The sequence below is a fragment of the Lutjanus erythropterus genome, chromosome 6 (genome assembly GCF_056507025.1).
Source record: "Lutjanus erythropterus isolate fLutEry1 chromosome 6, fLutEry1.hap2, whole genome shotgun sequence".
Taxonomy (NCBI): Eukaryota; Metazoa; Chordata; class Actinopteri; order Lutjaniformes; family Lutjanidae; genus Lutjanus; species Lutjanus erythropterus.
Window position 1 is genome coordinate 21,138,518 of NC_139322.1, and position 106,062 is coordinate 21,244,579.

The following is a 106,062-nucleotide window of genomic DNA, read 5'->3' on the forward strand; positions in this document are numbered from 1 at the left end:
ACTGACTGTAGAAGAGAAGACTAAAACATCAGGACATTCTGACTAAACATTACCATCAAGCTCAATACAATAAAACTGCACAAAAAACAGGGACTGTGCAATAAACCCCGAATGAACGCACCTCAAACTGCACTTCTAATAAGTGTGTGTTCTTGCCAAACATCAACATTTTTTTCTAGAAACAATGTTGGAACACAGTAAGAAGAGAGGAACATCTAACAGGCTAATAGAGACATGTTCCAATGGAAAAAGGCAATGGAAATAAAAGGACGGGGAGGCCTGGCACTAATTACAGTAAAACGGGAGTATTGGGGGAATATTTGGATTGTTTTAAAGGGGAAATTTTGACAGTTAATTCCCACCTCACATAGTTGTCATGCAGCTTGGGTTTTACTGGAGTATAAACTCATCTCTTATTCCACAGATGTCTCTTAACTGCTTGAGTGTTTTTGTTATTTAACTTTATCACCATAAAGCCTTATGACCGTCAAACTGTTCACCGTCACTGCTTTGTAGTTTTACAACAGATATATCAACAGATTCACAACCTGTTTTATAAAATAAATAAATAAGCACAGGTAATAAAACAGCCATTTTTTAAAAAATTATCTTGTCACTGCTCTTTTTTAAACTCTCATTGTCATTTGGTACATTGTGTGCCTGTGATTCTGTGCTCGTTAATTAGACGCACAAGCTCTCTGTTCCCTGTTGTGAGAGAGGACAATGTGATGAAAGAACTAACCCAATTTCTCACAGCTTCCCATAAAAGACTGCAGATATGATTATCTCAAGCACACACACACAAATACACGCATGCACACGTACATGAACACACATGATTACTGTTGGCTTCTGCAGTTGAATGATTTATCCCTCAATAGGTATTGAAACATAAAAAAAATTCTCCTGATGTACTAATGCTGCAGTAATGACAAGACTCTGTTTTCATGAGCCCGATAACTTTAATTATTAGAGAGTTTGGCACATTTATAAAAATAGAAAAACTTTCAAAAGAGTTTAAGAACTCACAGTAATGTCAGATAATGAGTCCAGCATACTATTTTAGTGAATGGCATCATTCAGAGATTACAAAGTCAGTACATCTGTGCTTTTCACTCACCTCTGGTGGACTAAAGGCCGCTGTCCTGGGACCCAGTCTATTTCTATTCAGCGAAGGAGGAGGACAGGAAGAGAAGAGAAGAGAAGAGAAGAGAAGAGAAGAGAAGAGAAGAGAAGAGAAGAGAAGAGAAGAGAAGAGAAGAGATACAGCCCATTCTCATTCCCAACTTGTAAAACACATAACATCACTGCCGCTCGATGCCCACAGTCTGCATTAGGAGCTGAAAGAGATACACACGTCTTTCAGGTGACTTCAATGTAAACCCATGAGATACACCAGACTTTTGATATAGTATGAAGAGGGAGAGGTGTGTGTCTGGAGGAGGTGGCCAGTATGGATGGTTCAAATGAACACAGGACTTTCACCCAGGAGACCAGGGTTTGTATCTCACGTGAAAACCAAAACGCTTTTAAAAGTTTTAAGGTGATGTGCATCACGTGACTTCCTTCATATGACTGTCATCTTGCGAGTCACATCAGTGACATGTCATACACAGTGTAAAAGTAGTTTATGTGACCCTAAATATGGTCTTATCCTACACTTAACAGAGTATACTTTGTGCCTGAACCTACCCAATCTACAACTGTTTCAAGGCTGTAAACTTACTATCACTGAGTCTCAAAATAAACACAAATGACAAATCTAACTGTGATGGAAGTGGAGAAGAGTGATAGAAGCAGACCATAAGTGACACGCTGCCAGCCACTTCACCCCAATGCTCTGTGGTGCGTGCAGGGCAGGTAATGCTTGCTTGTTTGCCTGTTTTTTCCTCTGACAGGCTCAGATTGCTATTCTACACGTCTGATAACACTATGGAAAGGTTCACTACAGTGATAGACCTTCTTAAGGCTAAAATATGTTTAGTTTGACCAGAAACAGCTCTTTCATTGCTCTGACCAAACTAACCAGACTCAGCTTCAATCAAACTCAACAGAAACAAAACAAAACTCAACAATCACAAGTTCTGGTTGGTTGAAATAAACCCTTAGGTGATGATGTGAAGGATGACAGCGCTGCAGCAGCCTGGCCTGAGAGATGCTCGGCACTGAAAAGAAAAAAACCCAGAACAAACCGTTCACAATGTGGTAGATTTCAGGTTATCAAATGTTAGACCAGGTGTTTCCTCTGGTTAGTCTTGCTGCCCTGGCCAGCTTTGAATGTCACATTACCAATGTCACGGTGTCAAGTTTTGAAAGTGAAGTGTAGAAGTGTAACCATGTTTGCAGCTGTTTTCAGATAATCATTGCCCTGACTGTGTGACTTAAACTCTCACCCAGATGGACTCTCCAGTACAGGTAAATTTGCCACCAATTGATGACATGAGAATCAGTACTTAATAGTGCCAATGATATTCGATTGATATCCTTAAAAGTACCAAGTTCAGTACCCAAGAAGGAATTAGGGGAGAAGACACAAGAGAAGACAAGAGAAGAAGACAAGAATGAAGTTTGTAAGTAAGTAGTAAGTACATAGAGTATTTTTGTTCTGTCTTCCCCTTCAGAATAGGGCAAAGGGCTAATAGCACTGAGACTGCGGAAGGCCAGAGCAACTGGAGGAATCAGAGCAAACAAAAACGGCTGCACAAAGACCCACAGAGACACACACAGGCATACATGCTGTAGAGACACATACTCACTCACCATGGACCTCCCCAGCTACCTACTTTGACAGATGACTTCCTCGGGCATCTAGGGAATGTGAGACAGTGTGAATTGAATTTCAGAAAAAAAAAGGAAACATACACACACACACTAATGCACAGAAGCGCACACTCACCCACACAGCCGATGAACAGAATGACATTGGCACAGTTAAGTCTCAATCACATTGCAGCTATAGTGTCCTCAATCTCTATGAGGCCGAGCGTCATTTTGTCCTCCATTATGCCTCGCCATACTCCCTCCATTTCTCACCCACTGTCTCCTCCATCCTTCAATTTACTCACCACTCATCCACCCTCCTCCCCTTCTCGTTTTTATCCTGGATGTATCTTGTGTGTGTGCCTGCATATCTGTTTGTGCTCTTTGGATGCGTAAGATTTTGTGCATCCATACGTGTTCATATGGGTGTTTATCCTAAGGGAAGACCCGTGTTCGAAATATTAAAAAAAAGCAATCTGCGGCACAGGGGAACTGAAGCTGCAGGAACTATGATTGTTCTCAGGGAAGTAATTTCAGGCTCATGTAGCGGAACGGAGGCCTCAGAGTTGTAATTCTCACTGTCGTATCTCTGCCTGACCCCATTTACATAATCACACAATGGCTAAAGGGCTCCGTCGCTGAGCACATACTGTAGGTTATGTGAGGGGGAAAGTACACCTGGGATGAAGAAGCTCAGGTGAGGCACACTGGATGTACAGGGGACTGGGGACATGCTCTTTTATGCAGGTTTATTGTTGAACTGAATTCTGAATTGTTTGCAACAAGTTCTTGTTGAATCTGGCAGCTGGGATGTCTATAAATTTATACAGATAGTGTTCTTTCTTTATTTACATTTGTATCACTTGGGCGGCGTAGTGAAGAAGTGGTTACCACTGTCGCTCCACAGTGCGGCGTTTTCATGTTGTCCCTGTGTCTGCTGCGTTGGTTTTCTCCAGGTGCTCAGGTTCTACCCACAATCCAAAGATATGCAGATGACTCCAAATTGATTGTAAGTGTGAAATCTTGTTTGTCTCTATGTGTCAGTTCTGTGATAAACTGGTGACGTCATGAAAATGTTTATGACTGTTCTTGCACAATGTCAGCTGGAATTGATTGCAGGCCCCCGTGACTCCCTGGGCTTTTTAAACCTGCATTAACCAATTTGGGGTTTAAGCTGTAAAAACAACACTGACATATCAGTACTTCATAATTTGATTTGGGAAACAGCTGCCTCTTTGCATCCGGCAGACTAAGACGAACATTAGTGTTCATTTGGAGCACAGGTTTCATTTACATTCTGGACACTGGGGAGCCACCACTTTTTAAAAATTTCAAAATGGCAAACTTTTTAAAAACTTAATTCATTCAAGATGAAAAATAGTTTGCACCAAGAAATGTTAACTGACAAATGGGAACACTTTTATAATTGTTTATTTACACAATAAGAAAACACACAGGAAGTCATGACTGATTGAACTTGACTCCTGAACTCTCTGTTTCTCTTATGTTAAAATGTTCAGAATTAAAACAACATGGCAGTTTAAACATAACATCCGAGGCTGATTTATTATCTTTACCTAACTTTAACATCACTCCTTCAGAGCAGTGATAGCCTATTGGATATTGGCTGACTGCTTTGTACAGTAGATGTGATATTAGCAGGGGCAGAAGTAGAGGGCAGTTGCCAAAGATGCCTCGATACCCCAGCTGCCACCCCAGTTTTGGACAATTCTGGTTCAGAATATATGCATAGAAGTTGTGGCTGGTGGAAAATTTACTGACACTCTGAAGTCTGAGTGCAAGTGCATGAAGCAAGAGATGATGCCCTTATGCAGGGGTTTGCATAGTGATATATGTGATTGTGATTAAATCAGCATATATACGTTTTTTGCCACCTCTTAATGTCTCCATGCCACCCTCTTGCTACCTCATAAATATTTCTCTAGATCAGCCCCTGGATATTGGCATTGTTTGATTGATGATATAATGATGCAGTCGTGGATGTGATTTTATTGTATTTTTGTATTGACGACCCTGTTGTAGCCAAGACTATGCCCTTTTGATGCCCACATAATGCAATTTTCTCTCACCTCATACTGATCCTCCCATTACATTGTCTAAAATTGCATGTCATCATTGTCATGTGAAAACCACGCACCTTTCATGAGCTGGGAAAAATAGTCTTATTTTCAGCTTTGTGGCAGTGTATTTTCCAGGGGCTTTGTAAATGGTTTATTTGAGTTAAGAAACAACATAATTGTCTTAAAGAGCACTACGTCTTTCAGTTTTATTGAAAAATATAAAATCACCAAATGAGGAGATAAACCATTGGTTTGTAGTCATGGAAGTCCAATATTCAGTCTCCTTCTTGCTCTCTTTTTGGTCTCTATTAACTCCTGAGGGAGGCTGTTAAATGCTCCACTATTTTCACCAGATAGTCACTAAATTTCTCTGCCTGTCATTTGGTGCTGGGCAGGTAGCATACATTATAGTTTTTAAAGCATTTTCACCCACAACAGCTGCCTGCTGCAGCCAAAAATGTAGTGAGACTGAACCAAAACAGCAAAATTGCAGGCTGTAAAACCTAACCAGTGAGTTGAAAGATGCTATAAAGCTCCACAGATGTGAGGGTAACTGCAGAGCCAGGTGATAAATCTGAATCCATATGATCCATTATTGATATAAAATATTAACATTTTATTTCTTTTATTTTATTTCTTTAATAAGAAAAGAATCCATTATGTTTGCATTATGTGTCTGTCCAAAAAAGCCACTACAAATATACTTGACTCCTGTGTCTATTAGTGTAGCAGTCAGACTAACTAAAGACACATCAAAAGGCCACCTGAAACCCATTTGTTCAGCACCGTGTGCAACAACTAAGCAGTGACCTTCAGGAGGACAAACCAAACCAAAGAGGGAAAGAACAGATACACGGAGTCAGGGATGGAGGTATGGAAGGAGAAAGAGATGAAGGGTGTGCGTTCATTTGGGGGGCTAATCATTCACATTAAACTGCTGACTCTCCTCTGGCCTGTGATGGCCTTTACCATAGCAACAATGCCCAGTAGAGGTATGTTAATAATGTAAGAGACAGGAGAATAAAGCTGCCAATCAAAGAGCTTCAGTCCCCACCGCACTGAGTGAATTATTCACCACAGGCACTGATTAGAACAGCGAGAGAGAGCGAGAAAAAGAGACTGACAAAGGTGTGGAGAGCGTGACAAAGGAGAGTGATGTGACTCGGAGGGGAGGAGGAGAGACTGAACAGACGACGAGAGGAAAAAAGAAAGGTATTCGCTTGTTATGTAACTCAGGAGTTGAAAGGAGAGAGCGGCTGCTCATTTCAAACAGCTCAAGACAAAATAAAAGTCTTGTTGAAAGAGAGGTTGGCAACCTCATGGTACAATAGGGGAGACTGGGGATGGTAGTAACACTTTGCCTGAGCATCAGTAACTCAGTGGTTGTTTGTGTTAGCTCTCTCCAACTTTGATCCATGGTACCAATATTTTCCTACTATAAATAAAACTCACTTCAGAGTCTACTACACTGTCACAGATTATGTGAGTTTGAGTTCCATTGTTAGACCCTACATCATTAATCATTTTATTGGACTGTTACAACTATCCCCAACCCAAACATTTCATGTATGCTGCCTTTAAGGGTGGTGGAATTAAAGGTAGCATAAATGAAAAGCATCAAAACCAGAGAAACACGTTATGTCAGTCAAATCATTGTACATACAATGCAATGAATGCTAGGAAAAAAATCTCTTGCATTTATCTACCTGCTTGGTGTTACAACAGTCCCCAGTCTCTCTTACTCCTCTGCTGCAACACTGTCCTGAAGTTTTTTGTCCATGTTTTGTAACCTGTGGTTCTGTGTTAAAATGTGATACCAGATTTACAGTAACGAGCTGATACACCTCTGAAAGGCATCATATAGTGGAAACCACATTTTTAATCTTGTTAACATGTTCATGTGGTGTTTTTCATATTACAAAACATATCAGGGGCAAATTAAGGAGTAACCAATCACTTTGATCAAGAGGGTGGTGGTTATACATATCCTTAGTAATGATGCTCAGCCCACAGGAGAAGCTGGATGTATCTAGTAGCAGGGGTGAGGGTTGAGGTGTGTGGGGTCTGTGGAGAGGGTGGGACTATTTGCATGTTCATTAATATCTGAATACTAAATGAAGGTGAGGGGTAAAGCTATGCAAGTCATTTTAACAGGTATTTGAACTTATTTTGAAAAAAACCCCAAAACAATCAGAAACAATTTATTACTTCTTGCAGGACATTTTTATACATATTTTGCATATTTTATTTGTTTAAAACATGGCTGGAGGTGGACTAACCTTTTCTTGACTGCTCCCATTGCTCTTTCAGCTTTCTTTCTTCTCCTCATGCATGCTCTAAAAGCTGTAAATGCTCATCATTCAAAGGTGGAAACGAGCACTTACTCACACAAGCATATGTAAACATGTCATCTTCTAGTCACCGATAGGAATGCAGATCTCAGACGAGCAGCTGCAAGCACTGTAAAAGACAATGACACATAACAGAGTTATTCATATGACAGGCATGTGGCGGTAACCTGTGAGTGTGTGAGAGAGAATGCTTTCTTAAAGAATGTCATTTACAGAAGGGTATAAATGTGCAAAAAATATGGTCTATCTCTTTTATGATCTGATGTAGTCACAAATTCCATGAGAGATTCTTTCCTGTTCTCCTCTGTCTCTCTCCTTCACACACAACACCACTTCCTGCCCTTTCAATTAGCAATGCTTGAAACACAACACTTCCTGGCAAACCTTTAGTCATTAGGATGCAATTAGCGACTTAAATACATTGAGCTCATGTATAAATTTAGCCTTTATATGATCACTTCATACTAGCAAAGGCAACGCAGGGATGGAAAGAAGCTGGTAATTAGAAGCCTGTGGCACAAAAGGAAATGTGCCACATAATCATTTACACGTGCATGCACAAAACAGACAGGCAAGAGCACTCACACACGCACACACAAGTTTTTTCCATAGGCAGAGGTAAATATATTTTCAAAGTTCACCAAGTTCTTTTGATTGTCAGATCATCGGGTTTGCCTCAGGTTTTAGAGGTCTTTCTATCAGGAAAAATGATTTAAATAGTTTTTATTATTGTAAACACTTTCAGAATTGTCCCTATATGTATACTTTTGACTTCTTTAAGGGCAATTTTTGGTAGGTTTTGCTTTTGATTTTCTTGGAGTCCACCTCAACTCATAGATATGTTTTTCTTCTTGTACCTGCAGTCGGATGTTTAAACCTCACTGGACAGAGTGATGTATTTGCAGAGTTGAAAGAAACTAGAAAGAAGCTGTTTTCATATTCATTTGCTGAAAGTGGAGTGTTTCTCTGTGCTCATTGAAAATCTAATTTTGAGAAATGGGCCTACAATGCATAATTGGTGACATCACAACTCAACTCTAGATGCCACTAAAACAAAACTGGCCCTTTAAAACAGGGGCAGTGCACAATAATTGTGTTGCACCAGATATAGCACAATGCTAATTTCCATTTCTTGTGGCAGGGCGTAATGCAAATATAACAATATAAAAATGATAATTCTGCAACACTAATAGATACATCTATAGGACAAACCAGTGAGTATACATTCAGAGAGGCATAATCAGACCTGAATGACAACATGACTGCCTGTGGGCAGAATATGAATGACATAACAAAGCTGTCATGTTTTGTTCAAGTTCATTGTTAACAGCAGAATGCCATTTTTTCAATCCGTGGATTTTTTATAGGCAAGTCTTCTTCACATTCCGTTTCCCTTTATCTTTTTGAAAAGGTATATGTTTAAATAAAGAAATGGGAAAACACACAAACAGTTGGTTTTTACACATTTCTGTTAACTCTGCACTGTACATCCAACACAGCATGTGTGTGAAAACACACTCATCCACATATGTTGCTGCGGTCTTTCCTTCACAAGCCCTGTAAGATGAAACATCGTCTCTCCACATGTCGGGCATGTGTCTGTGTGTGTGTGTGTGTGTGTGTGTATAAAAGTGAGAGATGGAAAGAGTGAGTTTTTTGTGTGTTTGCACGTGCATGTGTGTGTGTTGAGGGTGGTAAGACGCTGCTGAGGTTTGTTTTTGTCATGATTACACATGGTGGAATAACGCCTCAGGCAACCAGATGGAGTCTCTCTGTACACAATCAAGTTAGTCTCTGCAGTCCACCATTTATTCACAGTGTAAGTATGGACTCACAGCAGTCAAACTGACTATCAAGCAGCCCTTCTTTTAATAAATAAATCCAATTCTTGACAGGACACGCTTATCAGAATCATATTTTCACAAAAATAATTGGATGACTAGGAAGAGAAAACATAATAAACTGCTTGATGGGGATGTGTAAAGGGAAGTCCCTAACAACTTGTCCCAGCCACACATTATTAACGTCCAACTATAGAAAAGGATTGTTTTGCATAACAAAAAAAATCTGTATTAGAGTAATTTGAAATTGCTCAGTTGGCTGTCTTTTAGGATTTTCCTGATTAATCTCTACACAGGAAATTTACAAACCTCAGCATCTGTGGAAGGTCAGTATATGTACTTGTATCTCTGTTTGATGAGGGTCTTTGCATGAGGCTGTCAAATTCCCATCAACATTTTATTTATACCTATCCTTTCATTTATGTTAGACATGGGAAGCTGCAGTGAAGTGTTTGCTTGGCATTTCAAAAGCACATCAGACTTTTAATTGCACTTGGAGCATATTTCATAAACTGAGCCATAGCTGAGATAAAACCTGAAACAGAAGTTTTACTAAGCAAAGCTATCCAGGTAGTTTAACATGTAGCATAATCTATATAATAGACATATACTCCATGTACCAAACCTCAGGTCCAACCCACAGTAGCTTGGAACTTGAAGATGAATACAATGTTGAAAATTTTCAAGACATGTTGCACTGATTATGAATTTGATCCTTTTAAAGTCCCCTTTCAAACATTAAAGTAATAATTCAAAGATTTTAATAGATCTCTTTTAGGTCAATATCTATCACCGAATGAGCTAACTGAGGTGACTGATGGCCCACTGAGATACTCCAGAGGAAACAACAGAAAATGTCCAAAGTGTAGGATCACCACAAGTTAGAATGAAAAGAAAACACAGTGCAGCATATTTGTTGAAAAAAAAACTTAGCTTACCATGATAGCACTTCATCAATGCTGCAGCACCTCAGCAGAAAACGTCCGGTCCACAGAGTTGACCTGACACAACAAGTAATGTTAATGATACATTAACAATAAACAATAAAAAATGATGAGACCTGTCTTATCTTTTCTTGCGTATATTACTACTGCTCTTAAATAAAGCACCTTCATGGAAAAAATTGCAGAACACACAGTATTTCTTATCAGATACTCAACATAATAGTGTTGTACTTGACTGATTGCCAGAATAATCAATAGATTACTCAATTACTAAAATAATCGATAGATGTAGCCCTACTTGGGAGTACCTGCTATAGTCCAAGTCTGGCACAGCTTGTGACATCTGGGTTTCGTCTGGTCCATACAACACTTACCAGCACCATAAGTGAGCCATAAGTGCCAAAAGTGTCCCAAATCTGTCTGCTATCTGGAAAAGTCACAAGCGGTGTGATGCGTTTTCCATCACTACCAATGGCTGATCCACCAGAGAGGGTAGGCAACAGATTCACTCCTCAATTCATTTGTGGGTGCAGCGGCGTACTGCTTTTTACAGTCTCTGCTGGTGCTGCAAGTAAACAGTTAGTATGGCTGAACAAACAAAGAAAAGATCGATAACCACAGATGATGAAACATCAAAAACAACACTGACAGTGTTTGGATCTCTAGGACGTGATGTCCAAAAAACACACCTGCAATTACCACTTACCATCATAGGTGCCGCCAGAGAGAACGAAACATAGATCTTTGAGATTGTTACTTTCGACAAGGCTTGGTGTGAAATAAAAGCCCCCAAAGCTTCAGTGTATACAGATGAAAAGATACAAGTCACGAGTCCTTTGCACAATAAGTAGGAGGACTGGAGACATTATACTGTAACAAGTAACTTGTGAGGGATCATTGTTTGATATACAGTATGCTGTGATTATGTCTTGTACTGTGCAAGGGCCCCAGGAGATCATCACACAAACAAGTCACTCGCTCAATCCCTGGATGGATTTTGCCTATTATAACATCTCATGTTTGTTTGTTGCTGTGTATATCTAATACTGATGAAAATGCACTTTGCCTTTACGACTGCAGTCTAGAAACCAGCATCATCTTGCAACTCATAATGCACATTTTGTCATTTACGTGTAAGTGAAGGAGCCAGTGTTAAGGATAAAAAGACCCATAATCAGGTGAGTTAGCCTGTACAGCCACAGCAGCTTGCCAGTTATTCATATACCCCTGTAACACGAAGAGCACATTTACAGGAAAGCCTGTACTCAACCCTAATGCTGGGTATTCATGTGCTTGTTCTGCTTCATAAGTGTCACCTTGTAACAGACTATACAGGCTTCACCGCTCTTCTGTAAGAATACCGCCATTAATAAAGTGATAAGAGGCTCCATTAGTGAAGGCTGTGTTATGACAACAGGACAAAACAGCTGAACATATAGATGGCTGGTACAGAGCCTGATGTGTGCTTTAATATGGAGGAGCTCCAGTTTCACATGGGGGTGCTTAGTGTCCTCTATGAAGACAGACTGACACAAATAAACACACATCCACATGGAGCCCCGTGTGGACAAAACCTGAAGTGTTTCCAGCCACTAAATATAACATCAAAATCAATATTTTCTAAATAAAAATTTCCTCTGCTTCAGTTTTTAAGTGGCTAAAATAAGACTCACTGTAACTTTAGCTGGTGGCAGGCTGTAAGAACAACAACATAGAAATCTTCTCACTGATGGTCTTGTTTGCTAATGTATGTTTTAACTATATAGATATCACCATGAAAGTTCCCTTGTTGATATTCTACATTAAGGCAACTATGTTTTTGTATTACTAATTTTACAAATTTTTAAAAAAGTTTCCAACTTTTTTAAATATGCGAATAACACACTGTCAAATCAAATGTGCTAACTTCCATATATTTCCAGAATGGAAGTATAAACACTGGATTAAGCCAGGGTAAAAAAAAAGGTTTTTGTAGAGGTGGCATGAATCCACACTTTGGATTAATTTTCCATTTCTAATAAAACTGATTTCTTTGAATGGTTTATTATTTAGTCACCCATTTTCTGTATATAGTTTTTTGTGAATGTTTTTTGTTTTGTGAGTAGCATAAAGGGAACTACAACAAGATCTCGTTATACATAAAATGTGTCATGAAGTAAATTAAGCTTGTAAAAAAAATACAAAACAAAACAAAACAAAAAAAAAAGGCTACATAAACAATAAAACAAAAATACTCCTCATACAGTTGGACGAAACTAAAATCCCACATCTCACTGGTCAAATAACTCTTTGGGTGGCCAATTCAGTTTCAGGGGTGCCCAAATCCTCTAATCAAATCCTTTAACTTTTAAACTATATCCTACATACACATTTTATTGTATATACCGAGGGTCTGCAGCTCTGGAGCTGCATGCAGCTCTTTTGCCCTTCTCCAGTGGCTCTCCGTGACTTTGACAAAAAAAATGTTGTGGAAATGAATAACAATGAATTGCCGTAGGTCTTAAGTGATTCTTACATTCTGTAAAGTTGTGTAGCATATGCACCACATTTTAAAAAAAAGTTTTAACATTTCATCAACTAAAATGTGCATCATAGCCTACATTTATGCCTCTGCCTTTTCTTCTAAATTTTGACTGTGGCTAGTCTTGAGTCTCTGTAATGGTTGCTAAATCCAAAGAAAGGATAAGTTTCCTGGGAAAAGAGAGAATTTAAAAGTTGTGCCCCAAGACAGATTTTTTTTTAATTCTTTTTTTTATTCAAAAATGGCTTTCTTTGATCATAAAGGTTGCAGACGTCTGGTATATACTAAAGAGAAATAAAGAGACTACTACAAAGAACATCTGTGGTCACTGCAACCCTTAACAACATACTCACTACACACCCTAAACAGATCATTTAAAACCTGTAAGCCAAATACAACATGACACTAAAACAGACAAACTCAGTCTATGGAGCTTAAATTATGATCCTTGTGGTTTAAGAAGCTTGATCTAGGGCTTCATAAACCACAAGGGCTCAGACTGCTGCTCAGATGAGTGTTTCCTAAATTTTGTTCCAGCCACCATTTTCCAACAAGATGATTAACTTAAGAGTCACTGCTGACCTCTAGTGGTCTATAAGGGGAACTGAACAAGGTGCTTCACCAAAAGTGAAGAAAAAGAAGTGTGAAGTGCTGCACATAGTCCCCATGATAACAGGGCAAGAGATAATAAGGAGAGATGTGATGAAAAATCAAAGTTATGACATTAAAACCAGAGTGGGGAGAGGTAAGGAGAGTGAAAGGAGTAGATTAAAAAATACAACAAAAGAAAAGAGATGTAGGGGGAGACAGCCCGCCTTTGTACTCTAGTACAAAAGAGCAGACAAAGAAGCATGGACACCTGATCACCGAGGCCTTGGACTAGAGAGAGACAGCCCGCAGGAATAAAGAGGGAGACGGACGAGGGCATGAGGTGCATTTGAGTATATATGTGTGCGTCTGTGCGAGTGTGTGTGTGTGTTTTATCTGGGGAAGGGGTGAAAGCCAGGAAACAGGTCTCCATTGTGCACCACAGAGTAATGAGGGTGGTAATGAGGGTTTGGGTTTCCAGAGCTGCCCATTACAAGTACACCATGGCTGGACCCTACAGAGCCAGGGGACTGGGAGAACAGAGGAGGGGTGGTGGGTATCAATGAAGATAGGGGAGCTTGATCTAGATAGCAGCCAACAGCCGTCAGTCTCAAACTACCACACAGGGAGTAGAAGTGACACTGTGAAGTTGGCTAATACAAGATAACAGATGCTTATGAACTGATATATTTAATGGCCATATTCATTGTTTACATGTTAAATATTGATATTACCATATTTATGTAAAATCTGAAAATAAACATTTCCTGAAAATTATGCTGCCACTTGTTCATGTCTCTGTAGTTTTATTATTGACCACCTGGGGGAAGCAAACAACACTGATGTTACAGTCTTTCCCCATAAGCTCTGAAAATATGATGGTGAACCTTTTTCAGCAACATCATCATTATTAAGTAATTATGGATTATTTATTTATGTGTTCCCTACTCTCTAACACCAGTGTTAATCATTACCACTATACCCAACCTTTACCAAAACTCAGAGCTGGAAGAAGTATTCATATCTTTTACCAAAGTAAAAGTAGCAATATCACAATGTAAATGTACTCCATTACAAGTAAAAGGTATGCACTAAAAATGTACAAAAATCATCAACTGGATCAACTTTGCTTTTTTAATAGTGATGAATTAATGTGTGATCAGCCTGTGGCTCTTGCAGCTGTTTGCTCATTTTACCTACTTTATATACTGTTGTGTGGCTTACTTTAAAGGCTTAATAGGCTATATATAACACTTTCCTAAAAACACGTATAGACTCATATGAATATAATCTCTTTCAATCATCACATATGGCCCACTAGAAGTGTGTGATGGTATTTCTATCTTTGTTTCCTCAGAGTTAGAGCCTATCTGTGAAGAAATCATCACCACTTAAGAAATTGGAGAGAGGAAAGAAGCATGTTCACTGAAGAGGTAAATTTAACACTTAAATATATACATACATACATACATACATACAGACAGATAGATAGATAGATAGATAGATAGATAGATAGATAGATAGATAGAAACTGACTGTCTTTATTCTCATTGTGCAGGGGATGACATGGGGAACACAAGCGCAAATATGCCAGGGTAAAAGGAAACAAATAACAAATGAAAAGCTGAGACTGATGAATAGATAACAAATACAAAGACACACACACACCCACCCACCCACACACACACACACACACACACACACACACACACACACAAACATACACACATGCAAACACTGTGTGCATTTTGACAGTAGGACTGAGCAGTAACTTCCTCTTCCACTTCAATAGTTAAACAACCCCTATAATGCAAACAGTATATTTCGCCTAATCTGACAGGTTGAAAGGCCACGGTGGAAAAAAGCAACACGTTAATAGCTAGGTGAGGAGGGATTTACTGTAATACATGTGTACTTTCTGTATGTATACACAGTGAATTAGAGAGCTGTCATCTTTTTGAAACAAGTCTGTGGGCCGTCGGTCCTACAAGCTGGGATGTAATGGAAGATTCAACAGAAACACTGGTTAATCTGACCTTTGATGAAATCTGTCCAGCCACGTGAATTCTGCAGTGACTCTTTGATGGCTTTAAAGTCTCCCTCCTCCCTCTTCCCTCAAGGTGTACATCTTAGAGGGCTTTACCGTCACAGCTTTACAAGTGTTCGTCCAGAGACACAAATACCACCTGATTCATCTCCCTGTGTGGATCCATCAGAGCTGTAAAGCCTTGGATGTCACCTTGTCATCCCCCGACTTGGTTGTCTGACTGTGTAAACTCAGGAGACTGACACTGAGACTGGGGCAGAACGAACTAGCAAGTGGAATGTAAGCATTTGGGAAATGTGAGAACTTGTCTGCGACTTGCACTCTGTGTGCAGTCCAAAGCACCATTATGGTCTGTGCTTATGTGTGTGTGTGTGTGAGAGAGTGTCTGAAACCTCAAAGTTTACCTGACTTGTTTTTGCATAGATTCCAGTTGCTCCTGGTGACCACATGAACATAAAACAGCAGTGATCAACAGAGAAGTCTGCTCACTTTTTTGTAAAAATCCAAACATGACAGTTATCTTGACAGTTACCATTTTTCATTTTACAAGTCTTCTGCTGCACTTTTTCAGCATCAAAAGTCATGTTTTAAATGAAAAAGGGAGAAAAACTGTGTAAGTGTGATCTGCATTAAAAAGAGGAGGTTAAAAAAAGGTAACACCTTTAGGTTATCTGGCATCTTGCCATGACACTTTCCATAGCACTTCTAAGAAGACTGTGTGTGCAATTCATTATATTCTGGGGACAAAATCTGTTCATATAAGCATGTGTGGAGACTCGTCTACAATATCGGGACAGGAATCTAGTTCCCTCAAGAGTAACTAGTGTATTTATTTTAGGGGTAAAGATGTTGCAAAGTAACAATAAATGTATCTAAATTGTCAGACCACAGAAATATGTTATTATATCAAATTAGGTCTCAAAATCATGTAAAAATTAGCAGTTTTCTCTGCTCTGAAATGCTGGGGGTGTGACCGCTCTGCTGACTTAGTGTCAAACATCTCTACAATCTGAGCATGACCTGACACATGGACGCTCTGTCAAGCAGCGTTATTGGACATGTCTAGACATGTTTGAGCCACCAGAGCCAGAGGACGGTGAAAGGACAGTATTTTTTTTTCCTTCTATGTCAAGTTGCTGGAACTGAAGTGAGCTGAAGTGAACTGTTAGCTGATTTGGACTGACACAGTCCCTGAAGGTGTGTTCATACCTGAGCGGGATGGTGAGGGGAAGGGGAGACAGTGTCGTTCATGTGGCAGTCCTTGGGGCTTATATTGCGTTAGTGGGACCATGGTTCCGGCACATCACTGAGCCATGTTTCAGGTCCGCCCAAAAAATCCTGAACACAATAGTTGTCAACAACTAATGTTAACATTTAGCTCAAAGCACCACTGTGCCTGACTAGCGTTCAGCCTTACAGAGTTACTAGCATGGCTGTAGACTTTGTTGGAAAGTGAGGACATTTTTGCCAGACGTGAGAATTGTTATTGAGGTTAAGGTGAGAATTAGGTTTGGATTGATGTTAGGATTATGGTTTGGCATGCAGTTGTGATGGTTAAGGTTATGGTTAGTAGCATGGGAATGCAAGTATGCAAGAACGGTCCCCACATGTACACAGTGAAAATACAAACAAAACATAAATCCGTCTCCATTGTCATGTGTGGAGTCTTGCCTCCCATACGATGGCAAGAATAAAGTTCCCAAAAGGTGAACTATTTTTTGAATCAGTTTGGGCATGCATTGGTGTGCTGCAGAGAACAATAAACACATCACCAACCTCTTATAGACATGAAAGGTGATCTCTGGCATTCTATCATAGAATGTGTGATAGAATGTGTAGGCAAAGATTTTTCCACAAAGTACAACTCCCACTGCGTAGAGCAACAATATGCCTCCACATAAAACACAAACAAAATATGATCCGTCTGTATCTCTTCATCTTTCCACAGCTATGATTTAGAATATAACATGCCACTGTAATTGACCACAAAACAATAACTAAATTACACCGTAGACGAGCAGAACCATTAGTTCAGCAGAAATATTTGAAAAGGCCCAGAACACCAATCTGAAAACAATTACCAGGGGCAGCAGAGAGACTAGAACAGAAACAACATGCACTTCAATATATGGTTGTGTAGCTTTTTTGGCCACTGTCCACACCACCCATATTCCCCTGATGGCTTGCATTTATATAACTCCAAGCAAAACCTGACTGATTTTGTTTGAGCTATGAGACTGACTGGATGGACAAAGCCTTTTGGTGTTTGTGACAGGGGCTACATCTAAGGAAATGAATTTTTCTAATCAATTTTCTGTGCAAAATAAGTAAAAGTTCTTGTATTCTGTGGGGATTTGTAACTTTTCCCAAGTTGCATTTTTCTATTTTGCTTTTTGAATGCATTCCTAGAATGGCTCTAAACTGTGAAATCCATGATTAGCCAATACGCTCCAGATGTGTGTCTGCAAGTTGAGCTTTACCACAAAAGTTTAGCTACAGAGAAGACAGCAGCCTCCCTGTCATGCCTCCCTATCAGCCTATTAGCTCTCAAATACACCCCTGACACTCCAAATACACACCAGCAGCCCCACTGCACCGCTCCTAGCTGTAAATTTCCTCTCTCTCATTCTTCTCCTCACAAACACACACCGTTTGGCCCAGCTCCCAGTCATGCTATTCCTCCATTAAGGGTCCTTGTGGCAGCGGGGCTGCCCCATCGAATGCCTGCGTCCTGTTTGATCTCCTCCTAGATTTCAAAGGGAGACACCTGATCCCCGCCCTGGGTGAGGTGGGTGAGGTAGCAGGGGGGGTGGGCATTGGGAAGGACAGTGGGCAGGCAGTACAATGTTTGTAATAGATGGGTATAGGCAGAATCCTGCTCCCCTCTTTCTGTCTCTCTCTCCCAAGGATCTTGTTTCAGTGGACAGGTAAAGATGGACAGGCAGTCAGGTTGGTTGGGGTTGAGCTGGTGGTCTTCTCATATGTCACATCCTCTACATCAGAGGCCTCACTTATAAACTGTTTTGTCTGTAAACAGTATGCGCACCCAGTTCCTCACTTAAGCCTTATTACTTGTTGTGCTTGAGACTATGTGTACATTTAGATCCCTCCTGTCCATAAACATGTACAGACTGTTTGTGGTAGACAAGTGTAATCATCTGGAAACTGATTCCTAAATCAACCTCAAACATCTTATTAGATTGTCCATTGTGGTTCCAGATTTTGTTATAGGTAAGATTTGCTGCCATAGTTTGACTTCAGCATAGGATAATCCAACATGTTGGTTAGTTTTGGTAAGTTAGTTTTGGTTTCCCCCTGAAATGAATACACTTTCACAAGGTACCGTGGCCTTATAAAAGTCTAGTAATTTCAGACAGAGAAAGATTAGCTTTTATTTTCAAAATAAGGACAAGCATATTTTCTCAATTAGCTTCTTGATGTGCTCCTACATGAACACACAATTTTCTGCCAAAATTAGAAGTCAGTTTACATCAGAGATTTTTGTGTTGTTGTGGTTTGAACTGGGTGGGACTCATGTTGCGCCTGTCAGTATGCACAGCACTGCAGTCTACACCAATCAAGCCTCGTCATTTGAATCAGAACCTACAGACAGTTGTGAAGTTGTCAGCTCATATTGCCACCACTGTCATTCAAGCCAGTTTAGGAGTGATACAAATTGAGTCAATAACACAAAACTTTTCAGGGGCTTTGAGGTTAAATATTTTTTTTTTCATCATCTCCAGAAAAACCTCTTAAAAGTGAGTCCTACACAAAATGCCAAATAAAACAATTTGCTTCAGCTGAACTTCATTATCTTAAGCTCATGGTGTATAATAAAAGTGGGGTAAGCAATTCTGGAGAAAGTTAGTTGAGTTCCATTCCACATACTGACGCTGTGGGTGGGGTTGATTGTTGAGTCACATTGTTTTACTGAGTGGCTGCGTCTGAACCACCAACATGAAGCATAGGTATTTGACCACCTGGGAATAAATCTCAGCAATCATTTATCACTTACCACTCCTTTAAGGCTGCTAACCTTTTAAATAGGAATCTATTGGCCATATTTTGTGGATATTATTCATTTACATACACACAGCTGTATGTAGAATAGTTATGATTTATCTTTGCTTTCATAAATGAAGTCTCAGGTTTAGGTCAAGAGACATTTCAGCTCTGATCTCCAGTCCATTACTAGTAAACATAATTTTATTTCTAATGCAACTGTTCCTTCTCTCTGCCATTATCCCATTCCCTTCTCATCTTTCTGCCTCTGTTTCTGCTTCCTTTTATTTTATGCATTTTTCTGTCTCAGCAATTTCTCGTTGCGTGTGTAAAGTGTTTTTAATGAAATTCTTGAGTCAGTGCAAGGTCAGGTTGGACCTGTTATAAACGTGGTCCCTACGGGCCTAATATGTTCTGGAGCAATGACAGGAATTTTTACAGTTCAAAAACAGGCTCAATTGCCGTCCAAGCAGGTGGAATTTCTGCCAGTGGATGTGGCTGTTTTGCACTCAGGCTTTATGAATGCAAAAGGACTACCTTGGCCATGATTGTTGAGGCAAGGCAGTAATCTGAAGTGCTGGCTTCATCTGTCAGACATGTAAACAGATGATTAACACTTGTTTGTTCAGACACAAACACAAATGGTGTGCAATCATACAGCATATACAGTGCAGCATATCATTTACTGCATCCATTGTTGAATTGGTTGTTTCTTACATTGGTTTGACATCAACATCCTCAAGTTTGAATCACTCAGGTTTAAACACCATGATAGCTGTAAACCCAAAAGCAAATTACCAGATTCAAATAAAAATGTTTCTGTTAGACACAGACAAATTGTTTATCTCATGCACTCCACTAAATTCATCACCACCTCCACCCAACTCCTAAATCATAAACAAATCATGAACTTGTCTTTCCTTGCCTTATAAAGGAATGGAGAAACCTGGTCACTTAATGTTGAAGGCTAGTCCACTGGTGCATACTGTTCTAATAAACTATGACCTAAACGGTCTTTTAAGGACTGAAGTGAGTCCTAAAAGGATCACAAAGAGTCCTAAGGAGTCCATAAAAGAGTATTCACCAATCTGCAGTATATATGGAAACTTTTCCAATAATTCTTTCAATTGAGAAATTAGAGAACATAATACACTCATATATAAATTCAGCCATATTTTAGCCATTGTTACAGTTGTGTAAAGGGATCCTGAGAATCTACGGTACTAAGATTCCTGTAGACTCTTAAATCACCAGAGCATCCATAAAAATTCTGGACGGCAATCAAGAGGAAACCTCTGATGTAAGAACCTATGTGAACATGTGTGTATGCATGTGTGTGTCTGTAAAAGGTAAATCATGCAGGGTCAGACCCAGAGGTGTCTCTGGGGCAGGTTGCACCACTATGTCACAGAGTCAGAGACGCCAAACATGCACCTGTGTCTGGAGCTGTGCCTGTAATCTGCACACAGCCGGCAAGTCGGAAAATTGCTAACCATGCTAAAGAGGATTTTTCTCTTCCAATTTTATTTTATGAATATGTATGTGCAGGACAGAAGTCAGATTTAAAAATGTGATTTTGTGAAAAGCAGCTGTAAAGCCATATGTTAACTTAATGGCGAAGAGAGTAGCTTACTCGCACAGGGCAGCACGTTGGGATCCATGGTGGTCTGTTTTCTTTTCTTTATGAGGTGAATTAATGCACAGCAGCTCATTATGTGGGACTTTTATTACATGTGTTTTGTCAGCAACAGCTAGCACCCTCTTTATTGTGTACAGTACACACACTCTTTCTATGCATGCAGACAATCATGTGCTATATATAAAAATGTGATAAAATGTGACAGACCAGCAGGGGTGCCTCAACGACAAGTGTGCGTTGTAAGATTGAACTTGCATGTGCAGGACATCAGAGAGAGGGAAAGACTAAAAGTCTCTGTGTATTTAGCTCTCAGTAGTTTTGTAGCTTCTAAATGAGTTGCTGTACTTTGAAATTCAGTTTCTCTCCTCTGTCGTTGTTTGTACTTTCAGGTATCTGCTTCATTTTGCTGTTTCATGTTTGCTTAGGTGTATAAGAGTTGTATTAAGTCACTGCTGATGAAAACTCAACATTTCCTTATCTTTCTCCATTATGAAAGCTTTTCAGTTTCTACGGGGACTTTGATTGTTAAGTATTTATAGGAAAAGAAGTATACACACCTTAAAGTGGGTAGCCCTATTGTGATGGAGATGCAAATCCAAGTGCCAAGCCAACCAGCGCCTGTTTTGCCTGATCAACCTGTTTTTGAACTTTGGATTCCCTGCTTGTCACTCATCAGATTTGATTGCCTCTGTGACTAATTTCCTATTTTTGACTCTGCCTCAATTGTTAAGTAAACTGGACTTCCACTCTGCTGCTTCAATGTCATGCATTTGGGTTCAAAGCTCTCAGTGCTGGTAACCCTTACAGACATACATTGATACAACCTCCTCAAGTGTTGCCATGTTTGTTATTGTCATAAACTTTTGACTTCTTCGGGGAAAATTTTGAATATGAACGTCGTCCTCCTGTGGCTGTATTGCTTAACATCCATGACAATGTAACAGATGCATGGAAATATGTGGGTAGAGACGATTACAACATACATATCTATTTTTGTATGTAAAGAGAGCATAAATAAGCCTTAGCCCTGCCCTTAATCTCTGACCCAATAATCATCTTTTTACCAACTGAGGAAGTGGCTTTTGTCCCCAATTGGACAAACCCTCCTCATTTAACTAGTTTGGAATGTGTCCCCAAAAGTAGGCTATGTCAGAAACACACACACACACACACACACACACACACACACACACACACATTTGTAGCATGCCTCTTGAAAGGTTAGGTAATTATCTTTAATTAAGCAGTGAGAAAGTTCACACAGTGGAAATATAATGTTGCATCATTAACCTGAACTCCCACCAAGCAATTACGACATTTCAGTTTCAAGTAATTACATTAGCATCTACGTCATTTACATTGTGCTCAGGCGTTGTCTCCACTGTAGAATTTCCATATGTAGTACCCACAAAGCAGTGGAATTTTACGCAGTTCTGCTTGTTTAGCCAAATAGGCTGGTAATGACATTACTGTGGCTAAGCAGGCAAACGCCTCAGCTTTACAAGACCCCCTCTGTGTCATTAGCATTGTAGTGCACCATATCACCACTAGTCATGCCTGAAAGCCTCATGGTAAGTGCTTTCATTACAGCAGTGTTAAAACCATTTGGACTGGGCGAATTTTAATAAAAGTATGATCAGCAATAGGGGCAAACAGATCTGTCTCTCTTTGGGGTTTTATGGTGTTGCATAATCGCACCTTGTAAACAGTTTATTTATCCAATTAAAGGTAATGAGCCACACTGAACAAAGACCAAGGTGGGGCTGCTTTTTCAAAACAAATCTTATGATTTGTCTTTATGGAACATGTTTATATTCATGTTTGCCTTGTAAGCCCACATCTCCCCTCGTCTCCAGCCACATTGCTCCAGATGGGACAGGGTGTGTTTCAGTCTGCACTCCAAGTTCTTTTGTAACTAAAGCACATCACCTGGCATATCAAAAGACCTGATTTCCGTCATGTTATCGTACTCTTGAGTCAAATGGGCTTTCTGGATAAACAACAATGTCGCTGGCAGAAAAATCAGCGGTGACAAGAATCCATGTGATTTGGATTAAGCCAGGAAAGCAGTAACTTCCCCTCTGAGCTCCGACCTGTGTTATGGTTTCCAAATTGAAACTCAAGCCCACAGAATGTCATACAGCAGCACAATGCAGCGTGCTGCCCATGCTGTGCTCAGCATATGTGGGCAGGATTGGTTTACTAGAGTCCGATGTTTTATTTAGCATGTGTCAAAGTGGTTGTGTGTGTGTGTGTGTGTGTGTGTGTGCACGCATGTGTGTGTGTCTATCTTGAGGGCATGTGTTTAAGGTAGCATCAAGGAACACTAATCAACAGTCTATTACGAATGTGATTGATGAACTTTGGCAGACTACTTTAGCCGAAACTTGCATAGGCCACATTGCTTTTGTGTGTGTATCACTGTGTGCAAGTGCATGTGTGTGTATCCATATGTGGATGATATTTTATTCAGCAGATGTCACTGCCCCTGGTCACACTCATCTGAACAAGAAGACACACAGATGCAACCTAAAACCAGGGGCTTGGATGGCTCTCTTGTAATAACCCTGACATCATTAAAAATAAAGGGTGGAACATGACAATTACCACCTATTAGAGTCTGTCTTCAGTCTCACACAGCCTGCAGTGAGTATTTAGCGGTGGCAGTTGGTTAGTAGACCTGTACAGACTGATTTTATCTAAATTATAATTAATTATTATAATTATAGCCAATTTATGACAGCAATTTTGGAGGAGGATCCCTTAAACTGGATGGTTTGGGTTTTTTTGAAGTGGGGTTGTATGAGGTATGTTATTATGTGAAACTGAAATAACCCTTTTAAACACCAGTCACACAATAACAGAAAGAAACAAACTAATTGAGCCAGCGGTGAACCAGCAACTCCCGTGTTCTGTGTGGTAAAATTACCTCTTCAAAGGACCAGCTTTGGAGAGAGAGAGGTACAACAGCTTATATAACAGCAGTGTCCCATTAGAAAAGATTGTCTGACAGCAAGGTAAAGTGGGGAAAATATCCTAAATACAGCTTACACTTAAACTGATATTATTTTTTTTAGGTGGGCCTTTTTCAGGTGACTAAAACACATTTTCAATCATAATTTTTGAAACAGGTTGCCTCTCATTTCCACAACCTTCTCCCACTAAAATAGTCAGTTATTAGCAAGGCAACAAATCCAAAAAATAAAATTTATACAGAAATACATTTTTGATGGATTATATTGATGCCTGTCAACATGCATTGCCTTTGTGTGTTTATCTGTTACTCACTGCTGAAAGTGCAGAACACAATGGAAAACTAATATTTTTATATATAATAGTGCAATATAAACTGATAGAAGGCTCTTAATAGTAATAATAATATCTTTAGGTGTTTAATAAAAAAAAATACAGTGTTTCCTGCCATAATAATCTAGCACCCCCACAACTATCTGATACAACCCCAGTTAAAAAAAAAAGCTGAAGTATCCCTTTAGGGAACGATGTCTGAATTATGTGTCTGAGTACACAACTGAGTAAATATAGAGATTTTGTGGTTCACTTGAAAGCTTTTAGGTTTGATTCTTTCTCTTTGCAAAGACATAAATAAAACTAATTCAAGATGTAACTCGGCCATAAATGTGTTTAACAAGCACATTCTTCACCAACATGTTGACCGGCATAATGAGAGCAGGAATCCTCCAGTGAACTAACTTGAGAGAAGGGAGGAAGTAATTTGGTCTGAAAGCTGTGCTCTCTGGCCAAAACGCTACTCAGAGATGAATCTCTGGGCTACATTAGCTCTGATCTTTGTTTATCTCACCGTCCACTTCAAAACTGACTCTGATGGATGTTTGTCCCTGGTTATATACCTCTCTGGGTGTGTTTTAGTTCACTCTTTTCTGTCACCATTTTGCTGTTCACCCGTGAACTCACTCTTTTTGTCTTGCTCTTTCTCACTCCGGTTCCACTTCCTTCACTTCAGTTGCGTTACTTGTATGTTTTCCATACAATACCCATCCTTCGTCAAGCATGAGGTTTCTGCAGCCAGATTATGCAGTTGATACTGGAAAGCCATTAACGCAGGCTCTCTAAGAGCTCTGTATACACCTTTCCTACCTTTCAAACATAAACACTTTAAATGGTTCCAAATATATTCCCCACACATAAACTCCAGGAAACAGAGCCAAGCAGTCTTTCTAGCAACGCAATTCCAGTGAAAAGGTCTGTAAAGATGGTTTGTAATCAAAAGTAACCACAACTCTAAGTTGTCCAGTGATGGCATTTACGATTAGGCCCGGGGTGCTTTTACCAGGGCAGGGAATAGGCCTACTGTATGACCAAGATGAGATTGTATTGAGACCGAGACTTTAAGGGGTTGAGACCAAGTCAGGACCAAGATCTTCAAAAAATGGTCTTCCTGAGACCAATCTCAAGACCAAGACCAGCCTCAAGCACTATAACACTGCTGAACATGCTGAATTACTTCTCAAGACTCCAGCATACCTGGGACTCTGACATAGATACGACCATTACTGTCGCAAAATCGTAACTGAAACGCTCTAGTTTCATCTTTGTTGTAGAGACAATATAAATCACAAGAAAGGAAACATGCACTCAACTGCCTCTGCATAGGGGGTGCATAGATAACACCTTTGCCTCTTTCCTATCATTGCCAAGTCTGTGTAGGCTTCAACATGTAACATAAATGTGAATGCCTGATGATATGTTAACAGGGAGTTACCCACTCAAGATGTGTGACAGCACTTATTAGGCTTTGTTTAATTGATTGCCTCTGAGAACATTGTGGCAGTGATTTTCCATGGCTGTCTACCCAACTTCAGACATCAGGAATAAGCTTCCATACTTGTGTAAGTGTGAGACAGAGCTATAAACACATGTTAATGGCCACAGACACCTGTGAATACTTCACTGTAGGGCCTCTTTCTCTCTCTCTCTCTCTTTCCCTCTGTTTCTCACACATGCACACAAATGTTCATATATCTCCCCTCTAAAGCTGCCGAAATCACATCTGCGTCTGTCAGAGTGGGTGTACGTAGTGAAAGTTGGTGGTTTTCCATGTGATTATTCTTTGCGGATTATTCTTTGTGAGTCATCTCCATATGTGTGCAAGCTCTCACACACACACAATCCCTCCTGCAGACTGATGATGGAGACCACCTGGTCACAATCAGTCAGGGCCAGGGGTTAAAATCATTGTGTCTTTAGTGTGGTGGAAAAGGCTCATGGAGGGATTGGCAAGGCAGGAAGAAGGATTGAGTTGGGCCTGACAAAGGCTGATACAACTACAATTATCAAGCCTGGACACCTTTGAAATGCATTCATCTGTTGATTGAATCTACTTCTGAAACTTGCCAGGCATTCGGCCATGATAGATGTGGTTACTGTGTCACACCCGCTTAAATACGGGGCATTTCTGTGGAGTTGCAGTAAAACACTTTCAAGTCATTTCAGTGCCATACCTCCACTTTTATTGCTCTGATGTGTTACAGAATAAATGATCAGGATGGAATTTTATGGCCTAAAATAGGATAGATCGCACATTTTGCACATTAACCATGCTAACCTAGCTTGGACTGAAGGCTTCTCTTGGCTAATGTTCGATCAGGAAAATGAAATGGATGAAAGGTGGCTCAGGCTGGCCAAGCAAGGGGAAATCGGAATCACATCCTAAGCTGGGTATACACTGCGATTTTATGCTGTCACAGATGAGAGATGGCCAAGGTACAAGAAATGTAGTGATATCTTTGGTTGTGTCTCCAAAATGGGGCCCTACGTACCATACTTTGAGGGAGAGAAACAAAGTTCTGACAGTGCCAGAATACCCATCTCACAGTGTGACTGCTGGTACACCCTGCTTCTTCTAAACATTAGGAATGCACGAACATATATAATATGTTAAATTAAATTTATTTGCTAGAATCTCAGTCTGTAGGAGACTTTACAGATATCTGCTCAACCACCATCCAGGATCAAGCACCTGTCAAATGGACTGTATTTTGAGCCGCCAGAATGCAAACCTCCAGCAGGTTGTTTGCATTGATGATGCTTCAGCTAAAGTTGATGGACAGTGTTTACCAGATGTTGAACTTTTTATGTGAAGATCTTGGCCATATTATCATCACTATCTTGTTGCTGCTATTTACATTTCCCCATACACAGCACCAATACTGGGTCTATAGATTGTTGCAAGGATGATATTTTTGTAGCCCAACTCCAAAGTTAGCTCACTCTGGTTCCCTCCACAAAAAGACAATGGGATAGTTTCATTACATTTTGAATTAGTGCTGAAAATAAGCCAACAAAAGTTTATGATACTGATATGTTTTGCTCAGCAAGATAATCTTTTAAAGCATAAATTCAATTGGCTGAAGAAAAAGTTAATATTGGGCGATAAATTAACTACACCACAGTTGCATGCCACACTAAGTGACTAGGATTTGGTGTGTTTGGTGTGAATGTTTAATGCCCATGATAACCACTGTAGTCTCATTTAGACACTTATTAGCAACTGCTTTTTGTAAGATGTAAGAGCTTCAAAATTTACAAATGGGGTATTTACTGATGTATTTTATGTCGTAGAACAAAACTTGAACATTTCTTTAACTTGGGTTAACCACAGACCTTATTTCAGGCAAAAACGTATTAAAAAACCCCACTGTCTTTGAGATTAGGAAAATAATATAATATACTAATATATTAACTAATTTCTGAGTTTAATACTCATTCCTTCAGCACTTTATATGTGGAGATTTTTTATGTATATAATGCGTTATTTTTCCAATTGTAGTTATTTTGCTTTATATTTGATTCTAAATTTAATTATCTGTATATTTTGTTATGTTATGTTAACTTAAATTTTCTTGTGCAATCCTGTGTTGTATAATGACTAATAAATTACAGGACCTTCACACCTCGATTTCAAAGAACTAAATACTTCCTGTGAGAGGATTTGTGCAAAGGTTATTTGGGCACCAAGCTGTCTAATACTTTTAAAACTTCTGACCTATTACATCAGACCTTTAACTCAGGAAGTAACGCTAATGTCACAGACTATGGTATCTGCTGCCATGACACACTACTGAGCCCAGGTAATCATCCGCAGCTGTCCACAAACACACATGAAGACAGGAACATTTGGGATTCCTTAGGATTTTTTTTTTGTTTTTTGTAAATCCAACCTTTTTAAGACTGAGCCAGCGGATTGACATTGACAAGAGCAGACAGTGGAACAAAAGACGGTAACCACGGGGGTTGATCCAAACAACGCTTGCAGTTTCCTGCCACCTCTGGCCTGCTGTTACTGAAGGTGAGTTCCCCTTCTACACTGCAACATGTCAATCTCCAGGTAAAAGCTGGAACTCATCAAAGACAAAGAAAAACATAAGCAGTGTTTTCTTTTTGCAGGTCTGTGATATCGCAGGTGCTCGTACGGTAGGACATGTGCCAATAGAGTCCACACGTTTCTCTGCAGAGCGTAGAATGTTTTTGACAGCACCTGCCTCTCATCGTTCAGCTCCGTCTACACACTGAAGCAATGCTGATTAGCTGTGTAGTTTAGACTCTGATTGTCTGTGAGTGTCTGTAGGTGTGTGTATCTGCAGACACTTAACTGTAATTGTGCTTTTTAAACAGTTTGACATTGCAGACCCATCACTCTGTTTTTGTTTGCCCACTTCCCTTCAACACTACGTACAGTTTCAGAAGTAGCTGGAAGTCGTTGGCTTAAAATAGCTGTCAGTCCCTGTGTTTTATCCTGCACTTACATGCTTTGCTCTGCCAGACGGAGACTCAGTGCCATCTCTGACATGGTCAAATCAATCAGTGGTATTGTCAGCTGGTTTTAATGGCCGCCTTGTCTCTGTGCCATGTCATTCTTTCCTAAAGTGTTTCTCTCTTTCTTTGTCTGTCTTCTGTCTCTCACTCTCTCTTCTTTCTCTGTGGTTTTTTTCTTCTTTTCTCTCATACAGCTTCTTTTTTTATGTGAAGATGAAAAACAGAACTGGCCCCGATGACACCACACGAGGAGGTTGTTGCTACAATAAGCATCTCTCAACAAACAAAGAAATAAACGTGTGAAAGCCAAGGCTGCACGCTGCACTTTCCTCGACATGTGGCCGATACTCTGCAGACCCTCGACGTGGCAGTAGGAACACGTGACATCATCAACGAGTTGCAGGACATAATGCAAACAGCACATTTGTCATTCAGACACTGTTTTGTCAGGCTCATATGGGCTGAACTTCATTCACTATTTTCTGTCTTTTGGGGCTACTTCCTTAAAATATTACCCCTAGTTTTTCATTGAATCAAGAAGTTTATTTCTGTAAATCATGCTGAGTATACACAAATGTAAGCGCCTGTTCATCCCCATTAATTTAGAGGCCAGATGTGAACTAGACCTCACTGAAGGACATTTCTTGTGCTTTTTCCTTAACACTAAGTTTTTTTTCCCCTGTATTGCTCTGATCGCTTGAATTGAATGATTCAGCTTGGTTAGTGGCCCTGCACTTCAAACTATGATGCTGCAGGTACCCCTCTAGCATAAGTTTTGCATGTGCTGTCATGTTAGCAAAAATAAATATGTAAAGTCCATGTAGACTTTAAACTAAAAGCACAAAAACTTCTGGGTTTGGTTTAGGAAAAGATCATGATTTAGGTTAAAATAAGTAACTTCTATGAAATTCATGTAAATAATATTAATTATCTAACTTAATGTACTTAATGTAACATAACTTGACCCTCTATGACTTACATAGATGTGGATGGTAACTGAATGTTGCTGAAAAATGTGACTTCAATGCAAAACCAACCATGGCTGTATAAGATGCTCTAGGCTGTTGACATACTATAAAGAGGGAGAAAGTCCATACATGGACAAGGTGGGGTCGATGGATGGCTCAAACAAACTCAGGACGTTGATCCACGAGACCGAGATTCATGTCCCATGTAAAACCAAAACATTATTCAAATGGTATCTGAGCTGTTGGGATACGAACACATAGTTCACACAGAATATGAACCCCAGTTTGTTTGACCCAGCTATCCACCCCAGCCTCCTCCAAATGTGGAGTTTCTTGTGGTCTCTATACACTACAGTATGTCACCTGACTTTTGCATCACATCAAAATATAATGCGAGAGGTGTGCCTCCAGAAAAAGAGAGGCGAAGTCAGGCCTTTTCTGGTGTGCCTCATTGGACTGTACTTCTAAAAAACTTGTTCTTGTTTGAATTGTGCCATTGAATTATACATATGATGTTTGCCAAGTTAAAAGAATAAAAGTCAAGAATAGTTTGTGGTAGTTTTTTCATAGTGTAGTTTAGTTTTGTGTGAAACCACTCAACAACATGAACAACATCTTTCGTCTCGCACAATATACGTCATCAACACCAACAAAATTGTCTCTTGTAACATTATCTTAACTGATGTGTTTTATCCAGCAACTCCTGGTGCTTTTATCAGCCAGGAAAAGAAAGGACGAGTAAGACCGGCCGCTTTTGTCACTACATCCCGGAACAAAAACACACAATCATCATGGCTTTAGCAGCAAACATTAGCTTTAAGAGGGAGAAAGTGTGATTCATGGCACAAATCAAACAGAATCAAAAGATTATATGTTTTTCACCATTGACTACAGTTCATATTTTTTCCAAAGTTAGTTCCCATGGTGGTCCACCAGTAGGAGCGCGATTTTGCTGATCTGTTTTTTAAGCTCACGTTTTAATGTCTTTCCTCATCATCTATGATATGAAAATCAGAATACAGTCAGAAAAGCAGTGCACCACTAAGCATAGCTCCTGCTAGGCTTTCTAGGATGATGAAGGCATGGCAGGACATGCATCTGCTATCCTGTGAAAAAAATTATCACTGCCAAGTTGGCACACTGGACTGATCACTGCATCTATCATCCTTCACAACTTTCATCACTGTTATGTATTATATAATATAAGTCAGATATTATATATCAGTGTAAAAACAGTCGTACCTACAACGTCAAAGTCAGCATAGAGGCACTGACCAGGCTGCTGCTGGGAGCGAGAGACTGCTTTTTGTGATGGTTTTTATGTTTTTTTGTACACAACACTGCTTGCACTCAGAATTTACACAAGGAGATCATAAAGTTTAAACTTCAGTGTTGTATCTCGTCCATGCTCTTGAGACCACATTTAACGACCATGAAGCTCATCTTATCTCATCCCGGAATGAAGGAGATCCTGGATTTGACTCTCAACTTTGGCAAATGAATATGTACTTGAGCAAGACGGAGTGATTAACTAGTGCCTGGAGTGCTGTTGAAGAGCTGACCCTATGCTCTGACAAGGAAAATTTAAAAAAAGAAAAAAAGAATAAACATCCAAATGGGGATGTGTTATTTTCACATTTGACGTCCAGATGAAACAGCATTTCAAACATATCTAGCTTCTGACAAATTTCCATGTGAACCAGGGAAAAGCAGCACATAACACGGAAAAGTGTGCGTGTCTTAATAAACATGGAGAAATCCTGTTGCTAGCTAGCTAGTTCATGAATCTTAGCCATGGATGGAAATGGAAATATGGTGCCTGTTTAATACAACAGAAATAGCTCAGCTGGTGCATACGCCAAAAAAGTTTTCTCATTTCCGGGCTTACTTCTGTGATATGCGGCTAACTGGATAGGAAAGTTTTACAAATGTAAAACCTCCATGGAACAAAAATTCCTAATAAATAAAGCCATAATTGACCTTGTTTATTGTTCGAGGTATCCTGTCAACAGTTGTACAGATGTTTTATAGTTTTGATCTTAGCTGTGCTGCTTAAAATTGAAGATTAATTGATGGGTGGATGTTTAAATTTTTACTGCAAAAAAACGTGATTGGTTTTTGATACAAGAATAATCAGAAATTCATTATTTTGTATTTGTTGGCCTATGTTAAATTGTTGCCCAATATGACTGGGAATGTGATCTAAAAGAGTTTTTAAAAAAGCATTTTCCATTTCATCTTTAAAACACGGTGATTTCTCATCTGACAGAAGCTAAACTAAACTGCCACATCTGATGCTATGCTGATATTGAGTTTGTAGGTCATCTGATAAAGTAGGTCAAGACCCTGGTTTGTCCATGTCTCTATTATTCACAAGGCTACTGTTGCCGGTGATGTCATATAAATACATGACTCACACCCATACATGATTATTGATCACTACACCTCCTGTTTCCATCTGTCTCTTTCACACGGAGTAATACTTCACATGCACATATGCACATGAGCATGCACACACACACAGACACGCAGCGGCATGTCTTATATGTGGTTTGGTTTATGGTGATGTCATTTTACAAATATTCAGTGCTGCATGCTTGTCAAGATTGCATGAGATGAAAGCACAGGAAGTTTGTAAGTAACTTTTAATCTTGTCCACGGGCAGAAATGCTTGACTCTAGAATTACATATGTGATGATACATTCTTATCTTCATGTTCTTTGCTCTTCAGCACAGACCTCAAACAGTAGCTGTCTACAGCCATGAAACTCTAACTCACGGTGAACTCTGGCTGACTGGAGAGTCGAGTTACAGGCTGGTCTACTGACATCTGAAGCATTGCAAAAATGTCCATTTACATATACAAATTATGAAGGTAAGATTGATGGCTAGGCAGAATGCTTCTTACTATTCTGGTCTTGCTTTTTCTTTGCAGCTGAGATACTGTGACGTTTGTATGGCTGACAGTTAAGGTTGTGGAGGATTGGTGAAGGATAATTACGTTTTGGCATAGTGTGGTCAGCGGCTGGTTGAGAAGTGCTCTTGTGTGGTCCCACTGGGTTAGGATGGAGTTAGTCAGAGGTTTATGAGTGGAGTGCAAGAGACATCTTTATGGGTCTGAGGCCCTCTCTCACACTAGACAATACTAAACACCGGGAGAGCTCAGTTCAGCAGACCACTACGAGCCCCAGAACATGACGTGTAGATTTAAATGTGTGTGAGTACGTGCATGTGTGTATGTTGCCTCCTCCATTAAGAGTAGATTCCATCTGCAGTTCATACTTTGAGAAGAATACATTTTGAAAGGACGGCGATTGGCTTTCTGTTTGATAGCTGCTAAATGGTACCTTGTGCTTCAGTCTGAGACATAGAGGGGTGGTGACAAATTGTCGGTGTGTGAGGAGTTGGGATGAAAACGAGTTGGAATGGTTGGAAATGCATTTGTGTTCCAAGGAGAACTCCCATTAAATTAAAAATGGTTAAAAAAAAATATATGGGGTCCTTCTCCTTTATTGTTTTTTTTATTTCTTTCTCTTTTATTTATTTACTTTTGGAAATAGTCAATTTCAATGTACAACAAAAATAAAAGCTTATTCTAGATAAACTTTAATAACTAGGGTTGGGCAGTGTCCACTGAATTAGAGAGTCTCCACTGTGAACAATAATATTGTTGCTGGGTCTAAAAGGGTCTGCCAGGCCAGTAGCAACAGCTTCTTTTTATTTTCTCTCTCACATGTCAAAAATTGAACTTTGGCAACAACACTATGGCAACTCTGAGGGGACGCACTAACTCAAACACCAAAAGGTTTTAATTCACAATGTTACGATAGTAGAGTGCTCAGTAGTTGATGACTGTCAGCCGTCGGCACAACCAAATAAACTATGAAAACTATTCAGTTAAATAATAACCTATTTTATTTTTGTCACATACAGATATGCAATGATGGTTCTATGTTGTTGTCCAGTGTCAAGTCTGTACTTACCATGTGACAATATACGATAGCTAGTTCAGACGCTAAAACTGTCCAGACTGACATGCTGAGCACATCTGCAAGTCGAGCGAGAAGTTGTGTGTTTCAAATTTAAAGCAGTAGAAAGAAAAGATGAGAGAGAAGAGCACGGGAGGAGAAAGTAGCAAAGTTATATTCCTTTGGCTTTTTTATAAACAGCCTCCAGCCCACGGATGACCTTCCTCCTACTAGCAATGCAGCAGTTGGGCTGGCATCAGCGTAGATGCTGCCCTCAGTGGTGAGTCAACAACCATGCAGCAGGTAACGTAAGCACAGCAGTGAGTGTGTGTGTGTGTGTGCTTTATAGCTAGCAACTAGCATGTGCTAGGGCCCATCATAATAGCGTGCACTGGGCCCGTCCCAACTACCTTACGCCACTTCAGAGAATCAAGCATAGGACTTTCTCTAATAAGAATGTTTTCTATGGCAAAGAGTGAGTGGAAAAACACAGCAGCAATTACTGTGAAAGTTAAGCTTGGCCATAAATGCAGGCTGGAAATGCTTACTGCACAATGTTGAGTGTAACACGGTAAGCAGCTCTACCTTCATTGCGTAGACACAGGATATTGAAATCTCTTTGGGGTCCATGATGAAATGATTATGAAACAGTCCCCATCTCTGAGCGAAGTGATGGAACTCCGTGCTAAACAGAGGGTGAAGCCGTGACATCTTTTCCCAGTTAAGGAGGCTTAGAAAGCTCCAGTGACCTGTGCTGATTAGAGAAGTGCCTGGCACGGAGGCGGGGTGTGTCTGCCAAGCTCTAACCACCCAAGAACAGTGTTACACATGCACACACACACACACACACACACACAATGAAAATGAAATGAAAACTTATTCTTTTTTTTTAGCAGACAAGAAAAAGCTGACTTCCTGAAAATATAACTACTCCCCTAATTTTGGGAACTCATACCTAAAATGGCAACCGCAGATCACAGTGAGTCTGCGTTCCACATCATTTCCCATCATTCAGGATCAATTAGGTGCATTCCATTCCGCTGACGTTGCCTTCACTCTACAAGGGAGTTGATGGTGTGAGCAGCATCTTGTGAAATTTTGTAATAATAAAGGCACGAGAGTTGATAAGTATTTTCTGCAGACTGTTGAATTTAACCACAGTGTTAAATATTCCACAAATTATTCCAACTGAGCTTCTGCTGAGATGACGATTGTTGCCTTTATCCCAAACCACTAAGCTTGGATAATTGCAGATGAATATCTTGCTCATCATTCTGCATCTTTTCCATGACTCTTTGTTTCACCATTGGAGTTTTTTCTGCCACTCCGCCCTTCATGGTCTTCAGCGTATAGTATCCTCATGAGCGTTTGACCCTGCCTCTCCCTCCCGAAGAGAAGTACATCAAATAGCTCAGAAGAAAACCAGACAGATGTGTGTGAAGGGAACATCTGTCCAGAGCTATCCCCATGTCAAACGAGGTGCCAAGTACAATGAAACTCAGAGAAAGTTTCTCTTAGAGGACTGAAAAGAAAATTAAAACCTTTTTATCATATCACTTGGGTTTATGTACACTAGGAGCTCTCTCAGTAGACAATTAGACACCAATTTCCTGAGTTTCCTGCTCTTTGGCCTCAGATAAGTGCAGCAAGCGTAGCTTTGGATGCTGTGTGAGTATTTTCCGGCCAAGTGTGCAAATATGATCCCCAGCCATCTCGAGGCCAGAAGGTGAGAGATTTTTGGAAAACAAAGAAGTGAGGTATTCAAGTTTACTTTGAACAGCACTCTGGACTTTGAGGTGAATGATGGCTCGAGGGACAATATTTCAACATTTTATTCAAAGGCTTGCATTTAGACATTTTTATGTTCTGATAGAAAACATCCCATCACTCCATCCCACTTGAATACAGCTGGCTTTTAAAGGATCATTCCTAGTTATTACATCTTGGCTCTTATTTTCATGGTTTTGACCATCATTTTGGTTGGTTATGATAACATAGTGCTCACAAAAGTGATTGATGAGATCTGGGAACATGGTGATATCACTTCAATGAAGCTCAGCAGGTCAAAAAAAAGAGTGGTCAGATGATAACATTTTGAGAACAAGCCAAACCAAAAGTGAGCGCAGCAAAAATGTTGGTAATAGTCCGTCATTATACAGGAAAACTGTGTGCACACCTATAAGCAAGTACAAGATGTCAAATTTGAACTAGGAAATCATTCTTACAAGAATCTCAAACTGCTGCCCTGTTTTATTTAATTATTGTTTCATACCAATTTAAACTACCCCTTCTATACAGTTGAAATAAAAACAGTTCTGTGCTTCATGAAGGCACAGTCAAAACCAACAATGTTCATCCAGCCATTTTCATCAGGATATTAACAATCAGTTCAAAGTGACAGGAAAGTTGTTGAATTAGTGTCTGATGCATGGCTAACTAAAAAGTGTACAGAAATGTGTTTTTGTTAAGTGTGACAAAAATATGTTAGTAATGGAAATAAAACTGTAAATCTTAAGAAATATTGCACTTTCTTGTAGTACTCGAATTGGCCCCCAGTGAAAGGACACTACTAGCAGTGGCCCCAAGCCAGTTTGAGTTTGAGACCCCTGCTTTAAACTCTGATGTATGTTTACTAGGGCTGTAATCGAGCAAAGAAAATATTAGTTGACTGGAATTCTACCTGCTCTTCAACCAGTCGATTGGTCGATGGGGAAAAGAGGAGAGAAACATATTTGTAAAAGTCATTTTTTGTTCAGTTCTCAGTACTTTTGTAACTTCTAACTAAATATCTGTGTTTTGAAACTTAGTTCTCTCGGGTGTTGCTGTTTGGTTACCATATAGCATCAAAGCTAATGCTAACTGAGTGCATGTGCTGCAGTTAAGTTGCACAAAAAGCAATATGAAGGAAAAACAATAACCAGCACCCAAACCACCACTCTGCTCTACTACTGGTTATTTACTTGGCTTCTAATGAAGCTTGATGTTCACTCAGTTTGTCTTGACTGTCCCTCATTATTACGCCATCACTCCACCAACATGCTAATGCCAAGTTCAACAGGCTAATCTACAAGATAAACAGTAAAACAACATTACGTAAAACATGGCAAAGCTTACAGTGTTCAAATCAAAGTTGGGTCACGGACAGCCGGTATCGATCCATCCTTGAGCTTGAACTATCAGCAGCCCACCCTCAGTCCAGAGTAAAATGCACGCACACGTTGCCATCAAAAATAAACTTAATCCTCTCAGCTCTTCTGTCAGAGTAGTGGGGCCAATGTCACAATTTGTGCTGGTTCCTTGGCATAGTGTTAATTAGTTTAGAGCCAAGAAAATGTTCTGTAAGTTGGGCCGAGAAGTTTCAATGAAATTGGGAAAGTTCAGAGTTATGAAAAATGGGAGTGTTTTGACCTCCTGTCTCATAAGTTTTATAGTCTGCTACTAGTATGGATAATTTTCTTATCTTTCCCTTTGTTTTTACCCTCTAAATGTCTGATTAACTTGTTTATATAAAACCTTTATTAGTGTCAGACCTGCTGTTCTCGTTGCCCTCTCAAACCTCTCTTTTATTGCATTCCCAGATCTCAGCAATTGACTTGCTATGTACAGTGTTATTATTACCGACAAACGGTGACCAATGCCAATGTCATGAAACCTTTGTTGTAAAACACCACAATTATCCATTAATACTGATTAAATAATAGAGTCACAGGTGAGTAGTTCCAAAACTTCCAAAAGCGATGTATTTTAAATTGCAAAGAGTTAATCAGGATATGACTAACTAAATAACAAACTAATAGATCACTGCTGAGGTAATGTCTGAGTTCAGTGATCCTGCCCCTTTTGAGAATACTTTGGTCAGTAAAGTGAAAGTAATAAAATAGGGAGAAAAAAAGAGCCTGCAGCCACTTTGGTGACAATTTGATGCTGTAATGCTGACATGCTGTGGTTTAGCACATGTGATGCTAACAGCTGCCAATTAGCACTGAACACAGTACAGCTGAGGCTAATAGAAATGTTGTTTGATTTGCATGTACAGTATTTGGACCTAAAGCAAAATATTGGAAAAATTGTGACGTTGCTAGATGCCAAATCAGGGAATCACCAAAATGTATTACAATAGAGCTTTTTCACAGCAGACATACTGACATTAAATAGTAGGGTAAACACAGGTGTTACCAGTCATACTAATTTAGGACTCATTCCACCGACTATAACAGAGCTTTTCCAGTGAGCCAACATGCACACTCTCTGTTTGACCTTACTCTTTCATGTCAAAATGTCTGTGGCTAAAATAGGTCTATTCAGGGGTGTCACACAAAACTCTGGGCACTATAGATTTTTTTTGACAAACAATTATAATAATTGATAATTGAGCCAATAATGGAAAAAATTAGTCTGTAGTGGTTATTGCGGCAGCGCTATTGAACTATTCAACATTACATTTAAAGTAATATTAGTTAGCAGCCCGATTTCTCTTTCTTGGACAAAGTCATGACTCAGAGTGTGTGCCGGTGCTCCAGCATCAGCAGTTACTTGGCTCAATTAGCAGCGTTTAGAGAAGAATGCTTGTGTAGCACGGACTAAACCATTTTGCATCTTTTGTTAGGGTGAGAAGGGTCTCACTTTCTTTGGATAAAAAGGTCAGTCTCTCAACCAATTTATTCATCCAATTTTAATTAGGTATGACACTAATTATTGGGAAATAAAAAACTGCACACAAATCAAACTTTTCATTCCAGGCATTTCATGGGTCCCCCCCCCCCCCCCCCCCCCCCCCCACTGAGACCTTGAGTAGTCAGTCCCAATTTTCCCTTAGTGTGACTCAGCAGATGTACACTGTGATTTCAAAGTACCTGGGAAACAACTTGGGCTTAGCCCACTTTTTTGAGTAAGATTTTCGAAAAAAAAAAAAAAAAAAGAAAGAAAAAGAAAGATTTTTAAACACATAAATGATTTCCTCTGTAACAACACAAAATTCCAGTCAGGTTTCCAGGACCAGCCCAACATGGAAACAGTTCTAGTCAAAGTTGTCAATGACCTCAGAGTGAACACAGACGGGAAAACGCTCTCTATGCTGGTCCTGTTAGATTTCAGTGCTGCATTTGATACAGTGGATTAATTTTTTTTTTTTTAAATAATTTATTTTGCTGGACAGACTTGAACACTTGGCTGGTCTGGCACTTCTTAAATGGTTCAGGTTTTATTTGACTGGCTGATAATTTTATGTTGCTATGGATGGCCAAGTGTTCAATAAAACTGAACTGACATGTGGTGTCCCACAGGGCTCTATCCTAGGGCCAATGCTCTTCAGTCTGAATATGCCACCACTTAACAAAATTATTAGAAATCACAACATCAATTTCCACAACTACGCAGACAATACCCAGCCATATATCTCAGTAAGTTCACAACAGTTTTACTACAGTTCTGTCAACAACCTGAGGCATGTAAGTCTGACATGTGGATGAACTGCAACTTTTTACAGTTAAACAAAAACAAAACTGAGAAACTGACAGCGCAGCAGTCAGTAGGCTGCCTCTACAAGTCTGTCTAAAAGAGATATTTGCTGAGATATTTTAGTCTGGACCAAAGTATTGGTCCATGTGACCAACAGACTAACAATGGCATGAAAGCTGAAATGGCTGAATAAAATATTCTGTGAAAATATTTGAGACTTTTATTGGTTTCTATATTCTGATGATTTATATTTATCTGCTCATTCCCTCAATTGAGCAGGATTTATGCATGTGATTAGTGTTTGTGTGCTGCAAGATGTTCCCCATGCTAATCTGTAGTCCAAGTCTGTAGTTACCAAAGTCCCTAAACTCAATGGAGGTCTTCCCGTGACGCTCCCCAGCACCAAACAAATTGGATCTGTCTTAAATGAAATCCAATACACACTAAATTTTCTTCATTGGTGTTTTATGGTTTCCTTTATCCCTTTGTGAAAAGATCTTGTCACTGAAGGCCTTTTTGCTCATTGCTCTCTCACTTCATATTTCTTCCTTCTCCCTTTTCACCTCTTCTCATTCCGTCCATCCTTCACCCCGGAGCTGTAATGGTTTTTACAGATGCTGTTTTGAAGTAGCAGATAGTAGCTACTGTGTGGCAGCAGCCTAGATGTGTCCTGTGTTCTGGCTTTTTGTTTATTGCTGTAACTAAGCCCTGTGGGCCAGTACCAGCCCTGCTGTCTGTCAGAAATCTGTGGCAGGCCACCACACACAGAGGAACTGAGAAGCTTAAAGGACCATACCTGTGGTTTTGCACCCAGTAAATCATCGTTTACAACATACTATTATTACCGAAACACCCATTCTCTATTTTATGCAAGTGAGTATGTCATGTGTCTACTTTCCAGGCACCCATCTTTTTCAGTTCATATAGTGCACTATCAAACTCAATTCACTGGGACTTAAAAAGTTGCTCAGCATAGCTTATGTATCATAATGAAACTTTTTTTTGTTCAAAATTGTATAGTTATCTGTGAATCTCTGCCCCTGTAACTTTGGGTTTGGTACCCTGCTATGCCCACCCTCCAAGAGGGCAAAAATAATGATAACATTTCTGGTAGCCAGGTAGCTCATTTGGTAGAGCATGCACCCTGTATACTGAGGCAGTGAGTCCTCTGCAGCAGCCATGGATTTGACTCCTGCTGCCCTTTGCTGTATGTAATCCCCCCAAGTACAAAACAACAGTTGTAACTTATCAGTTTGTCTGAGACTATACCGGGGAGGAAACTGTCCTGAGAGCAAGACTGGGAGAGGGCAAGAAGGACGCTGCTACTGCATCATCAGACCAAACAGAACACCAGCCAACTGACAGCAGCTGGGGCCGAGGAGTCATCCTGATTTCACCACTCTCATGCAACAACACAATAAAGTTGAAAAAAGTGGTGCATCCCACCCAGCTAGAATGTTTTGGTCAAAAACATGGCATATATCATGTTCTGACAGCGTGCTAAGCCGGAGGTCAGAAACCTGCAACTCCAGGGCTGCATGCAGCTCTCTTGCACCTCTCCAGTAGCTCCCTGTGGCTTTGATAAGAAAATTATATAGAAATTAATACTGTGGGCCTTAAGTGACTCTTACATTCTCCTGTTGTAAAAACACATAGCCAATACACTGAATAAAACAAAAAGTTTAATAATTTGTCAACTAAAATATGCATCATAGCCTACATGTATGGCTCAGCGCCTTCTTTTGCCAGTGGCTAGTCTTGAGTCTCCCCAGTCTGCAAAAAGGCTGCAGACCCCTGTGCTAACCAATCAAACATGGAACTACAGGTAGAGGAATTATCTCCACCATGGAAAGTTAAGTTTTATGTTGCCAAAATCTTGCAAAAGCTAAAATATGGCTGCACGGGAAATGACTAGAACTGATGCTTAAACATGCAAAATCACTGTGGTCTTTTGAATCCTGCAGATGCACTTCCATTGACATAATGAAGACTAATATTGTAAGAGAAAAGAAAAAAGTTTGTTATACCAACAAAAGACAGACATCCTAAATCATAAGAGAAGAGAAGACTTTTTTCTGATTTCAGTGAAAGACTTATGCAATATAAGAAGAGCATTCAGTATTCTTCTGTTTGTTTGGAGACATTCAAGAGTTATCTTAAGTACATGTTTCTAAGGTAGCAGCAGCAACAACAACAAGCGCATCTAACCAAAGAGTTCGAAGGAATCCTTAATATTACTGATGCCACTGTTTATATCAGTAATTCACTTTGTGCAGGGCCTTTCCAGTAAACCCTATGCTGTGTTTAGATGTAAACAATGACAAAAATGGTCTTGAAGCTTGGGCATGGTAGATCTGGTGTGTGTCCCTCTTAATTGTGTTTAAGGGCTGGTGAGTATGTGGGCTGTTTGTCCCTACTTGCAGATCATCCCAGTCTCCTGGTGACTCCAGAGCGAGCTGGTGGTGAGCTCATTTCCAGTATATGTTGTGTGTTATGCTGGTATTTCCTATCTAATCCTGCTTTCAGACTCAGCCTGACACTGATCTCTTTTTGTCTAAGCATACGAAAGGACAGCTCAGGACAAAAGAACGAGCCTAAAAGCTCATAAAACCCTGACATCAAACACACTCTTCATTGCCGATATGTTTGTGTGAGTGACGAAAGCCATTCTGGATCCTCGAGTCGACCTCTTGTGCAATGCCATTCCTTCCCAAGCTCATTGCCAAGTTTATCAAACACTTTTTGGTGTTTTTGCTCACTTTTTATGCAGTGCAATTTCAATGTATCAACATGGAGGTGATGCTGAGTTCAACCAAAGCATTGTTACATTGAAAGATAAAGTTGGGGTTATTGTCTATTTTTGTCCACAAGTTTCATGAAAAGACCAAAAGTGTGTAAGTTGTCTATCAGTACCTCTTAGTTGTTACTCATCAAGATGTAATTCTTCAAAAATACGTCACAAATGTATATTTTTAAAAGGCTAAACACATTAAAGAGAACTCTGCACACTTAGATCCATGCAGTATCACACTTAATTCTGAGATTTCAGTCAGTCGGTTAAAAGGCCAAACAGGAATACATTATGTGTTCATTGAGGACTGCATGATTTTTAGCCACAGATTTACATATGTAGAATTGACTCAAAATAAACTACAGTGCCTATATTCATTATAATGATGACATGTCAGCCATTGCCACAGTATGGCTCATTAATGTGTTTTTTTTTAATAGTTTCTGAAGCACACAAAGAACTTCATAAAAAAAGTGACAGTTACATTCTTATAATGTGTCGCAGCAGCAGTAGGAAATGTTTGGTAGCAGTGACTTCCTTCTGCATTCTTTTTCCCAGGAACTTCTTTAGTTTGTAACACTGTAAACATATATTACAATACAGTACTTTCATCAGTGGCCAATCTGCACTCCGAATGGGAAGCTTTGACAGGCTGGATGTGGCCCACTGACCTCTAACAGACCTTTGTCACAGCAGTCTTTTGTCATGAAATAGTAGGATAAACACAGATGATACCAATGATTCTAATTATGACAGCTCACTGGAAAGGCTCTGCTTCATTTAAAGGAACGGGGCCTTTATTAGGATCATTGGTAACACCTGTGTGTCCCTGCTGTGTCATATCAGTATGGCTACTGTGAAAAAGGTGTGTCGATGATCACTGGCCAACACACATAAGGCAGATTTTTCTGCCTGAACCGACTGTTTCATTAGCTACAGCCCTTAAGAATGCAACACTGTAAGTCATATTTTTAATTTTAATTTCTTAGTATCTAACAGCTCAAACAGACCATAATGTAATGGTTTCTGGTAAATGCTGAGCTACTTTTGGAACAAAAACATCTGCTGCTTAGACATCCAAGTCACTCTCAATGTCCTTCCTGTGCCTACTCTCATTTTCCGTAACTCATGAATACAGGACGGTGCTGGGAGTTACCAGCTGATATTGCAGGTCATTTTGTTCTCAAAGCAGGAACAGAAATGACAAAGCAGCATTGCTACAGAGATCTGTAAGGTCTGCAAGAGAACAAGCAATATTAGTGTCTATAAACATGGGTAAAAGTCATTGATTGCTTTGTGTGCCTTTAGAGCACCTCAGACATGATTCTATTGAGATTGCAGAGGGAGTGTCACAACACGTCTTCACAGACTGGGAGTGTTTTGACTGTTGGTTAGAGGTGTGGGGGGTCATGCCTAGAGGTCTGTGGGGGTGGTAATGGAGCTTTTCCTCAAGAGTGTGATCTCTAACAAGCGTACCGATCTTATTCTCCCTTCTATGCATTCCAAGTAAGTACAGTAATCACCCTGAGGGTTCTCACATGGCTTTCACCTGGTTGTAAAACTATTCAGATTAGTCAGCAGTGGAAACACCCTGGGATCTCCATGGTGTCATGAGGTTGTCGTAAAATAATTTTATAAATGTTGGGTATAAACAGAGTTTCCCTGTTCTGGCTGTTTCCTGCCCTGCGTGACCTATGATCACAGGTGCACAGTAACATATTGGCCATTACTTTTAACTCTCTAGTTGCCATGCCAGATGCTGTAGACAAAGACTACTACTACAAAGACAGTCTGTGGAGAAAAGCTCGGTCATGTATGTGAGACTCATACACTTCACAGTGGTAATGGAGCAGCTCAGTGTCAACATGCTGGAGACAGACACATTTCATGTTTCATTCCAACATAAGAAAACAGCTCATGTTTGTACCTGTGGATGTATATGGTGACCTGCTTTAACCCTTTAAAAGACTGTGGGGTTTCCAAGAAGTAAAGCCAAGCCAGCTGCTGCTTTGTTCCTCTCCCAGGTGTCTCTTTTAACTCACCCTTCACAACTGTCCTCTCTGCTCTGTATCACCTTATCCTCAACCCTCATGTCTAAAGGGCTCTCCACACCAAGAATAATTATAACAATAACTGTAATGATAATGATTTGAGCATCCACACTGGTGAACAATACCCAGTGTCCTCCAGCTGTGCCAGCAGCTTAGGAAAATGGATTGATGACCTGTGTGTTGTGCAGAGACAGAGAAAAAAGAAAACAATAAGGATATGGGTACACGAAATTCTTCAAAGACAAGAGAAGTTCTTGTCTCTCGTTTGAGAGCTGTCATCTCTTGACATTTTATTCATACTTTCATACAGTCTAGTCGAGTCAACATCAGTTTGATGGTGTTCTGGCTCTCAGTAAGGCCCAAATGAACTTCAAAGAACCCATCAGTACCAAAGACTGTTTGGCAGTAACTCTCGGGTAAAATTACTTTTTTTATGTGTAATTTGCAGCCTTAATTTGCTCCACATCCTCTTACCTACATGACAGAATAGTTTTGTGAGGTATAGTCATAGGTAGGTTTAGAAAAAGATCACAGCTGGGGTTAAATTAAGTACACTATATAATGGAAGTGATGTCACTCACACGGTGGAAGTGACATGACGGAAGACATATACATAACAAAATTCAAGTAACTTAAAACTTTGAATAACTCAGCATTTAGCTCTTGTTTCACAGGACTAGGACTCATAAAAGCCCTGTCATTGTTTGACCCATCCATCCACCCCACCTCCTCCATTTACACCCCTTATACTTGCACATTTGACCTACATCCACATTTTTCTTATGACAGGCTGTTATATGACATTTTAAGTGTAATAAGTAAGTTTTACACAACAATGTTTTATGAATTTTGTTTCTATCTATCAATATTGTTTGCCATTGTCGTCAAAATTGTTGTGGTGTGAACTGCCATCCACTTGAGTTAGAATGTTTTTTTAAAATGACATATTTCTAGTTATTGCTATAATTATTTATCTTAGTGTGAACAGCTCTTCAGTCCAGTATTGTGTCTGTCCTCTCTACTCTCATCTTATTTGCGTTTTGATTCCATGTGATAATATTTAGTACCCATCTTTTTGTTGCTTCCAGCAAGTCTCTGTAATCTTCTATTTTGGGTTTCAGTGTGGGTTGGGTTTCAATAACTGCATGAAGATAAAAATATGATTCGATCAGTGGTGGCACCAAGCTGCTAACCTTTGAAATGGGTGTGCTCAAGGCTGGCACAATGCTGCCATAACTATGTCATAAAATTTTCCAATAAATTAGTTTCAATGAAGCTGTCAAATGTAGTATTGTTACCAAACACTGAAAAGATTTCCACATTGTTATTGCATTTGACAGTGTAATTATATCTTTGTGAATCTTTACAACTTGAGGTCAATGAAATTATTCATGAGACTGTTATTACTGGTTTTCACAGTGTACTAGCTATTATATAAGACCTGCCATGTCATGTTAATGACAGGGTATAGCCCTGTGATAAATCTTATCATTAAAGTTATCAGTTAAGTAACATATTAATCAAATCTCACATAATCAAAACAGTCATAAACATTCAGGCAGTTTTCTTGTTCAGTTTTTATGACAGTCAAATACCAGCCTTACACACACTTCTTTAAATCAATTGCTGCCACGCACCTTGGTAACCAGGAAGCATTAACAACCCTCAATTGAATCCCAATTTTACACCTGCACAGTCATCTGGCAGCAGAGACTGATTAGTATGTAAGAGACAACGCCTATTATGTGCACACAGCTACTGAAATACAATATAAGCAGTCGTAGAAAATGAGAGACAACAAAAGACAAAGCTTGATGAGAAAGCAAAGTACTTCATGCCAATGTACAAATCCTTTTTCAGACATGGCATGATTAATGTTGATGTCTTGATCAGTCTGTTGAAGCGATGGCTTTTTGTCATTCAGGTATGTGCTTTTTAAATAAATATGCCTTGCAGCTTTATTTAAATGTGACAGAATATTTACGGCAGCACCAAGTGCTCATGAGATATTTAGCAGCTGCTGCACAAGTGGAAGCAGTATCACCGGTGTAAAGAAATAGTGAGTTGAAAAGTTTAATTGAGGAAGAAACAGGAGTGTATTCACTCTTCTTTTTGCTCTGTTTTTGGTCTCCACCAACTGAAGGAGATATCTGGCTCTGTAGCTGCTAAATTCTCTGTTATGTTCAGGGTTTCTTTCAAGCTCGGCAGCCCACCAGACCTAAGTGGACTCCCCACCTGATCAAAATATCAGGGAAAACATATCCATATGTTTTTCTGAAACCCTGAAGTTGACAAGCTACTCGCTAACTGTCCTGCAACAATCAGTGTGGAAAATCTGGCGAGATATGTTGTGACATGAATAAGGATATCTTAATCTTAATCTTAATAGTTTTGATTGGTTGTCACATGTTTGTATCTTGATTTTCTTGGCAACAGCACAAAGGAACAGGTACCTGCTTGTGATTGCAGTCATTAAGTTACATGGTGTTAACGACCACAAATATGGAGTACAAGTGAATGGGAAAAAATTCTCTGACAAATTGAGAGGAAATAATTATCAGTGTAGTGTAATGTGAGGACATCAGAGGACATGATCTGACATGTCCTGAGGTAGACAGTGAGTCAAAAAAGTTTCACATTTTGGAGAAAACTGGTGGCTTTTGAGACCATGCCTCATATCTGTGGAATTCATGTACAGTGAAAAGGGGGAAATTATGTCTGGGAAAAAAAAAACTGAGATCAGGGGAGTTTGTGGGAAGAACTGATGGAAATTGGATTTTGTCAAAAATTGTGAGTAAGGTTTAACGTCCTGCATGATTGCTGCTGGAAAATTGACCACAAAATAGGTTTTGATATGTGGGTGAGGACACAAGCCAAGTGATTTCCTGCTCATAGCTGGTTCCATTTTTTGGCATTTATGTACTGTATGCAGCTCCACGCATCCTGGGTTTACTCCCAGATTTATGTGACTTTGTAAAAACTACTACTGGCTCCCGTCTGTGTTTGCTTTTATCAGGATATATGGGCAATATACTGAATGCACTTTAGACGGATATCCAACCTCGACAGTGTGTTTTGAGGCAGACATCTAAGCTGACATGTATAGGAGTTGTGAGTGGTGAAGCAACAGACCCCGAGGCCAGGGCTCCATTACAGGACACAATGCCCTCTGTGTGTGAGAAACAGCCAGCCGCTAAAAAACTTTGCTGTTATTTGGACACTGGCAACCATGAATCTATAGCGACAGAATGAGCATATTGCTGACAAATTGTCTGGATTTTCCTTTTCAAACACTGAAATCTCCAACATGCATTTTCTTATTTCATCTATGTTTTCAAAGAAAAAATTAAAGCAATAAAAAGACAGATTGGTTCTCGGTGCCCCACTTTCATTTTAAAATGCATATGTTTTGTTACGTTTTCACTTAGTGTTCACACTGCTTCGGCAATTTACAACACCTAAAATGGATATGTTTGGAATTGCCGCTGGCCCCTTTTCCGTTTTAAAACTCTGGGGTCGCGTTTCAGTCACACCCCCATGTGCGCTTTCTGATTGTCTCTCATCAGCCTTACAGACGCTGTGAGACTGACTGTTGCTTCCAGTCCAGTTCAGCTCCACCTATTTCATAATTGATCTTCATCTGCCTTTTCATCTGTGCTTCAAGTACACCATAGTGGACTTTGCTTTTTGTTTGCTTTGCTTTCTGTTGACTCGACTTTGTCAGTCAGGTCAACAGCTATGGCAGCCAGTGAGCATTATGTAACACTACCATTGCTGGTATTTTAGCAAGCAGAGGCATTCATCCATTCTATGGTGAAGGTGAACAACTGACCAACAAACGATCTACAGTTCTACATAACATTTGGATTTACTGAGTCTGATTTCAGCAGTTTTGAGCTGCTGACAGAAACCACCACAACAAGTCCAACAGTTAACAGCTACCTAAAAAATAGCATGCTTCTTGTATTAACTCAATGACAAGGGAAGACGCCAAAAAAACATTAATGCATCTGCACTATCCCACCAATTTGTTTCAGCCATGAATGTGTGTGTGTGCAAAGGTTTGAAAGTTTGCTACTATATGTTAGCTGCTGGCTTTGGTTAGCCTGCTGTGAGCGTGTCCAGCCTCTGTTAGATACGAACTGACACTGAAAATAAAATGATTGAAAAGAAAGACAATGCCACTGACAATGTTTAAATAAAAATGGAATCATCCAGGAGGACAATGTGAAGAGCAGTCATGTTTCCCTGCCTAATCATATTTGTCCTGTTATCCACTACACTGTTAACACCTGCATGCAAATGCCAAGTGTACATGAATGGTCGAATGAAATGCATTTTCAGGTGTCTTAGTATGGATGGAGATTATTCCTGAAGTGGTGCCAAAATGCTCACCTGGACAGAAATCATTTTTGTTTTAAAACAGTGTTTGAAATGTAGGAGTGTGGATGTAGCCTTAAATCTTGAGGAAACAAGACAGCAGGAGTTAAGATGATAAGACAGTATGAGAGAGGTTTTAATTTATATTACAGTACAAAATACATGAATATTAAACTTACAAATTAGTGACTATCATGGTCATATGACATAACAAGGAGCCCATATCAGAGTGCAGCTGTGGGACGAATGCACAACAGCACAATGACGTTAAAACTTGCTCTCATCCCTTAACTCTGGCAGAGACCCAGATGCAAAATTAACACAAGATGTTGGTAGATTCAACATTTTGCCAAAATCTCTGGGAACGGGTTTCAGTAGCAGCGGGGCATGTCACAGAAACAATGGTGAGAGAGGCTAAAGGTTAATACACTTACTTACCGAGCACACAGAACCACAGTAACAGACACAGGCGCACATAAACACACACAGGGACTTTGGGTTTAATGAAGTGCTCGGTTTCCACTGAGAGGAGATTAGGGTTCGAGGGCAAACTGTGGGAACAACTGGAAAACTATTCAGCTTGTGAAAAAAACTCTGAATATTATGTGAGCAAATGATGTACGGAGTGTTTTTGTTTTTCTATAGGTTCAGGTGCTGCCGCTGCTCTGAATCCATCTTTACATACTGTACATGGCGCGTCTGAATGTGAGCCAGGCTGTTTGCTAGCCTGTGTACACCGCGTGGTGGGACAATAGCGGGATTCTGCCAAGCGAGGCCGTGGGAGGAAGGGGACAGAAGAGTCAATGAGTGAAGAGGCTTCTGGGATGCGTCAGCGCAAGGCCATGATGAGGGTGTAGGAGGACGAGCCCTCTAACTCAACAATGCGCGGAGGAACAGCCATTCAGTCGCCTCGCAGGAAGACACACGCACACACGCATACAACCATAGGCGCACACAGTCAACAAAGGTGCAGGTGAAATTAAGCCATTCATCCACCTTCCCTGTGACATATGGATAACTGGGCCAGTAAGCCTTGATCAGTGACTGATTCTGTGGCATACGTTTTCACTGGCTATTGAGGAAAAAAAAAGAGTGAAAGCTATGGGAAATGTTAGAGAAGAGATGTGTCATTCATTACTGAGGAGAGTCTGACCAATGCCAATGTAAAAAAAGAGAATGCCTCATGTATGATCTTATAATGCCCATTGAGTAGTGAGTAAGAGTAATGTCAGAGGTCAGATTCATCAGGGTAATGAAGGAGCTTTATAATGGTTACAATGTGTGCTTGGACATTCATTCTGCAGCAACATTTTGCTAAAATGTGTCATCTACTGTACCTGATAATTTAGTGCATAGTGTGGAAATTAAAAGGGAGCTTACGTGACCACGCTGGAAACCAATTAATATTTGCAACTTTTGAATAATGTTTTCATTTTAGGGACAAAATAAAAGAAAGTGACCAGTGTTTTATGACCATGACATATATGACAAGGTGTAGTGAAAGTCATATACAATTATATAAGTCTCTACCAAAAAGTATCAGTTTAATTTTATTCCCATTCCACTTGGTTCACTCAAACTACAAAAAAAACCAAACACAATTTATTTTACTGGTTTCATATAAAACTAAGAACTCCTTTTCCAGTGTGAAATAGTTAGTGTGTAAACATTTTACCAGTGTGTGCGGGTTATTTTCAAAATGTAATGTATTACCTTACTCTAGTAACTGTTAGAGATTTACCAATTCCAAAATCTGAACTGATCTGATGCCACTGTGTTAAAGTTGACGTTTATATATTTAAAAAAATAAATGGAAAACAAACAAACAAACAAAAAACCCAAATACATACAGATTAATTAATGGCATAGAACATGACCTTGCCATCCTGAGGGAAAAAATGGCACTGGATGCTGCTGGGAAGTAGCAGGGTCCTATTTAAGAATCATTAGCCTTAATTGCACAGTATCAGATTGGTGCATAGACTCTCGTAATCACCAATACCTGTTACTGCTACTGACTTCCTGTACATTTCCTCGCTGTGTCTCCATGCAGGCTCATGTCAGCATTTGACAATATGCATGTAAACGTGAGGTTGATGCCAAATAAAAAGGCACTGTATAAATATATTTATTTATGTACTGCATTTTGCAACCTAGCCGGAGCAGAGTTTGCTGCTCTCTGGCACACTGATCCGTTTTGTAATGTAGATGACATATTTCCACATTATGCCAATCCTTGACTGAGTAGTTTAAGTAGCAGTAGGTTCCAAAATTCAGATGTCACTTTTTGTTAGTCTCTGGTGACATTACAAACATAAACCACATGGCGGTTTATGCTTGTAATGTCATTTTTGTGCTGATCTAGTGTTTTAACCATTAGTTAGAGGGCTGTTACATTTAGCATATACCATCTGTATTTTGTGTCATTCACCTTAAGGGCCTCCCACTTTTGAAATTAATCTAATGTAAAGAAAGTATTAGTAATAGCATTACTAAAATTCCATTAGGAATGCATTATATTCCTTAGGTACTGTTATATTACTGTTACTTTTAAATGTAAATTTTCAACACTTTCAGCAACCCAGAGACCCTAAATTTCTTTTTTTTTCTTTTTTTTTCATATTTTGGCTGAACTGACCCTTTAAGTTGCTTTAAGATGACTGACGATCTCAAGAAACACGCAGACACATGACGCTCAAGTTCAGAGAAGTATGACATCATTCACGGGATGATTGAGATGAATGGGTTTGTGTGCTTCAACACAAGCATATCTGTCTGTCTCAGCAGGCCCGCGTGTCCCTGAACAGCATCGCTGTGCCAGCGGGAAACCTGTCCAACCACTTCCCTCAGATATAATTGAGATACATATTGAGCGTGGCTAAGGATTAGCCTGCTGTTAAGTGCTTGGAAGAAAACAGTCGGGGTATTTTGATTTGGATGTGAATCTTATGCTGGTGCACTGCATTGGTGCCCTACGGCTGCATATTGGAAAAGAATTAACAAACTGATTGTTATGAGCTGTGCAAATAATGACAGTGGTGTAGTGTTGTGCAGAATGTATGTTGATAGTTATGTACAGTGTGGTAGTGTCAGCACAAGAGTTCAAGTCTTTGCAGGCATTTACTGGAATTTATAGAGCAGTAAATTGAAGCCCACACATCAGGACTAGATTGTGACTCATCCCAGTTATTGTAACACACGTGCACGTGCATGCGCACATGCACATACACGGTAATAATGATTAACAGTAGATTTTACAGCACCAAACCTGACAAAACCACAAGTAATCTTGTCCATGTGATGGGTGTGTTAAATGTATTTATTTATTTTAAATAAACACAACACACAACAAATTCATACATCCTATAAATAACAGCGATAAGTGAAACTGTCCAAAAACTTAAATGCACGAGTTTTAAGTTCTAATGCTAGGGGTCTCTCACATCAAAACAACAACGAAAGAGTTTGATGATGTTGTGAAGCAGCATGGGATCATGGGAGTTGCTGTCTTCTGTGGGTTTGACCGTTGTTGGAAACATTTGGGATATTGCAAGTACAACACAGTACATCATATAGGTCGGTCTAATATAGGTTTTTAGACATTTTAATGCAGAAATGTTACATATTATAGTTTTAAACTATGATATAAAGGTTTGGCAACTTTAAACCCTTCACCAAAAACCTAAACATCAACAAATCACCTGAGGTTAAGAAACCTGATCAACAATGCAGTCTTTAAATCACTTGCATTTAGGTCCGGGCCTGAAACAAGGTCAAACTTATGCATGCAGGTCCTCCGAAGCAGCGTCAAAAATGCCTGAAATATGAGGATATCATTGCACTCTTGACCTCCTCTCCACCCTTTGAGCCCAAAGCACTCACCCTCCTCAGCATTTCTCACCCTTAACCAACACCAGAGTGGGGTGCAGGGTCAGAGTTCGCCAACTGGGGTTTCCCCTTTCAGACTCAGCATCGATAACAAGGGTCCAGGCAGTTTTGACAGCGACACAAGCTCGTACCCACACAGAGCTTGAGAAAGAGCCACGGCAGAGCTTAGGGAAATGTCCACTTGGGTTTGAACTCATCAGTGTGGGGTCAAAATTCTTGAGCAGAGAGAGACCCCTCTCAAGTTTTCACCTGTGTTATTTCTTCCAGGGCCCATTTGCACCCAATAAAGTTTTCTCATTATCACCGAAACAACATCAGCGTTTCAACTCAAAGTCAAAAGGAATTTCCATTTTCCCAGGAGGAGGAGAAAGGGATGACACTGACACACAATCCTTCCTTTCTCTCATTTTTCTCTTTCTTTTTTTCTGTCTGTCGGAGCAGTCGGGTGGGATGTCTGTCTGTTCAGCGCCAGGGGCTCTGACAACGATACGGTTCAGGTCAGAGAGGAGCTGTGAAAGAGAGAAACACATAGAGGCAGAAGGAGGGTGAGAAGGAAAGACGCAGAGACGGGGGAAAATAAAGATGCATAAACAAGAGAGAGATGTCAGGGAGGAACTGTTGTGATACTGGAGCCTGAAGGCCGCGTTGAATGCAGGGTGTGGCTGATCTCTACCCAGGGTGAGGGGATATCATAGCTGCATGGTTCCACTCTATCTCCCATGTTCTCTCCATTCGCAATTAACAAGTAGCAGGGATGAATTCCTGGTTGCAACAGACCATCAAAGATCTATTCTTGCAAGTGCATGAATATCATTGGAGCTGCACGCATTTTTTCACATTATAAAAGACTGCATATTTATGATATCAGCTTGTAGAAAATTGTAGTTGTAATTGTAGTGGCCCACATTTCTGAAATGTCTTTCACAAGCATCCTCCACATGGAGATTGTTGGTGGTTTAACCACATACATGGCAATATCCAAGGACATCTGTGCCAAGCTAGCAATGACTCAGGTGTGGAACAACAATGACAATCTTGGGAAACTTTCACTGCACAAGGAAAACCCTGACCTCACTGTGACGTCAAGCCTCAAATGAACGGAAGTTGAATCACCCCTGGAAAAAAGTGAAAGTTTATTTCCACTGATTTGCGCAAAAGAAGCAAACGTGAATGAAACAGGATGAATAGCAGCAGCGAGGTGTAAATTATGAGCAGCTGTTCTTTTTTTTTTCTTTTTTTTACGCTGAGCACGTGGAAAGGGTAGGCACTAGGACCTGCAGTGCGCCACACACACACAGGAGGGAGGGAGCAGCTTTGGGACTCCTCTTACTAAACTTTTTAGAACAATCCATTTCCCAAAGAGTGTGGGAGGGAGACAGAAGTGAATGGCCCAGGACCTGGATTCACAGCTTTAAAAGCAGGAGCGGGATTTGGAGTTTGGGATAATTCTGGAGAGAGTGTGTGTGGTGGAATATAGCAGAGTTCATCTGGAAGTTGTCACTTACTGAGGGAGAGAAGAGTAGGAGGCAATAACAGGGTGGTGGTGAGTCCTGCCTTGTTCTTTTAAAACTAATTAAACATGGTGTTAATGTGTGGGGTGTGTGTGCAAATATAGGACAGAGAAATTGAGAAACAGCAGAGAGAAGAGCCTCTCAGTAGATTTACACTGAAGTTTGCTTCATACCTGTCATTAAGTGAAAGTGGAGCCTCTGAATTGAGATTGAGCTCAGCAGCAGCCTGTTAGTCCTCTGTTGGGGGGGGGGGGGGGGGGGAGAAAAAAAATTCCAGCTGACTTCAACACTCAGGAGGAAAAGTTTAGCTGGGTGATGAAAGTGAAGTTTGTTCAGTCAGATACGGTCGTTTTCCAGGATGGAGAGAGGGAATGGAAGAGGAAAGAGGTGAGGATTAGAAAAAAAAAGGGGTTCTCCAAACTTCAATGGGAACCAGTTCACTGTTCAGAAAACTCTTGGGACATCAGGTTACCTTCTCTCCCTCTCTCCCCCCCTTTTTTTTCTGTCTGTCTGTCTCTCTCCCTCTTTTTCTATCTGTCTTTCTCTCCGCTCATATTACACAACCCTTAAAGGACTTGTAGATTCTGATGAGGTCCAGTGTCCAACATGAAGTATTCTGCTGCTGCTGCTGAGGTTATCCTCGCGTCTGGGTGGGGCCTGCATGCTGCTTGTAAGGGTGTGCAACTGATCAATGTTTCTCTCTCATATTGTATATTTGCGTGTGTAATTGTGTGTGTATACAAGCGTGTGTGCTAAACACAGACCTCATGCCTGCCACTCCTACCAGGGAATTCCTTTCGGGCTTTGACAGGGGAGGAATGTCACCGCGGACCAACATTTACACACACAAACAAACATTACACATAGTGTCCTATAGGTGCAGTAATGTAGTCAGCAAAGTTAGACCTGTTGTGTTATTTTGATCTAATTTGAATCCGAAGAAAATTAAGAAAAAATGTAGGCTTTTGAGTTTAAAAAATTCCCAAAGACCAGGTGGTAGTGACAAGTCAGCTCACATTGAAACACACAAATATCTGTATATTGTCTGCTTCAACAACTGTACATGTGTGTTTAATATGAAATCATATCAAAACTTTCAGCCCAGGCCAGAGAGTGAAGCTCTCTCAAGAGAAAGGTGCTCTATCCGGTGCTAAAATAAATTTTCTAAATTGTTTACGAGCTTCAGTTTTGCTGCCAGTGTGTGCCGGAGGGGAGCTGACTGTGTTTTCATCACCTCTCTGTTGGTCCACAGAGGAAGTGGAAAGAGAAAGGTGCAGCAGTCTGGCCGTATATCTTCCATGACGTCTTAACAGATACTGAGCTTTGTCCATGTGGTTAACACGACACATTCAAGTTAAGCTGACATTAAAATGCATATGTTTCACTGGCCTTCAACTATATAGACCAGCTTTATAATTTCATATTTGTTATTATTCATTATCAATATAATTGTGGTATTGTTAAAATGCCCTGAAAACATTCAAAAAAGTAAAGACAGTGAAATAATTTAATCAAATTTTACATTGAAAATCTCTGTGATTTGAAATCATGTCCTTTCGATGTGATGTTAGTGTTTTTATTGATGTAAAACAAACCCTGTTGCGCCTGAGTCTGGGAGACTGTTGCTAACTTCGAGTGATGCCAGACAGTATTTGTCATTAGTTTTTTAAAGTGGTGTAATCAAACATGGTTTTAACAATAACTAAAATTTGAAATACTCACCGTCAGGAATTGTATTGTGGTTAATCGTTAAACCGGTTATCTTTTCACCCCTACTTTGCACATGCCTAATTGTACCATCTATATAGGAGGAGAATTTTCTCACATATAGCCAATGAAAACATTTCATTATTACTGTCCCGTCATCACCGTGAAAGTGACTCTGACTGAGTAACAACTGAATAATACCACTGCTAACGTTTAACCAACCACCTCTCCTTTGGCTTGTAACCTACATCTGTCCGTCAGTCACACAGAATGATCCAGAAGGTTGCAGATTAAGGGGCATTTGTGATAGAGCTTCAGTACCCCTCCACTCTTTTTTTTGTTCACTATTATTTATAAAAATAGATTTCAAACCATTTTTACAGATTTTTAATTGCAAAAAGGGATGGCATCTGGAAATCTGGAAAATTGTCCCACTAAGACCCCGAAGTTCACCCAGTGGCACTGCTCAAAACAACATCAGCTATATAAACCACTGTGTGTATAAATGTGTGCAGAGGGCAGATGGACAGTGCTGTTTTCCCCTGCAGACAAAGATGTCTGTGATTATTCATGACCCTCTCAGGTTTCCCTTTGAAGCTGAATTACAGCTTTCTCTATGTTAGCACCTGTGTGTGTGTGTGTACGAGTGTGTGTGTATGTGCATGTGTGTGAGTGAGAGAGATGAAGAGTAACAGTCTACAATGAGGTATGCAAAATATTGAGTAGTTACTATGGAACAAATATTGAACTAACTGAATTGTTACTATGACTGCATCAGTTTGCAGCACAACACAACACTTTATTAAAGACAATGGGTTGGGTTTTTTTCATGTTATTTTGTATTTACTCAAACAAAAAATGAATGAGAGATATATCTAGAGCACATCTGCATTAATATTCTTATCCATGCATCTTTTTATTTAGCTAAAACAGTCTGGCTAAATGTTTGTTAATTAAAGGTCCAGTGTGTAAGATCAAAGGGAATCTACTGGAAGAGTATAGCAGCAGTGGAATAAAATATTCATATGTTTTTATTAATTACTTGAAAATAGAACCATCATGTTTTTGTTACCTTTGAATGAGCGGTTTATATCAGCAGAGGGTGCAGATCCTCCTCTGTGGAGGTCACCATGTTGCACCCCAGTGTTTCTATAGTAGCCCAGAATCGACAAAATATACTTGGAAGGGGAGAATGAGGTGAGGTGTTTGCAATCGAATTAAACACACTAAATCCTACACACTGGTCCTATAACTGGTAAACTAGACCATGGATTGATTTGTCCCTTACTCATGCTGTAGTATGTCTGGATTTTGTGTATTTTCAAAATTCAAAAGTTTTATCTTAAGAGTTCAAGACATGCATTTAAGGATTTGTATTTTTAAAGCAGAAGTGCATTAATGCACTGATTATTATAACCATACCTGTACTATCTTTGCCATACAAATATCTGATAAATACAAGTTGTGCTTGTTAAAATACGACTGAACAGTCTGCACATTTCTGTCATATTTCAAAAGCTATTTGGATTCAACTGCTGTTTTCTCCACTGTTGAGACATGACATAAAGCCATCCTCTGAATGGGCATGCAAATCTGAGATTGTTCTGACTCAGATTATGACAGGAAGAAGATCCAGCTGTTAAATACACAAGTGTGAGCTGTCTAGACTGCAGTGTTGTATAGGACACCTGGGCAGGGGAGAGGTTATGCAAGCACACCTGGACTGTCAATTTAACTGTGGTTATTTTACCCGAGGGCCTAAAACAAACCTCACCAACCCTTAAAGTTAAATTACAAAAATAAAAAGTGAATTCTAAAAATTAGTTATGTCACAAACGTCGTTGTTGCAAATCCTGTCGTGAAACCTCCAGGCATGTCAGAAAATAACAATATTATTTATTTATTTTACAGAAAGCAGATTTTCACCTTTAAAAGGGTAATTTTCCAACAGAATTTTCTTTTCACTCATGTTAACCGATATTACAGTTTAAACATTAAATTAATGTAAAGCATCAACATCACTTGCAGCTTAATATGGGCACTAATTTAGAACAGTGTCTGGTAATGATTGGAACCATGTGACATGTTCAACTGCATTAAGTATCTTACGTGTGTCATTTGTTCAAGGCCAAAAAAGTCTTTTACTATTGTAAATATCAGACTAAGTTTGACATGAAGACAACTAGTGTGCCTAGAAAATCTGGAACAATGCCAGCTGGCAACAAAGAGCTAATTAAGTGTTTCATTCACACAGAATTATGTCTTATCGCTTCATCTAACAGGAAGTCTGTCTTCCCAGAACAATATCCTATTTATTTTTGACCTCAGGTCCAAGAAAACTGACTTTTTGAACACAGATTTAATGTGTAATTCTAAAGCTTTAGATGGTCTTTTGGCTATTTGTAGAGTAATTTTGTGTCTTTGCATCTTGCTAGCAGTAATAGTGTGAAGCATATGTATGTCACAGTAGAGCAGCGTGTTAATAAATAATGTGATAAGCTGTATGAACTTAGAACTTAAATGCATTTAATTAAAGAAGACGAAAATCTTATCACTGTATTTTCTGTTATCTTGAAATTCATACTTTTATATGAATAAATGAAGTTGATGCATGTTGCTGCATGTTTTGCTAAAACAACTAGTACATAATATAAGCATCCATTTCATTTTCAGTCCAACCTTAACTTAGATGACATAACAGTTGCCTTCCAAGAACAAAACATGTCATTAGGCAACAGACAAAATCGCTCTCTGTCTGTCTCTGTGGGGAAAGAGGTGATGTCTCACCATCTAGAACAAAGCTTCCCTGTTTGGGAAAAATGAGAAGATGATAATTCACGGGTCAAAACGTAAACCCAGACCCGACTTTGGTTATCTTTTGGGTCACTGGAGCTGCAGTCTGGCACAGGTCAAAGCACAGGATGGGGTAAGAACATCTGGTGTAAAGTGAACCAGCTGAAGTGTTCTGTCTGAAGTCAGTGGGAGAGCGTGGAGGTCAGAGTTCGGGCTCCAGGTGACGTCTGTGTTTGTGGAGGAGAACAGGGCTGCGGGGGTCGCAGCAGGTCAGGATCCTGAGCCGTGTGGCACAGGAGCGGAGAATGGAAAATACGGAAACGTGACATCACCTCCCAAGTTTCTTTCTGCTTGTAATTCTCGTTGACGTCTCCTTTACAAACAACTTCTCACAATGTTTGGGAGAAAACTTATTCAACAGAAATCATGGCTAACATTGTTTGACATTTGCAACTTACTGGTTTGAGACAGAATTGTTGTCAGACATCCGTAGGGTTCTTTTGTCCCAGCACCTTTTTCTGCCATATGGACCTGGTTTTCAGCTCCTTTTGCACTGTTGAAAATCAAGAATAATACCCTCCTGTGTTTGGACTTTTCCATACATTGAAAACTCTCTTGAGACTGTTAATGCAAGTTGGTCTTTGTGTTTAACTGTTGAAGATCTGATTTGGACAGGTGCTCCATCAAAGGGTTCAAATGTTTGCCTGTGTCTGCGTGTTTCTCGTTCTATGTCTGCACACATGTGCGTGTTTGCTCTGTATATGCTTTTAAAAAATGACAACTAAGTGTGCAGACATGCCTGCTCATTCCACATTAAATGCCTCTATGACTTTCAGCTATGACTCGCTCTCCTCTCATGCATGTGCATGCAGCCCAAACACACAGTAGCTGATAAATCACCAAATTACCCCGGCTTTTTTTTTTTTTTACTGCTAGAATAACAGTGTTGTGGTCTTAATCTGTTGACTAAGTGCACGTCTGGTGTTTTGAATTGTTTCACCGCAACCCATTTTTATGTGTGTGTGTGTGTGTGCGTGTGTGTGTGTGTGTGTGTGTGTGTGTGTGTGTGTGTGTGTGTACATTTGGATTGATGTGATGACAGTCTCACTCTCACTTTCCTTTCCCTTTATACCAATTGGTAGGTTGACTGTTGCTTGTCTGGACATGAAACTCTCCCTCGCTGCCATCAAACTTGATCTTCTTGAATATTCAAATTCACTCCAATGTCTTAAATGAGCAAATTAGAGGAGAAATATGTACAACCTCACTTCCAAAATAATGCTGTGTAAAACAAATATAAACAGATTGTAATTATTTGAATGTTTTTTTTAAAACTTGCATTCAGTACAATACAATGAATACAGAAAGAACACAAGATATTTACAACTGATTAACTTGTTTTTTGTAAATATTCACTCATTTGAATTTGATGCCTACATGATGTTTCAAAAAAGTTGGAAGTGGAAAAGTGTGGTAAGTCCACATTTGAAATTGTTTTTGAGAATCATGGATGTCGGACCTCTGGGCTAAAGAGGAGAAGGACCATCAAGATTGTTGCCACTGCTAACTTCAAAAGCCAACGTCTTTGATGGTGTGGGTCAGTGCCCATGTCATCAAGGCCCAATTAATGCTGAAAGGCACATACAGGTTTTGGAACAACACATGCTGCCATCCAGACAATGTTTCTTTTTCAGAAATGTCCTTGCTAATTTCAGACATGACAAAGCCAAGACACCCTCTGCACCTGTTTTCACAGTGTGGCTCTGTATTAAAGCATCTGGGTACTAGACTGACCTTCCTGCAGTCCAGACCTGTCTCCCACTGAAAATGTGTGTTGCAATATGAAGCAAAAAAATGTGACAATGGAGATTCCAGACTGTTGAACAACTGAAGAAGTTTATCAAGCAAGAATACCAAAGTATTTCACTTTTTTTTAATGTTGCAGGCATCAAATTAAAGAATGAGTGTATATTTACAAAAAACAATAAAGTTAATCAGTTTGAACCAAAAATGCCTTGTCTTTGTAGTGTAATAAATTGAAAACAGGTTAAGAGAACTGCAATTAAAGACAACTGCAGTCTAAATGATGAATTGGAGCCATAAATTGTATATTAAATACAGTTGTTCAGGGTCAAATCCCTCTTTAATATGTGATATATGGTCAAAGCAAGTTGTTCCCTTCACTGTCTTCTTTCCAGACTCTAAGCTCAGGCAGGTTGGCTGCAATCTGCAGGGACACTGAACAGTAAGACAAGCACAACATTACATTTAGACCATGACAAGCCACAATAAGTCCTCCACTGTAAGTTGATTAGCTGTTTATAACTGTCCATTGTCTGTCAATATAAAGCCAAGCCCATTATTCTGAAAACCAAAGTCTACTCTTCTAAAAATAGAGGCTATAAACATTTCCTCCTTCTGAAAGATTACTAATGATTTCTTATCACTCATAGACACTTACTGATTTGGTGAACATTTAGCATTAATTTAACTCCAATAAACATGAAACAAGCCTGGAATGGAATTTTCAAAGGAGGACAACGCAGCTGTAATGTTGTTGTTGGAGAAGTTTTAGGATTTAGTAACTATATTACCTATTTCTCTTTCGGATGAAAATTAGCATTTGCTATTAGACGCTTTGTTGTTAGTATGTTTTTATCCATATAATCATCCATTCTAGTTCTAAAAGGAACTACAGACAAAAAAGATACATAAACCACTCCAGCACTGTAGGAATGTGGTTTGAACGTGTGTATGCGCAATACGCATGAGCGTACATGTGTATGTATATGTGTGTTTGTGTTGGATACTCATCAAACACACACGCCTTAGCCCCAAGGATACAAGTGAAGCCACTTATTATGCACTTATTCGGATTATGCTGATTTGGGAATTTACAGTATGCAACAGGATGAGCTACTGACTAGTCATAACAGATTTGTCTCATACACAATGAGCAGAAAATTAATAATATGTCTTTCTTCTTATAGTTGTTTTAACCAGACAGGACGACTGTAAGCAAGTTTTGTTTTAGTTAAAACTTGAAGATCAGTGTATCACAAGCAGTTTTGAGGGGGATGACGCTGTAGGAAGCCATTCTCTCTGCTGGATTGTCTCTTAAGCCCGTGCATCAAGCTCCGCAGTAAATATTACTTCATCTAAAACCCAGCTGCAGGTCACATACGCACACAAACACACATGAATGCAGACGCGCTGGAAAGTAGCCATTCTATCTCTTTCACCATAGCTCTGCTCACATGCTGAACATGGCATGCTGCTAACAGACAGAGGATGGGTCTGGGAGGTCCCACGCAGACAGGTGGTTGACATCAGCAAGAGAAAGGGAGGAGGGGAGGGAGATATGGACTGAGGGAGGCAGAGAGACACAGGCAGAGAGACAGAGGGATGACAGAACGATGTGGAGACCACACAGAATAGAAAATGGCCGGGTCAAGTCTTCAGTGAGAGGGCTGAGACGGTAATCAAACAAATGCTGGGAGTGACGACAATATCGCATTTTTACACTCCTCAGAGGATTCAGTACAGTTCTGACAAGACCTTCTATATCAGTACAACAGAGTGGATTGTGCTTGTCTATTTTGTGTGATTACATAGAGAACACAGTCTCTCTTTCAACAAGATTACAGAGAGTGACAAACAATGGGAAAAGTGAATAATTTACCTCTCATTTTTTATTTGAAACAAATCTAAAAACTAGAAGCGCACTCAAAGAGTACAGACTTCTGCTGAGGCCAATAGTCCATTCTTCCATGATATGTAAATTGCTTGATCTCATGAAACATAAAGTTTAAACATTTTTCCTTAATGTGTTTGGTGCCGTTTATTGTTCACGTTTCATATTTCATTTAATTTCATATTTGGTTGCAAGATATCTGTGTATTTTAGTGATTGACTGGGATTAAAAAAACAAACTTGGCATTTTCAACAGACCATCCCTAGTTTCAATCCCCTGTCCACCATTTTTAGCCTGGCGACACTACCGTAACGTTTAATTTCAGACAATCTCAGGTTTCTGCCTTCACTTCATATTTCCACTTGCTACATCGAGGGGAGAATGAGAATGTGATTTTAAAGGTACAATTTGGCTGAACTTAAATGTTTTGGGCTGCATGCATGGAATAACTTCTTGAATCGAAATAATCAGAGATAAAATTATTATGTTTTTTATTGTTATTATTTTTTTTTCAATGCAATGATGACCTATTCCGAGTTGCCCAGGTGGCCCATAGTCAAACAGTTTGTCTGGCATTTGCCCAAATTTCAGATGACCAGTTCGTCCCCAGTGAATTTACGTTTCCATAGTGACACCTTAGTTTGACCATAGTGGCTGCTTTCTGTATGAAGAAGGCTACCCCACAGGATTACTGGTATCCATGAATGTAGACTGTGGAGTCATTGTATTGGTACAACTGGATACATTTTGTCACTATTAAATTTTACTGCCAAGTACTGGATTTTAAAATGTATGACATTTATTCTGTCAAGGTCAAATGTCAGTGTCTTGCAATGTTAACGAAAGCAAAATAAATAGATAAATAACTGGTGTATCTGCCTATTCAGATCCACTCCAAAATTTAATGTGAACAACCCTCCACCAAGTTTCATGAAAATCCCTCCTGCAATTTTTTGTGTAATCCTGATAACACATGGACAAACTGCACCAAAAACATAACCTCCTCGGTGGAGTAAATAATACAATCAGGATTTTAAGTTGCTGTACGAAGGCTGTCTGGTCTTTACCTATTTTGCCGCAGTATCCTCGAGTGAGTTACTTAATCTCTACTTGCTTCAGAGGTGCCACGCTGGCTGGTTGACCTTTCGTCCCAAACAACACAAGCAAATTGAATTAAGTTTAAATTGGTGTAACATGGACTTGATTTGTTTAAGGGGAAAGCACAGCTCAAGCTTGCAGCCAGAGCACTTTCACTGTATTCCAACAGTCTTTCAAATACTGTCTACACCTTTACATGCCTTAAGAAGGAACTTGACCAGAACATTTTTCTCCTGATTAGCTCTCCTGTACAGCTACCTTTCAGATGTGGAGATTGTTTAAATATTTACTGTGTAGTGCATGCTTTCATCACAATAGGCATTACAAAAGGAGTAAGATCATTATAAGAATACCGAACATGCTAATGTCTGACGCAGCATATACGCAGTTTGCGTCTATGGGCCCACACCCATGCTTATGGCATCAGACGAGAACGCAGCACAAACGGGGCGTAGTGGAAAACCTGGGTGTCTGAGTGAGCGAGCACATCTGTCTCTTTACGCCCACGTTTCAATTTAAGTTCTGTAGAAAATTTACCTGTGTGACTCACTCATGATCGTGCCTCTGCTGTTTTGTTTACAGCAACATGCAGTCAAAGTGTCACATGCAAATCTATACGCTTGATTTCGTCCAGGCTGCAAGCTGTGAAAGACACATTCAAAACACAGATACGAGACTGTAAGATGAGTCAAATCAGGATGACAAACTGAATGAGTCATTGTAGCATTAGTCAGTGATCTTTATCAGCAATATCACTGAGATTAATTTGACCTGATTGGTGTTTCAATCTGATCTAGTTATACTCTGCTTGAGGATTAGTATCAACATGAGTGAATTTCTGCTTGGATGCTTTCAAGTTCTGCTCCAGCGGATGCCCTGAGAGTAAATGAGAAACATGAGCTACAACACCTCTGAGACAGTTGGTTTTCTGCCTGCTGGAACTGTTAAAGCTATTCAGAGGAAAGACACAGCAACAAAACTCTTGAGTCTCTTGCTCCTCAACTCTTTCCAACTCCCTGTAGCCTGAATTCCTGCCTCCTTCCCTGTCCTTGACCTCCTCTTTGTCTCCATCCCTGCTCCCCTACAACCTCTCAGCCTCTTTCTATCACATGCTTCTTTATTTGTTGGATTCCCAAGACATCTCATTGCCCATCTGTAGCCCGCCTTCCATTGCTTGTTGCCTCTCCCCATCCCTTGATGTCTCTGATTCCTTCCTCTCCATCCCTCTGTCTGCATCCTTTGCTGTGGCCAGACAGGCATTCTTCTCCTCCGGCCTTCCCCCTCCCTTGCTCCCACAGGGGAGCAACGAGATTCTCACCAGGAACGGGGAGTTATTACTACGACTATGCCAAAAGATTAACCACTTGTCTTGAGAAGATTGTTGAATGTCAAGGTCATAAAAATGAGGGGTCTGGAAAACATGTTAATCATTGTGTTCATCCTGCCTTGAAGGCCTGGAGGACCAGCCTCCCACATCTGCTGGTCCAGTGCAGGGAGAGTGTGGGTTTGACTGGGGATGGGCTCGGTTGTAGGGAGGGGGGAAAAAAAACGAGAAGACCTTTCACAAACAGTGTTCTGGCTGTGGTTTTGCCTCATTGCCAAAGGAACCTCATGCCTGGAGTTCTGCCGGGCTCCAAGACAGCAGTCGGGGGTTCGTTATAAAGACATTAAACAGCATCACATCCCTGAAATTCATTGTCTGTGACGACCTCGTGAAAGTAGAATTAAAGGGTGACAGCATTTGTGTCAGAAACAAATTGTTAGGTGTATTTAAGGTGTGCTAGATTTATGAGGATCTGTTGTCAGAATACAGTTGAAATTGAATAAAATATTCATATGTGTTTTCATTAGTGTAACAATACCAAACAATAGCTCTAGATTCAGACTTTCACATTTTTCATGAGTTTCATGGCCACCATCTCCTACAAACTAGGAACAGGAGGGGGAGACAAGGTGTTTGCAGTGTGCAAGCTCACCGCCAGAATTCACTAAATCCTGCACACTGGTCCTTTAATAATTGTGTCAGTAAATTTCAAATTTGTTGAAGCTTGACCAGAGCTGTGCTGACCTTTGTGGGACAGCCAATCCTTGCTGATCACTGCCTAAACTGAACGGTGGCAATATTAACATTGTAGCTAAGGTGGCCCCGTTTAGTACAGTGGAGAGCTCCAGAGTAGGAAAAAACTGTGGTAAACAATGTGGAACATGTAGAACAAGAATCTTTCCACAGTAGTGTGAGTGTGCACGATAGCTTTAAGTTAGAAATCTGGATTATTTCAAATCAGTTGTACTTGGCCTCACTTATGTTGTCATACATACATACCAACACGTCCATATACCTAAACTATATAGAATATATCAGTGGCTAATGACTTCCAGTGGACATGTATGTGTAATGTAAAGAAACATGCTCGTTAGGAGGGAACACAAAAGTTCAAAAAGTTGAAAAGTCTTTACTCAGATGGATATTTCATGATGAAATCCTAAAAACACTCACAGTGCTTGTACATGTTAAAATAGAGCTGGCATGGTGATGTGTGATGGTTGGAGTGAACCAGCAGCGACAGGCATAACAGATTTTAAGTATGTTACTTATATCCCTTGATTTACATCACATGACATTAAACACACGATTAATGTTGTGAAACACTCACCGTTCATTTAGGCACCAAAACTACTTGTTAGGTTTAGGAAAAAAATCTTGATTTGGGTTCAGATAGGTATGTTATATTGCATGTTATGCAGTGTTATTCATGTGATGTCAAATACAGTTTATGTCGTCAAAGTTTCATTGGGGTTAGGCAACAAAACAAGTTAGGTTTGATTTGGTTTTTGGGTTAAAATAAGTGTTTTATGTTAATGTTGCATTCTGTTACACTATATTACCTTACCCAGTGGCATAAGTCACATAAGGTAACTTAAGTAACTTAAATTTTAAAATAAGTCAAAGTTGATTTCACACAAACCGTCCTTGGTGAAATTCTTATATCTGTTTACTGACCTCGGCCCCCACCCTCCAAACTCCTCTCTATGTGGTCCTTGTTGAGCTGCTTGCATCGATGACCTATATGGTCGTTTTTCTGGTGAGGATGGGCTGATGCATACATACATACATATACCCCACCTGCTCCTGAACATCTTAAGAAATATTTATACTACGTAACAACAAAGTAGGCAGTTATTTCTGGGAAAGTGTTAAAAACCACATTATTAAACCACCAAAAAAGCAATAATATTCCTTGACGTACAAAAAGCTGCATTGTTTCAGTTTCTAGTTTCTATTTGCTACTCATCCCTTTCTTCCAAATGCAATTATTGCTGAATTTCGCTCTCAGCTAGAAATGTTGTTTATTTTGGATTCCTTTCACAAACAACACAAGGATTTAATCTTTGTATTTTGGTGAATCATTGTCCGACTTACTGAGGGACCACGTGTGACAATGGGGAAAAGACTGAGGTTACACTGTAGTCGTGTCTCTGCTTCGTTTCAGGGTTGCCCTTGCAAATTAAAGATGACGTTGGAACAAATAATGTGCCAGGAGCTGACTTAAAAGTTTTACCACATGAAGCGTTATGCATAGCTGGAGACGTGTGAAATGTCAGCTGATAAAAAGATCTCCCCCTCAGGCCAGAGAGATACAGTATACGCCAGACTTGTGGTTCCTGGAACTGTGTATCATTATGTTGGACGGTAATGTGAGCCCTGTCAATGCTGAGCTGCCTTTGAGCCTTGCTACATCAAAAAGGAAGGAAGACATGCAAAAATTCACATGCATATTATTGCCCCTATTGTCCGACAGGTAAGTGGGATAAATTTAGGTCTTTTAGGTATTTAAATTCAGCCAAACTGTACTGGCACACTTTGTCCCTTTTGACTCAGTGCTTTGACGTCTACTTGTCTCGGACAGTTTGTCAAAAAGCCAAAGTGAAGCCATGTGCAGACACAAGTCCGACTGTTTTAATTATCCCTGTTCCAAGACAAATTCCTTCCACTTGGAAGTGAAATCCTATTGTCTGTGTATTTGGCATGTCTTCAGAAAAATCACTTAACAGCTTCTGAAGCAGTAACCAATTATTTGTAGCCCACAACAGACAAAAAACAAACACACTAAACAAACACACACACACACACACACACACACACAGTCTAGGTTCGAGATGGCCAAGTTGGAAAGAGATGAGGGATCAGATCTCCAGTGAAGGGGTCTATGGATATGATCTGAAAATGGTTGTGTAATTTTTCCCAAAACAGAAGGAAATGATAGAGAGTATCCACAAGAGCAGATGAGCTCTGCACCTGCACACATGCACTTCATGAAATCATGAAATCTGCTATGACTTTTAGACCTAGAACTGTCTGTGTATCCAGAAAGTTATGTCTGGCTCTTAACCCTTAGAGACAAGACAAAACATCAGGTTAGATTCCAGGAGCAGAAAAGGATAAATGACAGACGGACATACAGACATACAGAGTCGGAGAAAGTCACAAAACAGTATGGAGACACTGGCGCATTTTCAAAGTCTTTTTCTTTGAGTTTCCACACCTTGGCTTTGCTTCTCAGATATTCTCAAGAAACTCTGACCAGATACGAAAGCTTTTATTTAACCGCATCTGATGAAAAGAAACACCTGTGTAAAATGGTGGAATAAATATTAAATCCCACTGGCGCCAACCACACATATAAACATACACATGCTAATCAAAACAAGAAATGAACCTCAAATACAGACTTGTTGATATCCCACTCTCACAGCATGGCACCATGTTCACTTATGGTTTTAAATTTGTTTTGAGATTGTTGCTCATAAAACCTGAAGCCACAGATATATTTCAGAGGTTTCTGGCAGCAGTTTACTGAGCTGGGAAAAATTCAAACGGACATGTGAAGTACATGCCAGTATCAGCCAGCTAAGTTGAATAAAAGGTCAGTCTTTTGAAAGCTACTCGTTTTTTAAAGCTACCTGTTTTTAGAGAAATAATTTGAAAGTTGGAACGACATTTACCTGTGTCTCCCACCAGGCATATTTTATTGCTGCACCCAGTAAACCCATACAAGCTTACACATATGTTCTTTTTTCCACATTGTAGCATTTCATATCATAGCAGTTTGCACAGTAACTGTTCTTTTGTTCTGTGTATCTTGCATCATTTGCCATCGCACTGAGGAGTCAAGTGCTTTAGCAGGTTGTGTGTGCCTGTCAGTTTGACGTTGCCTGTCTCTCCCTTCCTGTGTCCTGAGGCCGCAGCGGCAGTTTTCTGTTTGAAGTGTCCCTGATGCACAACAGGTGCTTTGGTTCTCATAGCAAATGTCTTTTAAACATGAAGACGAGGGGAAAAGGACAGGGCAGAAAGTGATCTCTCTCATCTCTGCTACTCACATTACAACTGTCAAATCATGGTTAAAGTGTGATAGTGTTCACTTTGATTTTTTTTTTTTCCAGCCTGGAATTAAAGCTACAGTAAGTAACATTTTAGAAGCATCTATTGTGCTTGTTGAAACTCTTTTCATCCAATCATTTTCATTACGGCCCAATGAATTCATGCCTACGTAACTGCCTAGCAGCGCATGCTTAGCAGTTGACACTTTTCATGAGGCTTGGCAGATATATTGCTAAAGCTATAGCAAACTAGTCAGACAAGAATGGCAGAGAAAGTTCAGCCAAAATTTCCCAACGCTAGCATGCTAGCTTGACAGCCATGAATACCAACAAAAGCCATGTTTGTTGTCATTTATTATGATAATGTGAAGTCTTTTCTTTCATGTGAGGTAGTTGGCTACAGGTAGCAATGACAACGATGTGCATCACTCCCCAACACACTCTTGTTCGTCTTCTCTTCCAGCAGTAGATAAGCCTTGTGTGTTCATGTTTGGGTTTTTTGATTGAATACTAGCTTATATCCATATAGGCGTTTTTGGACGTGAGGGGTCATACCATGATTATTTGGTGGGATTGCCATGAGAAGTTGTCACAATAGATGACTGACAGGTGTTCTCCTTCCTTTAAACAGCAAACAAAGATGATGGAACACTTTCCCGCTTTATTTCAAGCATTGCAGGGACAGTACACAGCGGTTATCAATTTACCACTGACCAACAAAGAAAACATACAGGCTACTCCCTACTTTGCTGACTGCATGCTTTCACTTTAAACAGGACCAACATAGCGGCTTGTTTTGAAACTTTCCTTTAAATTACAGAAGTAGTTCACTCATCTGTCGAAGTGCCTTAATGCCCCTTCATTAACAGAATGTATTAAATGACTGCTTACATAGACAATGAATGGTAAGTGTAGAAATGACAGATCCTATGGACACATACTGTTACCTTAAGCTATGGGCAGATTCAGAACCAAAAGTGCAGACATGAACTACTGATGCTGATAACTTTTGCATGTATCTACAGGTGTATAGTTGCACCATGCCAAATTAGACAAGCTTGGCAAAAAAAACAGCAATTGGAATTGCAGTTGTATCGACTTGTATTAAAATGTTTATTATTCACAGACCGAAATATTGTTCTGTGCTACCATGAACTGTGAATTTCAGACTGGTTTAGTTTATATTAAATCCCATCTTAATATACATCATTGATGATGTGTGTGCAAATGGACCAGGGTGCTGTGTAATATAAGGATATAATGTAAGGGCATAATATAATATTAAACAGAATAAACGTTGCAGTATTTAAATGTTTTAACTGATTTTTTGGCTTAGGAAAAACATGCTTTTTCCACTGTTTATTTTATAATGTATATACCTGTGCTGTGAGTCCTATACAAGACTTTTAAAGTGTTTCCAAGAATAGCCGGCTCACTGACAGCCTCTCAAGAAGGTTTGGAGAATGTAACTTCATTGTGCTTTTAACAGACACTGCATGACATCATTTTGCGTGACAAAAACTTGATTCATGGCAGTATCTTGGCTGTTGTATGAGCTTCAAATAGCGGCTTGTCTTAACTGTGACAAGCAGATTGTCTGTCCGTAGAGGATAAGCTTCGATTACAATTGTGAATGAAAAACTGGGACTGGATGAGACATGAAGTCCTTGCAATTGAGAATATGACTCTGTGAAGTGGAAAGACAGGAGAAAATCCATTTGATGCACATGTGAATTATGTAGCAAACCTCCATTTTAACTGAAGAGTTTCATTTCAAATTAAACCTTCTCCACAAGTAAGAAGTATGTGGTCCTCAAAGACTCTTTACTTCCTTTTAAGCCAGTATTTTTCAAACATTGATTAACGAGTATTAAATACCATTTCTTTAGAGGAAATAAATATGTCTTCAAATGTTTGGATGCGTGTAAAAGTGAAAAGAGAGCAAGTTGCCCTGGCAGTCATCCCTCTTGATAATTATTTCCAGTAGATGAAAGCAGGAGGAACTGCTCTACACTGAATTGATGAGAGACACAGGAAAACTGTTTACCTTTCTCTGTTTTTCTCCGCATTACCCTCCCGCTGTCTCTTTTCTCTCTATCTCTGCAGCTGTCAGTCTCTCTTTCTCACCCCCTCATAATCTGAAGCTGTTGTCATCACTCCAAGAGAGAGGTGTGTGTTTGTTTGAGGGACCTGTTGACACGACGCTCCTGCACGTCTTTTAACAAGGACTTGTATCTAATGACTAATGTATCACACAGATGGGAAGAAAGCTCTGCTAAATGTAAACTAACCTCGGACTGATGGCAGGCAACACCCGCGTAAACTGCTCGTGTTTTGGCCCACCTGCCTTGTCATTGTATCACAGTCAACACACTGTTACTGTAACCACATGTAGTCATTTGGCAGCTTCTAAGTACCAGAGTCGGATCAATGGAGCATCTTGTGCACTGGCAGACTGAAATAAAATGTGTTACAGGCTAACAGTACATAATCATCACCAGTAAACGTGTGGCTGGCCTCCACTGCCTTGGGCTAAGTAATTAGTCACTGTCTGAACTGCTTTACTCTCATGCTGTCTAATGATTGGTTTTCCAGGTCACAACCTAGCAGCTGCATGACTTATGTCTTCTTTCCACATACTTTCATCAAACTTTGGCAACTGACCATTCGCTAAGATCCGCCTTCCTTAGATACTGTTGCTATACCTGTCAAGCTTTTCAGCTTTCCCTTCTCATGCTGCACATATGCAGTTTAGAAAGACAACGGTGACAGATTAACCATTGAAACAGAGTGTTGCAGGACTGAGTACTAAAAGCTGGTAATCAAATAATAATCAGATCCTATTAGCACGTGTTCCTCATTTCAAAGTGCTCTTTTTGACTGGGTTTTCCGATATTTGCCTTAAATAAGGTCTGTGGTTAACACAAGCTTAAGAGATTTTCACATTTTGTTCTATGGTATAAAATACATCAGTAAATATCCCATTCATGAATTTTGAATCCTCTATGTCCTCATTAGTCATTTAGTGGAGGTGACATTGAGTCACATGACTGTGGTGTTGAGCAAGCTGAATAAAACATCTAAGTGTCATAAACTTTTGTTCACCAAAAAGTTTTTTTTTCTGCACTAATCCAAAATCCAATGGAAAAATCCCATTGGCTTTTTGTGGAGGGAACCAGAGTGATGCTAATTTCCTGCTCTACAAAAGTATGTCATCCCTGCAGCACTCATAGCATTAGCAGTAATTGTTGAAACACTCTTAGATTCCTTAGAGAGGTAAATAAAAACAGACTTCTTTTTCTTGTTGATGACCATGGATTTATTTCGGCTAAAACAATTACTCGCAAAAGCAGATTTCAGAAGTGTAGCTAGCTAATGTAAGGTAATGTTAATGCTTCAACTAAGAAGTTGATCTCCAGCTGACTTTTCAATATTTCCAAGGCTGCAATTCATTTTTGTACAGTTGTGAAGTGTTGGAAGTTGGAGGTGGATACGTGTTGTCCATCTTTATTTTCTATCACTGACAAATCTCATTTTAACCCCTAGGAACAGAGTTTGGCAGATGGCTGACCTTGCTAGCATTTTCAGCTCACGTTCGCACAAGTAAAGACTATGGTTAATACCTTCCTCACATGTTTGCTCTTGTGTTTTACATTTTTGAAAGCCAACAAAAAAGGAACTATCCAAACTCTTGAGACACTGTGTGTCAGTATTCTTAGAGCCCAATGTATTTCAACCACTGACATAAATAAAGATGCAAGATACGGCTCCACTTCCTCCAACTTTACTGCCATCTTGTGCCGATCAAGGGTTGGAGCCATGCTTACCTGCCCATACAGCTGGCTAAATGGTATGAAACCTGCTTTACATTACATCAAACAACTAATTATATTTATTGACAGGGCAGCTTTAGATAGACAGGAAATGGGAGACAGAGAAGGGAGTGATACATGCAGCAAAAGACCGCAGGATGGAATCAAACCCATGGCCACTACTGAGGTCTCAAGGCCGCAGTTCAAGGGGTGCATGCTCTACCAGCGGAGCTACCAGGCCCATGTCCTATTAACTGACATGGGAGGGCCAGAGTTTATGATGTATACTGCAGCCAGCCACTAGGGGGTGATCAAGATGTTTTGGCTTTACTTTTGGGGATCTGCTATGTTGTCCATCTCTGTATATGTCAATGTTTTCAACATTTAAGAAATACAAAGGTTGACTGGCAGTGTTATGGGTGCTAATCTATGATTGGATATTTGTTGTTTGGAGGAGGGCCTTGGCAAAGGGTCAGTAAATTTTTTGAACATTGGTGCCACGTGAAAGATGACTCAACAGAAATGGTCTTGGTTTACAGTTTGGCAAAGCAGAGGAATCAGCCTATTGTGAGAAAGGGGACCCCCTTAGAGCCTTACAGTAAGCCACATGAGGCTGTTTTCATAAACATCCTTCTTGGTGCAAAATGTATGAATCATAAAAGAATATCGAGCAACTGCTTTGTTTATACCAGTTTGTATTAATACAGTATGTTGAGTGTCTGGAAATATGAACCATACTGTGCCTGTCATTTCTCTGGCATTTGCTTAAATTGTTTTGGAATACCTTTGTCATTATTTGGCTTGCACATGCGAGCAGGACTGTGTCCTACCAGCTCTCTTCTTCTTCAGGGCATCTCCCATGTGTGTTTGTGTACTCTGATTGTTCTGCCTGGATACTAAAGAGGAAAGCAGCTCACTGTCCTGTGCATGTCAAAGTGCAGGAAGCCTCACAAAGCACTCTGAGACTTCCTGTTTTATCAGTACCATATGGATCGCCTTTCCCCCCACAGTTTGATATACAGTTGTAGGATGCATGTTCGTATGTAAAATCCATTCGACCGTTTCGTCTAGCATTTTCTATTCCAGGTCCAGTCAACACCCTGCAAATGTTGCTGAACTGTCTAACTTTTCCAGTGCATCTAGTACACAATTTCTGAAGCAGAGCGTGGTTTTGTTTCTACAAAACCATAACACAAATAAACAGCATTGGGAGCATGTCCAAACCCACCGAAATACAGGAAAACCGCAGGGGCATCTCACAAGTTAGTATGATGGTGCGTGTGTGTGTGTGTGTGTGTGTGTTTGTTATTTTGCATACAGTATTTGTGTGAGAGGGTTTGATGGATCGCCACACAGATTGTGATCCAGTGCTGAAGTAATCCTATAAGTCAGAGGTGCTCTCTAAACCGCTCTGACCCCTGTGCTCCTGCGCTGCAGTGTTTACGCTGGCTCCACTGGCATTAAACACAAGCCACATATTTTTAACATTAGGATCCTCCTGGCTAACCCTGGGCCATGTAAATAGTGTGCTGCCCGTCAGCCGGGATCAATCAACTGTTTGGCCTGTTTGGACCAGCTCCATATGTGTGTGAGTGTGTAGGTGTGTGTGTGTATGATTGCCAAAAGATATCACTAGTAGGTCACTTTTTTGAAAGTTTCTAAAAGATTACTTGATTGCTTTGCAGATGCAATGCCAAAGTGACCATGTGGCAGTGGCTGAAGAAGTATTCAGATATTTAATTTAAGTAAAAGCAACAAAACCACAATGTATAGGTGCTTCATTATATGTTAAAGTGCTGCGTTTAAAGATTTTACTTAAGTATATGGGCATAAGACTTCTGCAATAAGCTTTCACTGTGTATATAACCACTTTTAGAGTCATAGACCGTTATATTATTTGATTGCTATTACTGATGAACTAACATATAAGCAGCCTTTAATGTTGTGGCTGTTTGAAGTACATAATATGACTTTGGGATAATCAACAGTAATACATCATATTTAAAGGTCTAGTGTATAAGATTTATAGGTGGCTATAAGTGTGTTTTTATTAATGTATAATCACCTAAAAGTAAGAATGACTTTTTTTTTATTTTGGAATCAGCCATTTATGTTCACAGTCTTTGTAACCATCATCTAAATCCTACACACTGGTCCTTTAAAAGCTCATTATTTGCTTTCTACAGTGTGAAAAACCCTCATATTTATTAAAATGCTAATTATGCACATATATCAAAATAGGATAAAAGTGCTGAATCCAGTCTTGAAAATCGTAACCAGTAACTACATGTAGTGGAGTACATAGACAGTGGAAAAGAAGAATATAAAGTTAATAGAAATACTCAAATTAAGTTCCTTACAAGTGTACTAAATAAAGTGCTAGTACATGCACACATTACCATAGTTACTCTCTACCACTGTCTTGCAGAAAAAGTACAGAAAACATGGTCCAAAGAACAAATATCTCAAGAACTTGTGCAATCTTTGGGGGAAAAATACCTGGAAAATGATTTAAGATGCTAAACGTCTCTCTCATGCTTCTGAGATGCTCTTTCTAATGGGAACAGGGCCAGTGACATTTTGATATGTCTCAGCTGCCTGAAGTTGTCTTTGAATTCTAGTCTATGCAGCCAATGCAGGCAACACTGACCTCTTCTGGTTTTTAGGTGTTACACTGGGAGGATTTCAATGTAAGACTTTTATCTAGAACAGGGGTTTTTGAAGTCTGAGACTGTGGGCCTCCCTTCAGACAAAGCTTGGAAAAAGAACACCCCCCCTCCCCCTTTTACTATAGTTGCTTCAATTCATTTAATTCCTGGATGCCTATATGATCATGATCATGTTATTGGACACTCAATAACTGAGTCAAAATAGCCCATATTGCTGTTTTACATAACTTAGAGTACTGCAAAATATATTAGGTGGGTATTTATGCTGCAAGAGGCATGGTTGAGGTGCGACCCTGTTCCTGAAACTCTGCTACAAAAGCTTCAATAGTTTCTGACTCTGGGAAAGTGGTAAAACAGTCACATTCCCCACTTTGCTATAACCAAATCACATACTCCTTTTGATAACTTATCTAATAACTGATATAATTTGTCTTCACTTCTATTCACTGAGCTTCCCCTAAGACTGTTTGGAGCCTGCCTCCCACTTTGAAGACTTCTGATCTAAAAGACCTCTGTGTCACAGAAGATTAAATAACATAATGTTTTATCTTTGCAACATGACCATGAATCACTAACCACTTCTATGTTGTGCCTCTCACAAGGTTGTCATGCTCAGCTAAACATTTACAACACTGCTAAACCTTCCGACACGTACCGGCAAGATGTGTTTTACAGAACATTGTAGATAAGTCAAAAATACTGACACGCCAGTTTCAGCTCACCTCACTGACCTTCTGAGTGTTTGTGTGGGAGGAGGGGTGTGTGTATCCATACACATCACAGCATCTAAGCATGCAAACTATTCATAAAAACAACCTGACATGCATTCCTAAATGCACATGTGCCCCATGTGTTTCTATGAAATACGCTGTGCGCATATGTGCTCCCTTTTCCTGTTGCATGTTGAAGTGCTTTATGTTCAATATATATGTAATATCTAATGAGGTGTGAAATGCCACACATTCCAATGCATGGCAAGTGTAAGCTCTAAGAGTTAAACATAGTGAGTGTGTGTGTGTACTTTGCATGAGATAAGGTCAGATAATGGTAAATTGTGTATGTCTGTGAGAGTAGCGGCGGTCAGAGGAAGAGAGATGAGAGTTGTATAGTGCTCTTAAAATCATCTCATCTACTATCTGCACTTCTTGCACTTCATTACCACTTGTTAAAACTGGATGGTGTGTCTGTCTGAAGAAGAAAACTAGAATTATCCAGTATGTTATCTCTTGAATAGAAATGAGTTTCATTTTATTTCTCATCTCCATTTTACTGGAGACTGGGAGACTGAGGTAGAATAATACCTTGAACCTGAAATTATCTTGACGCTGTTTTACTTTTGGCTTTGTATTTTTTCTTTTTTCTTTTTTTTGGAACAAGATGTGTTGCTATATTTTAGTGTTTGATATACAGCATTCATATATTTATTCAGTCATATATCACAGTGTTCCCCAGCCCTGGTCCTCAGGGACCATTGTCCTGCATGTTTTAGATGTTTCCCTGCTCCAACACACCTGATTCAAATCAGCTCATCATCAAGCCTCTGCAGAAGCCTGACAACAACCTGATCATTTGAATCAGGTGTGTTGGAGCAGGGAAACATCTAAAACATGCAGGACAGGGGTCCCTGAGGACCAGGGTTGGGGTACACTGATAGATCACATGCAATGTGCTGAATGTATGGGCATAAGTATGTCCTGCCCATAGAGATGTGTGCCTTCTCTCCAATCTAATGGGACTAAATGGCACTCAGCTTGCCGTACTCAAAGCACCAAAAATACATTTGAAAAATTAAAAACAGTGTTTATTCTTTCCAAAAATCATGACCCAGTCACTCAAGATAATCCACAGAGCTTGTTGTGAGCAGTTTAATGTAGGAACTGCTTTCTTTCTGCAGTAGAATCTACTGAAACTACTTTATGTGTTTTTAATTTTGGGGTGAAGTGTCTCTTGTGTAGTCTTGAATGATAAAGGCAGTTTACAGTACATTTGAAAGTAAATGGAATTAGTAAAATATGGATTGCACGATACTGTATATGAAAAGCAGAACTGTGAATCCACATTTTTAAGTTGGTGTGTATGTGTGTGTTGCAGAGCTGTGGTTCAGGGGGTCCAGATGGCAGGCATGAGGGGCCCGGCCTGCACTGGAGTCTGGCTCTAGAGTCCACAGGGGCTCCCTCTTCAACTGGACACATTCCACAGGTATCGTAATACTCAGCAACACACAAAACGAGACACACTAGATTTTTGTGGTATGAGCTGCTGAAGATCAAGGACCAAAAATGTTCACGTTATGATGAAAATGAACATGAACAATAAGACCTGAGGACAATACTGAAATAACATTATCTTAACTTTTTTCTTGTGTTGTGCTCAGGACGTGTGCCCATGAGGTCGTCACCACTGGTCCTGCTCCTCCTGATCGGCGTCCAGGCTGTACTGAACATGGGAGGTGGATTGGCCTGGAGCGCCGGGGCAGCCAACCACAAAGTAGGACAGCAGATGGCAGCCAATCACAGAGCAGGACAGCAGCAGACCACAGTGGGGGACCACCTTTCTTCAGAGGAGCATCGTAGGACCAGCCACCACAGGACCAAGAGGCCCCATCGGGCAACTTCGCACACCCATGATAGGAGCCTGACGGCTGGGCACTCTATGTCGAATTCCCCTCCTGACCCTTCCAGCCCAGTGGTGGACCCCAAGCTCTTCTCCAAGAGACGTTACCGCTCCTCGCCCCGTGTTGTCTTCAGCGAGGTGACCCCATCACATGATGCCCTGGAAGGTGAGGGCTATGACATTGAAGGGGTGAGGGGGGTGAGGGTGAGGCGTAGAGTGGGATCGCACACCATGCACCGTGGAGAGTACTCAGTATGTGACAGCATAAATACCTGGGTGGGCAATCTGACACGAGCCACAGACCTAGCTGGGAACGAGGTGACAGTGCTGCCCAATGTTACAATCAACAACGTGGTGAAGAAACAGTTCTTCTACGAGACCACCTGCCGGTCCCCCACACACAGAGGCTCCGGGACAGCAAGTGGGGGAAGGCAAGGGGGACGAGGCGGCAGACAGGGCTCCAAATCAGGCAACTCAGGCTGTCTGGGCATCGACAGCCGCCACTGGAACTCCTACTGCACCAACACACACATATTCGTAAGCGCCTTGACCATCTATCAGGAACGGACAGCCTGGCGTTTCATCCGCATCAACGCCGCATGTGTGTGTGTTCTCAGCCGGAAGTCTTGGGCGGGACGACTGGGGCACTGACTGGGGAGGACAGCTCCTGACCACTGAACTATGAACCAAGCACACACATTTCTACTAAACAGCCACTGCAGCTTTATTGCCAATACTGTAATCCTCTTCCCCACCTCCAAACATACACACACACACACACACACACACACACACACACACACACACACACACTCACACACACACACACACACACACACACTCACACACACACACAAACAGCTTCATCAATCCAGCCCCCTGGCTCCTGACCCTACCTCAGTCCGAGAAGTCCTGGTTGTTTTAAGTTATGAGGACTGCATGTCATATTTATGGTTTATACAGTCAAATATGAAAATATATACAGTATGTGTATATATACAAAATGAATTCAAGCTTTTAATGTTGTTGTTATTGTTGTTGTGTTGTTCATGCTGTTATTTATTAAACACCTCAGTATATGCCTGGTTTCTTGTGTCAGTTATAGATAGTGCTGATGTTCACGTTTTGGCTTTAAAGGTCCAGTGTGTGAAATTTACAATGATTTATTGGCAGAATATGGCAGAAATGGACTATAATATTTAAAAGTATGTATTCTTTAGAGTGTGATCAACTGAACATAAGAATCATCGTATTTTCATTCACATAGAATGAGCAATTTATATCTCCAGAGGGCATGGGTCCTCTTTTATAGATGTTTCTACAGTATCCCAATACAGAGAAAGCAAACACTGGCTTTAGATATGCCCTTTCTCATGTTTTTCATGAGTTTCACAGCTTCTGCTTCATACTTGGAAGGGGAGGGTGAGATGATATGTTTGCAAGCTCACATCTAGATGTCACTGAATCCTACATACTGGTCATTTAAAGCTGCTCTAGTGTGTGAGTGTTTTCATGGCATATCATCAACGTGGAGGGCGGCTGTTTTGAAGGTACTGAATATAAACAATTCATCTGAACTGTTCTTGATGATTTGCCGTGCATTGTCGTCTTCACAAACTTCACAAACAAAATTTTCTGGAAGCTGAGTTCACGATTGCTGTACACAGTTTCCAATGCCGTAACTATGAGTTCATGAGTTCTGTTTGAAGACAGCAACTGCTGCTCAAACTGATCAACTTTGTTTATTCCAAGACAAAGGAGTCAACTCATAAGGATTTTCACCAACTAGTTTCTCTAAATGTTGCACCTTTTTCTGTCCTTCTCTCTGAGTTTAAGTAGCTTACATAGTTTTTTTTTTCCTGAACCCTTCTGTGGTTTAGTCCTCCTACAGTCAGCTTGAACTGAATATTCAGTGTATAATCCATTCTGTTGATTACATCCCAATCCCTCCATAATGACCACACATCTGGATTACTGACCTGATGTAGGGATGAACACTGTATAAGGGATAAAATGTGACATATGCAGGTGATCTGTTGTATTTATAAACCTACAGACAATTTTCACCCAACTCTGCATTTCTCTTCAGCTCTAGGCCAGTTTTTATTTATTGATCTTTCACCCCTCTGTTTTATTTTTACAGCCTCTAACTTTACTGTTTTGGTTCAGGCTCTGAGCAGCATTCTTTCCAAATGCAAGAGGCAGCTGATAAACCCAGAGTACAATATCTGCTCTGCACCAAACAGCAGACAGACAACGTCAGCAAAGAGCCAGATATTTCCCTCTGGAGCAGAACCAGCGTAGAAAGGAGAGAGAGTATTAGACTTACCATCATCAGGTGGCCAGCACTGCTCAAGATTAATACCAGTGGTGCTCTGCATTTGCTCAGTGTGTAAATAGACAATTTTATGAGGTGATACGCAATTGTGTTCACTGCCCACAAGTTGCAAAAGAAATAAATTAATACAAGTTTTGAAAGGATTACACTACAATTGGTCTCTACACCAATAAGAGCCCCATTAGGAGTTGCAACATTAATCCAAGGGATCATTAGCTGATTAATGGGATAGGACATGAGGAAAAATCAGTTCTGCTACACACAATGGTGTGCTTTTTCCTTGTGAAATAGTTTCATCTTCAGGCCTCTAATAGTTTTCTCAAATCAAAAGAGTCTGATGGGCGAAACCACCTCCAACAGATCTGTTCACAACTCAACATGCTGTAGTGAACTGTCACAAGTAGATTTTTCTTCATTACATTTCACAAGCACTAAAGGTTGTGAACCTCTGGTGTTGTGAACAACCAAACAGCCTAAAATGACAAGACCAGACATTTAATCAGCCTGAGTACCTATGTTTTTTTCCCTCTCTCTTTCTTTAAATATAATGTTATTACCAGTGGCTGTTCTCATCGTTATTCCAGGACAGGGGACAGCAGCCAGTTACTGAGCAGTGTTGACTTCAGAGGAATGCAGGACAGACAAACCAACCATACTTTTCATACTTGTACATCCATCGTGCAGGCTCTCCTCAGGGTGAAGGAATGTCGTTCACACCGTGCAGGTCTGAGAGTCCAGCTCTGCATTTTAAACACAGAGGAAGATGGATTGACTGTGGTGTTCCCAGCACTGTGGAAGAGTTCCTGTCACCTTGGGAAACTGGTGTAAACATAGCTGTGGGAAATGCCTGTGAGCCTGCTGTATGTGCAGAGAAATATAGGGGTCATACATACAGAGGGGTGACAAATTTGGTCCAAAATCTGTCATAGGTGCTCAACTGGGTTAAGATCTGGTGACTGTGAGGGCCACGGCCTTTGATTCACTACATTTTAATGCTCATCAAACTGTTCGGTGACTCTTCTGTCCCTGTATACGGGCAGATATATCACACAGACAATCCACAAACTCCTACACTGACAATAACATAAGGAAATAAGTATTTTGCAAAATATGGCAAAACTACTATGTTGTATGCAGTAGTGGAACGTAACTAAGTATATTTACTGTACTTATGGAAGTACAAATTTGATTGACTTTTACTTTACTTGAGTATTTCCATTTCATGCTGCTTTATACCTATACTCCACTGAATTCCAAGGAAATATTGTAGTTTTAACCCCATGACATTTATCTGGCACCTTTAGTTACTAGTTACTTTAAACATTAAAATATTTACATGCAAAACATATAGAGATTAGGAGATGTGTTTTATTACAAAATAAACTACCTAACAGTGCAGGTTTGAACTGTTGGTTTGACAAAAAAAAGCATTGTGACTTTGGGCTCTGGATAATTGTGAATTTTTACAAGCCAAACAATCAATAGATCAATCGAGAAAATAATCAGTTGTTTAATCCACAATAATGAAGCATACTTACGTACTTTTAAGTAACATTATCTATGCAGGATTTGTACTAGTAGCAGAGAATTTTCACAGTGTGGTATTAGTACCTTTACTTCAGTAAAGGATCTGAATACTTCTTTGACAACTGAGTATTTGTATAGTATACAGTACTCCACTAAAGCACCACATTAGCTGGACTGTCTTTGGTAATTTGCTGGACTAGAATATATTTAAGAACATGCACATATATGCAAAATTTGGCAATTTGGGCTCCTGTATAAAACAGTTAGACAAAACTGGTAATAATACACTCATCTGTCTTCATAATTTGAGTTGATTTTGTTCTTCAGTGCATATTTCCACAAACATCTGTAAGTGATCAAACCACAAATCAACTATCACAGTGAATATGGGGCCTTCAGGGTCTGCTTTGGCCAGCCGGTAATTCAGCCCTTTACACTGCAGATTATCTTTGTGCTACCTTGGGAATGCATATGCCAATAACAGGCAACCACAAAAGATGAGTAGAAGAGTATTTCATCTTCATCAACACACAAATTCTCTCAGTTTACACTGGATCTCTCTGACAAGATTTTGTTAGACTATGCTGCCCACTTGTGGTCAAGTTGACAAGATAAATGTTGGTGCAAGATGAAGACGGAGAAGAAAAGGAGAGTTTGTTTTCTGCTTCTCACTGAAAGTTGAACTTTGCTCCTCTCCTCACATCATCACCCTCCCCAGGTGCCAGACTGTGCTCTCACCCTCACTAATGCTGCTGCTTCACAGATCATACAGAACATGTCATGCTGTTATTCAGCTCTGGGTGCATTGCCAGGAAACCTCATCGCAGCAAGGACGTCTGATCAAAGGTTGTTCCGGGGGTGACCTCAGTTAACCTCTCATTTTGGCAGGAGGAGCTGCAAACAGGCGGTGTGGTTTGTGCAGTATCCTGTTACAAATGACAAGTACTTGCTCATCAAGTGTTTCACTGTATCACATACAAAATACTGGTATGAGAAAAGTAATTTGAAAATACAAGAATACAGTCTATACAAACTAATATTATCATATTTTAGGAATTTAGTAACTGCAATATGGGTCTGACCTTACAGGACCAATAACAAGAAGGGCTGCAACTGATTATTTTCATTGCCAATTAGTTTATTGATTTAACAGTTAGTTGTTTCGTCTATCAAAGGTCCAAAAAAAAAAAGAAAAAAAAAAGAAAAAAACCCCCAAAAGCCCAGGATGACGTCTTAAAATTTATTGTTTTGCTCACAAACCAAAGACATTTGGTTCATTGTCATATTATTATTATTAATTACTCAAACCAATGAATCACATAAAAATGGTTGGCAATTAATTTAATACTAATAAGGAATTAATAAATTAATCGTTGCATCTCTAATTTTTAGTTTTAAACATTCAAAACTTAACTAAAAGTAATAATATGTGGAAAAAAATTACAGTTTTGATGTTGTTTGATGTAAAGGATATCATCAAACTCCACTGGTCTCAGGGGCTGTGTTCAGTTTTAGAATAAAATAAAATGTTAAATAATATTTCAAAAAACGTGAAACACAATCTTAAAGTGTTTTGTTACAAATGACATATTTTTATTTTAAAATAGATATTTTAAACATATCTTATTGAAATATTGCCCACCTCTGGTTTAACTTAACCTGCATGTAAAGAAAGAAAGATGATATTTATTTATTTATTTAGTTACAGACTTTAAAGGGTCAAAGGATGGATTTTCTTCATATGATTTATCTCATCTCTATCACTTTTCATTATTTCCAGGTAATAAATTACACTCCATATATCTTAACAGTTGCTGTCAATGAGCCCCGTAAAAAAATCTAGTAATTTTGAGTTTATCGATAGGGTTAGGGTTAGAGAAATTACATCTCCCAGTACATGAGCAAAGAGCACAGCTGCTCAGGTGAGTTTTCCACAAAATAAATGACCACAGTCAGTGTTTACAGTGGGACCACTAGATGGTGCTATACTAACACAGGTAAGAGTCTCTTTTTAAGGTCTTTTACTAGGTACTTAATGTCATAACTAATCAAATCTGATTATCACAGCTTCATTAATATTGTTTTCACAAACTAAAGCAGCCGAACATTTCTGTTAAGCTTCACCTTCATTATAGATTGTGGCAAAGCGAGACAATCGCTGACCTTCACAGCCCTCAGATATCACAGTCTGTCATCAATAATGACCTCAGAGTTGAGGAAAAGGTCCAGGCCCTGACTGACCCAAACATGGGTGTAACAGATAATAATAACAAGCTATTACTGATCCCACCCTTTCAAGAGAAAAGGAGAAAAACAAGGACTTTGCTCAGGAGATATTCACAGTAACGAACACAGCAGTGTAGAAATTATATCAAATATGGTCACTGTACTATCTGTCTGATAAAAGAACAGAGCTGTTGCCAGGGCAACCCTACGATAGACTTGTTAAGGGGATAGTTCGGACCGGGGTTCTGGGTTTGTAAGAGGTACTTATGGATAGTTGATATTAGCTGATATTGTAGCTATTGATATCAGCTGCAGTAGATGTCGGTCAGCACACCCTCAGTTAATAGAAGCAGAGAAGGGCACCAACACGGAAGCTAACCAATGTCCTACTGTGAACAGGGTAAATCGAGTACATAACCACAAGAATAAATACAATAAAACAAATGCAAACTACAATCAATCAACAAATAAATAAATGCTACTTTACAGTATCTGTGCAATCTTGCTACAAGTTGCTCACCTGAGTGACGGCTGCTGGAACAAAGTTATTTTTGTACTGCTTTGATCTGCACCTTGGGACGAGGAACCTCTGTCCAGAAGGAAGAAGCTGAAATTCACAGTGAACAGGATAGGAATCATCATTTCAAATCAAGCTGGTAATCTGCTGTAACTGCCTGGAGCACAAACTATCCCTTTAAGTATCATGTTGACTTGTAAAATGATCTAGTCAGCTATTTGTTATATATTTGTGAGGGTCATGACCTGCACACATTTTTCTTGTTCACATGTTTGGAGCCACATAGCAACTGAGCCACAAACAGTCCACGACAACCAACCAGCAGGGACACAGCGGTCTTGTCCCAGTGGTCTTATCAGCCATTCCTCTTTTGGTACTGTCCTGGTTTGCATCCAAGCTAAACTTTTTTTTTTCTTTTCTCTCCGTCCTCCTCCACAATTTACTTGATGACTCTCATAGCACAAACATTTGCCACTCTGAGAGAGTTTAAGAGGGTTAACTTTTCAGACAGACACGTGTGAATGGCCACAAAGAGCTGCACGTTGGTTATTATTCACATAAATACATCATCGAAGCATTTGTGTTTTTCTTTCTCCATCATGTCATTCCTGCCTGACTCTTTCTTCCCCCCAGTGTTGCCTCAGCTTGGCAGACCGCTTCGCTCCTCTATAAGGCGATTTTCTGACCACTGCCTAACTTCCCAGTGATAAAATGAACTGCTCGCTGGATGTTCCCTCTGCTCTCCATGGTTGTAGGGAAAATATTTATGTTGAACATGGTGTTGCTGCTGAGTTTCATGCTCCCAGTCACTGATGACACTGAGGGAAGAAATCCAGCAGAGGGGCCATGCTTTCCATTTCATTACTAATAGTAGATTTACTTTGTAAATTCACTTAGGAACAAAAAGTGCATTAGTTTAAAAGAAATCAGTTTGTCACAATTCATCCAACTCAGCAATCAGTTAACTTTGCCAGTACCCGTGGGTAGAAAACTCTTCAAGTAATTTAACTTTACTATAAAAATTATGCTATCACAAACTAAGTGGGCAAAATATCAACACTGTGATTTAGTGTTTAGTTTAGTTTTTTTTCCCAAACTTAAAAACAAAAACAAGTATGATAAAAAAAATAATAAAAAAAGAACACCCTTTAAAATATTGTGTCGAAGAGTCTTTAACTCATCAGTTCAGGACTAAATTTAGTGTCATGGGGAGCAAACAGAAAGAAACAGATATATAATTATTATATTAGCTCCCAGCCCTACTTTTGAGAATTGGTCAACTAATCATGTTGATGAATCAGAACCAGAATTAGCTTTATTGGCCAAGTATGTTCACATATTCAAGGAGTTTCACTCTGGTTTCAATGATTTTATACAGTCATAGACATACAGCTGACAACAAGGACAACAAAACTGAACAAATAAAGGTAAAGAATGGCAAAGAACAATGAATGCCTATAATATACACAACTGCAGTGTGTATGTGAAAAAGGTGTATATGTTATGGACATCAACATAATTAAATGTCTATACAAGTCGAATCACGTGTTTCAGATATAAACTGTGAACAATAAAAATAGTACAAATATATAGATATTGAATAAATATACATGGAGGTGGTGATTATACAGTCACTCCATCTAAACTGATAGGCAACTTCCTGTTTTTTACATATTTGGACACCTTTATTCATTTTCCATAAGAGGTTTATGTTGTCGCCCCAGCGTCTTATTTAAGCAGACAGGAAAGGCTTGGGAAAGGCGATTGTGCTGTTACAGATAGGAAATGCCTCAACACCTTACACCTCAGCATTATAATTTATCTTGCAAAAGGAAATTGAGTAAATCCTGTAATAATGTGATTACAAAATGAAACAGATCTTTCGTAACAGACCGTTTCTGCTTTGCCTGCTGTCTTAATAGTGAGCTACTGTGCAATAATTCTGTCTGCTGGTTCCCATACTTAATATGTGCAAAACTGTGAGATCCTTTACCCAGCTGAAAAATATCTCGAGGTCACACTACTTCACTGACTGCTAACACACACACACACACACACACACACACACACACACACACACACACACACACACACACACACTCACTCACTACATTATTTAATTTATGTTATGTTTTGCCTGTTTTTTGTTGCTTACTTTATGCTTGCTCTTTAATCCTATGATTGCTTTCTTACTTTTGTTCATTTAAGTACTTTTGTTTGGTTGAGGTTGAGGTTGAGTTCCACACCCGTATAAGCTTCTAAGGCTTTTTCTTTTTAAATCTCACCTGCATAATTTGTTCACCATCTTTTTTGTATTTATTGTGTTTCTTCTGGTCTATGTTATTGTATGAAATAAATAGATAAAAATGAAAATCAAGCCAGAAGGGGAAATTGGGTGTTACAGCAGCACAAACACAGAAGTAAGTATTGACTTACAAACTGAATAATTAAGAGCATATAACAGGAGAATAAGAGTAGAATGAAACCGAAACTGTGCAACAGCAGTTAAATTGTGCAATATACCATCTCAAGCAAAGTAACATAGAGATGTGACTAGTAGCAAGTATGGCATAGTGTATAAGGGAAGTATGATACAGTCTGATACAACACTGTAGAGTGAATGTTATATAGCATGATTATATAATTGTGTGTACAGTTATTTCATTGAATTAACCTGTCAGGCAAAATTATGAAAATATCCTACAGCAAAGAATAGTTCAACCACACATAACCCAAAATGTAGACCTGCAAGAATGCAAATGGTCTAACATGAGTTGTGGTAGGGCTGCGTGATATGGCTTATAATAGTTTGAGGCTATTATATGATAGAAAACATACATCTCAATATACACATTTTCTATATCTATATTATAGAGGTTACTGTAAATTCAGGTTGGACCTGTAAGTCCAGAAAATGACATCACTTTTCTTTCTTTAAAACCTGGAATAGACAACATTTATACGCTCTATCACAATATAACCAAATCTAAGACGATATCTAATATCACAATATCAATATAATACTGATCTATTTCCCATTGATAGGTTGTGGTGTGTGATAATACTAATATCACAAAAAATTAAAAAGTAATAATTGACAGAAAGAAAGAAATATATCTTATCTATTACAGTAGATGGGCAAGAAAACAACACTAAACTCTCTCATCAGGTCAGAACATTCTAGGATGTCAGTCATAGTAAATGTGTTGCCAGTTATATACCTATTTCCTAAGTTTTCTTGTTGTTGTAAATTATTTTTTAAGACAGATTTATCACTTAAGGACAACAGGATGTCATGAAGTGACAAACCTGAAGTCAAACGTAAAAAAGAAACACTGGACATACAAACGAAATATGTTAAAAGGTAAATGGTAACATTTTTTGTCGCAGAGAAAACAACACGTCGGCCAAACATTTGCCAAATCCCCATCGTGTAGTCTCGCCCCCCCTTCAGCCCCCCTCTGTATTATTGAAAGGGGCGGTCTGGAAAGAGTTTAAGCGGATCCTGCGGTGTTTTGTGTGCGTGCGTGTGCGTGTGTGTGTGTGTGTGTGTGTGAGAGAGAGAGAGAGAGAGAGAGAGAGAGAGAGAGAGAGAGAGAGAGAGAGAGACAGAGAGAGAGAGGCTGCAGTGACGCTGCTTCTTGATGCACAAGTGTTGTGACCGGGTGGACCGTTATTATTGTCACAGTGTGCGGAGCCGAGACGAGCGTCAGAGCAGTTTGCGGGGATTTAACGCAAAACACAGACACATCCAGCCGAGATGGGGAAGGTGGAAGGAGGAATGAAATGTGTGAAATATCTTTTGTTCGTCTTCAACTTCATTTTCTGGGTAAGTGCATGCGTCCTGTTACGCGTGAATGACCACAGACAGAGCAAGTGCAGCAGCCGCGCAGACTGCTCACCGCACACAGCTAACTTTCACACCCACGTGTTATTTTAGTAACAATCTCAGATTGTGGACACTTTTTACACTCATCCTGCTGCCGGACAACTTGTGTTGCTTTATTTAGTTGCAGTCCGTCCGGCGTGGGTTCACTGTGCGTGGCGCGGAAAGGGTGACAGCCAGAGGTTTTTTAGTTTTGGCTCACCGGGCTCAAATCAGATTTTCCACAGAGGAAAAACCCGCCCCCTTTTTCCCGGGGAAGCGTGTTTTTGAAAGGAAGACTGAATGAAAAGACAGAGAGAGGCAGAGAGATTGAGAGACAGCAGCATGGAAAACAAACTCAGCAGTTGTTGGCTCAGTCCTCAGCGCCACATTCAGCTTCATTAACAAACGCAGAGCTGATTGATAAACTGAACAGTTTCCTGCACCACCCTGATCCTCCAACTCCATCCTCTTTTACGTGTTTAAAAAGCAACACTTGTCCACTCGGGTCAGGAGGAGACACAAAAGAGTCACTTTACTGACGCTGAGCTGTCAGGTGGATGTGAAAGGTGTGTGTGTGTCTGTGTGTGTGTGTGTAGACAGATCATGAGACAAAGGGCCCCTGGGCACACATATGTAAAAGGCCCCATCATCCCTGACATAGGAGCACGACACACAGACTTACTTATTGTTTTGCCTCTTTTTGCAGTGACTTTACATCTCTTTGTAGTCATCTTGTGCTTTTTTGTGGTCATTAAAGTCTATGGATGTTATGCATCTTTATTTTGTCTCTTTTAAAGTCTTTTGTGTCGTTTTCTGGTCATTTTGTATTTTTTGAGGTATTTTGTGTATGTTATCATTTTGTGTTGTGCTGTTTTGTAGTTAAATTTTTTGTTTGTTTATTTTTTTTTGTTTGTTTTTTGTGGTTTTGTGTCTGTCGTTATTTTGTGTCTCTGTCTGGTCATTTTTTGTCTATAATAATTTTGTGTCTCTTTCGTTGTTTTGCTCATTTTTGTAGTCATTTCATGTCTCTTTCTGGTTGTATCGAGTCTCTTAACTGTCATTTTGTGTCTCTGTAGTTATTTTCTGTCTCTTTGTACTGGTTTTACTCCTCTTCTACTCATTCTGAGTCTCGTTGTGGTCACTTGTGTCTATTTTGTTTTGACTTGTGGTTTTGCTGTTTGTTTTTTTGTAAGAGTGTTTGTCTGTGGTCATTTTGTCTGTCCTTGTGCTCATTGTGTGTATCTTTGTAGCAGATTTATCTGTCTTTGAGTGACATTTTTCCAGGTGAAGCCCAGGGCGCCACTTTTGCTTTGGGCCGCTGGGCCTGTGCCCAGTAGGGGTGTTTATTAATTCACCCATGGGTGCATGTGTGTGACTTTCACACATGCTTTGCACGTGTCTTCATAAACCCTGACATCCTCGTTAAATTCAAGCCACAGTGCATGCTGTAAATGAACCCACTCCTTTAAAGTCTATGAGAAATTGCTGGGTAATCTTTGTTTAAAGGTGTACTTTGGCTTATGTGTGCCACCATGCTCCCTCCTCAGAGGGGACGTTCCTGTGTGTGTGTGTGTGTGTGTGTGTGTGTGTGTGTGTGTGTGTGTGTGTGTGTGTGTGTGTGTGAATGAGAGAGAGAGAGATTTTCCAACAAGCATCTGTGGAGTGGATCAGGCGCTGAGTGCAGCGTGAATGGATCCATTGTGACAGCAGGACAATAGCATAACTTCAGTCTGCTGCTCCTGCCTGGCTAAGCAGCGGCACAGCCTGCTGGAGCCGGAACCCTGAACACAGCGGCAGCCCCACCGGTCCCAGCATTAAGTTGTTCTACCTCCACTTCCTCACATCCAGGATGGGTGTGGCTGTCGATGAAATCTCCTTTCGATACATCTGAGTGTGCAGAGAGGTGATGATGAGAGAGATGACATGGAGGTGGAGAAAGAGGATGGAAAAGAGAGAATGCATGTGATTGAAGAGAAAAGGGTCATTGGGAGATTGAGAGGGATATTCATGTGCGTGCGTGCGCGCTCACATGGTGAAAGAGGGACAGTTGGCCTGAAGTTGACCCAGATAAAGATAGGAAATAGATCAGTGTGAGGATAGTGGGATATTCTGTCCATATGTGTATGTTACATGTCATACATCACCACAGAAACTCCTAATCAGATGCTCCTCCACTTTTGGTTTCTTGTTAAGCACAAGTTCTCCAGACTCCCTGCATTCTTTCAGCCACAAATGAGCGATGATCACCCTCAGTTCATAATCAGGTATCACAATCCCAGCCCCCTCTGTTGAGAGATGGTGAGAAGAGTGTGTGATGAAAGCGGGTGGAGGAGGGGTGGATATGTTTCCCTCCAAATCCCCCCCATGAGCCCTGAATGGACATTTAGAGCATTTAGAGGTTGGACAGGCTGAATCTTGTCAACAGATAGAAGCTGTGAGAGACTCATACACTTTAAACATAAAAATGTTTCTACCTGAATGATGAAGACTGTCACACACTTAGTTAATAATCACCTTCGTCTGACAAAACATGGTCATCAATCCTCACTTACAAAGTGTCTTAGAGTTTATAAACCTCTCTGACTTCATGATGTAGTGAGATTCCTGCAGGGCTCCATTACTAAACTGTCATTAATATAACGCAGGCCAGGCTCTTGTATATATTACACTGATAGCTTGCAGCAGAACATCAATACCTTGCTGGCTCGTCTGGCTGGTGTTTGTATGCCATTGTTCACTGACTGCCCTATTTAGTCAAAAATTAAGCCTGAGGTAAACAGTGTGGGGCAAACGTAGAGATGTGTGGGAAAGTTGCAGCTCAAAATGTCTTCCTCACAGATAGTACTCCAGTGTTCTTTCACCTCATTAAAAACAACTGCTGTGACACAATTATTTTGGAATACTATTCGCTTAATGATTAATTCGGGCAGTTCAAGAAGAATGATTAGTAACCCGTCCAGCAGAAAACATCTATCTGCAAAGCTCTTCATCTTGAAATAGCCTCACCAGTGTTTCATTGTTTTCTTTCCAATAGTTGATTTGTTTCAGAGACTCTCTCATTGTGTCTGCAAGTCAAACAACCACACTTTTTATCTTCCAGCCAACACTGAAAGCCACATGAAAGAGATTTTTTTTGTCATTTCTTATTTATTTCCGTAAAGAACAAAAGTTAACCACACAGCTCATCTTCTTTATAGGCATGATGTTCAAGTATGGCTGTGAAGATGGCAGCCCGTATCATTTGGCACAAAAACAGTTTTGAAAGTGCCTCAGAGAATACCTAAAACAAAAACACCAATAATAATAATAGTAATCAGCTAATTACTGCATAGGGACTGTTTAAAGCTTCTGGCATCAAGTCTGGAGCAGAGACACTCTGAATATACTTGTACTTCCTGGATGGGTGACTTATTAAAGGTATGGGTAATAAATTACAGGCATCATGTCACAGCAGGTTAAGTAGGTGCTACAAAGATCAAGCTAAACATGGGAGTAAATAACTACCTTGAAAATTACAAACAGTTCAGAACAGGGTCCGTGTGACTGATGTTAGATTCAGTAGGATGATCGGCAGGAGATAATTTGGTCCTTTGTCAAAAGGTGGTTTAATTGTTGCAGTTACCTGTTTTTGTGTGATACTTCTGTGCAATATGTAATAATGTATTATATTTGTTATTTATATATAAAGGACCACAATTCATGTCTTTGACATTATTGTCTTCAACGACTGAGATGCAGTTTTTCTTGTCAAACGATCTAAATCAAACTAATCTAATAACCAAAGTGAAGAAATATTTTAAAGCATTAAAGTAAGATCAGATAATTTGACTGGATTGACTAGGACTGACAGACTGATGTTTCTATTACAAGAAATTGTTTCATTTTTCACAAAATTTGAAAGTGTGGAGATATCTTTTTAAAATTTTGTCAACTCCCCACAGCCACTACTTTGAAGATGTGACCATCATTTTGAAGATTTCTTGTAACATGCATTGACTTTACAATCAACATTGACACTAAATAAGTCCTACAAACGCACTTGCTAGTGTTGTGGAGGTTGATGTGTGTTACTATGCTCCCCCACCCTGTGGCAGGGTACAATGGGATTTACTCCACCCATAATTATCTCCCTCCTATTTACACTTTCCTTCTGCCCATCGTTTTTAATGTGCGCTTGCATCTGTTTTCCCCAAACACTCGCCAGACAGAAGACTATTTTTGGCCAATTTAAATCCCTCACAAATTACTTCTGGGTTTCAAGTAGTTTACAGTTGTTTTGCTTTCATTCTTTTGTTTTAATTTACACTAAGACTTTTTTTGCTTAAAAAAGAAAGTGCCACAGACAGTCTCTGACCAAGACCACAGCCCTGTGTCAGCTCAGCTCTGTTCCCATGGAAATTCCCCTCACAAAACACTATTTAACTGCACCATTAAAAAGCAGGCCTATGCCTTAAACTGTAAAAGAACCTCAATAAAGCTTCAACAGAGAGATTTCCATTCCCGTCTACAAATATCCAGACATACAAACTATCCTCAGAGGTGTTGGGACAGTAAGAGGACTCAGGGGAACTCTGCTATTCTCACTTCCATCTGTCTTTTAGAGACCTGTACAGGACCTGTAAAGGACACAGGTTGGAGTTTTAACTCAAGATGCGTTTGTGGTCTGAAGAAAAAAGATGATGGCTCCTCTAACAACTTATTCTCTCTTTTCTCTGCCCTCTTTCATTGTGTCTGTCTGTTTCCCCCCCATTGTGCACCACAGCATATAGTCACAGGGAGACAGTGGGTCTTTGTCCTGTGGGTGAGATTGGGAGGGAGCGGGCGGGATGAGGTGGGGTAGAGGAGGGGGACACGTAGAGCACATGGCGATAAGTCGGAGGGCGGGGGGCAGGGGGTTGATTTGGGAGGCAGAGAGGCTGGGAGGGAGGGAGGGAGGGAGGGGTGTGGCTGGTGTCAGACGGGGTAATGATGGCAGACAAAGTGGTGGGGGGTAAAGCAGGGAGGTACACTCTTAGAAATAAAGGTGCTAGCCAGAACCGTACAAGGTTCCTCAGCTTTTCCCCACAGGAAATCCCTTAAATATCCCAGGGGTTTCGTCTAGAACCCACAGAGGAGTTTCTACCAAGAACCCTTTTATATTCCAAGGGTTTCATCTAGAACTCACCCAGGGAGTTCCAAAAATGCTTTCTTTAAATAAGGGTTACACCTGTAACCCTCTTGTCTTATGAGGGTTCCAAAGGGAACAATATGATGAATAAAATGATGAATGTATGAGGGGGTTTCCAGATACATCTACATATAAAAGCACTATTTGAAACATAGATAAACATTTGAATATTTGAGGTTGGGGTACTTTTAACACCCGTGCCTTCAAGAAACAATCTTTCTTCTAAAAAGGCTTCATTGTGTGGAACCCTCAGTCTTCCAAAGAGCCTTTGAAAAGCCCTCTCTTCAAAAAACGGTTCTTCAGAAGCAAGTAACTCTTGGTAGGACCTCAGCCCTTTTGGGAGAACCCTTTTGGAACCCTCATCTCTAAGAGCGGGGTTAATGGGACCTGTGGGATAGTTGGGCTCATGAGTGCCAGAGTTGAGAGAATGTACTTAGCACGTCAGCCACTGACTGCAGTGTTGGATGCACCCCCCTGTTCTTAAATGAGACCTTTCGGCGTGGTATCTGTCCGTGCATCTGGTTTTGAAAAGGCTCTTAAATGTAGCCATAATAGTAATGAGGTTCGGCTGAGCTCTTTTCAACTAACCACCTGCTCCGCCACACAGCATTAGCACAATCTAGCTCTTAGCAACTGTGTATATATCCACACACAATTCAGTGGGCAGCAGTCCTCGCCTCACGCCTCCGATAACACCATTGCACCATCAGGTGTTCTGACAAATACCCGTGTTAAATAGATCCAGAGCCCCTCTCTGCACTACTAATCCAACCTGGTTCAGTAAGTCGACATTTCTACACTACAGCCTTCACTTCACTGTGCTTTATCACTTTGGACCTGCTAATCCTGAAACCCGGAGAGCTCAGCTGTCCCATACATCACCACGCATGACACTAAATCCTCCGTTTGGGAGGAAGCCGGCTTCCCAACACCTGTCCTTTTCTGATGCTTTACAACTGAGCTGCTGGCTTTACTTCAGACCAGCACCATAAAATATAATCTGTGGACCTGGAGTGGAGGAGCAGTGTTTGTAGAGTATAGAGCCAGACAGATCAGCTGACATTATTGGCCCAGTACTGGCCTAGCACAGCTATATTGGTATCAGCATCAGGGCTCAAAATTAACTATTTTCCCCATCAACTGTTGCAAATTGAACAATCATTGTCCCAAACTGAAGTTCTTTTTCATTCTACACAATAAATGTAGTTTAATAATTTTGCTCATTGGTTAAGTTCCTGTTTCTTGTTCATTTATAACTGATCAATAAATCAATCACTGATAGTCGGAAATTTACATACTCACACTTTGAACATATCTCATTGTAAACTAATTTGTATTGATAAAGTTTCTGTACTGTCTGAATATATATATATATATATGTATATATATATATATATATATATATATATATATATATATATATATATATATATATATATATATATATATTTAGGATGTTTGACATGGTCTAAGATGACACCAGGGCACTGAAACAGTAAACTTTCATCAGTATTTTTATTAATTAGAAGTAAGTAACTATAAATAAAAAAAATAAAAAAAATGGACAAAATATGCATGTAGTATATTAAACTTAAATTAAAATGGTGTCAGATATACTTAAAATGCTGCCTATAAGACAAACAAAAAAATAACAGCAATCTGAACTATGTTTGTAGAAACACAAAGGTTTTTAATATTGTTGCACATCAGACAAACACATATGACAATACTGATACAGACCGATATTGCTGTTATAAGCCAATATCAGGTCGATAATAATGGTAGGACGACATATCAGTTGGGCTCCAATTTTTGTTTTTTTATTTTCCAGTTTTGTAGGCAACATTTTATTCTTTTTCTTAATTCAAGTTGGTCTTTTTGTTTTGTTATTTATAACTATAAAAATACCAGTGAAAGTTTACTGTTTCAGTGCCCCAATGTCATTTTGAGATTTTATAAATAGGAAATATCGGCAGATATTAACATGTCAATAGTGTTTTCATTATCAGGCCCTTTGCCAGATATTGTTAGGCACTCTAGAATAATAAAAATAATACAATACCTACAATAGGTATGATATACACATACTATATTGTGGCAAAAAGCAACAAAACCGTTAAACAACATGAGTGAATAAAATCTATCAACAGATGATACAGGTTCTTTTAGCCTGAAGCTAACTAAGGGGCATTTACATTCATTTGAATGTTGATTAATGCACACTGTCCTTTATAAATAAGTTAAAAAAAATTTTTTACTCCCTAATATTAGTATATCACCCCATAAATCCAGTATCGGTCAGGCTCTGTTGTAGAGTTTGAGAGAACAAGGATGAGATACAGAGGAATGAAAGAGAAATTGCAGGAACAGACACAAGGAGAGTCGATTTGATAAACAAGAGGTCACAAAGTAAAATTAAGACACAGACATGGAGCAGTTTGTTTGTGCCTGAACTTGGCAACAGGGTTTGTTTCTCTAAATAAATTCACTTAACACAGCTCGAGGACATAGAAACAGTCACACAAACAACAGTCTACCTAGATTCTGAGATCTAGGGCACAGAGGCCATGTGACAGACACTCTGAATTACTCTCCATTTAGACAAATCATTTTATTTCTCTGCACACATACACACACACATAGACACGCTGTTGTTTTTAAGCTTGGCTCAGAAGGTTTTTAGACTGGATTATCCTCAATGGATCATGGACTCAGATCAATACTGAGAGGTTTTAATGATCACTGTCAGACGTGCACCCACCACAAACTCTGCCCTCGAGAGCATCTCATAAAAAGATGTATTTACTTCAAGTTCTTCTGACCACTAAGACAATAAAAGTTTTTTGCTGTAGTCAAAGTATGATTTCCTTCAATGTATACTGATGGTGGTTAGATGAGGGAAAGTATGAGCAACATGTAACCACATTTCCAAACAAACAGGAGAGCCTGTTAAAGCTCAAGGTGCCACATTGCTGCCGACAGCCAAGCAGATCATTTTCTCCCTACAGGGAGCCAAAAATGGTGTGTTTCAGAGTTACATAAGTTACACTTTGTTGGGACCCATCGATTTAGAAAGCAGACAGATATTCAGACCCATTGTTTTGACACAAAATATAAAATTTTTTAGCCAAACTAACTGTTAAAATAATACTTGTGTTGAATTAGTGCAAAGGGTGGAGGGCCAGAGTGGAAACTCCACGGCACCGTTTGCTTTATTTATGTGGAAAATCACATTTAGGGAGAGCAAAAGAACAAGCCCTCTGAAGGCCTGAAAAACATGCACTTCCACTGTTGTGCTTTTGATGAAAAGGGCGTTGTTTTTGTAATGAATGCTGAAACTAATTTACAGCAGTGATGTCAGATCTAAAGCTAGGAGAGAAATGATAAAAGACAGATTCCTCATTATGAAATATGTAACAGAACATTGATTTACTGACTTTATTTTGTCTGCAACCACGTGCACTTTTAACGATTATTGCTACTTTAACCAGAGGGAGCATGAGGGACGACTAGTCAGGGAGGACAGTTGGTATTTATTAGTGTTCGGTTACAATTAAAGCCTGCATACACATGAGTCTCGACGGTGCATGACGGTGCACCAGTTGTCTACAGAGGTCCTTTATTTGTCAGAGTTTTCCATGCTTTTTTTCTGAAATAAGTGGTGAAGTTAAAAGTTATTGCAAGTCTTTCTGTCCTCTGTCTCTGCAGTTGATGGGGTCCTTCGTTCTGGCAGTGGGACTGTGGCTGCGTTTTGATCCTGAAACAGTGTCTCTGCTCAATGGTGATAAGGCTCCAGACACCTTCTTCATTGGTGAGTATCGTAGCACACCTCAGCGAATCTCCACAGCCAATGCACACACAATGCAGGTGTGTCACAATATGCTGTATCACACTCAACACAAGGCCAGTGATTCAGTACATGTTTTTTTTTAATTAAAACATCATCAGGTTTACAGTTCATCACCAGTGTGATATTTGACAAAGCCAATGACAGAATGTGCAAACACACTGCACTGAAAATGAAACATCTACAGAGTTATTGTTTTTTATTGCAGACAACAAGGACATAGTTAAGTTGTAAAAGAACTTCAAACTTTATAAAACGGAAAAGTTTCCTCTCCTAAATAAAAGCCGAGAGCTTCAAGAGGCATAATCTCTTACACACTAATTGTTCACTGTGTGATGTTTGGGGTTCCTCCAACATCCACTTTAACAAAGTGCGTCTCCCAGCACAGGAAAGGAGGATTTTCAGGAGTTTTAACTGATTTGGAAGAATATCTGGGAAATTATCTATACCAAGAAATATGATAAATGATAAAATAGAAATGTTCACTGTTTGACCAAGTATGTCATTGATATTTGTTAAAAACATCTTTGTAAACATTTATATTTATAGTAATAACAGTAAACACATGCCCGACCCTTGTATATTCTTGCACTTACTACAAAACTTTGATAGATCTGGGACTATTTTATTGCCACTCACTGTTTTATCTTAAATGTAGTTCTTTTGGTCCATTAGTGGTAAAACAGTTGTATGAGCTACATATCATCCTACTCTTCAATTTTAACACCAAATCAGTCTTCTATTCTGTTTAATAATTTTAGCTGTATTTTCCTTCACTGTCCCAGAGAGTGATCCATAGAATCGAGTTGCTGATTTTGTCCTCGCTATAATGAATATTTGTTTCAAAGAGGAAATTGCTCCACAGTATCAGGACCGTTTGAGAATGGATATAGACCAACCATAGTTGTGTAACTGTAAGTACGTAAAAAAAAGGATGGCTGGGATATTATGCTTATCTTTGAGCTAATCAAAAGTCAAGACTAAATTGTTTTCTGCAATGTTTCCCAGTGTCTTAATGCCTTTATCAGACCATACACAGGAAGAATTCTCCTCTAGACCAGGGGGAAATCTGGATCAGAGTATGGGGCGTCAGTTGGGGTGTAGTTTAGTCCAAGCCATCTATTTTCCTAGTTAGCCTCCAAACTTTGAGAGTGTTTTGTTGAAGAAAATTACCGTCAACAGTGCAGGCTTCATTTAAAATCTGTTGAAGTGCTGCTGTTGTTGTTGTTGTTGCAAGAAATTATATATTATGTTTTTCTGTTTTTGTTTTTCAGTTTTTTTTTCACAATTCTTACATTTGTATCTTTATTCGTATTTTGCTGATGGATGAAGGAAAGTCCAGCTGTTTCAATCAAAAGTATCAGCAATTAGACCTTTATTCTGACTGATATTAGGAATGGAAAATTTTAATGTATGCCACATTCTCTATTCTATATTATTCTGTTCTATTTTTGCAGTGTTGAAACTGTAACATCATTACACCATTGTGTCTTCAAAATCAAATAATGAATTTTACAAATTGTGACATTCTACTGTAGTCTATATAAAGTGGCATTTATCTCATTTAGATATGGCATAGTATAGTATATTTGCACTTTTTCTTTCAAGTTCAGTGCTGTCCAGTTTATCACACTCAGCCATCCTCACCATATCTAAAGTACCCTACTTACAATGTAAGATGTTATTTTTCACCATCTAACTGGTGCAGCCACAAGGAACATTCAGCCTGGTCTTACAAAATTGTTGCAGGCAATCAGAGGTGGGGAGAAGCTAAGTACAAACACTTTGTTACTGTGTGTGTAGATTTTTCAGGTACCTGTACTTAACTGAGTATTTATTTTTAGATACTTTTTAATACAAATATCTGTACTTTCTACTCCTTACATTTTCAAAGCAGCTTCATTACTTTAGTTTTAATCAATTTGAGGGGAATTATGGATTATTTCTTTCCCAATATCAAGACTGATATTGACTTCAACCTAAGTGGGGGAAACAATATCACATAGAAAAGACAAATTCTTGATATATCCATGGGTGCATATCACACAATGACAGGCGTTACAAGATGTGAAAGACATCACAAAACATAAAAGACCTAACAAGGCTCAAAAGACATAAACAAGTTGCAAATTAAGTAAGACGAAAAATATATAATGACCAAAAAGACGTAACAAGATGAAAAGCTTGGTAAAAGACGCAAGAGACAAATAGGGGTGTTTTTTTCTTTAATACTTTGAGTACATTTCACAGCCTGTACTTTTTCACTTTTGTTACAGCACAGAAGTTGAATCAGTACCTCTACTTTTACTGAAGTAATCTTTTACACAAGTATCTGTACTTCTACTTGAGTAAAGAATGTGTGTACCTTTCCCACCTCTGCAGGCGATCATAGTGATAACAGTTGGGTTTTATATTTCCAATTACTGACTTTTCTACATTGAGACATTATCTTTTCGAGTGAGAATTGCAAAGCATCTAAGTATCCATTTTTCCGCCACCCCTACATGTACCGCATACATGTCAAAGTATTTCTGTCAGTTAGGAGAAGAGGGTCTTTAAAATTGTTTACGTTTCAGTACAACTCCCTTAGCTTGTAAATAAATGTCTGTCTCAATGTTAGAGGGGTTAATGCCAAGATGTCTCACCCCATGCACATACACACACACACACACACACACACACACACACACACAGGAATTGCGTGTAAGGAAAAGGTAGTCACTGCTTCTACGCAAGTCAGTCCTTCTCTAGTAGTTTGATGGGCGTCCCAATACCAAGTTTACCACATGTGGATAAATGTCTCAGTTTGATTTGATGTGATTACATTCACAGTGGAGATTGGTGTGAATAACAGAAAATGGCTGTAATACATAGAGCATAAATGCTTGAGAGAAAACACATGGCTGCTTACCACCTCTCAGTCAGTCACCCTGCTCAGATGGAAAGAGAGACGGAGGAGGGGAGAGACTGAGTGCGAGGACAGGCACATGGAAGAGGACAATCATAGAAACAGATGGACTTCCATGGCAAAGATCTGAAGGAAAAACAAAATGGGACATCAAATGAAATGACAGCGCAGGATGGGAAAGAGAAGGAGGTGTTTAGTTGTCCTATTTAGGATTACTCCTCTCCTACGCAGCAATCTGTGTGTTACTTATGATAATGTCAGTTATTTTAAAAGTCTCCAGACTAAACTCTTCTCCACCCGTTGATGTTTTATTTACCTTTCTGAAAACTGTTTAGGGCTTCTAAGGTTTTGTAATGGTAGACAAGTGTTGCACAGTTACTGTCTTACAAAAGTCTATAATACCGTAAAGATATTTCATCACTCCTTCCTGTGTGTGTCACAGGTGTCCATGTGGTTTGACTGGGGAGTGGTGGCTTCTCTCAGGTCCTCTTAGAGTATAGTGCTACACATGGCTTTGACAGTGAGAGTGTCGTCCCCACAGACATGGCTAAGAGCACTCAGCAGTTGCCATGCCGTGTTCCCGTTGTGTCAAGCCCACAAAACAACTAATCTTTTCTTTCTACTGTGAAATTACTCCGGACGAGGCTCAAGTTCATGTTACTTTATTTGTATCTGTCGGTAGATTTGGTTTGCAGTAGAAGACAAGGCATCCGTCTTGACACACAGTTTACAGGCTAAAAATTGGCGATTATCAATACACAAACATCCAAATAAATAACCCCTAGAATAAGTGAGACAAAAAATAAAATGTGGGTAAAAACAAATAAATTAATAAATATATTTGTAAATAAATAATCATTGCTTCTATAGCATCTGTGCAATGTTGTGACAACTTGTTCATCTGAATAATGGCTGCTGGATCAAAGCTATCTTTAACCGCTTTATTACACAGATGCTGGATTCTGATTGGTTGATTAAGGCATTCTAAGGTCTGTTATTTCTGAATGGCAGACCACTGGGTCGTGTCTAGAGGGGAACACTACATTTACAAGATTTGCAAAACTCTCAAGAGAATTGTGTTAGTCTCATCTTAATATGCTGTGACTTGCTACTACTACTTAACTGGCTTGTACTCATTGCTTCAACAATATGTCCTTGTTATTGCCAGAAAGCCTTTCTGGTGTTGTGAAATGGTCTATTTTCACCGTAATCCATGATCTTTTCCTAAACCAAGGCTTACCAAAGTCGTTTTTCTTCCTAAACCTGGGTTAAGCTGTGACTCACAAATCAGCCTAGATTTTCTGTTCTTCAAAGATTTTTTTCCAAACCATGACACAACAGAAAAAGAGATAAAGGGAAAACCAATTTTGTGTCCTGCCCAAAACCAGGTAGAGAATTAGTGTCTCTTTGAGTTTGTGACTGCAGCAGCATCACTCGTCACCAGCTGATCAGTACGCCAGCTGATCATTTGACGTCTTCGGCTCCCAAACAACAAAAGAACTGACGCACCTAACTCGATTATTGTATCTCATCACAACGGGATCCTATCCTATCCTTCCCACCTTCCCACCTGAGCCCACAGCACCTGGGGGTTGAGGAGTTCTCTCTCACCCGGTCCTCCACAGAGCTGTCACTTAGCAACAGACCCCACCTGTACGAGTGCATTGGTGGTGGAACCCATCTGTTGTTGAATTCCTCCCTGCAGACCTACACATGATCTGCGTTTCCTAATGAGAGGGTTAATGGGAGATCTAAGAGGACGTGAAGTGTCCCACTTACAGTGCTCCCATATTTGCAGAGCATTTTGTATGAGGACACTGAATAAAAGTGGATCCATTCCTAAAAAAGGATCTGACAAAGTACAGATAACCTTGCTGGCATTTGCTCAGCTGACCACAGAAATAGCACAGTCTGAAATCTTAATGCCACTGTCTGAGCTGTGTTTGGCAGTGTACGGTGTGACTGTTCAACTTACATTCATAGCTCTGTGCTGCCTCCTGCTGGTGACTCTGTAAATTAAAATTACCCGATGAACAAGGTGGGAGCTGAGCGTGTTAGCAGAGATGTAGACGGGAGTCGAACCACAGAGGCTCAATGAATGTGCCTTTTTAGGCTGATATATCTCAGTTTTAATGAATAGAATATATCAAAGTAAAATTTGCCTCATGACTAAAGGTCTGTTTCACCTGCATTTTTTTGTTGTACCACTGAATCAGTGCATGTTATAACTTTCTTTTCCTCTGTTCCACCAGGAGTGTATATCCTGATAGGTGCTGGCAGTCTGGTGATGCTGGTTGGTTTCTTCGGCTGCTGTGGAGCTGTTCGGGAATCTCAGTGCCTGCTGGGTTCAGTGAGTACAAATTCATAGAAAAACAAGAGCAAAAAAATCTGAATAAAATATTTTATTGATCCCTGGGGGGGTTATTGGGTCACATTACAATGAGTATTTAAGCAGAGAGAAATTATAGAAAACAGAAAATTTAAAAAAGATATGTAAAAATATTAGATATTATATTATGTAATGTACTACAATATTGAGCAAAAGTGAAATAACAATAATAATTCATCAAATACATGCATTTTACTTACAAATATGTAAAAATCTGCATTATACTACAATATATAGCAAAATAATAATATAACAAAAATAAGAAATACGTAAAAATATGTGCATTATACTGTAATATATAAATGTTTTTGTCCTGGAATTTTCAACAAAATTGTAAATAGGTGGAGAATACATTTAAGCAGACATATATTTCACCAACAACCTATTTACAAGTACCATACCTTCACTGTCATCTGGATTTTTTTTTTTTTTTTTTTCTCAGTTCTTTGCCTGCCTGCTTATCATCTTTGGTGCTGAGGTTGCAGCGGGGGTGTTTGGATTCCTAAACAAAGACAAGGTACATTTATGAATTTACAGTTTGAGTAGTGCAATGAGAGTGATGAATACCAATGAAACCATGTCGTTCACTTGTCCTCTCCCACACAGATTATTGAAGACGTTCAGAACTTCTACTCAACAACCTACAATGAAAACAATAACAGCACATTGATCATGTCATACCAGAAAGTAGTAAGTAAAAATAAAATAGTAAGGGTAACATTATGTTCTTAATGCAGCAAAATGTATACTGAAAGCTGTTTGCTTTGTTGTTTCTCTTCCCACTTTCAGCTGAACTGTTGTGGAACCATAGCCAGCCCATGCCCTGATGCCAAACCAGATACCAAGGTAAGATCTGTCACCAGCACCAGACTCAGGGCGGAAATTAAATTCTGCCCCTTTGTTGTCTAACGAATGACTCATGCTTAACACTGCTTGACTCTTATCTTGGGTCTGCAGGACTGTGAGACAGGCATCAAGGACTTCTTCAACAGCAAACTCTACATCATTGGGTACGTGGGCATCGGCATCGCTGGAGTCATGGTGAGTCTGAGTCTGAGAAGAAAACACACACAAATACACTCTGTGGTGAGAGACATTATGTTTTTGTCCATCCATCCCATTCTTGTCAACATAATATCACAAGAACGCCTCAGATTTCTTCAAAACTGGCACAAAGGTCCACTTGGACTCATTCATGAACTGATTAGGCTTTGGAGTTCAAAGGCCAGAATTGTACACAAATATCTAAAAGGATACAGCATGTGTCACTACATATATGATATGAGTTTGGACAGACATGGACGTAAACTGCTATTTGACTGGTTTGTGAAAACATAGAACCACTAGGCAGTTACTCTAGTTTCGTGAATAAGAATGACTGCTAAAAATCTGTTTTCCTCTCAACAGATCATTGGGATGATCTTCAGTATGGTGCTCTGTTGTGCAATTCGCAACAGCAGGGAGGTCATCTAAACTGGATCCCTAATTTCTACCCCCCCACCACTCCTGTACCCAGCCCAGAAAGACTGTACAGCCTTCAGATCAAATGTCAACCTCTGTCCAACAACCATCCAGAGACCCAGGATATAGACCATATTCAAAAAATTCCTTTCTACTATGGTGCTCAGCCCAACTCCCCTGCCCCAGTCCTCCACTATTTTCTCTACATTTTCCTTCCTTTATTTTTTGTCACAAGCAAAGTTGCAAACATTACCTTTCATAACATTGTGATAACTCTTAAACTATTTGAATTTCCAGTGGGAACAGTATAATTTCTGATGTTGACCTGACAATCTTTCAGTTTGTTGTTTTTCCTCATGGCCATTTGGCCACCACTACAAATTTTAACTCACATACTGTCGCAGTGGTGTCAATGCTTTTTCACACAACCTTGACACTGACCCCTCGGCTGTGGGAAACTTTAGCCAGAGAGAGCAATCTGAGGTGAAAACAGCTGAGTTTGCTTATCTGTGCACACAAATGACCACACACACGTGAACGTGCACAAACACACAAGCACAGCAATGTTGTGTTATGTGAGACCACAGCCTTAAAAAAAGGTTGTAGGGAATTCTGATTGGTGGAATCAGAGTGGGGTGTCCAGAGAGGGAATGGCCAGTGCATGTTTCGAGAATGTATCTGGTGTGCAGAACCAGCGCTCTTACTTACACGCAGACAGAGTATAAACTGTACAATCAACACAGATTGACCATAAGAAAAATCTGCAGTGATATTTAAGGATAGGTTCAGCATTTGGGGAAATATCCTTATTCACTTTCTTGGTGAAAGTTAGAGCAGAAGATTGACAGCACTCTTATGTCTGTACAGTAAATGTGAAGCTACAGCCATCTGGTGAGATTTGCATGGCACAAAGACTAGGAATGATCAAATATCTAGCCTGTCTCTGTTCACAGGAACCAATATTTTTTTTCCCCAGGATGACAGAGGCATGACCCACTTTACTCTGCCTCTGATTGGCTTGCCCTGATATTCTTAACCTAACCCTAACCAGTCCCACTCCTCATGTTTAAATCTGCCCAACTCAAATGACCCAAACCAACAAAGGCAACTAGCCAATCAGAGTCAGAGTAGGGCGGGGCATGACTCAGCTCTTCTGGGAGAAATCGTGCTCACAGGAAAGATGGATTTTGTAACCATAAGACCTGGGAAGATTTAGCTATTTTTGGAACGTGCCAGTCTTGCTCTTTCACCTGTTTGTGGCCTGTATGCTAAGGTAAGCTAGCCAGCTGCTGGCTGTAGCTTCATATTTACCTTTAGACATAAGAGTGGTTCTTTTTCTCATCTTACTTTCTGCAAGAAAGTCAATGAGCTGTATTTCCCCAAATGTCAAACTGTTTCTTTAAACAACTAAATCACACCAAGTAAGTTTCAAGACTTTTCGGTTACACTTTGTTTGAAGGGGTGTACATAAGGCTGGCATGACACTGACTGAATGACACCAGTCATAAACATTCATAAACTCCTTTATTAGGTACTGACCATTTTTGCTCAGCCTCAGACAAAGAGGATTTTATGTCAAGCCCAGGTAAGACCGAGACTTTCTGGTGACTTCCTGCTTCAAACGTAACCAGTAACTTGACTAACTTGACTATTTCCTGTTACCAGCTGTCACCCCTCCCTGCCCTGTCTCAGTTAGGTAGTTTTGACTACAACATTGTCATTCATGTTCATGATAGTGTCATGTCAGTCATATGTACACACCTTCAAACAAAGTGTTACTGTGTTTTCTATCAAACAGGAATTAATGGAAACTGCGTGGGGTTGCAGGACAAGGACATCCAACAATCTAAAACCGGATTCCCTACATTTGAAAATGGTCTGCAAAAACGTAAAGTATACGTGATTTATAGTTAAGGAGCTAAACCTTGCAGACATACTGGTATAGTTGTGGTAAAAAAAAAAAAATTAAAAAGCCTCACACCCAGCTGAACTAAATTCCCTCTTTGTACCAAGGGAAAAATTCCTCGTTTGTTTGAGTGACCAAGTGACATCTATACCAGTTTCTAAAATATGTTCTGTTACATAACAGTACTCGAGTCTCTGTTGACTGTACATCAAGAAGTTCATGTCGACATGTTTACAGGCTAAATATATAGTAGCCAGTCAACTGAGAATAGGCACTGGGGCTGTAACGTTCAGTTATCCAAGCCGGATCTTTGATCTTTTCCCACTTCCATCTTTTTCCCCTCTGTGCCTTATAAGTACTTCACCCCACAACAAAACCAAAACTGAGAATCAACCCCTGTATCCCCCCACCTCAACCTGGAACCACTAACAATTATCCAGGTGAAATAAGGCCACTGTTAATTCTGTAGGGTTCATTCCAAGTGTCAGGACTCTGTTATGTAAATATGTGTGAGTTTTCTTCTAGTTGTACATTATTTGTGGCTGATGTGATACTATTTAA

General features: G+C 39.8%; 2 protein-coding genes across 2 annotated transcripts; both read left to right on the plus strand.

The window, feature by feature from the left end:
- Positions 1 to 53,311: 53,311 nt before the first annotated feature.
- ngfa (nerve growth factor a (beta polypeptide)) lies at positions 53,312 to 78,426 on the plus strand. The gene is made up of 3 exons (XM_084721142.1): positions 53,312 to 53,614; positions 76,826 to 76,933; positions 77,109 to 78,426. The coding sequence occupies exon 3, from the start codon at positions 77,120 to 77,122 to the stop codon at positions 77,996 to 77,998; it is 879 nt and encodes a 292-aa protein (XP_084577268.1). The 5' UTR covers positions 53,312 to 53,614; positions 76,826 to 76,933; positions 77,109 to 77,119; the 3' UTR covers positions 77,999 to 78,426.
- A 9,155-nt stretch (positions 78,427 to 87,581) lies between these two features.
- On the plus strand, positions 87,582 to 104,919 carry LOC146325244 (CD9 antigen-like). The gene is made up of 8 exons (XM_084721143.1): positions 87,582 to 87,784; positions 96,699 to 96,801; positions 101,998 to 102,095; positions 102,577 to 102,651; positions 102,741 to 102,824; positions 102,924 to 102,980; positions 103,092 to 103,175; positions 103,542 to 104,919. Exons 1-8 carry the CDS (start codon positions 87,716 to 87,718, stop codon positions 103,605 to 103,607), a joined length of 636 nt encoding a protein of 211 aa, XP_084577269.1. The 5' UTR covers positions 87,582 to 87,715; the 3' UTR covers positions 103,608 to 104,919.
- Positions 104,920 to 106,062: the final 1,143 nt, after the last annotated feature.

What these genes read in the sequence shown, in the direction of transcription:
- ngfa (XM_084721142.1), top strand. Translation starts at nt 77,120, where the DNA reads ATGAGGTCGTCACCACTGGTCCTGCTCCTCCTGATCGGCGTCCAGGCT.
- LOC146325244 (XM_084721143.1), top strand. Translation starts at nt 87,716, where the DNA reads ATGGGGAAGGTGGAAGGAGGAATGAAATGTGTGAAATATCTTTTGTTC. An exon ending in CTCAGTGCCTGCTGGGTTCA is followed by an intron (nt 102,096 to 102,576) that starts GTGAGTACAAAT and finishes TTTTTTTCTCAG; the next exon opens with TTCTTTGCCTGCCTGCTTAT. An exon ending in TCGGCATCGCTGGAGTCATG is followed by an intron (nt 103,176 to 103,541) that starts GTGAGTCTGAGT and finishes TCCTCTCAACAG; the next exon opens with ATCATTGGGATGATCTTCAG.